At 34.0% G+C, this 144179-nt stretch overlaps 1 protein-coding gene, 2 long non-coding RNA genes and 9 other non-coding genes across 15 annotated transcripts; 6 read left to right on the plus strand and 6 right to left on the minus strand.

The window, feature by feature from the left end:
* Positions 1-35125: 35125 nt before the first annotated feature.
* On the minus strand, positions 35126-92073 carry LOC149986655 (uncharacterized). The gene is made up of 2 exons (XR_016500102.1): positions 92012-92073; positions 35126-35283 (listed from the first exon to the last, which is right to left on the minus strand). It is a non-coding gene; the product is annotated as an uncharacterized LOC149986655 (long non-coding RNA).
* LOC149986656 (uncharacterized) lies at positions 35253-92080 on the plus strand. The gene is made up of 2 exons (XR_016500101.1): positions 35253-35314; positions 92043-92080. It is a non-coding gene; the product is annotated as an uncharacterized LOC149986656 (long non-coding RNA).
* Positions 35383-35455, minus strand: TRNAF-GAA (transfer RNA phenylalanine (anticodon GAA)). Its single transcript has one exon. It is a non-coding gene; the product is annotated as a tRNA-Phe (tRNA).
* Positions 35459-35532, minus strand: TRNAV-AAC (transfer RNA valine (anticodon AAC)). The gene has a single exon. It is a non-coding gene; the product is annotated as a tRNA-Val (tRNA).
* On the plus strand, positions 36162-36277 carry LOC112275407 (U5 spliceosomal RNA). Its single transcript, XR_002967720.1, has one exon. It is a non-coding gene; the product is annotated as a U5 spliceosomal RNA (small nuclear RNA).
* On the minus strand, positions 91049-91164 carry LOC112275427 (U5 spliceosomal RNA). Its single transcript, XR_002967740.1, has one exon. It is a non-coding gene; the product is annotated as a U5 spliceosomal RNA (small nuclear RNA).
* TRNAV-AAC (transfer RNA valine (anticodon AAC)) lies at positions 91794-91867 on the plus strand. Its single transcript has one exon. It is a non-coding gene; the product is annotated as a tRNA-Val (tRNA).
* TRNAF-GAA (transfer RNA phenylalanine (anticodon GAA)) lies at positions 91871-91943 on the plus strand. Its single transcript has one exon. It is a non-coding gene; the product is annotated as a tRNA-Phe (tRNA).
* A 22051-nt stretch (positions 92081-114131) lies between the features above and the next one.
* TRNAF-GAA (transfer RNA phenylalanine (anticodon GAA)) lies at positions 114132-114204 on the minus strand. Its single transcript has one exon. It is a non-coding gene; the product is annotated as a tRNA-Phe (tRNA).
* A 3-nt stretch (positions 114205-114207) lies between these two features.
* Positions 114208-114281, minus strand: TRNAV-AAC (transfer RNA valine (anticodon AAC)). Its single transcript has one exon. It is a non-coding gene; the product is annotated as a tRNA-Val (tRNA).
* Positions 114282-114910: 629 nt separating this feature from the next.
* On the plus strand, positions 114911-115026 carry LOC112275406 (U5 spliceosomal RNA). The gene has a single exon (XR_002967719.1). It is a non-coding gene; the product is annotated as a U5 spliceosomal RNA (small nuclear RNA).
* Positions 115027-128052: 13026 nt separating this feature from the next.
* On the plus strand, positions 128053-132903 carry LOC112274748 (protein TAPETUM DETERMINANT 1). 4 transcript variants are annotated; one of them, XM_024504464.3, is made up of 5 exons: positions 128053-129983; positions 130745-130885; positions 131029-131366; positions 131790-131885; positions 132554-132698. In XM_024504464.3, exons 1-3 carry the CDS (start codon positions 129860-129862, stop codon positions 131343-131345), a joined length of 582 nt encoding a protein of 193 aa, XP_024360232.1. In that variant the 5' UTR covers positions 128053-129859; the 3' UTR covers positions 131346-131366; positions 131790-131885; positions 132554-132698. The 4 variants fall into 4 exon arrangements, with proteins under 4 accessions (XP_024360232.1, XP_090102361.1, XP_090102362.1 ...); XM_090246235.1 differs by lacking the exon at positions 132554-132698 and adding an exon at positions 132004-132047; XM_090246236.1 differs by lacking the exons at positions 128053-129983; positions 130745-130885 and adding an exon at positions 132004-132213 and having other exon boundaries at positions 131227-131366; positions 132554-132903.
* Positions 132904-144179: the final 11276 nt, after the last annotated feature.

A 144179-nucleotide genomic window follows, 5' to 3' on the forward strand; every position in this document is an offset into this window, starting at 1 on the left:
GGTAGGCCATGATAACGATATATGTTATCAAGAAAGAGTCTTGCGGTGTCTTCACTTGACGATGTTTTCTTGCAAGGCACGAAATGCGCCATCTTTGTAAATCGATCCACCACAACAAAGATGCTGTCAAATGAATTCGATGGCGGTAGGTCCGTAATGAAGTCCATAGAAACTGAAGACCATGGTCGGTGCGGAATAGGCAATGGCTGGAGAAGTCCATACGGACGATGTCGAGGGATCTTGGATCTTGAACAAATTTCACAAGAAAGGACAAATTCCTTCACATCCTTCCACATTTGAGGCCACCAAAAATCTCGTGAAATGAGCTCCAAAGTCTTGTTGAATCCAAAATGTCCTGCAGCTGGAAAGTTGTGGCGAGATTGAAGTACTTGGAGTCGAGTTGGTCCTTTTGGGATATACAACCGCTCCTCAAAATACAGAAGATCTCCCTCCACCTTAAACTTGTCATTATCGACACGTTGTTTGATGTCAAGAGCTATAGAATCCTCAATGGTCGCAGTACGTACCTCGCTGAGGAAGCCGTCATCGATAGTTGCAACAATAGCAAAAATCCTGAATTTTTCTGGTTTCAACAATGTTGTACATTGTTGATCAAATGCTGCTTCTCCAGCCTTTGGCGCAAGATACGATCTCCTCGATAATGCGTCAGATAATCCTTGCTATTTTTCAAGGCGGTAGGTGATAATAAAGTCAAATCGTGATAGAGACATATTCCATCGAGCTTGACGACGATTCAAAATTCGAGCTGTCATGAAGTACTCCAAATTCTTGTGGTCCGTATAAACAGTCACTGGATGTGCAGCTCCTTCGAGGAAGTGACGCCACTCTTGGAAGGCATCCACTATAGCAAGCAGCTCTTTGTCGTGGATCTCGTAGTTGATCTCAGCAGCAGAGAACTTCCGTGAATAGAACGCAACTGGGTGAAGCTTCTTGTCTATGCCCATCTGTGAAAGCACAGCTCCCAAAGCAAAATCTGAAGCATCGGTCTCTAAATAGAAAGCCTTTGCAAAGTCAGGGTGTACCAAGATTGGAGCCGTAGTGAATGCCGTCTTGAGATCTTGAAATGCTTTTGCTACTTGTGATCCCCATTCGAGCTTGTCTTTGCTTGTTAGACGCATGAGTGGTGCAGCAACTTGAGAATAATTCTTGATGAAGATCCAATAGAAGTTAGCAAATCCAAGAAAATACTGGACATCTCTAACCGTCTTCGGAACTTCCCAAGATATAATTGCTTCTACCTTTTTTGGATCCATCTTTAAGCCCTCTGTAGTCGCAATGAAGCCCAAAAATTCCATCTCATTCTGGTGAAATTGACACTTCTCCAACTTGGCGTAGAGTCCTCGTTCGCGTAGTTTTTCAAGAACCAAACAAACGTGCTTCTCATGTTCTTCTTCATTCTTGGAAAATATCAAAATATCATCCAGATAGATGACAACAAAGTCATCGAGGTACTCCCGAAAGATGTCGTTCATCATATGCTGAAAGACCGCTGGAGCATTGGTAAGACCAAAAGGCATGACATTGTACTCAAAATGGCCATACCTTGTACGAAAGGCTGTCTTCCATTCATCTCCTTCTTTGATTCGCACAAGGTTGTAGGCTCCTCTTAAATCAATCTTTGTAAAAATCCTTGCACGTCCAAGTTGATCTAAGAGGCTGGAGATCAAAGGTAAGGGATAGCGATTTTTCTTGGTCACCTTGTTGAGTCCTCGGTAGTCCACGCACATCCGCAGTGAACCATCCTTTTTCTTCACGAATAGGATTGGTGCTCCAGCTGGCGACTTTGAATGTCGAATAAAATTCTTGGCTAGATTCTCATCGATGTACTTCCACAATTCTGCCAACTCCGTCTGCGATAGGTTGTATATTGGAACAAAAGGTGGTTGCGCTCCTTCTTCTAAGTCTATGGCGCAATCATATGGTCGATGTTCCGGCAGTATATCGGCGTTCTTCTTCTGAAACACGTCTTCAAAATTCCTATATTGCTCTGGTATATTCGATGTTGAGATATTCTCGCCGCTAGTTGGAGCTGTATAAATGACAAATGGTGTGCCTTCCTTGGACGATCTTAAGAAAGCTCTCGCTCTAATAAACATGGATTTCTTCATGTAGGTTCTACCAACAGGTTTATTATTATTTTTTTCAGGAAATGTTATCCTTCGTAGCCTCCAATCAATGGACGGATTATGATCTTCTAACCAAGAAAGACCAAGGATAACAGGGCTTGATGGGGTTCTAATAATATTAAAAATAACGTGACTACTATGGTCCTTAAACACCACTTCTATAGGTTCTGATTCGTGGGTAACGTTGCCTGACAATAAGGGTCGTCCATCTATCACCTCTACGTGAACAGGTTTGGACTTCTGTACTAAACGGATCTTGTTGCGTTTAGCAAAGTCTTCATCTAAAAAATAAGTAGATGCCCCCGAATCCAATAAAGCTAAAGTTTTTTTGTTTTTGAGGGCCTAAAAACAAAGGAATTGTAAAACAACGGGCAGGTTTTGAAAGAGAAGGAGGAACCTGATTGTTGTCGTGATATTAGATTGTCCAGCCGCACGGTTCCTACTGTGGCTGGGCGTCGTCGTTTTCCGGAATCATCGCACTTCTAGTCTTGACAGGGTGCCAATTTTGCTTCTTGGGGCAATTTCCAACCTTGTGACCTTCTTCTCCACAGTACAAACATAACCCTTCCTCCATACGCCGTTTCTTCTCTGTTGGAGTAAGAGATCGAACACGCGCCGTGTCGATTTACATGTCTATTGCCTCCGAATGTGAGTTTAAGCTATTTGCAGACATAGTCACGTCGTAACGAGTCATTTGGTGTCTTGGACGTTGGTCTTGGCAACGCTGGAATAGGCGATTGTCACACTTTACAGCTTGGCTAATAGCTTCGTTGAGCGTTTGAGGATCAGGAAGAGATAACAGCAAGTCCTTCACATCATCTTTCAAGCCCCAATAAAACTGACTCACCAACGCCTCTTCACCCCAATTAATGTCACTTGCCAATTGTCTGAAATCCGAGGCATAGTCTGATGCAGAGCGTGTTCCTTGTCGTAGCGATCGGATCTTTATTGTAGCCCATCAAACTTTATCATGCTCATCAAATGCTTCTGCAAACGCCTCCAAGAACGTTTCAAAGTTGCTCAGGATTGGCGATCGCTTCTCGAACAAGGGAGTAAACCAAGACAAAGCTTGTGCTGTAAGCAAGGTTCCAACAAGCCCAACACGCGCTTCCTCTGTCGGATAACGTTCGGGCTGTAAAATTGTTATCAACCTGATTTGGTTGACAAAACCTCGAAACTTGGAACGAGTTCCATTAAACTTATCCGGAAGACTAACTCGAGGCTCCTTTCGTTGTAGGACTACTCGATCTTGTTGAAATGGAGGTAGAATTGCTTCTTCTGGCGCAGAAGTTTGAGGCTGATATGCTTTAGATGGCGCTATCCCAGATGCTCCATTGTTATGGAGTCCTACCATGACTCCTTCGATCTCTGTTGTCCTATGTGACAACGAGGCAAGAGCATTTATGATGGCGTCTAGTTTGGATTCCAAACTTTTAGCCATTTTAACGTCTTAACCTTCGGCTAACCTTCAGAAAGAAGAAAAAAGAGTTTTGACAAGAGGACAATATTGGTTCAGAGGAGAGTACTCCGCAACCTCTAAAACGCCTTAAGACTCCAAGATGAGGGGTAATCCACTCTCTCCAAGAAGAATAAGGCTCCAATATTGAGAAAGAAGAGATATCAGTTTAAAGGAGGGTAATCCGCAACCTCTAAAACACTAGCACACCTTCAAGAAGAGGGGTAATCTACTCTCTAACAAGAAGGAACTAGCTCTGATATCAGTGAAAATGTAGTCTCGACAAACTGTCACGGACACAAAATACAGACTTGAAATCTAACAAGAAGTTCAAGAAGAAGTGGCAGAACTAGATTAAACAGATGAATACAAGAACAACACCAGAAAGGTGAGCTAGAACTCCAAGAGATGTGTTGTCGAGACTGAAGAACCCTTCAGCCTCGACTCCTATATATACTACTGAATAGGAAGCTTCTCGAGCTACTTCCGCTAACTAGGACGCTTCTCCAACAACTTCTACTAATTAGGAAACTTCTCGAGCAACTTCCTAGAATCTATCAGAATATTCTAGAACCTTCTAAGAGAATCTTTAGGGAATATTCTAAGAATCTTCTAGAACCTTCTAAAAGAATCTTTAGAGAATCTTTAGAGAATATTCTAGAAGAATATTCGAAGAATCTTCCAATGTATGTCCATGACAGGAACTCAATTCGGTTCCACTTGCTAATTTGTTGGGACCATCCAATCCAGGTCCTATTACGGGCTCTGTACCCAATATGAGACCTGAATCGGTGGCACAACCCAATGAGGTCCCAATTACGGAGGCTTCAGTTTCGTTCCAAGCAGTTTCAATCTCTAAGCAGTTCCAAGAAATGTCCTATCTATTGAAAGATCCTCTCGAGGGCAGAAATTTCAAGGAAACCCTGGCTGCTATTCCAATTCTGAGTCTAGGGCAGAAAAATATCTTACCTCACGGAGTTAAACTCAAACCAATGAAAAGAAAGAGGGCATTGAGAATTATCCTAAATATGGAATCCTATGATATTTTGAAGGATCTGGACACTATTCGGCCTTTTATTTCTATAAAGCAACTTCTTGCGGTCGCATCAGAGTGTCGTTCTACATTGAATTCATCGTTAATATGGCATAGGCACCGTAATAAAGAAGTTTGTGAAGTCAATTTGAACCCTGATCCAAGTGCACCAACCATCGATGTTTCGATTGACAGTGTTATGATCTCGGGTGTTCAGGTAGATGGTGGTTCCAGTGTCAATTTAATGAATGCTGATACAATGGATGCTTTAAATTTGGAACACTTAGTACCCACGACATTGGTATTACGGATGGCAGATCATAGCCGAGTTAAACCAATGGATATCTTATTGAGTGTTCAAACTAGGGTTGTCGGTATTGCATATGAAATTGATTATATTGTCTTTCGATTACAACATTCGACTTTATTGTATCCAATTTTATTGGGATGACCTTGGCTTTATCAAGCAAAGGCCAAGAATGATTGGGGTTGAGGTACTTTGACAATTGGCAAGGGCAGAGACAAAATGGTGTTACAAATGTATCCGGTACACTATCACAGGGAGTCTCAATTACCAGCATCTGAATTAATGTCGGACAATGAGCTTAGCTCCGATGACGACACAGTAGCACCAATTCCGGAGGCACCCATGGAGGCAGTACTAGACCTTGCAATGGTGTACCAATGTAGAGGTCCGGGGGAGTACTTGATATAAGTGACGGACTCGAAAAACTCGGATTATGTTACTAATGATTGGATGACCAAATATGATGTGTACCATGTTAGTGCCTTGGACACAGGATTCAATACTTCGTACATATCAAACTTACCGATTGACTTTAAATCAGCGTGCAGATTGAAACAGAACATCGCCATTACACCTCTATGTCAAACTATCAACTTAGCAACCACAGCAGAACCTCGGACGATTAAGGTCCACAAAGGTATTAAGGAACAAGAGTTGACCTACTGGACCGAATTTTTCTTGCATCATAAATCCACTTTTGCTTGGACTTATGATGATTTAAAAGATATTTCCGCTGAAGTCTGTGAGCATCATATCATTTTAGAAGAGAACGCCAAACTGGTACGACAGAGGCATCATCGCCTTAATCTTAAATATTCCTTCATGGTGAAGGAGGAATTGGACAAGCTTCTTGCAGTTGGTTTTATTTATCCGGTACCAAATAGTGAGTGGGTTTCTCCAATCGTGATGGTACCGAAAAAGAATGAGAAAATCCGAATTTGTCAGGATTTCTGGAAACTTAATGCGGCCACTAAGAAAGATTACTTCTCATTACCTTTCACAGACAATATGGGTAACATGTTGTCATTACTATTTCAAGTAATTTTGTGGTGTTATTTTGGGTTGGCTAGAGTGCCATTTTTTTGTATTTCTTGTGTTTTTGAGAGTAGTAGTTCTAGTTAAGAGTTAACAGTGAGGAGTCAGTCATAAGAAAGAGAATGCATGATGGAGACCCACAAGCAAGAACTATTCCGGGCTCGCAGTCATTCAATTTTGGAACTGGAAAAAGTGAAGGATCAATTGATAATGGAACGAGAAAAGACCGAGTTATTGACGCAAGAGAAATTGGTATTGAATGACTAATACAGATGTGAAACAGAGCAGTTAAGGGCTGAAATTAAGGCCTTGAACATCGAGGTGACAAGATTGGCAGAGGTTATAGTTAATATTGGTCAAGCACAAGTATCGATGTTGCCAGTTCCCGAAGTTCTAGAAGAGAGGAGTCACTTTCAGTGCCAGTTGGAATTGACAGATGTCCAGATCCTGAAATTGAAAGCTCAAGTTCGTGAACTGGGCGAGTACAATGAAGACCTTTCAGCTCAGTTGAGGTAGGAGCCGATGGAAGGATTGGAGGAGGACGAAGATTTGCAGTTGGAATTGGAATCGGTGGAACCAATAATAGATACTGCGGCAATTGATTAATTAGATAGGTCAGAGGGATGGCAATTTTTGTAGAGTTTTGTTAGATAATTTTTAGATAGGTATCAATTGAGTGTTTGTAAGGATGCTGCACAGTTAGGAGTGGGATTATGTAGAATAAGTAGTTATTTTTAGAATATAGATATCTAGTGTATAGTATAAACAGGGATAGATAACTACTGAAAAGGTGGTTCAGCAAGTAGAATGGATGAATAGTCAGGAAAAGTAGTTATCATTTGTAGTATAGGAGTTGGTATCTCGGGGTAGTATAAGGAGGATGGGAGAGGGGAAGAAAATGCCAAACTGTGAGAGTCATAAGCCGAGGGCCAGACTGCAATAGTATTGAGTTAGGGATAAGCTTGGTACTATCTCTTCTTTTTAGTTTTCTTGTTTTTTTTGTGTTAGTGTTGATTCTAGTGAAGAGAATTGATTTAATGAATTAATGTTTGATTTACGAAGTTATTTATGGATCACTGTTTATCAATTGTTGTGAAAGATTGAGGACATATGGAAGTTTTTAGTCACTGTTTATCGCAAGGTTGTAAGTTTAGTGGAGAGGAATTGTAATCGAAGGAATTATCTTGATCAGATTCTGTGGATTGGAAGTTGTTCATTCCAGGGTTTGGGATATGCTTGTATGTTCGTGAATTACACAAGGTACTGAAATCATTATCGTGGATGTTATTGTATTGATATGAGAGAGTGGACAATAGGAGGAAAAGTTAAGTGTTCTTCGGTATGGTAAGCATTCAGCAGTAGTGGTTAATTGCGTGACCCTAACAATTGGAGCTCATATATATGGTCATTCTCCATGTTCGAATCCCCCTATATGGGTTTATTCTGGAAGGTTTCTTTCGGAATAAGTAAAATGAGCAATCTTAGATAGCCTTCGAAGTCTTTGTGATTTAGGTAGCTCTTCATCTCAAAATCGTCTCCATGACCTACTTGATTGAGATGGTATGATCAACAAGGTGCCTATCTCTTGACTATCCATATCATATAAAGTAGACAAGACCAAAAGAATATAAACAAGCTATGGTCTTGAACTCAAATTACTGATTTATAATGTTCTAAATATTTGACAACAACTACCTCTTCAGAGGTTGCTTCCTCCTCTTCATTATGAGGCCAAAAACTAAGAATCTTCATGGTGAAGCCATCTTACTAAGCTACTATTTTTTATTTTGTTGCTTTTGATTTGGATGGATGTCGTTGATGGAACCTTTGAATCTTCATTTGTACATTTATAAGATTATCAGCTAGTTCCCATGTGTAATCGTTGATATCATATCCATGCCAATGGACCAGATATTTAAGCCTTTCATGTTTTATCCTTAAATCTAATACCTCTTCTAGCTCAAATTTAACATGATCATTGATTTCAATGATAGGAGGTGGTGGTTGTCTTTTATCTAGTATGTTTGATTCTTTATACCTTTTCAAAAGTAAAATATGAAAGAATGGATGAATCTTCATGGATGAAGGTAATTCCAAGCAATAAGTCATGTTATTATTTTGTTTCTGAATGAAAAATGGTTCCAACCTTCGATAATCTAACTTATCACATGGCTTATTGGTTTTTATATTGCATTGAAGAAGCCACACTTTGTCACCAACTTAGAATAGAGGATGTTCCTTCCTCAATTTATCTGCCACTACCTTATAATGTTATTAAGTCCTTTATATGTAAGTCTTCATGGTTGCTTGAAGTTCAGCCATTTTCATAGTATAGTTTTGTGTCACTAGATTTGTCGACTTTGAAGGCTCTATCATATCCAACTTTAGATGATAACCGTTGTTGGGATAGAGAGAATTTGCCTCAAAAAAACATTGGGCTTCTAGCTATCACTAATCATTCAATCAAGCTTCAAAATAAGGAAAGCCCTAAGTTTATATATAAATTTTCTCTTTTTGAGAAATTACATCAAATACAAAAGCCTCAAGTAACCAACAACATCCAAAATATGATAAAATCCTCTAAAACCTTGTATATCCTTATGTGAAATTTTTTTTGAACTTCAACAGCTCATACCTCCTAATCCGACCGTCCAAAAAGATTCAAAATTTACATGAAGTACTGATATATTCTTATTAACTTATACAACAAATTTCAACTACAAATTCATTGCGGATCTTGAGATATCTTGAAAATCCTAATAGTCACTTCAAACCCTTATCTTTATATACTTGCATGCAATTTTCTTTATATCTCACAAAATATAAGCTTAAATGCCACGAAATTTATATGTATAGCTTTTTAACACAAAATTTTACATTCTTCAAAAATTTTGAGCCAAAAATTCATCAAAAAACTCAAGTTATGGCTCCAACCATTACTATAAATAAAACCGCTCACTTATTGCCTTTGAGTTGAAAGTGCCGCCTTCAGTTTCTTATAACTCCTTCACATAGACTCCAAAAGCAATAATTTATTTGTGAAAAATATAGGCCTTAAAATCGTTGTTCCATTCGCACCTTTCGATCTTCAAAAGCTACTATACAACTCCTCGTATCCTCAAAAGAGTAACAATATATCTTAAATTAACACCTTAACTTCAAATGGCTATACCTTCTTCACTCTAACTCCAAATTTTCTAATTTTTATACAAAAATTGTACTCCAAATCCTAAATTTTTTAATTCTAGCTTGTAATCTCCGAAAGCTCTCTTTGAAGTCGCCGAAACTCTTGTTTAGGTCACGGATAGCCTCTTCAAAGCCCATTGGGCATGGTATTCGACCAATGGGGATGAAGTTCTCCATTCCTTGCCTTCATCCGATCATGCCTTACTTTCATCCCTTCCAATTAGCCTCCTATTTGTTTAGATTTTCATCCTTAGGCTTCAGCCTTCTTCCAAGCCTACTAAACATTTAGATCCTATATTTTTTTTTAATGTCAAAGTCAAAACAAGTAAAAAAAAAAAGTAAAGTTTTTTATACCAACTCTTTTTAATTTAATCTACTAGCTACTCTAACACACATCTAGATTTAATAATATATAATATGTTTTAACTAATTTTTATATATTATAAGCATTTAGAGTATGACATCGTAGTTTAAGTAGAATGGCATTTGCTATGTAGATGCATGGATTGTATTGTTATATAAAAATTTTGCCAACAAGAAATAGGATGTTCATTCATCTTGTTGATAGTTAATGGTGCACCTCAAATATTGCTCAAAAATTTGATTGATCTGCTTTGTTTGGCCATCAATTTGATGGTGGAAGGCAAAGAAAAGATTGATGTCAATCTTAAAAATCTTGAAGAGTGCCATCCAAAACCTTGATACAAATTGTGATTCTTAATTTGATACAATGTTGTTTGGCAACTCATGGTGATGGTAGATATTGTCAATAAAGAGTTTTGTCATCTCTCCACTAGTAATAGACTTTTTGCAAGGTATAAAATATGCTATCTTGGTCAATCAATCAATAACTATAAAGATAGTGTCAAATGAGTTTGATGGTAGAAGATCTGTAATGAAATCCATAGAAATACATGACCATAGTTGTCTTGGATTAGGAAAGGATTGAAGAAGTTTATATGGCCAATGTCAAGGATTCTTTGACCTTGAACAAGTATTATATGATAATATAAAATTTTTAACATCCTTCTATATTTTAGGCCACCAAAAGTCTCTAGATAGAAGTTTCAAGGTCTTATTGAATCTAAAATCTCTGGTTGCAGAAAAGTCATGGTATGTTTGAAGAACGTACAAGCGAGTTGGTCCTTTAGGAATGAATAAACATTCTTTGAAGAACAAGAGGTTGTCTTCATACTTGAATTTAAAAGACTCTTCAATCAAGTTGTTGGTAAATTGCTTGATATTAAGAATAAGAGGGTCTGTATTTGAGGCTTTATGAACTTGATCAAGAAATAATAAATCCATAGGCAGTGATACATTGGTTGCTCAAAGATGAAATTGCTCAATCTATAAGAAGATTGTCCATTATTGATCATATACTGCCTCACCTTCTTTCGGATTAAAATAAAAACGTCTTAATAATGCATCTGATAATCTTTGTTGGCTCTCGGGTCAATATGTGATGTAAAAGTCAAATCATAATAAAGATATACTTCAACATGCTTGGCTACGGTTCAATACTCAAATTAACATGAAGTATTTAAGATTCTTTTGATCTGTATATACAATCATCTGATGAGAGGCACCTTCATGAAAGTGGCACCATTCTTGGAAAGAATCTAGGATAGTAAGTAGCTCTTTATCATGGATTTTGTAGTTAATTTCTATGACTGAGAATTTTCTAAAATGGAATGTAATTAGATGAAATTTGCTATCTTTTCCATATTATGACAAAATTGCTCTAAATGTAAAGTTTGAGGCATTAGTCTCCATAAAATAGGGCTTGTTAAAATCTGGATGTATCAAAATTGGAGTTGTTGTAAAAATATCTTTTAAGCTTTGAAAAGCTTTTCTATTTCAAGGCCCCAATCTAATTTTTTCTTACATGTCAATTGCATAAATGGAGTAGAAATCTTAGAAGAATTCTTAATAAAAATCATGTAGAAGTTTGCAAATCTAAGAAGGCATTAGACATCACGTATTATTTTTGGCTTTGCCTAATTGATGATTGCTTGTATCTTCTTTGGATCCATAAAAAGGCTTTTGTTAGAAATAATATATCCAACAAATTTGACTTGAAGTACATGAAATATATACTTCTTCAATTTTATATATAGCCTAGCACTTTGTAATTTTTTCAGCACAAGACAGACATATTTTTTGTGGTCTTTTAGATTCTTGAAAAAGATGAAAATATTATTTAAATAGATCACATTAAAGTCATGAAGACATTCACAAAATGTGTCATTTATTAAGTGTTGAAATATGGCTGGAGTACTGACAAATCCAAAAGACATGACATTGTATTCAAAATGCCTATACCTTGTGCAAAATGTTGTCTTCCATTCATTTTCCTCCTGAATGCGGAACAAGTTATATGCACTTCATAGATCAATTTTTGCAAAGATCTTTGCTTTGCTAAGTTAATCAAGAAGTCCAGATATTAATGGCAATTGATATCAATTCTTTACCATGATTTTGTTAAGATTGTGATAATCAACACATATTTGTAAGGATCCATCTTTCTTCTTCACAAATTATATTGGAGCACCAGTTGGTGACTTGGAATGTCAAATAAAATTCTTAGCTAGATTTTTCTCAATGTACTCTTTTAAAGTTGCAAGCTTATTTTGGCATAAATTGTAGATGGATCCAAATGATGGTTGAGCACCTTCTTGAAGGTCAATTGCACAATCATAAGGATGATGCTTTGGTATGATATTTGTATTTTTTTTTTTCAAATACATTTATAAAATCTTTATACACTTTTAGAATTATTGTTGTAGCAACCACAGGTTTCGATTGTAGATTTGCATAGATAGCAAATGTAGTACCTTGTTTGGTTATTGTAGAATAGATGTTAATTCGTTTTTAAAAGATATTAGTAAAATATATTAATAGTTCATATAATAGGAAATTCAAGAGGACGGATGAGTGATTTAATTCTTAAAAGTGGTTAATTACAGAATTATGGTTAGAATCTAGAGAATCAGGAGAAAATATATAAGAATTGTAGGAGTTAATTAAGGTGCCATCGCTATGATAGTTCTGAGCCGGGGTAAGCTTGGTGCTACTTCTTTTCTTTTGTTTGTTATTTTCTTTGAATAAGAGGATTGAGAGTTTTTGAATATTGTGAAGTGAATTATGGAATGGAAATGTGATTGGTATTATTTGAGAAGAAGAAAGATTGAATGCTGAAATCTGATTGTAGTTCAATAGAGAGAATGAGTCTGTGTTTGTGTGAAACACCGTAATGTGAATGGCAGTTTTGTGTGAAGAATTCTAGTGATTGGAATGAGGGTAATTGTGTACTGAAAGTTGTGAGGGCGCAGTATTACAGTTGAAGATTATGAGGGTGAATATATTGGTGGAAATAGTAGTTATTGATATGACTAAATTGCTATAAGGAAGAGACCAATAAGGTGAAGGAAGAGATTATAGTTTCCTTGTGTATTCAGATATTGGAAATAGAGACGATACATTCAGGAGGTAATTGATTGTGATCCTAACGTGAACGCTTAAGCAACTAGTCATTCTTCGTGTTCGAATCTCCCTATATGGATTTATTCCCATTAGATGAATTTGGAATAAGTAAAACGAGCAATCACAGCTATCTTTACAAATACTTTAGCTTTAATAAGTAAATATTATTTAAATTTTGGCTTGTCAAGTATTAGAAGCTTTTTTATAGATCTAGGGATTCTATGATCTACTAGAAGAAATGTTAACTTTTATGATACCCAATCTATCTGTGGATAGTATTTTTCAAGCCATGAGAGTCTTAAAATGACTAGACTTAATAGTGATCTAATGACGTTGAATACTACTTAGCTGCTATGGTTCTCAAAGGTTATTTCTAATGGAATCATCTCATGAATGACGTCTCCAAAGGATAAAGATTGACCATCTATTACTTCTACATATATGGCTTTGGATTTTTTGACTATATAGATTTTGTGTGATTTAGAAAATTCTTTGTCAATAAAATATGCAGAGGCTCCCGAATCAAGTAATGTATGACAATCTAGTTTTGTGATTCTTAGCCATATAAGTATAATAAAACAATGAAAAGGGCTTGTAGAGAGTATAAGATCTTTTTGGTTTATAATAGTAAAGAATCCAATGGCATGGTTCCTATTGTGATTGGATGCCCTCATTTTCATGCAATGCTTTTGATGATGTGGCAATACTCTTCATTCAATATATACATTAATATTTCTTTGAATAATTATTAATCTTATTGCTAAGTTTCTTCTTAACATAAATATAGGCCAAGTTTTCTTTGACATTTTTTTTCTTACTTAGAAAGAGGTTTGAAACGAACTGCATCAATCTACATATCATTTGTTTTTAATTGTTCATTAGAATTGCATGGTGAAGAAGCTGCAGAATAATTGGTGTATATATGTGGCATAATTGAAGAAAGTTTATTTTGTTGTCATTAAAATAAACGATTATTACACTTCATAGCTTGAGTAATGGCTTCATTGAGTGTTAGAGGATTTGGCATAGATAATAATAAGTCCTTGACATCATCTCTTAATTCCTAATGAAATTGGCTCATCAATGCATTTTCTCTCCAATTTATATTACATGGTATTTGTCAAAAATCTAAGGCATATATTCATGTAGAGCATGTTTCTTTTCGAAGGCTTTGAACTTTAGTTGTTGAAAAATAAACCTTATCATGTTCACCAAATGCTGCCAAAAATGCTTCAAAATTATGTAATATTAGAGAATTCTTTTCAAATAATACGACAAACTAAGTTAAAGCTTGATCTGAAAGTAAGTTTCCAACGAATCCAACATGAGATGCTTTAGTGGAATATCATTGAGGTTGAAGCAAGGTGATTAGTCATACTTGGTTTACAAAGCTATGAAATTTTGAGTGGGTGCCATCAAAATTTTTCAAAAGGCTGATCTTTGGTTCTTTTGTTGTTATTATTATCAGATCATTGCTTTAAGTGGATGCACCTTCCATGTTTGAAGTAGACATAATCGTTTGAAAATTTGGAACCTATGTTGGAAGTTGATATAGTAGTGGAGGTAGTTTGGCTCCTTAACTATTATATATGGTCATATATAATTCTTCATTCTACTTTGATAAAGTCTCTGTTCTCATCTTCAATGCTTTAAGAGTATTAATAGTAGAATCTAATTAAATCTCTTTTAAGTTTGTGATATTGATATTTCTATCTTTTGCCATAAAAAATCAAAGAAATACACGCCTTCAAAAGAAAAAAACCTAATCTATGATATAAAGAAAAAAAACCAAAAGAATATTAAAAAAAGAATAATATTAGTTTAAGAGAGGGTAATTTGCAACCTTTAGAATGCTATAGTACTTCCAAGAAGAAGGGTAATCCACTTTCTATTAAGAAAGACTAAGCTCTTAATATTATTTTATAGCAATTTCGACAAACTCTTAGGGACCATATACAAGATAAGGATCCAAGATTAAGAAATAGATTTAATTCAACATTAGAACAATAACTAGATATAAGACAAGAAGGTCTTGCCTAGACTATAAGAAGTGAGTTTTTGAGACCAAGGATCTCCTCACCCTCAATTCCTATATATATTAGATCCTAAGAAGCTTCTTCAGAAGTTTTAATAAAACTTGGAAACAAAGCAAGCCTAAGATCCTTCTTCAACAACTTCCTAAATCATCCAAAGCCTCCTAAAATCTTCCTATGACCTTTTAGAACTTTCTTAGAATCTATTGGAACCATTTGAAATCTTCTTAGAATCCACTGGTACCTTCTAAAACCTTCTGAAATCTTTTAGAAACCTTCTAGAACCACTTAGAATCTTTTGGAGCCTTCTTAGATCCTACTAAAATCTTTTAGAATCTTTTGGAACCTTCTTTAGTTGTATGTCTATTACAACTCAATATCAAAACCTCACTTGCTATTGATATAGGAATGACAAAGAAATCATCAATCAATTTCAATATAGATTGGAAGATAATGTCAAAGCTTTATTATTGATAATGAAAAAAGTAGAATCTTTTGAATAATTTATTGCTCAAGCTATTGCATATTATAATTGATTATTTAAAAGTAATTAAGAAATAAGACTTGATTCCAAAAGAATAAGCCAAGTAATAATAATAGCTCCCAAGTTTTTAGAAACTTATTTATCAAGGCCATAATTGATGCAAATTGATGTGGTACATTTTAAATTCCTCGTTGAGCAAGAAAAGATTCAATGTCATTAAGAAGATTTATATTTATATTATAGAAAAACTAAAGATACTATTCAATATTATTGAAAAGAACAACACAATCACAAAATGAGGAGTACAATTGCTAAAGAAGATAATGTGTTAGAAAACTAGTTTTTCTAACTACTATAGGAATCATATGGCTAGAATCATGTGCAATACCTAGTAAATGTCCTATTCTCTCCTCAGATCTCTTATCTTGTTTTACAATAGATGTGAATTAGGACCTAAAAATCATAAAGTCTTTATATTATTAGATTCAAGAGTCTTAGCATGTTTTATAAATAAAGATTTTTTCAAAAAATAAGAAATATCTTTAGTCAAGAAAATTAAACTTGTACATGTAGAAGTCATAGATGGTCATTTGTTGTCTTTTGGAGATTTTAGTCATGAGACTATTCCTTTAGATATAGCAATTAAAGCTCATAATAGTATAATAATATTCAATGTAATAAAATCTTCTTTCAATTAATTTTTTTTAGGATTATCATGGTTAAAAAAAATATAACTTTCAAATATATTAGATTGTTTATAATCTTAATTTTTCTTATAGTTTAATCTAATATTTTAACATTGAAATAGAAATAGATAAGTCTAGTATATTTAAATCTTTATTAATAGATGCAAGAATTCTCATGCATGTGACAAAAGAAGGGTCATTTGTTACTATATATGCCACATCTATTTTTGAGGGTAGAAAGACATCAAGTGATATTCTCAATGAATATTAAGTTTTCCAAAATATTTATAAAAAGAAAAATACAAATATTATTCTAGAGCAATGATCCCATGATTTTTCAATTGATCTACAAGAATAAGCTCAACTACCATTGACATCAATCTATTGCTTATTAGAAAATAAATTGGATGCACTAAAAGAATATATTGACAAGAATTTGGCTAAAAACTTTATATGCCATTCAAAATCTCCAATAGGAGCTACTATCTTATTTGTGAAGAAAAAATATGGATTTATATGAATGTGCATAGACTATCAAGGACTTAATAAGATCACCATCAATAATAGGTCTCTTCTATCTTTGATTTTAGGACTTTTTGATCAACTTAATCAAACAAAGATCTATATAAAAATAGATCTATAAGAAGCATACAACATGGTCTACACTAAAGAAGTAGATGAATAGAAGATTGTTTTTTAAATTAGGTATGGACATTTCAAATATAATATCATACCATTTGATTCACAAATCCACCACTTGCTTTTAACAATTCATGAATGATGTCTTTTGTGAATTTCTTGATTAATTTTTTTTATCTATTATATAGACATCATTATAATCTACATTAAGAATATAGAAGAATATAAATTTTATATTTGTTGTGTATTAAATAAATTTAGAAATATAAGATATATAAAAAGATAAAAAAGTATGTATTCTATATTACGCAAGTTGATTTTTTAAGGTATATCATTTTCAAAAAAAAATTAATGATGGTTCCTAAGAAGATCCTAAGTATCATAGATTGGAAGGTCTCAAAAACAATAAAAGCTGTATAATTTTTTTTTTGAGATTTACTAATTATTATCAAATCTTCACAAAGAATTTTTCTAAAGATACAACTTATCTTATAAATTTGATATTTAAAGAAAAACTTAAGTAGAGCAAAGAAGCAAAAAAATCTTTTGAAGCCTTGAAGATAACATATATTTGTAGACTAATTTTGTGTTGCATTGTTGCACAACAAGAAGTCTTGATTGAAAATGCATCAAGCACTTAGTTATAGAAGATGGAAGAAACATTGGAGCAATAAGATTCTAATTTTAATAGAATCCTAAATAACTACAATTAAATCTTAACAATGCTAATCTATCTTTGATCAATCCAAAAAAATCTCAAAAAAATTACAAAAGAAGTATAAAGAAATTCTAAAGAAATTCAAAGAAAATATTAAAATAAAATCTAAAATATAACTTAAATAAATTCCAATAAAATCTTTTTTTAATTCTAGTTAAAATTCTAATAGTCTTTACATAAATCCTAACTCAAATTCTAACTAAATTCTAAACAAATCTTAAATCCTAACTAAATTTTAAATTCTAAATTAAATCCTATTCAAATTTATTTAATCCTAGAATAGATTAGAACCTTAATATCTATCAATTATACCATTGATCTTATTTAGGATTTTACATACTTTTCAAAAACTAAATTGGCAAAAAGTACAAAAAAATTGAAAAAGATTGTAGAATAGGTAAATAAACTTTGTGATAAGTTATTGGTTTATTATTGACAACCTTAAGAATTAGACTGATGGTTAGGCAGTTTAGTTGGTAATAGTAGGTTGTTAGTGGAATAAATGGTTAAGAATTCAAAGGGATATAACCTTTGGAATTCGTTGGTCGACGGATAATCTTTTTGGTAGCATAAATAGGTTGAGGAAAGAGCAATTAGAGCCAGACTGAGAGTCGTAAGTCGAGAGTCAAACTGTGAGAGTCGTAAGCAGAGAGCGAGACTGAGAGTCGTAAGCCGAGAACCAGACTGTGAGAGTCGTAAGTTGGGAGTAAGACTCAGAGTCGTAAGCCGAGAGCGAGACTAAAAATCATAAGTCAAGAGTCAGACTGAGAGTCATAAGTCGAGAGCCAGATTGTGAGAGTCATAAGTCGAGAGCAAGACTCAGAGTCGTAAGCTGAGAGCAAAATTAAGAGTCATAAGTCGAAAGCCAAATTGAGAGTCATAAGCCAAGGGCCAGACTGTGAGAGTCGTAAGCCAGGGTAAGTTTGGTGCTACCTCTTTGTTTTTTTTATTATTTGCTTATGAAGAATTGTGATTGAGAGTAGTATTGTTGAATTGATAATCATAGAATGGATTATGGATTGAATTAAGATGGAAGTAGTAAGCCTTGGTGTTTTGTAGTTTGATACTTGATTTCAGATAGCCTGAATACAGTCAATTGTGACACTAACAGACTCAATTCATATAACCAGTCTCTCCCCATATTCGAACCCACCTCTATTAGTTCAATTGCTTTGGTCTACTGAAGCTTGAGCACAAGGAGAACAATATTTTGGCACCGCTGCCGGAGAAATGATAACAATATGAAATGTTAGAAATTGATTGTATGGGAGATGGAATTATATGTTGAATGAGAACATGAGAAGAATCAGTTTTAGGGTTACAAATATGTGAGTTATAATTTAAGACAGTATTGATTTTGTAAAGAAGAATGAAAATTTATGAGTGATAATCACGGGAGGGAAGATTATCAAAGAATTAATCGATAAGCAAAAGAAAGATAGAAGCGATTACACATAAAAAATATCCTATGAAAATTATACGTCTAAAAAAAATCAAAAGAAGAAAAATTCAGATTCAAATAGTAAGGAGACCAATGATAACACCAATGGCCGCGGGAGTGCCAGAAGTACCAATTACAGTATAAATGGGAGTAGTAGGAGACCAAACTATAAGTGTGGTACCATTACCTACTTTTAGTGGTTAGCTAGGCTCTGATCCCGATCACCATATATCTCAATTCTTAACAGCCTACGTGGCTAATAATGATAGAACTAAAGACATTTGATTGAGATGGTTGCTAACAACTTTAAAAGATATAACTTTTGAATGGTATAAACAACAACCAATGGATAGATTTCTCAATTGGGAGGCCTTGAGGAATGCCTTCCTAACCCATTCTAGACCAATTGGATTTGAAGATCGGCTTCGAGAAAGTTTTATGAATAGCAGGATGTTTGCGGAGGAATTCGTAGAGTTCTATTATGGCTGGATCAGAGATATACTTCGTAAATGGTCAAATAATCAAATGCCACTTGCGATTATATTGTCGATATTAATTAATGGTTTGCATCCACTAAAATTAAAAATATTTGTAAAAAAAACTCGATCAGCTACGATAGAGGCATCGTTGGCACGAGTAAAGGTATAGGAAGAATGTCATTATGACCAATTGTTAACAATGGGAGCCACGATGATTCCAAGTTCAAGAAGCCAACAAATACAATTGAGAAATATGTCGATGGATAATTATCCACAAATGGCTGCCTCCAATGTGAAGAATGTTATGTTGCAACAAGCAATTAATGCTACACCATTCCAAGCAATAGTGCCAATAATGATGACACCTTATTTTACATCACCAACCTATCAACAATCGGAGTTGTTTATAAATGCGACTGTTAAAGATCCAAATGAAGTCTTACTATTAAATCTAAGAAAGAAGATGGAAGAATTGGCCGTGAATTTGGCTAAAGATAAGGAGAAATGACATAAGCCTTCTAATATGGGATCTAATGTATAGTGTAATAATTGTAAGGAACAAGGTCATTTTGATACGGAATGTCCATCACTTAGACAAACGGGTATTCAATGTACATTTTGCGGAGGAAAGTACCAGACCCAAAACTCCTAGCATTTACAAAGGCAATAACAATTCAATAATCAGACCATGATCCCATCGACTCAGTAGAAAGTCAATCAAGTTCAAATGAAAAATATGTATGGATGGAATGGAAATTGATCTAATCGACAAAATCGAACATTCAATAATTTTCAAAGTTCTAATTTTAATCAGGGGTCTGCATCAAACCTTCAGAACAACGAGAAGGAGCAGCAGGTATCAGCAATATGCTCTACCTGCATCATCGAATTAAGTATCCTCCGTACAAACGGGGCAATCAAGATCATTTTCTAATCCTACATGGAACAAGCTAAGTACGTATATACTGATGGAGACACCCAATATGTCAAATGAAGGTACAAGAAGACGACTTTGTTGTTTCTATTATAGATAGATTGCTCATTATGCCAGTGAATATCCCAATCCTAGAGCTAGTGACAATTATGCACCAGTATGTATGAATTACAAGCAGTCGGAATATACTTATCAACAATATAATGCTCCGTTCAATTTCAATAATCAAGATCAATAGATCCAAAGCCAAGAAAAAATAGAAGAGATAAATCAAGATCATCAACATTTACTAGTTCATCGGATAGAAGTAGTCCAAGCTATCTGTACAAGAAGTCAGCAAAAGAGGAAAGGACCAATTCAACATTTGGGTGATCTTGAAGCAAAGAGCCAATTGGATCCAATTATGGGGCCATTCAATTTAGGTTCTAACATAGGTCCCTTATTCAGTATAAGACCTGAATCGGTTGTGCATCCTAATGAAGTACCAAGTACGGAGGCTTTAATTTCGTATCGAGCAGTTCCATTTTCTACACAATTTCGAGAAACGTCCTTTTTGTTGAAAGATCTTCTAAGAGGCGTAAATTCTAAAGAACTAATATCAGTCCAATTATGAGAACAATCTTACCCATTGAAAGAAATAATTTTACAAGCTCCGTCAAATTCAATTCTAGTAGCTTTATCAATTTCCAATATAAAGAAAACCAATTTACTTATGTCGATGTCTAAGACTGGGAAGAAGAATCGGACATTGAGAATTACTACTAATACAAAACCATATGATATTCTAAAAGATTTGGGCACAATACAACCCACGATCTCTATGAAGTAACTATTGGCAGTAGCACCTAAGTGTCGAACTATCTTGAATTCTTCATTAATTTATCACAAATCTCGAAATAGAGAAATTCAAGAAATAAGTTTGAATCCCGATCCAGATGCACTAATGATTGATGTCTTAATTGATGGAGTGTTACTATCGAAAGTCCAAGTAGACGGAGGATCTAGTGTAAATCTTATGAATGTCGCTACAATGGAGGAGTTGGATTTGGATCACTTATTGCCTACTACAGTAGTTTTGAGAATGGTTGACTCTAGCCGAGTTAAACCTATGGATATTTTATAAAGCATTAATATAGTAATTATGGGAATTACCTATAAAATTGATTATATTATTTTTCGATTGTGAAGTCCTATATTGCCATACTCAATTTTATTGAGGTGACCATGATTATATCAAGCTAAAGCTCGAAATGATTGAGACCATGATACATTGACAATTGAGAAAGATAATGATAAAATTGTGCTTCAAATATACCATGTCCAATATCACAGAGAAACTCAAGTTGCCAGTTCAAAATTCACGTCGGATTCTGGAGATGAGTCTATAGAAGTAGAAATTGGTACACCTATTCCAATTTATATTGATACAAGGCAAGTTGTCGAGCATACTAGAATAAACTACCAGTGCAAGGGACCGAGAGAGTACTTAGTTCCTCTACATGTTATTGAAGATTCTGATCATATAATTGCATATTGAATGAATAGACAGGATGTTAATCATGTTAGTGCTATGGAACTGGAGTTAAAAAGTTCTAATGTGTCAAATTTTATGAAAGATTTTGGGATTGAATAGAACATCAGTCCATAGATTCTTGAAATTCCATGATGTCAACCAATTAATTTAGGTGTAAGGGAGGCTCTCCAAATCATTCAGATTTACGATAGTATAAAAGGCAAGGAGAAAGAAATTTAGGTAGATTACTTTTTAATGCGTAAAATTTCTTTCACATGATCATATGTGGATTTGAAAGGAATTCCAGGTGAAGTTTGTGAGCATCAAATTATATAGGAGGAGAACGCTACATCAGTATATCAAAGACAACATTGACTTAATCGAAAATACTCACTTATGGTAAAAGAAGAACTGGATAAACTCTTCGAGGTTGGATTTATCTATCCAGTTCCTTTGAATGAATGGATTTCATCAATTATTATGGTGTTGAGAAAGAATGGAAAAGTTCACATCTGTCAAGATTTCCAAAAATTAAATGCGGCTACCAAGAAGGACTATTTTCCTTTACCGTTCACGGATAGTATATTGGATGTTGTTGTTGGTCATGAATGTTATTCATTATTTGATGGATTCACTGGTTATAATTAAGTTAAGATTACAAAAGAAGACCAGTTAAAAACTACTTTTACTACAGATTAGAGGACCTTTGTCTATAAGGTTATGCCGTTTGGGCTTTGTAATGCACCAGTTACATTTCAAAGAGTAATGACGCAATCATTCCAAGATTATCTACAAATTTCAATGGAAATATTTCTAGATGATTTCTGTACATTTAGTACGAGAGCAAGGCATTTAAAATATCTAGGTCAATATTTGAATCAATGTGCCAAATATGAAATTTCTTTAAATTCAAAAAAATATCAATTTGGTGTGCCTTCTAGTAAACTGTTGGGTCATATAGTTTTGATGGCACGCTTTACTACAGATCTGAATAAAATAAAGATTATAGTAGAATTAAAGTAACCAGACATTGTTACAGGTATTCAAGCATTTATCAGCCATGTCAGTTATTATCAGCGATTTATCTATCTATTTGCAGTTATATGCCTTTCCTTCACAAATCTCTTGAAAAAACCACCAACCAATGGGACCAGTCTATTTTGGACAAAGGAATGTACAATTGCATTCGAAACATTGAAACAGAAATTGATTTCAGCACCAATATTGGTGGCACCTTATTGGAAAAATCCATTCCAAGTTTATATGGATGCATCTAATATCGCGATTGGTTCTATGCTAAGTCAAAAAGATGACCGAGGTTTTGATCACCCTATTTATTATGCAAGTCGTCAATTGGTAGTAGCTAAAAGAAATTATACAACAATCGAAAGAGAAGCATTGGGAATGATTTATTCCATACAAAAGTTTTGATATTATCTTCTTGATTTTAAATTTGTTTTCCATTTTGACCATAATGCTTTAAAATATATGATTAATAAGCCTCAATTAAGTAGTCATATTGCATGATGGATTCTACTCTTGTAGGAATTTGTCTTTACTATTCAGATAAGATCAAAAAAATCACATTCCAATGCGGACCATTTATCTCGGTTATCCAATATATTGGGTAATGAACCCATTAACGATACACTACTCAATGTAGAACTGTTTGCGATAGATGTAATTACTCCGAAGTATAGTGAAATAATTCAATACTTAACATTTCAAATCTTTCCACCTAATTTTAATGAAAAGCTTAAACGACGCTTAATATTAAAATATGCACCTTATACGATGATTTGTGAAGCTTTATATAAACAAGGCAAGGATGGAGTTTTGCGATGCTATAATTATCAAACCAAAGTACGTATTATATTAGAAGGTTGTTACTTGGATAGTTGTGGTGGATATTTTACGGAGGATAGCACGGCTCATAAAGCCTTACAAACTGGTTATTGGTGGCCAAAAATGTTTGCAGATGCCTACCAATTTGTCTATCATTGTAACCCATGTCAAAGAACAGGTCGACCTACTGGAACTTCAACAATGCCATTGGTACCAATTTTGGCTCAAGCACCTTTTGAAAAATGGAGAATTGATTTTGTAGGACTAATTGTACCAGCTTCAAGAAATGGACAAAAATGGTATATACTAGTAGCAACGGATTACGTAACAAAATGGACTAAAGCCATAGCTACGAAAATCGATAGTGCAAATACAGTAGCAACCTTTTTGTATAAAAATATTATTATAAGGTTTGGTTGTCCACGAGAATTGGTTAATGATCGACAGACTCATTTTATAAATAATACAATCGAAGCACTTATGGCTTAATATGAGATAAAATATTGGAAGACTACACCGTATCATCCTAGAGCCAATAGACAAATAGAAAAGACTAATGGAATTTTATATAAAATCTTAACAAAAAATAGTTTCAAGAGCAGGAACAGATTGGGACATTAAGTTGTTTGCAGCTTTATAGGCATATCATATTGCGTATAAAGTTACTACCAATGTTATCCCTTTCCAATTGGTTTATGGCCAAGAAGCAATATTACCTATTGAATTGGAAGTCCAAAGTTTACGAATTGTTATAGATCATAGATTGGGAGATTAGGATTCATTACGGTACCGTTTAGAAGAAATAGAAAAATTAGATGAAATTAGAGCCAATGCATTAATGATAATAGAAACTACACAAAAATGAAGGAAGACTTATTATGATAGTAAGTTTAGACCAAAGGCTTTTATGCCAAATGATTTGGTACTTCTTTATGATAGTCAATTTAAAAATTTTCCAAAAAAATTTGAAGTTTGATGGCATGGGCCATATTGAGTTATTGACAAATTTTCAAATAATTCAGTACAATTGGAAGATTTTATGAGTACTAAATTTACAACACAAATCAATGGTAATCGGCATAAATTTTATTATATATAAATCTAGGATGGATTTTTCGTTACAAAAGGGAGAGTCGACCCAATTGATTGGACAATAGTAAGAAGTAGAAAGGGGGCTCCTAAAAAGCATTATATTTTCTTTTATAGTTAAGGAGAAGACGGCAAACATGGTGTGTGAGAAAGTAAGGATGGAGACCGATTGGAAGGAACGGCAAGAATGGCTACAAGTAGAGGTTGCGATGTTACAGATTAAACTAGCCGCATTAGCAAAGGAGGCCAATAATTTAGTTCAGACCAATATGCTAGTTTCAATGACAGCACCTTTGGAGATACCTTTGAAACCGACAGAAGAATGGCAGAAGATGTTAGAAGAATGTATCAACCAAATTACCCGATGTGAGTCTCAAGTACGAGAATTGGATTTGTTGAATGATGTTTTGACGATACGTTTGAATGGAGAATCCTTGAACACTGAGGCAAATGACGAAGATGTAAAGAAGAGAAGGTCACCAATTCAAAAGGTGATAAGCCAACGCCATTGACTGAAGAAGCCAATGCTGCTACATCTTTATAAGTTGAGGCTAAATAATGTTTGTGAGGACACTGCACAATTAGGAGTGGGGCTATATAGAATAGATAAATAAACTATGTGGTAAGTTACTGGTTGGTTATTCACAACCTTGAAAATTAGACTGATGGTTAGGCAATTTAGTTGGTAATAGTAGATTGTCAGTGGAATAAATAGTTAACAATTCAAAGGGATATAACCTTTGAAATCCGTTGGCCGACGGATCATCTTTTTGGTAGCATAAATAGGTTGAAGAAAGAGTGATCAAAGCCAGACTGAGAGTCATAAGTCGAGAGCCAAACAGTGAGAGTCGTAAGCCGAGAGCAAGACTGAGAGTCATAAGTCAAGAGTGAGACTGAGAGTTGTAAGCCAAGAATTAGACTATGAGAGTCGTAAGCCAAGAGCGAGATTGAGAGTCGTAAGTCAAGAATGAGATTGAGAGTTGTAAGCCAAGAGCGGGACTCAGAGTCATAATTCGAGAGCCAAATTGAGAGTCGTAAGCCGAGGGCTAGACTGTGAGAGTCATAAGTCAGGTAAGCTTCGTGCTACCTCTTTTTTTTTATTATTATTTGCTTATGAAGAATTATGATTGAGAGTAGTATTGTTGAATTGATAATCATAGAATGGATTATGGGTTGAATTAAGATGGAAGTAGTAAGCCTTGGTGTTTTATAGTTTGATATTTGATTTTAGATAGCCAAAATACAATCAATTGTGACACTAATAGACCCAATTTATATAATCAATCTTTTCCAATGTTCGAACCTACCTCTATTAGTTCAATTGCTTTGGTGTACTGAAGCTTGAATGTAACGAGAACAACAAAGATCATACTTACCAAATAGAAGATCAATTCTAAATTTTGCTTGAGTGTTGAACAGCCTCATACTCCAATCTAAATGTTAAATTTCTTATACTATATTTTCTTTTTGAACCATTGAATTACTTCTAAAATATATTTAAGTTATAAAAAATCAAGTTTAGATTCTATATAAAAAAAATTCACTTCAACACAATAAACAAATAGCTAAAGATCTTAAAAATAATCATTGACTCTCAAATTCTATAATTTGAGACTTCAACCTAGAAATACCTTCATATACTTTGATCTAATTGTTTGATTGATATCATCTTTATACATACTAATAAGCAGAACCTCAATACACTGCCCAAAATTCATGCATATATACAATACAAAACTTAAAAAATTCTCAATCTTGTGAACATAATTTTATTTTTTAAAATCTAGTCCAATCAAAAATATTATTAATTTTAAAAATCTTCCAAAAATTGAATATTACTATGATTGTTATAAAATCAATGTTCAAAAATATCTTTGCTTATTTGCTTTCAAATCTCAATCTTTGATCTACCAAAGAATTCCAAAGTTGCCATAGGTATGTATTTTTGTGCTTTGGAATCTGATTTCAATCTAAGTTGACAATTGGTTTTCTTTGAGTATCAATATTTAATAATTTGAAGTATTTTTTACTTGAACACATTGATAATTTTCTTTTAAATATGTCTGTATTAATTACTTATCATATTTTATTTAATTTGAGGTATTTATGCCTCTACAAAGCAAATAGAAGCCCCTTCTTTAAAAGACAGCATTAAGATTAAATTTTTTATTATCTTCCTATCATTTATTCTTATTTTTCTACAACACCTTGCTACTTGGCTCTTTTAGAATAAAATCTATATTTTCATTTTTCACCATATAGTTGTGTCACTACATAACATTGTTGATTTTTGTAAAGCATTCTTTAAGAAAATAAAAGCATTGGACTTTGCTATAGATGTTGTTTTATCACAAATGGGATCAAATAATAAGCTCCACCTTGGTGCTTTTTATTTAAGAAATTTTGGACAATTGAAATGAATTACAAGATCCATAATAAAGAACTTCTTGCAATTGTGGATTCATTTCAAAAATGGCATCATTATCTAGAAGGCAATTCTATTCATGTTATTGTGTATATGAAACACAAGAACTTCAAGTACTTCATATTGGCATGTGTTTTGAACTATCACAAAATCCATTAGAGTATATCATTATCAAGATTTTACTTCAAGATAATTATAGATCCAAAAAATAATAAGGTTTATCAAATATCTTTTCTATAAGTTTTTATCGTGCACCAAAAAAAAGAGATGCAGCTTTTGTTCACCAAAGAATAATTTTTTTAAAGTCGGAGGATTTTCATCTTTGATCAATAAAATCAATATTAATTTTTGATTCAAACTTTGTCAAAAAAATTCAATCAAGTATATCTTCTCATCTTCTTGTTCATGATATTAAGAATAATTCTTTTAAGTCTCATGATACTTCCAAATTAATGTTTAAAAATAATCTATTCTACTTGAAGGAATGATTACACATTCTACAAGGTAAAGTATGATAACATGTTCTTTGAATTTGTCATGACTTTCTAGCAGTTAGACATTTTGGATACAAAAAGATTTTAAAACTAATATCTAGAGATTTTTAGTAGCTTCAAATATGGAAGGTAGTTAAAGTCTTTGTACAATCATGTGATATTTGTCTAAGATCCAAAACTCCTTGTCATCAATCTTATGGACTTCTTCAGCCATTATTTATTATAAAAAAGACATATTTTAAAAGAATTTCTATTAGAATTTAAATAACTTTATTTTCTTTTCATAGTGACTTTGAAGTTGATCTTATTAGTAGTAATTTTTAAATATTTAGAGTCACCTTTGTTAGATATTGGTGACCCTTAAAATCTTATTTTATTTCTTTATTTGGTGTTTAGGACATATATTATGTAAATCTTATAAAAAAAAAGATTGGAGAAGGGTTTTGGTAGCAAAAAGAAAGTTTAGGACATCTATATAGATGAATGGAGAAAGATGATGAAAATCTCCATCCCTATTGGTAAAAAATCATAACCAATGGACTTCAAGGAAGCTGCCTCAGGCCATATTAGAGATTAGGGTTAGTTTTTCGGAGGCATTTAAGATTTAAAAGCTAGAGTCAATAAGTTTAGATTTTTTGCTATAATTTTGGTATAAATTTTGTTTGATTTGGAATTTATATGAAAGAGATATGGGCGCTCAAAGTTGAAATGTTGATTTTCTACTTACTATCACTCTTTTGGATATAATGCATGTGTATGGAAAGCGACTAAGGATTGGTGACTAGGATTGAAGACAGCACTTTCTTGGCTATACTTTATGTATATTACTTGATGAATTCTAAGTTAGATGAAAGAAGATATTAAAAGTAGAAGTCATCATTTGAAATCTAAGGAGTTGTAAGTGATCCAAATTGCTAATAGTTGTGTTTTGAGCTATATCTTGTACAATTTGATAATAGATATGAAATTGACACCTTAACTTTGAGTACCAATAAATCCTTCATAAAAACTCCAAATGATACAAAATTTGTACCTAATGCCTATCCAAAAACCTAAACTTGCTGATCCTAGCCTCCAAAGGTCAAATGACCTCAAAAGAGAAATCCTAATCCATAATAGGGCCTTAGGCAACCTCTTTAAAGTCCAATAGACATGGCCTTTGACCAATAGGAATGAAGATCCTCATTCGTTGCCTTCATTCGACCATACCTTACTTTCATTCTTCCCAATAAGCCTCCTACTAGTTTAGATTTTCATCTTTAGGCTCTAATCTCCTCTCAAGGCTTTATACTAAATATTTAGGTCGTATAATTTTTTAAATGTATTAATTAAAATAGATAAAATTTAAAATAAAGTTTCTTATATCCACTCTCTTTATATTAATCTATTAATCATTCTAACATACACCAAGATTTATGAACATATTATATATGTTCTAAGTAATTTTTATATATTATAAGCAATTATAATACGACACTAGAAAGCCTCAACCACTATATCAAATGGCAATAGAGGTTCCAAATTCTTAAATGACTATATCAGCTTCAACAAGTATGGAAGGTGCATCCATTCAAGAGAATAATTTGATAACAATAATAGCAAAAGAACCAAGGATCAGCCTTCCAAAAAAGTTTGATAGAACTCGTTCAAAATTTTATAGCTTTATAAACTAAGTACGATTAATTATGATGCTACAACCTCAATGACATTCTACTAAAGTATCTTGTATTGGTTTCGTAGAAACCTTGCTCTCTTGTCAAGCTTTATCTTGATTTCCTCCATTATTTGAAAACAAATCTCTAATATTACAAAATTTTGAAGTATTTTTGGTAGCATTTACAGAAGCATTTGGTGAATATGATAAGGTTTATTCTTCAACAACTAAAATTCAAAGCCTTTGACAAGGAACACATTCAATATCAATGTATGCTTGAGATTTTTGATAATTAGTATGTAATATAAATTGGAAAAAAATGCATTCATGAGCCAATTTCATTAGGGATTAAGAGATGATTTCAAGGACTTATTGTTGTCTATGTCAGATCTTTAAATACTCAATGAAGCCATTAATTAAGTTGTGAAGTATGATAACCATTTATTTCAACGATGAAAAGATAAAAATTCTTTAATTATGCCACTCGTATACATCAATTATTCTATAGTTTCTTTATTATCAAATGCTAATGAATATTTGGAAGTAAAAGATATGCAGATTGATGCAGTTCATTTCAAACTTCTTTCTAAGTAAGAAAAAAAGTATCAAAAGAAACTTGGTCTATATTTATATTGTGGAAAATCTAGCCACAAGGTTGATAATTGTTCAAAGAAATGTAAGCGTATATATTAAATGAAGAGTGGAGCCATATCATTAAAAGCTTTGTAAAAAAATAAGAACGTGTAGCCATAGTAGGGACCATGCAGTTAGATTCTTCACTACCACAAACCAAAAAAGGTCCTATACTTTCTACCAGTCCTTCTCGTTGTTTTACTATACTTGTACAATAAGGAGTTACAAAACTAGATTGTCATGCATTATTTGACTTGGAAGCCTTTGCATGTTTTATTGACAAAGAATTTTCTAAATTACACAAAATCTATATGATCAAAAAATCCAAAGCTGTATATGTAAAAGTAATAGATGGTCAACCTTTATCCTTTGGAGATGTCACTCATAAAATGATTCTATTAAAAATAATCTTTAAAAACCATAGCAACTAAGTAGTATTCAACATCATTAGATCATCATTAAGTCTGGTTATTTTAGGACTCTCATAGCTTAAAAAATACAATCCATAGATAGATTGGATATCACAAAAGTTAGAATTTCCTCTAGTAGATCATAAAATCCTTAGATCTATGAAAAAGCTTTTAATACCCGACAAGCCAAAACTTAAATAAGATTTATTTGTTAAAGCTAAAGCATTTGTCAAAGCAATCAAATATGGTACTATGTTTATTATCTACGTAAATCCATGATCAAAACTTGTGGTTATTACTACAACAATTTTAAAGGCATGTAAGAATTTTACAAATGTATTTGAAAAAAAAAACACTGACATCCTATCAAAGCATCACCCTTATGATTGTACAATTGACCTTCAAGAAGGTGCTCAACCACCATTTAGATCCATCTACAATTTATTCTAGAATGATCTTATAACTTTAAAGGAGTACATTGATAAAAATCTAGCTAAGAATTTTATTCAAAATTCTAAGTCACCAACTGCTGCTCCAATATTATTTGTGAAGAAGAAAGTTGGATCTTTATGGATGTGTGTTGTTTATTGCAGTTTTCATAAAATCATAATAAAGAATTGATATCCATTGTTATTGATATCCAAACTTCTTGTTCAACTTAGTCAAGCAAAGATCTTTACAAAGATTGATCTACGAGGCACGTATAATTTGTTATGCATTAAAGAAGGAGCTGAATAGAAGATAATATTTTGCACCACGTATAGACATTTTGAATACAATGTCATACCTTTTGGACTTAGCAATGCACCAATCATATTCCAATATTTAATAAATGATATATTTTGCGAGCATTTCAACGACTTTGTTGTGATCTATTTGGATGATATTCTAAACTTTTCTAAGAATCTAAAAGATCACAAAAAATACATCCACCTTAAGTTGGAAAAGCCATAAAGTAGTGGGCTACATATAAAACTAAAAAAATGTATATTTCATGCACCTCAAGTCAAATTTGTTGGATATATTATTTCCAACAAAGGTCTTTTATGGATCCAAAGAAGATACAGACAATCATCAATTAGGCAAAGTCCAAAACTATATATGATGTCTAATACTTTCTTGGATTTCCAAACTTCTACAGGATTTTTGTTAGGAATTACTCCAAGATCATTGCTCCATATATGTGGTTGACATACAAGAACAATTTAGATAGGGGCCTCAAAGCAAAGAAAGCTTTTCAAAGCTTAAAAGATATTTTCACAATAGCTCGAACTTTGATACATCTAGATTTTAATAAGCCCTATTTTCTGAAGACCGATGCCTTAGACTTTGTATTTGAAGCAATCTTATTATAATATGAAAAAATTAACAAACTTCACTCAATTACATTCTATTCTAGAAAATTCTCAGTGATGAAGATCAACTACAAAATCCATCATAAAGAGCTACTTGCTATCATAGATTATTTTCAAAAATGGTACTAGTTTGTTGAAGGTACTACTCACCAGGTCATTATCTACATTGATCACAAAAATCTTGAATTCTTCATATTAGTTCAAGTCATGAATCGTTGCTAAATGCGTTGGAGTATATCTTTATCATAATTTGATTTTTGCATCATGTATCAATGTGAGTGCTAACAAAGATTATCAAATGTATTAACAAGATATTACTATCTTGAACCAAAAGAAGGCAAGGTAACATATGATCAACAATAGACAACCTTCTTATAGCTTGAGTAATTTCATCTTTGAGCAACCAATGTATCAATACCTATGGATTTATCATTTTTTAATTAAGTTCATAAAGCCTCAAACACTTGTTTTTAATATCAAGCGTCTTGCCAATAACCTTCCTGAAGAATCTTCTAAATTCAAGTATGAAGACAATCTCTTGTTCTTTAAAGAACGTTTGTTCATTCTTAAAGGATCAACTCGCTTGTGTATTCTTCAAATATGCCATGATTTCCCTGTAGTCAGATATTTTGGATTTAATAAGACATTGGAACTTCTATCTAAAGACTTTTGGTGGCCTAAAATGTGGAAGGACGTTAAAAAATTTATATTATTATGTGATATTTATTCAAGGTCAAACAATCCTTGACACCGGCTATATAGACCTCTTCAATCCCTTCCTATTCTAAGACAACCATGGTCATCTATGTCTATGGATTTTATTAGAGATCTTCTACTATCTAGCTCGTTTGATACTATCTTCATAGTTATTGATTGATTGACCAAGATGGCACATTTTATACCTTGCAAGAAGTCAATTATTGGTAAAGAGACGACAAGATTCTTTATTGATAATATCTATTGTTATCACAAGTAGCCAAATGACATTGGGTCAGATTATAGGCGACAATTTCTATCAAGGTTTTGGATGGCACTCTATGAAATTCTTAAGGTTGAAATCAACCTATCTTTTACCTTCTACCTTCAAATTGATGGCCAAACAGAGTAGATCAATCAAATTCTTGAGCAATATTTGAAGTGCACCATCAACTATCAACAAGACAACTAGACTTCTTACTTGTCATCAGTGGACTTTACATATAATAAGACAATCCATGCATCTATGCAACAAATGCCATTATACTCAAACTATGATCATCATCTAAAGTTGGATATGATAGAGCCTTCAAAGTCGACAAATCTAACAACACAAAACTTTACTATGAAAATGGCTGAACTTCAAGCAACCATGAAGACTCACATAGAAAGGACTCTACAATGTTATGAGGTAGTGGCGGATAAATTGAGGAAGGAATATCTTGTGTTCTAAGTTGGTGACAAAATGTGGCTTCTTTGATGCAATATAAAAACCAACAGGCCATGTGATAAGTTGAACCACTAAAACTTGGGACCATTTGTGATTCAGAAATAAATCAAAGATGTAACTTATTGCTTGAAGTTACATTCATCCATGAAGATTCATCATATCTTTCATGTTTTATTTTGAAAAAGTATAAAGAATCAAACATACCAAGTCAAAGACAACCACTACTTCTTATAGTTGAAATTAATGATCATGTTGAATTTGAGGTAGAAGAGATGTTAGATTCAAGGATAAGACATGGAAGGCTTGAATATCTAGTCTATTGGTGCGGATATGATATCAATGATTGCATATAGAAATTAATTGGCAACCTTGTAAATACACAAATGGAGGTTCAAAAGTTCTATCAACGACAGTCATCCAAATCAAAAGCTACAAAATGAGAAACATTAGCTTAATAAGATGGCTTCACCATGAAGATTCTTAATTCTTGGCCTCATAGAGAAGGAGATGAGGCAGCCTCTGAAGAGGCAATTTTTTCAAATGTTTAAAATTGTATAAGTCAATAGTTTGAATTTAGAACTATAGTTTGTTTATATTCTTTTAGTCTTGTATACTTTATGTGATATAGATAGCCAAGAGATAGATACCTTGTTGGTCATACCATCTCAACCAAATAGCTTGTGGAGATAATCCGAGATGTAGAGCCACCTAAACCTTAAAGACGTTGAAGGATACCATGTAATAGGTTGCTAATAGTTGTATTTGGAGTCCACAAAGAATCTTATAAATGTAACAAAGAAAATTTAAGTTTATCATTGACGACATACATTAAAATCAAGACAAAGAATAGAAATAAGATATTGAAAAGATAGCATTCTACCTTCTACTTTTGTTTGATACTTTTTTGTATTTGTGATACTAAAAAGATGAAAAATCAAAAACTAGTAAATTTAATTCAAGAGCTATCACTTGTTGACATATCGGATAAAATATTGCAATTATCACAACTTTGAAGACTACATAATCAAGATAAAGATGTTCAAGAATGACACATCTTTTCTCAAATAGATGGTAAGATACTCTTTATTTGGTAGCACAACTTTAGAAGAGACTCTTGATGTTAGTCATTTCATTAAAAGTCAAAACAACTCCAAATGGTATTTCAAATATTTTATTTGAAAGTAATTACAAAGACCTGAATAACAATCAAGTAACAAAGAGGTCTTTGTGTCATGACATGGGACACTATCAATGGCTAAAAGGACCTATCAACTATCTTTGAAGAGAACAAAAATCAAAGTATGTGACAAATATAATTTGCCACATCTTAGATTTTTTTCAACATATGATGACCACTTTTCATAGAACTCATCTCTAGAAAGGAAGATAATGTCACAGATATGCATATTTGCCACATAATTATATTTTTTACATCTTGGATTTTTTCAACATATGATGACTGCTTCTCAAAGAACTCATCTCTAGAAAGGAAGATAATTTCACAGATATGCATATTTATTTAAATATTTATTCATATTATTAGATAGAATAAAATAAAAATATTTCTATTTATAATTTTTTTCTTAAAAAAGCTTTGTAGATGTTGCTTTGACTTTATATGTATTTATAATTGATTTATAGGCTAAAAACTTCATAAATAACTTAACAATATTTAGTTAATTTAGAAAATAAGCTAATTATGTAGCATATATATAAAAAACTTGCCTTGTAAGTTAAAATATGTATCTTGCAAAGTCAACATGTTTTGGAGGTTCTATATGACACTACCACATTGCTCTTAGTTAAGAGTGTATAAAGAGGCAAGAGTGAAGCATTCTTTACTCCTATCAATTCTTTTGTAGTCTTTAGTCTTGTTTCAAGACTTTTTAATCTTCTTGTCTTTAGCAATAGCTAATCTAGTTTAACACTATATTATCTTCAAGTGATTTTTTAGTTTTTTTGAATGGGATTTGCTTCAAAGATCTCTAGAAAATGTTCTTAATGTGAACTTAATACATCCATTTGAGAGCCCATTGACATCTTGGAGATTTTTGTTTTTTTCATTTGATGGAGGTGAGATGTATACAATATGTTTGTTATGGGAAGATGGGTAGAGGAGGCCATTGCCATGATGAGTGTTGGAAGCTTGGAGGAAGTGGGTGTAGAGGGTGGTGTTTGGATGGGAGGGATAGGAGAGGAATGGAAGGAGGAGTGATGTGGTTGGTAAGAGAGATTTGGAATGCCATGGATGGTTTGTGTGATGGTCCATGTTGGGGTGGGAAAAGTAAGCGTAGCAGTGGGAGAGTATGCTGAGGCGCGGAGGAGGGTGAAGTGAGGTACACGAGCAGAGTGGGGAGTGGGGAGCGGGGAGGGGCAACCTCAACCTCCGCTGTGCCAGGGTGCGGTGATGTTGTGGGCGAGGAAGGCATGTGCGCGTGCGGGATGGCGCAAAGAGGGAATACAAAATGCGAATGCGGTGCGGTGAGCGTGGATCGAACACGCGACCTTCAGATCTTCAGTCTGACGCTCTCCCAACTGAGCTATCCCCGCACATGTTTTCGCCCGGGTTCGAACCGGAGACCTTCAGTGTGTTAGACTGATGTGATAACCAACTACACCACGAAAACTCGCATGCACGCCGCTCGCCGCCCACATTCTAACTCCCCCTCCGCCGTCACCCTCACCTGCACACCCTTCTTCACGCACTTCACACACACATTGGGCTCGCGTCGCCGACTGCAACGCCCACCACACACCTCCGCACTCAACAAGTGCTCCGCTGATGCCCAGCCAACTCTAGCACCGGCGTCGAAGCGGAAGCCATTCCTCTCTGCGCTGCACCTCACGCGCGCACAAAACCTCACCTACGTCACCCACCCCTCACCACCACCGGACATCGTCAAGTGTCATGCCCATGTGACGCCTCTGCCATTGCCATCGAGCGCAACCCGTTGGCTCTGCGGATCGAGGGCCTGACGCCCCTGTGACTTGCGTGGAACACGCTGCTCCTCTTTTGGGGAACGGAGTTTCTGGATGCACGGCATCGGGCTTTCCGTCCCCCTCACAGGAGCGACCACGGGTATCAGCCAGCATCGCGTCGCGAGCCTCTCATCTCACCCCAGCTGTGCTGCTTCGCCGGAATGATGGCAGAGCGTGCCGGGTCACGGGCGAGGGGTTCAGATAACCCATATGGGTGGTGCGGAATCCGTTGCGACTGGGGTATTTGGAGCGCGGTCGGAGGCGAGAGCAGGGAAGGAGCCGGGTGCTCAGCTCAGAGCGAACTATTCTTTCGCCTTTTACTAAAGAATACCGTGCGCTGGGTACACATACCGGTATACTCTATTTTTTGGACTGCCCCCTTCGCGGGGGCCCATCCATCTCAAAGTCCCAACCCGGATAACTTACCCCCACTGCGGTGTCTTCTAGGCGCCGGTGCCTGTTTAGGCCTTGGCGCCCTGTTCCGAGTTCGTGTTTTCTGGCCCTCACCCGCCTCGGCGATCTTGTCCCTGTTGATTTTGAAGAGTTCGTGTGCACCTATGCTCTCTGCGGACTTGAATCCACAGGGCGTGTGTTTGAGGGGTACGCCCTTCACTCTCTTTCCCGCATGCTGAAGCGGACCCTCGACTGTTGCACTTGGATGCAAGCTGCGTGCGATTACGGTTCTCTTCTCGGGTCCTGGGGCCACACTCCGCCGATCATGGTTCAGTCGCGATTACGTTGCAAGGGCATAGAACCCTGTCATTTATTTTATTCTATTCCTTTTTAGCGTTTCTTTCTTGTTATAATTTTGTAATGTTTTTGTTGGTTCCATTTTTTTGTTTTAAATTTCTTCAGTGGATGGTACGTTGTCAAGTGTACATATTCTTCTGTATGGTGGGGTTAATGGCAGAGGCATGCTTTGATAATGCATTTTGATGGTTATGTGATTTTGTGAATATGTTGTAAGGGTACAAGGGTACAAGTGCCTGGAAAATAATGATGTGTTTGAAACCAAGTGGTATTCACCATTTGCTTTAGTGTATGATAATGATGCATTTTAATGTGAAATTCAAATGCACCATCCTCATAAAAGATTGGCTAAACAATGAATTCAAATCAACAATAGAGTTGTTTTTAAGTTTTGAAATGTTATATTTTTATCTTCATTCCAATTTGGTTTGGTGTTCATATTTATAATATGAGGGCAACAACAACACCAAAACTATATGTTAATAATGATAAATAAAACTTTCATCAATAAAACATTTAACAATATCAAATATTATAATCATTTTATGATTGTTTGCCCTTATTATGATTGATATAATTTCACAACTTACATAAATGATAGATGTAAGAAAAAAGAATAAAGTAGAGAAGATAAAGTCTAAAAATAATTACTTTTAAAACAAAATGTGTTATTTTAGCACATTTTTACTTAATAAATTAAATAAAAAAAATACTTAGAAGGGGATTTTGAATTGTAGGTTATTCTTTTATATCTTGTATGATAATGAATAAAGTAATTAGAGTTATCATAAAGAATTAGAGTAAAATAAAATAAAATCAAAATTAAAAAGATAACATTTATATATTTGAGATTTAGCTTGAAAATAGTTTGATTTTGTGATTAAGATTTTGAGCCTTATTAAAACTAAGTAGTAATATAACAAATATTTTATAGGGGCTTTTTGGCCTTTATTTTGTTTATCTATCTATGTTGACATAGGATATACAAATTCAACAAGTAGAAAACACTTTACCTAACCAAAATAAAGATGAAGCAATTGTTTTTAATACTAAGTAAGTATTTTATTAAAAAATAGAAGTAAATAACCAACAAGTCCACATAAAATGTCAAAACATGTCAATTGCATTATCACATGGTTGCTTCTTCAAATAATCCAAACAATCAATGCATGAAAGAAATTGGTATGATATTGAGCAACTTTTCTATCTTTCTGCTAGACAATTTATTCCAAGATTTTACAAGCAATTGATCTTTTGTTGTTAAATTTAATTTCAAGAACTTGCAAACTTAATAAATAAATACTTTGATGGCATTGATAACATCTTGTGTAACAAGAATCAATCAATGCAACAAAAATTGAAACCTAAACAAAAAATAAATAATGATAAGAATTATATGTATAGAACTGAAACTTTTACTTGTTGGGCAGTCTTGATCTTTTGTTGAATAGAGCTTGATACTTTTCTCAATTTTCAAAGATTTAAGAGATAGTAGCCTCTCGTATGGTAGTATTTCTAGTTGATTAGTAGGTCGGTATAAAGAATAGCTCTCCATGGGATAGTTTTAGAGAATAAAGCCTTTAAGTTAATTTTCATTTTATTTTTTAAAATTAGTATTGAAGTTATTCATATATCTTTATAGGTAGCATAACTTTATCATCAAAGTAAATATTTTTTTTTAGCATTAATAATTTTTTTTTTGTAACAAGAGTTGTTTGATATGCTACTTCCTTATTATATTGAGCAAAATGTTTGAGTAAATCATGGCCTTGAGTGCATATATGAGCCATTTTCATCCCTCATTGAATTGTCATATTTGATTGCTTCTACTACAAGCTTAATAAAGAATGTCTTTTTTAGAATACTTGATCATTTTTGATATATCAATCCAAATATCGTCTTTTTAGCTTTGAACTTATATTACTTTTTATAGGTTTGACTTAGCATTATTTTCGTTAGAAATCAAAAAGTTGTTTTATAATTAGACATTGTTATTTGCAAATGCTTTAAATTTAATAATATTAGCTTTTAGTGTTATAAAGCTCATATAAATCTCTAGATTGTTGTTATTCTTATTATAGTTGGATAAGCACTTAATTCATACTTTATTCATATTAATGGTATAGAAATTATGTTGTTCAGTATGGTATTCATTAAGCCATTGTAGCCATACTTCTTTTTTTACAAAGCCCTTTATAATCAATTAATAAGATACCTAAAGAATATTATCTAGTACATCTCAAATTAGATAGGAATAATTTTTATTTTAAAAGATTATTAATAATACACATGTTAAAAAATACATACTACAAGTCATAAAAATAACCATTTTCATTCCTATTCTTTTAAATACAATATTTACATACTTAACATTGTTATAATCTTATAAGCCAAGAGTTTTGATATTGTTTATGTTATTTACAAAATGCAATGCTTTAATATTCATATTGAATTCCCTTGATTGAAACTTTCTTGTAAAATATAATAATATATTAGTGACATAAATCAATTAAAAATATCATTTATAAAATATTTAATGACTTATATTTAAACAATCTCGAATGACATATAATTTATAGTTTGATAAGTGGCATTTGAATAACATTGATCATGAGCTTATTATTTTATACTTATTATATTATATTTTAGTTATCTATAAAGAATTGTATCCAATACTAGTGAATCATTTCCACATTGGCATTATCTTTGCTAATGTATTGAGAGTGGAAGACAAAATATTTAATATTATTGATGATGTCTTTTTCAAGTTCAACTAAAAACGTTAAAAAAACTTTATTCTTACCTTTTGGTACCAATCAAAATCCTTTATCAATTTTTCATACAAACACTCTATCATTTTCCTTGTTTAGATCCTTGACTACAAGTAGTTATTAACAATATTTTCTTCTCTTTTTCATGTTATTAGTATTTGATGAAGATCATGTTTTTTTAATTTGCTATGATGGCTATAATATTTTCATAGTCATTCTACCATCAATTAGTCTTTATATAGTTTACATTTATGCTACAATAAAAGCTAGTTGGAAAGGTATAAATTTTGCAAGCTAATACTTTTTTCTTATTATTAGCAACTTCATCCATAATCATCTACTACATAATATTCATCTTGATCTATTGAAAAACTTGCTAAATTTTGTGCTTACATGCCTTCTATTCTCTTATTATTTTTGGTCTTCTTGCATCAATATTAATTAGAACTTATTTTTTTGTCCATCATACTCCTACTCCTATTGCTTCTTCTTTTCTTTTCTTTCATCCCTACTATCTTTTCCACATTCAAACAAAATTATAATAGGTAATAAAAAAAAAATTGATAATATTGTGATACTAGAAACTCTGCAAGTGTCAATGCTATATCAATATGAAATATGAACCTAAATATGAAGTAATTCTCTCAAAGATTTATCTATAAAGTATTCATATAATGAACAAAAAATTGCATTGTGGCCAATTATGACACAATATAAGTATTTATTTAATAATTGATATTTAAAAAAAATATTCTAATTATCATAATAATACTATTAATAGATATATTTATCTTTGAAAAAAATTATCTAAAAAATCCAAAAAAATTGACTTTGCAAAATTTATATTTAATAAGGAAATCAAAGAATTAGCCATGAATACATTGGTTTTATTGGTTAAAATCTTGTGATATTTATACAAGGCCTAAATTTTTTAGTAGCTAAAGACGTGATAGTTCATGATTACCAATTAAAAATCTATTATACTTAGTTAAATTAAATACCAATTAAACCTAAAAGACTAATAGTAACTTATTACTTATTTAAAATTGAGATCCTTCTTAAGAAAGATAGCAACCATCACTAAAATTTGAATGAAGAGCCACGCATTAAAATTTTGAGATAAATATGTAGACAAACATCTAATAATTCAACTTACCTTCCAACAAAAAATGCCACGCATGACTAAATTACAATGTAATTTGTAATACAATCACAACTAATACCTACTAGAATCTTGATATTACAATTAGACAAGAATCCCACACTTGACTAAAGAAATTTAATAAGAAAAGTACAAAGATAGCTATAGTGCATAAATACATATACTTGATGTGTAATGATATATTCACACATTAGTTTTAAATATATATGCATCACTATTCCATCATCAATCAATAATGATCTAAGTAACATAACAATGTAAAGTAGAAACAATATAATAAATTAACCAAGATGATAAAAATTTAAAAATACACAATTAATTCATTTGTACATAAGAATTGAAGCTGATGATAGAAAAAAAGGAAGAATATGGTATGTAAGATTTGTTGTTGTGTTTGTTTGGTTTTTTATTTTGGAGTATAAGTTTGTGAGACGAGAGATGGATTTGTACGATTTGATGGAATCATAAAAGAATTTGGAAGAAAAATAAAGTTGTAATTAATTAAATAGATAAAAAATACAATGTAAGAGGTGATTAAATTTTAGCTTGTTTAAAATACTTTCATGGAACTATTTAATTGAAGGTTTCTTTAAGAGGCATTACCTCATTTATGACAAAAATCTAGCAAATTGTAGTTTATAAGTTCTTTTTTTTCATGCAATTTTGTACATCCATATCTATTAGTAAAACAATCAATAGTATATTTTTTATTTATGGAATAAGGTACTTTGAATGCACTAGAATATTAAATATTTCTCAATATTATTATATATCTATTCATAGTAGTCCATATTCAATTATTTAGATAACTATTTAATTTTCAATCTCTCTAATTCTTCCTATAAATATTTTATGGAGCAATAAATTAATTCAAGACTATTTGTTATTTTGTAATTATATGTTTTATTTTTCTCTTTTTAAATCCAAATCCACTTTCAAGAAGATATATTCATGATTAAAAAATATGACCTTAGCATGTACTTCAAGTGGAATGAGGCTACAATCTGTCATATAATGGTTTTTGATTTTTGGTTTTAATTTTGAAGTTATAGATGGTCTTATTTGATAATTTTTATATTTTTTTTAAAAAAAATCATTAGAGCAAGCTTTAGATCTTGATGCTCTTTGTGAGCATTGAAGGGGTATTTGTACAAACTCCTCTTATTGAATTTTGTTACCACACAATCCTTGTATATCTCATTGCCTTATATTATAGAATGGAATAAGATCACAAAGACCTTAAAAGTGTGCAAATAGCTTTGATTTATATGATGGTCAATGTATCTACTATGTATGTTGTCTTGTATTGTCTATTTTAATATGGAGATTAGCAAAGTACATTGAGTGGAAGAAAAAAATAAAATGTTGATAGAAAAATCAAAACCTATGTCTTTTTAGATCATTCTCTTTGATTTACACTATTCCACATATAGTATGTATTATAGTCAAAGAGCCATATACTATGAATAGTGTATATCATTCAAATTAGGAATATATAATATTCAAATTTATACACTATTTACAAACATTAATGTAAGTTTTTTGCACCAAAAGAAATTTAATTGATAAATTTTGTAAAATAAATAATAAGGTTGTTTTTAATAATATACTCAAAACTAGCTTAATTAGATTTTAATAAAACTTTTGTATCTAAAGCTAAATAAGTAATTAACAAAAAAATACATAAAAAATAATCATAAATTAAGACATACATCAAAATAATGTAAAGATGATATTAAAAAAGAAACTAATTTAGGATAATTATGCATTAAAATATAAAATAAATCCATATATATATATATATATATATATATATATATTAGCTTTATTTTCCAGATTGATGCAATTATTTAAATAAAACATTATTAATATTAAAGCTAATACAAAAGATGCTTTATATAATATAGTAGTATAATTCATAAATATGTAATAGTAATTAGTAGGTATGATGTTTTATTTTTATTTATAGAATTATTGAGTTAAAATGAGGTAAAGATTAGTTTTGTACATTAGAATAAACTATAAAAAAATTGAATATTTATAAAATATTATAATCCTTAAGATTTATCTTAAAAGAAATATACTTAACATGTAAAGATGTTATGATATAAAAGAGATTATGAATGAAAGTGCTTAATACTTTGTGATGAGATATACTATTTTTTAAACAAATAAAAGATAATTCATAAATAAACAGGAAACGAGCTAAAATTTTATATTCTATTTTAGAAATAATTCTTTTTTTATTAAAAATAAATCATAAAAAAAAATAGATGATATTGGACTTCCATGATTAGGAAAAAAATTTAACATGTGTAGTAAAAACTATTACATTAAATTTTCTAAATTTTTTATAGTTTTAATATAGAAAATTCACATAAAATATCATTAACTAAAATATAAAATAAAGAAATTATTATAGATTAAATCACACATACAATATATTATGCAATTTAAGATATATCTGATAAAAAATAAAAAATAATATTAAAAAAAGAAAAAAATCTTCTATTTACAAAGAAAAAAATATTAAAATAAATAAATAAATAAAATTTATTTAAGATTAATTTATTCATAACTACATCACAACTAAAAGCATTGGTTGTTAGAGATATGATAATTCATACATTAAAAAATAAGAATATTTTAAGATATAAAAAGTATAAATGGGATAAAGAAATAAGAACAAAATGTGTATAATTAAAAAAAAAAAAAATTGATTTCAAATAAAAACTTTGATCCAATCAAAATAAAATATTATGTATATATATATATATATATATATATATATACATAAATATAGAAAAAAAATAATAATATGAAATTTATAATTAACCTTTTTATATATTAAGTTGTAAGAATTGTAATTCAACATATTAACATTAAAAAAAATTAATTCAAATAGTAATATAAATTTTTTTTAGATTTGTATTTTTTTATCTAATTTTATATTTTTAGTATTTATAATTAGCCATAATTTTACTTATTCATCTATAGATAATTTTATAAAAGAAAATCTAAACATGATTATTTTAATAAAAAATACCTAATATTTAGATAAATCTAGATTTAAAATAAAGAAAAAGTTAAGTAGAAATATTTATATTTGTGATAATGCTTTTATTTAAGAAATTAATATTTGAGAGAACACAAAGAATATAATTTGTAAAACTAGCATATTTAAGAAAAATTCAAAAAATGATTACACAAAAAAATGAATTAAAATATTTTACTAATTTATAGAATAGTTCAAATGAAACATTATTTATTAATAATTATATAAAAAATAATCAAAAAATTATAATACTAAATATAACTAGTTATAAAATCTCATAATTTAACCTAATTACTACTTAATATTCAATAATTATAGTTTATATAATAAAATTCTAATAATAGAATTAAAATATTATTTAACATAAAATCAATCTAAAAAAATATCATCAAGCACAAATATTCCTTTAATTAATCATACTACCAAACTTTTTACATCTCACTATTTACTTATAATAAATATTTCTTATCAAGAAATCATCTTTAATTTAGAAAAAAAAAAGATTTTCACAATTTAAGTGGCTCACATAACAATTATAAAATAATAATTTTTAAAAAACCATCTTTTAAATAAAAAATATTCTATAAATTAAAAAAAAAATTCTAGTAGGAAGGAATAGGAAAAAAATAGGAATAAATTACATCAATATAAATTTTACATAAACAACATTACCTTGACACAACAATCACCAATAATTTCTTGAGGTAGACAGATGTTATAACCATAAATGATTAATAAAACATAAAAAAAGAAAATATGTGTAAAGCATTCTTTATATTGACATCTAATAAAACATACTCCAACTAAAACAAGTTGAAACACATATCAACTCCTGTATTACATTATAACCATCGAACGCTGATTCCTAAGTGTGATTATTATTTTACTTATTCTACAATTTCTTTCAAAATAAACTTGTATAGGAGAATTTGAACACAAGGAAAGACTAAGTGCTTGAATTTTATTTGTTAGGATAACACAATTAACTGTATTCCAAACCACTAAAATACTAAGAAATACTATAATGCTTTCTCCTAGTAATAATACTCTTTCATCAATTGATAATAACAGTGTATAACTCTGCACTCTCAAAAAATCGCTCAAAACACAATAATTTCTATCAAACACCAGGAATAACAGATTTCACTCCAGTAATCTGAATTCACAAAATTTCCATAATCACCAACTTCTTTTGTCCAAAACACACATAGCTCTCAATAAACAACAATCATAATCTTCCAATAACTCTTCATATAATTCAATCATTCAGTACTCCAATTACATAATCAATAACTCATAAATCAATCTCTCATTTATTCCATAGACTCACTTCTCAGTATTCAGAAACTATCCATTACTCTTCAATAACAAAGAACACAAAGAAACAAAGAAGTAGTACCAAGCTTATCCTGGCTCATGACTATCATAATCTGGCACTCCAACAAACTTCTACAACTTCTATATAATTGCTTTTGATTTCTAGATTCTAACCGTAATCCTATAATTAACCACTTTTAATAACTAAATCAATCATCCATCCTCCTCAATTGACTATTCTATGGACTATTACTCTATTTTATTATACTATTATTTTATTTCATTATACTCTCCCAATTCATTGACCTCAGCCTTTAGTTTCAAGATCTGGACATCACGAAGTTCCAATTGATGCTAATGTTGACTCATCCATTCTTGAACATCTTCAATTGATACTTGTAACCAACTCCTCACTATTAACTCTTAACTGAAACTACTACTCTCGAATATACAAGAAACACAAGAAAATGGCACTCCAACCAACCCAAAACAACACCACAAAATGTCTTTAACTGATGCTCCACTCCTATTCTTTTACTACTTGGTGATAATAACAACATGTTATCCATACTGTCCATGAAAGGTAATGGGAAGAAATCTTTCTTGGTGGCTGCATTAAGTTTTCAAAAATCCTGACAAATTCGGATTTTTTTATATTTTTTCGGCACCATGACAATTGGAGAAATCCACTCATTATTCAATACCGAGTAAATAAAACCAATTGCAAGAGGCTTGTCCAATTCCTCCTTCACCATGAGAAAATATTTAGGATTAAGGCGATGTTGCCTCTGCTGTACGGGTTTAGCGTTCTCCTCTAAAATGATATGATGCTCACAAACTTCAGCGAGGATACCTTTTAGATCATCATAAGTCTAAGCAAAAGCTGATTTATGATGCAAGAAAAATTCTGTTTAGTAGATCAACTCCTGTTCCTTAATATCTTCATAGATCTTAATTATCTGAGATTCAGCTATGGTTGCCAAGTTGATAGTTTGACATAAAGGTGCAACGGCGATGTTTTATTTCAATCCCGGTGCTAGTTAAAAATCAGACATGTGTAAAGTACTGAATCCTATATCCAGGGCACTCACATGGTACATATCATACTTCGTCATCCAATCAATATTAACTTTAGTAGAGATTTCTGAATCTAGCAAGTATATCAAGTACTCCCCCGGACCGCCACATTGGTACACCACTCCATGATATTGGGCTGCTTCCACGGACGCCTCCGTAATTAGTGCTACTGCATTATCATCTGAGTTAAGTTCATCGTCCGATGTCAATTTACATGTTGGCAATTGAAATTCTCCGTGATAGTATACTAGGTACATTTGTAACACCATTTTATCTCCACTTTTGTCAATTGTCAAAGTACCTCGACTCCAATCATTCTTGGCCTTTGCTTGAAAAAACCTGGATCATTTCAATAAAATTGGATACGATAAAGTCGATCGTTGTAACCAAAAGATAATGTAGTTGATTCCATACGTAATATCGATAATTATAGTTTGAACACTCCGTAAAATATCCATTGGTTTAACCTGGCTATAACCTATCATCCTTAACAACAATGTTGTGGGTACTAAGTATTCCAAATCTAAAGCATTCATTGTATCAGCATTTATTAAATTGACCCTGGAACCACCATCCACTTGAACACCCGAGATCATAACACCGTCAATCAAAACATCGATGGTTGGTGCACTTGGATCAGGATTCAAACTGACTTTACAAACTTTCTTATTGCATTGCCAATGTCGTGTTAACAATGAATTCAATGTAGAACCTTACTCTAGTGCAACAGTTAGAAGTTGCTTCATAGAAATAGAAGGTCGAATAGCATCCAGATCCTTCAAAATATCATATGATTTCATATTTAAGATAATTTCCAATGCCTTCTTTCTTTTCATTGAGTTGAGTTTAACTCCGAGAGGTAAGATATTCTTCCATCGTAGACTTGAAATTACAACAATAGCCAAAGTTTTTTTGGAATTTGTACCTCCAAGAAGATCTTTCAATGGATAGGATATTTCAAAAAACTACGTAGAGAATAAAACAGCTTGAAATAGAATCGAAGCCTCCGTAATCGAGACCTCATTAGGTTGCCCAATCGAGTCAGGTCTCATACTTGATAAGAGGCCCATACTATGACCTGGATTGGATGTCCCTGTAATTGGATCAAATTGGCCCTTCGCATCAAGTTCATCCAAATATTGAATTGGTCCTTTCTCTTTTTTCTAACTCTTGGTAAGAACGGCTTGGATACATTCCATCCAATTTATCAAAGAATCTTGAGGACCTTGATTTATCTCTTCCATTTTTCCTTAGTTTTGGATCTGCTGATCCTGATTATTGAAATTGAATGGAGCATTATATTGCTAATAAGTATGCCCTGACTGCTTGTAATTTCCACACAGTGACGCATAATCATCACTGGCTCTAAGATTGAGACATTCATTAGTATAATGACCAATCTGTCTGCAACAGAAACAACAAAGTGATCTTATTGTACCCTCATCAGGCATATTGGATGTCTCTACCGATATATACCTACTAGGCTTGTTCTATGTAGGGTTAAAAAATGATCCTGGTTGTCCCATTGGTAAGGAGGGTATTTGGTTTGATGACATTGGTGGAGCATATTATTGATACCTCTGTTGCTCTTTAACATAGTTATTGGAGTTTGATGCAGACCTTTGATTAAAATTGGAACTTTGAAAGTTATTGAATGCTCGAGTTTGTCGATTAGATCGATTTCTATTCCATCCAAACGTATTTCTTGTTTGAACTTAATGACTTCTCACTAAGTTGGTGGGATCATGGTCTGATTACTGAATTGTTGTTACCTTTGCCAATTCCAACAATTAATTTTTAAGTACTTTCTTCCGTAAAATGTACATTGATCCATCATTTGTGAAGTTGAAAAGCATTCTGTTACCAAATGACCATGGCCCTTACAATTACTTCACCATACATTGGTCCTAATATTGGTAGGCTTGTGCCTCTTCTCTTTATCCTTGGCCATATTAATGACCATTTCCTCCATTTTCTTTGTCAAGTTCAATAACAAGGTTTCATTGGAATCTTTTGGGGCTGGTATTGTTAGTAACTCTGGCGCTTGTTGTTGATATGGAAAATATGGAACATACGCTATTGTCATGTTCGGTGGTATAGCTTGCAATGGGATGACATTAATTGGCCTCTGAATATTGGCACTGGAATTGGCCACTGTTTCTAACACATGTGGATAACTACCCATTGATCCGTTCCAAGTCAAATATTGATAGCTGCCTTGAACTAGAATCATCGTGGCACTTGCAGTTAAAAACTTATCATAATGGCATTCCTCCCAAACCTTGGCTCTAGTAAGAGATGTAATTATCGTATTTGATTAAGTCTCTTTTACAAATATTTTTAGTTCGGGTGGGTACAATCCATTGATTAATATTGACAATACAAAAGCCTTTGGCATTTGGTGATTTGGCAACTTACGGAGTGTATCTACCACACAACCATAGTATGATTCTACTACCTCTCTTGGATCCATTTTGATAGTCATTAATCTTTCTCAAAGTTGATCCTCAAAACCAATTGGGCGAAAATAGATTAAAAATATATTCTTCAATGCTTTCCAATTGAAAAATTGAACAACTTGTTGACAGTTGTACCATTCAAATGCCATGTCTTTTAAGGTTGCTGGCAACCATTGTAACCAAATATCTTCAGTTCTTCTATTATTGGCTAGAATGCTATCAGAAATTGAGACAAATATTGATTGAGATTCATACCCAAAAAACCTCTAAAAATAGGTAATAGAGCCATGTTTGTTGTGCGATCGCTATCAAGGATAAGAACTCAATGAAAAAGTAATTCAGACAAATGAGCCTTCACTCAAAGAAAGATAACAAAATATAAATAAAAAAATATATATATTGAAAGAGAAACTGGAATGGCTATTACCAAAGACTAGAAAACATGAAGACTCTTGAAACTAGACTAGAAACAAGAAAGGAATTGACAAGAGTGAAGAAAGCTTCCCTCTTGTCTCTATATATACTATCTAACTAGGGACTACATGGCGATGTTCTATAGGACCTTCAATATATGTTGACTTTGTAGGACACATGCCTTGACTTACAAGGCAAGTTTTTCTACGTGTGGGCCACATAATTAGCTTGGTCTTCAAGCTAACAACATGTGTGGTACATGGCCAATTTATTGACCACGTTTCTAATCCCAAAAAATCAATTAAAGATACCTATAAAGTCAAAGCAGTGTCTGTGAAGCTTTTAGGAAGCTTCCATATCAAATACTATAGATCTAACTTACTTTTATCTACTTTTACTTACTTCTATTTATTTATATATATATAATTACTGGCTTACATGAGTAGATCCGTGACATTAACCTCCCTCCTCTTCTAGGGACGAGTTCCACGAGGAACGATCATTGTATGTTGAGGAAATCTATGATACAACAAATTGTATTTGCCATATATTCTGATCTTTGTTCTTTTCGAAGTTGATTGATAGGGCCTCTCAACCATTAATAGTGTCCTATACCAAGGCAGTAGGACCACTCAATTATTTGATCATTGTTGAGGCCTTCATAACTTCCTTCGAACAGAACATTTAGAACACCATCAGGAGTTGTTCCTACCTCTAGTAAAATCACCAAACATTGGAAGTCCCTTCCAAAGTCATGATACCAAACCCGTTATATCTCGCCATCTATTCGAGATGAAAACATGTCGTTTCTGAAGATCTTCATCTTGATTATGTCGTCTTGAAGGTTGTGACAATCATAATGTCTCATCTGACACGTCAGTAAATGAAGGCTCTTGAGTTGAATCCGCTGGTTGTTGGTTCTCCATCTCCTAAGCATCACAACTACAAAGAAGCTATAAACAAAGATTGAAGTAGAATGTTATCTTCCCTAGATCTTGTTTCTTTTATAAAAAAGATTTTCATCTTGATTTTGATGAATGTCATCGATGAAAAACCTCCACCGCCTTTGCTGCATTTGCAAGATTTTTTACTGGCTCTCATGTATATTTACTAATATCATATCTGTGCCAATGGACAAGATATTCTAATTTATTTTGGTACCGCCTTGAATCTAAGAATTCTTCTACTTCAAACTCTTTATTATTATCCACTTCTATAGAAGGAGGTGGAACTTGTCATCTTCTTGGTATATCCATTGTCTTGTATGGTTCAAGAAGAGAGATGTGGAATGTTGGATGGATTTTTATTGACTCTGATAGATGTAAACGATATGCAACTAGATTGATTTGTATAAAAATAGAAAATGGTCCAAGTCTTTGATAGTCCAACTAGTCACAAAGACGAGTGGACTTGATATTACGACGAAGTAGTCATATCTTATCACCCAAGTGGAATGGTGGTTGTTCTTTTCGATAGACATCCGCATTGATCTTTTGTTGTTCTTGAGCTTCTTTTCACTTCACTTTCATCGCCAAATCTTTCGCAACAGGATTATCAACTTTTAAAAAGTCAAAAGTATCAAATCATGGATGATAACCATAATTAGTAAAGAAAGGTGTTTGTTTTGTAGAAGAATGTATCATGTTATTATAAGCAAACTCTGCCAATGGCAAAAGAGTTGTCCAATCATCTTATTGGTAGTTAATGGTAAATCTTAAATATTGCTCCAAAACTTCATTAACATGTTGTCGTGATGTAATATGACTAGTAGGTGAAAGGGTGAAGAAATATATCATGTTTTGAGGATCTCACTTCAAAAATATTGTAGCAAATTATCTTGAAAAAATAGATATTAGTAAAAGGATAGAAAAATTAAAGGTGCTAATGCTGCCTTTTTACAAATTATACTTCTATTTACTTTATAAGGCCATAAATAAGGCAAAACAAGGTAGATTAGAAAAATAAAGGATATAGACATATATAGGGAGGAGTTGAAGTGCAAATTAGTAAAAATTACCTCAAGAAGACGAAAGTTGATATCCGGAGAGGGCCGGTTATGAGCCAGGGTCAAAATCAGACCCTGAGGCACAAAACCGAGTCTCGACGACGACTCCGGGACTCTTTGGCAGATCAGAGAATGGGATTTGATAGAATATTGGATAGAGTTTCTATAGGCATTGATTTTAGGTGATTTGGAGTTGATATGAGTTTGTAAGAGCTTTGCAAAGTAGAGGTTTGTTTCGGATGACTTGGATTTTATGAAATAAAATAGGGTTTATCTTTTGAGTTATATCGAGAGTTTTGTTGTAGATCTACGAGTGAAATTTTTTGGATTCATGATTATAGTTGTGTTAAATACATGTTGTAAATTTGAGCTCGATCTAACGGTTAAAATGAGAGATATTGAGGTTTAAGCGGGTCAAGGTCTCAAAAAGTAGAATTTTAGGTCTAGTGAGGGTTTTTAAGAATTCATGCAATCTAGTAGTTGGATTGGAGCAAAACTTATGTGAGAAGGTATGAGACTTATTTTTCTATGTCCATGAGAAATTTGAAACCAATCGAACGGCGCAATGAAGAGAAATTGGCTGTGGAAGATTGACATCAAGATTAGAGAAGGAGGCCGGCTAACACCCAAACACATTTTTGAGGTTTTCGTCAATTTGGTAATACCGATCCTCTTCAAGTTTTTTGTGCTTGTTTTAAACTTGATTTTTAAAAATTATGAAAATTTTGAATTGAGATCAATGGTTTATTCATTAGATATTGAGGTTTAAAACAGTCATAGGAATTACTAAGATTTGGATTAGGGTTTGGCTAGGGTTCAATTTAGGGTTTGATTTAGAGTTTAGGGTTTGGATTAGGGTTTGGTTAGGGTTTGATTTAGAGTTTGGATTACGATTTGGATTAGGGTTAAGAGTTTGGTTAGGGTTTGATTTAGGGTTTGGATTAGGATTTGATTAGGATTTGGATTAGGATTTGGATTAGGGTTTAGGATTTGGTTAGGATTTAGGGTTGGATTAGGGTTTGGATTAGGGTTTAGGGTTTGGTTAGGATTTGATTTAAGGTTTGGATTAGGATTTAGGATTTGGTTAGGGTTTGATTTAGGGTTTGGATTAAGGTTTGATTTAGGTTTTGGATTAGGGTTTGATTTATGGTTTGGTTTAGAGTTTAGGGTTTGGATTAGGGTTTAGGATTGGATTAGAGTTTGGATTAGGATTTAGGGTTTGATTTAGGATTTGATTTAGGATTTAGGATTTGGATTAGGGTTTGGTTTAGTGTTTGGTTAGGATTTGATTTAAGGTTTGTTTAGGATTTGACTTAGGATTTAGGATTTAATTAGGTTTGGTCTAAAGTTTGAGTGAAATTCAATAGGATTTTAACTAGAATTAAATTAAAGTTGAATTGACATATATTTGAGTAATATTTGTGATCATTCTAATATTTCTTTAAGAATTTTATTATTTGTTTGAAATTTCTTTGAGTTGTTTTGAATTTGATTACCTTTGTTTACCATTATTATAGTCTAATTAGAGCATTTTTAATATTCTATTAGAATTAGGATTTTGTTATCGCAATTTCTATTCTTCCTTCTACAACCAGGTGCCCGAAGCATTCTCAAGCAAGACTTCACACATTACGACATATTTGGTGAATCCGACGTGAAACGCTTGAGGTGGAAGGAATTTATTATTATTTTTATTATTTGAATTTTGGAGAAGGAATTAAAAGAGAATAGAAGGAGGCAATTAGGATAGTGCTTCAAGTGGAGTTGGAAGAAGAGCTTCATTTGGAGGACAAGGTATGTATTTTGATTCTAACTCCACAAGCATGTTTGAAGCTTTGACCTTATTCATGCAATAACAAGAGCAACAGGTTAAAGATTGCAAAGAGAGTATGGCTAACAAAGCATTATAAGCGGTCGTAGACAAGAACGATCAATTTGAAGGAAAAGATATTACAAAATATTTAAGATGTTATGTAAAAGAAATGGAATTGAAGCATATTTCAGAAAGCAAGATGGTTCAATTATTTGAATTAGCCATTGAAGGTTGCAAATCTCTCATCCCATATATGATTTCATCAATTCAACAAAGAAAGAAGAAATGGGAATTGATGAAATCATACGTGGGATGAGAGATTTGCAAATAAAATTTACAAAACTTAAAGAGAAAATTCAATCATCAAGAATATCAACAAAACAAAGACCAAGGCCAATGGAGGGTGTAGTACATAGATGCATATGGTGTGATAGCATAGATCACTCGAAGAGGGAATGTGAAGAATTTATAGAGGCATTACATAAAAGAGTTGTTTTTTTTAGAGATGGTATGATACACTCAAAAGAAAATGGAGAAAAATTGGAAACAAATTTTGTTAAAGGAAGAATGAAGTTATTTATTGGAGATACTTTTAAAGTGCAGACAATCTCAAGTAATGAAGCATCAACAAATTGGGTGGAAGCAGATCCTAGTAGATGTTTAAGTATAAATCTTGAGTTTCCAGGAGAATCTAGTTCTTTGTAGACAAATGCAATGAGGTATGCTAAAAGGAGAAATTTTACTAGAGATAATTTAAAACGTGTTGGTAATAACATTCGACAAATTATTGGGTAGGATGATCCAGTAGATAGATTATCTGTACATGCTCATATTGTAAGAAGTCAACATGAAACATTAATAGAAGAAAAATGAAGGAGAGATAAAAATAATGAAGGGCCCTCAAAAAGAACTACAAGGAGGAAAAAAGCACGACAAGAAAAGAATTCTATTCATGAAGAGACAATGGAGAACATTTCTACAAAAGAGAGAGAAATTGGAAAAGAAAAAATGAAGGCTCCTGCTTATAAATTACAATCAGATATTGAAGCAGCTACAGATTTGAAGAAGGTATTGGAGGAGCGGATTTTAAGTAGAAAGGTTGAATTCATAATTGGTGAAATTCTAGGAATTGCAAAGCATGAGTTTCATGAAATTATTATTGATACAATAAAGAGAAAACGAAAATCTATAGGAGACTCTATGACATCGAATGCACAAGGAACAAGAGCAATGGAAAGAAATGAAGATGAAGAAGATGAAATATAAAATTTTGGAGATGTCTTGCGAATAAGGTTTGCAAAAAAAGAAGATGTCATTCAAGCTTCTAGCCATTATTCTAGAAATCATTAGGCAAGGGCTACAATAGAGACTTTAATAAAATTAGAAAATTTAGAAGAACCAGTTGTAGCATTAATTGATCATGGTTCTGAGATCAATTTGATGTCAAAGGAATTATAAAATAAGAAAAAATGGCCTATTGATACTGAATATGGGTGGATGATAAGAGCTACGAATAATTCAAAGGGAGATTTGTATGGAGCATGTCCAAATATCAAAGTGAAAATTGAAGATGTTATTCATGAACAGAATTTCTTTGTACAAGACATGTCTATATATCCTATTATATTGGGACAACCATATATTATTTCCACACGAATGGAAACAAAAGTAATGGATGATGGTTCAGCTTATGCAAGCATAAGAAGCAAAGATGGGATGAAAGCAGTTCATTTTTAAACTGTTTGTGCTAATCATAAGAGAAATCATGATAAATTGAGAGACAAACCAATATCAAATGAAAAATTTGAAGACCTTGACGGTTTTTACGACACACCATTGTAAAGTGCGGTTGCAATGGATTAGAGAAAGAAAAGCTCCCGCTTAATTTAGAAGAAGAATTGTTATCTATCAAACTTATTGGGATGACACAAGATTGTGTATTGACTTTTAAGACTATTGACAAAATGAAAAAGAGAGACATATGTTATATTAAAAATATTGAGAAAAATTTGAAAGAAAATGGAGAATTGGTTGAAAATGAATTTATTTCAGGAGCATATGAAGAAGAAGATTTTGTAGATACTATAGGAGAATTAAATTATCTATTATAATGTGGATTATAAGTAGAGAATAGAGTTATTAATGTATATTCTAAAGAATTTTATGATAAAATTCAAGGATTTAAAGAAAAATTTAAGTGGCCAAGAGGTATATGTTGAAACTAAGTATAAATCAGTAGCAAAGAAGGTCAAACCAGTGGCTTTGCCACTACCGTGTGATTGTGAAGAAATGATAAGTGGAGCATTGATACCACCAAATCTAAGAGATCCAAGGAAGATAGGATATAAATTTATGGATGTTACATTAGATGGATTAAATATTAGAGGTGATGGATTTTTGAAAAAATGTGAAGAAAAATGTTTTAGGGATATGCTTTCACATCATGGAAAAGCTTTTGCATTTGAAGCACATGAAATTGGGTGTGTTGATCCAAATATTGTAGTACCCATGGTTATTTTTACTATTCCTCATGAACCATGGAATTTGTGACCAATTCTAATACCAAGAGCGTATTTATCTAAGTTAGTAGATTTACTCAATGAAAAGATTAAAATGGGAATTTTGGAACCATCTATAGTGCCTTATTTTAATCGATGGTTTACAATGCCAAAGAACAATGGAACAATGAGATTTATACAAGACATGCAACCCGTAAAAAAAGTGAGTATTAGAAATATGGATTCAAATCCAATTGTGAATGAATTTGTAGAAGCATTTGCTGGAAGAACTACCTACTCAATGGGTGATCTTTATTCAGATTATGATCAATTTCAATTGGCAATACAAAGTAGGGATTTCACAACTATGAAGATACCATTAGGATTGGTTAGAATGAGCACATTACCACAAGGGGCTACAAATTCTGTAGCACATATGATGAATGAAATGGATAAGGTATTAAGAGATTTTATTCCAAAAATAACAATATCTTTCTTGGATGATGTACCTATTATGGGATGTGAAGAAGAAAGAAAGAATAAAACTTTAGATTCAAAGGGATGTAGGAAGTTTGTGGTAGATCATATTGAAGATTGTGAGAAGATTTTGAAAAGATTGGAAGAAGTTCATTTAACCTTATCGGGGACAAAATCAATGTTTGGAGTAAAAGAAATTTTGGTGATAGGACACATCTGTGGTTTATATGGACGTTGTCGTGTTGTAACACGAGTATACCATGAAAATATAAAGAAAGGGGACTTTTATTAATGTTCAGTTACCTCGAATATTAGAAGCAACGACCAACTCCAGTGCAAATATTGAGTGGCCAGGTTTAGTCACCCTGTTACAGTCAGCCGCGGCATATTGAAATGCTCCATCCGATTTCAATAACGGGAGTCAGCAGGAAGAGAAAGGACCAATTCACATGACGGGTGAGCCTGGTTCGAAGAGCCAATTGGATCCAATTTCAAGAAACCAATCCGGGTCCTCTTATCCAATATGAGACCTGAATTGGCCGGGCAACTCAATGCAGTCTAATTACGGGAAAATCCAGGTCTTACTACGGGCCTCTACCAATCTGACGCGAAGGACCAATTTGATCCAATTATAGGGACATCCGGGACTTACTACTGGACTCTTAGCCAATATGAGACCTGAATTGGTCGGGCGACTCAATGTGGTTCCGATTACGGGGTTGCGATTCTGTTTCAGGCTGTCATGTTCTCTGTGTCATTTTAGGAAACGTTGTTTTCGGTAAAAAGATCTCTTAAAGATAAAAATGGAGGAGAAAGCTCTAACGGTGAGAGCCAATTTTGGATCCAAGCTCTGACGGTGGGAGCCAATTTTGGATCCAAGACGGAAGATTGAAGAAATTCAGAGGGTAAGGTTAGGGGAGAATAAGTTTTTGGAGAGTTTTTTTTTTGAAGGATCGGGAGAGCTAGCTTCATGCTTCGGGCAGGGAAAGAAGATAGAGAATTGGGTTTTTTTTCTTCATAGGATTTGGGAAGACTGAGGCAATCGTTGCTGAAGTCAGTGTTGTAATGGTGACTCGGGATTTTTAATGAAGTGGGTTTGATTACTCTTGACTGTTTTTTGAAATCGAGTTACGTCTGTGATGAAGAATTAAAAGGGTGTCTATAGGATTGAGTATGCGGAGTGAATGAAATTTTTTGGGTTAATCTAACGAGATAGTTAGTGGATACAAGATCGTGGATATAAAGCGGTGTCAAAGATTAGCAGTTTGGGTTGTTTGGGGTTCTTTGTAATGTCTAGAGACCTACCGGCCGGGACAAAAAGGACTTTGACGAGTAGTCGAATGGCATCCGTATAGATTTATGATATATTTTTACAGTCCTTTATATTCCAACAGTCAAAAACTGATAGACTGCTTGACTATTAGCGAATCTCCATACTACCTTCTACAGCCAGATGCCCGGCGCATTCTCGAGCAGAAAAGCACGTAATACGAAAACGGTCCCTATTTTAGCTAGATAAATTCGTTTTCAGACGTATTATCTTATACGACAAAAGTGGTGACCCGACGTGAAAGCTTGAGGTAGAAGTTATTAGATTTGGGTTGATTTTATCATTATTTTATGGAAAACAAAAATAAAAATTTTGAAGGATTTTTGGGAGGAGTTTCTGGTGGGGATTCTTCTAGAGGACAAGGTATGCACATGGATCCATCTATTGCTAGTATGTTTCAAGCCTTCTCATTATCAATGCAGCAACAACAAAGCAATGATCGAAAGAAAGCTTTGGCAACCAAAGCATTGCAAGCAGTAGTCAATAAAATTGATCAATTTGATGGGAGGAATATTTCAAGGTATTTAAGATGTTATATTCGTGAAATGGAATTTAATCGGGTTTCTGAGAAGAAAATGGTTGCACTATTTGGACTTGCCACGATACTGGAGATAAGAGACCATATTACATCGATTACGGATCGTTATAGAAATTCATGGGAGGATTTTTTACATGCATTGAAAGACGAATATTTCTTGGAAGATGCTGATCGCGTTACTAAGAAGCTGTATCTGGAATGGATTGAACGGCCCAATAAGAATTTACAAGCAACAGAGCTACTAAGGGAATTTGAGAGGCAGTACTCTCAATTATCAAAGGTAGAAAAATTGACATTGAAGCCCAATAAAGTTGATCTATTTCTTCAAGCTGCTGATGGAGAATTGCAAGGGAAATTAGAATTCCTTCTTGAAGACAAAGAAGAAGATGAAGGATTGACAACAAAGTGGAAGAACGTTGAAGATGCGGTGGGTTGCTTACGAAAAGAGAAAGGAGGAAGGATAGGAGCAATATTCCGAAAACAGTACAAGCACCAAAAGGTCCAGTACGTACAACACCACCGACAATGCCTACAGTTCAACCTTCGACATCCTTATCAAAGAAAGCAGATATGGGAATGGAAGAAATTATACGAGGAATGCGAGATCTTCAAATCAAATTGGCAAGACTTAAAGAGAATACTTCTACAAATAATTCGAAGAATGTTTCAAAACAAGGATATGTACAAAGATGCATTTGGTGTGATGATGCTTCACACACTAGAAAAGATTGCAATGAATTTAATAATATGATACGGCACAGAATTATTTGCTGGAAAGATGGGAAGATAGTATTGAAAGATAGGGAGGATCTTCTTTAAACCAATTTTGGCAAGGGAAGAATGAGAGCATTGGTTCAAGATTACCTAAAAGAGCATGAAACAGCAGCACGAGAAAGTGCAAGTTATGATGCTAGAGTAGATGATGAAATTGGTGGAAGTACAGAAACTAGTGAGTTTTGGGCTTCTCCCGTTTCTACAATGCAAGAAGGGAAATTACCTCGAGAAGCGTTATTGACGACTGTAGCTACAATACGAGGTAGAACAGGTTGAAGAATCCTGTTGAATCTCTTTCAGTTCATGCATATATTGCTAAGAGCCAACATGAAGCTTTGATGGAAGAAAAGAGACGAGGAAATTTTGATGATACTAGAGAAGAAAATTCTTCTAAGAGGCAAACTCGAGGAGACAAGGCTCGGGAGGCAGCTTCACAAGAATTGCCTGTAAAGGATACCTCGGCATCATTGGGAGAAAAAACAAAGGAGACAAAAGATAAAGGCAAATCAATTGCTTATAAGCTACTTTCTGACATTGAAGCGGCAATAAATTTGAAAGGCGTGTTGGAAGAATATATATTAAATGCTAAGGTGGAATTCACATTGAAATAAGTCTTGGGAATTGTAAAGAAGGAGTTTCATGATGTTATCATTGACAACATTAAGCAAAAGAGGCAATTAATGGGCGAAACAAGAATGAGTCATGCTATTGATGTAAGAATATATAAAAATGAAGAAGAGGTTGATATTGGTTACAAGCAACCAACAAATGAAAAGAATGGGTATAATCAACGAGTACGTTTCGAAGGTTATAGGGATAAGAAAATAGAAACTTTGAGCCATTATACTCGAAAGCATTGGGCAAGGGCAACTATTGAGGTATTGGTGAAAGTAGGAGATATAGATGAACCAATTGTTGCTTTAGTCGACCATATTTCTGAAATAAATCTCATGTCTAAAGATCTTTATAAGAAGCAAAAATGGCCAATTGATATGGAACATGGATGGGTAATACGAGTAGCTAATAACACATGAGGCGAATTATATGGAGCTTGTCCAGATGTCAAAATTTGGATTGGGGATGTTGCGACGGAGCAACATTTCTTTGTTCAAGATACAACATCTTATCCGTTGATTTTAGGACAACCTTATATTACGGCAACACGGATGGAAATAAAAGTACTAGACGATGGTTCTTCTTATGCAAAGGTACGGAGCGAGGATAGGAGAAAAGCTGTACAATTTCTAACAGTTCCTCCTAACCATGAACGGAATCGAGATAGGTTGAGGGAGAAACCATTACCAAAGATTGTTGAAGGATTTAAGGATTTTGGGGAGGTACCACTGTAAAGCGAGATTATGGAGGTACAAAAGAGGAGGTACTCTCTTGAGATGAAGGTGCCTTTGATGCAAATTTTATTGGTATATTGGAGAATGGAAATATTATGTATAAGAAAGTTGATGATTTTAAAAGAAAAGAAAGAAAAAGATTATATAATATTGAAAGAGAATTATGCAAGTTAGGTACATTGTAAGACGATGAGAGGATTTTAGGTGTTTATGAAGAAAATGGACTGGAAGATTCATTGGAATTGATTACATCTATTGAGTTAGGAGATAATGATAAGATTGTTGAGATTCATTCAAGAGAGGTTTATACCATATTTGAATCTTTTCAAGCACCAGAAGTCACTGTAGAGACGAGATATAAAACGGCAGATAAGAAGGTAAAGCCTGTTGCCGGACAATTATCAGAAGATTCTAAAGAACAAATGGGAGAAGCATCAAAAGAAGCAAGTTTAAGAGATCCAATGAGTATTGGACATCAGTTTACTAAAGAAACTTTTGAAGAATTGAAGATTGGCTCTGATGGTTCTTTATTGCTGGAGGAAATTACTTGCTTCAAAAAGATGTTGGCTAAACAAGGTAGATCGTTTGCTTTCGAATCTCATGAAATTGGGTGTGTGGATCCCAATTTTATAACACCTATGGGTATCTTCACTGTACTGCATGTACCTTGGAATCTAAGACCGATTCTAGTATCGATGGTACATTTACCTAAATTAGTTGAGCTATTAAAAGAAAAGATAAGATGTAAATATTGGAACCCTCATTTGCGTCATATTCTAGTCGATGGTTTACGGTACCTAAGAAGAATGGGTCACTACGATTTATTCAAGATATGCAACCAGTGAATGCAGTAACTGTTAGGAATGCAGGAATTGGACCTATTGTGGATGAATTTGCTGAGGCGTTTGCTGGAAGGGCGATCTATTCAATAGGTGACTTATATTCAAGTTATGATCAATTTCAACTTGCCGAAGGAAGTAGAAATATGACAACAATGAGGACACTACTTGGATTGGTTAGAATGTGCACTCTTCTTCAAGGCGCGACCAACTCAGTTGCGCATATGATGAATGGGATGAATAAGGTATTGAGAGATTTTATTCCGGAAAAGACTATGCTTTTTCTGAATGATGTTCCTGTAAAAGGGTGTAGAGAAGGAGACAAGGATGAAACTTTAGATACGAGGGGGTGATGCAGTTATGTTGTTGATCATATACAAGATTGTGAAAAGATTTAAACTCAGCTTGGAAAAGTTCATCTTACATTACCGGGTATGAAGTTTGCTTTTGGAGTATGAGAGGTTGTGATTGTTAGACATTTATGTGGATCTTACGGAAGAAAATCAGATCCGACTAAAGTTGATGCAATTGGAAGGATGAAAGAGGATTGTGATTCTTTAACAGAGGTTCACAGGTTTTTAGGTGCATGTATATTTTATCGAATCTGGATCCCTCATTTTGCTCACATAGCGGATCTATTATATGAACTGTTACGCAAGGATTATTGATTTAAATGGGAAGAAAGACATATTCAGGCAATGCAAAGATTGAAGAAATTATTGATGTCACCTCCAATATTGAGAAAGGTTGATTATAAGTGTAATAGACCAGTGATTCTTACTGTGGACCCTAGTCCAATTGCCATTGGATGGGCTGTGGGTCAAGATGATTCCAGTGGGAATAGATTTGCAGTTTGATTTGGAGCTAAAGTTTTAAGTATTTGTCAGCGATCATATTCGCAAGTCAAAAGAGAACTTTGGGGAGTCGTTTCGGCTATGAAAGCTGAAAGGGACTATTTGATTGGGGCGGTAGTAGTAATTGAAACAGATTGCTTGCCATTGCTTGGAATGATTATTAATTGTTCAACGCCAGATATTACAATGTTGAGATGGATTTCTTATATTAAGTCACTAAATTCAGAATTTAAGCATATTACTGGGAAGGACAATTTAATAGCAGACATGCTATCTCGAGCAAGATACGAGAGGGAGGACGAAATGATTGAAGACATTGATGACGTCGGATTGAAATTCTATTCAATATCAAATCTCAACAAGGAAGACAAGTTATTTCTTGAAGAATCTTATGAAGGAGAATTATTGGATATTGGTCATTACTTGAATACCTTGATTAAGCAAGGGAATTGGTCTACAAAAAAATTCAAACAATTAAGAAAAAAAGCATATGGATTTTTACTTCGAGATGGATTCTTATGGAAGAGACCGAAGAAAGGAATTGAGATGCCACGACGAGTGATAGGCAAAAGGGAAGAAAAACTAAAATTATTAAAGGAGTTTTATGATAGTTTATGGACAGGGCATGGAAGAATCTGGGCTACTTTTGCTAAACTCAAGGAACGATATTGGTAGAAAAATATGTATCGAGATGTGCTCTCATTTGTAGAGTCATGTGAAATCTGTCAATCGTATTTTAATATCTGACATCGAGATGGTCTTCATCCTACGTATCCTCTGACTATTCATTTTAAATGGGTTGTTGATTTGGTTATTATGTCGGTTGGGTTACGGTAAATGAGATATTTGATTTTAGCTCGTGAAGATTTATCAAATCAAGTAGAAGGAAGAACATTGAGAACAAAATCTATAGAGGGGATTTGTAGGTTTTTTCTTCAAGATATCATTTGCCGCTACGGATGCGTAGGAAAAATCACTGCAGATCGTGGAGAATTAAATGCACAAGAAGCTCGTAAGTTCTTTGAAAGATGTGGAGTTAAACTATCACTGACTACTACTTATAATCCGGAAGGGAATGCAAAAAGCGAACGCGGTCACCCACCGATTGTGAAAGCATTAGTTAAAGCTTGTAATTGGAAAGTTAAAGAGTGGCCACGGCTTTTGTCATTTGCATTATGGGCTGATCGAACAACACATAGTTTGGTGATAGGATATATGCCAATAGAACTTATGACAGGTCAAAAACCAATTATGCCGATTGAAGAAAAGGTACTTACTTGGAGTATGCTACCATCGGAAGATGGATTGACAAGAGAAGAACTTCTGGGTATTAGGATTCGACAATTGGAGCAAAGAACGGAAGATGTCCAGATAGCATTCGGAAGGTTAAAAAGAGTAAGGTTAGAAAACAAGGCGCGATTCGAGAAGCAACATCGATTGAGACCTAAAGCAATCGAGGAAGGTGACTGGGTACTTGTTTATGACAATAGTCTGGATAATCAACATAGTACTTTGCGAAAATTTTCAAAACGTTGGTTTGGACCATATGTGGTAACAATTGTTCATGATAATGCGACTTACTCATTACGGGAGTTAGATGGTACAAAATTGAAAATACCAATTGCAGGGAAGAGAGTAAAAATATTTAAACAAAGACACGTGGAGATGAATATGAAAGACCTTAATGAAGGTATAGAGATTCCGCAGTAAGAAGATGAAAGTGATTTGAATAATGAAGGTGACAAAGACGAACTGGACAAAGATATAGAGGATATATTCTAAATCCAACAGCAATTGGGTAAATTGGTGCATACTGGAGGATGCATAGGTTCAGAGGGGGTGGATGTCGAGTTGTAACATGAGTATACCGTGAAAATATAAAGTAAGGGGACTTTTATTTATATTCAGTTACCTCGAATATTGGGAGCAACGACCAAGTCCAGTGCAAATACTGAGTGACCAGGGTCAGTCACCCCGTTAGAGTCAGCCGGGGCATACTGAAATGCTCCGTTCGATTCCAATAACGGGAGTCAGCAGAAAGAGAAAGGACTAATTCAACGACGGGTGAGCCTGGTTGGAAGAGCCAATTGGATCCAATTTCAAGAATCCAATCCGGGTCCTCTTACTCAATATGAGACTTGCATTGGTCGAGCAACCCAATGGAGTCTAATTATGGAAAAATCCAGGTTTTACAATGGGCCTGAGCTTGTCTGACGCGAAGGACCAATTTGATCCAATTACGGGAACATCAAGGTTACTACGGTCATCTTACCGTGTATAAAACCTGAATTGGTCGGGTGACTCAATGTGGACCCGAGTACGGGGTTTCGATTCTGTTTCAGGCTGTCCTATTCTCTGTGCCATGTCAGGGAACGTTCTTTTTGGTAAATGGATCTCTTAAAGGTATAAACGGAGGAGGAAGCTCTGACGGTGGGAGCCAATTTTGGATCTAAGCTCTGACGATGGGAGCCAATTTCGGATCCAAGACGGAAGATTGAAGAAATTCAGAGGATAAGATTAGGGGGAGAATAAGTTTTGGGGGGTTTTTTTTTTTCAGATCGGGGGGATTTTTAGGATCAAAGAGCTAGCTTCAAGTTTTTTTTTAAGGTTACTAGTTCGGTTTTCATTGGAGGTTTTTGAAGATCAGGGCATTGGAGAGGAGCTTGATGCTTCGGGTTGGGGAAGAAAAGACAGAGAATTGGGTTTTTCTTCTTCATAGGGTTTTGAGAAGACTGAGGCAATCATTGCTGAAGTCAATGTTGTAATGGTGAATCGGGATTTTTTTAATGAAGTGGGTTTGATTACTCTTGACTGTTTTGTGAAATCGAGTTACGTCTTTGATTAAAGAATTAAAAAGGTGTCTATAGATTTTTATTGGGTTAATCTAACGAGACAATTAGTGGATACAAGATCGTAAGTACAAAGCGGTATCGGAGATTAGCAGATTGGGTTGTTCGGGGTTCTCTGTAACGTCTAGAGACCTATCGGCTGGGATAAAAAGGACTTCGACAAGCATCGAAGGGCATCCGTATAGATTTACAGTGTATTCTTGCAGTCGTTTATATTCCAGCAGTCAAAAACTGATAGACTGCTTGACTATTGGTGAATCTCCATACTATCTGCTACAGTCAGACGTCCGGCGCGTTCTCGAACAGGAAAGCATGTAATACGACACCGATCGGGACAAAAAGAACTTTGACGAGCAATCGAAGGGCATCCGTATAGATTTAGGGTATATTCTTGCAGTCGTTTATATTCCAATAGTCAAAAACTGATAGACTGCTTGACTATTGGCGAATCTCCATACTACCTTCTACAACCAAACGCCCGGCGCATTCTCGAGCAGGAAAGCACGTAATACGACAACGTATGTCAAGTATAGAAAAGATTGATATTATTAAAAAGATGAAAGAATGTACAAATACAACGAAAGTGAGAAGATTTTTAGGAGCATGTATTTTCTATCATATATGGATACCTCATTTTGCACATATAGCAGATCCATTGTATGAGTTGTTAAGAAAGAATCAAAAATTTTAATGGAAAGAAGAACAATGGAAAGCTATGGAAAATTTGAAAGAACTTCTTTCTTCATCTCCAACTTTGAAGAAAGTAAATTATGAAGGTGGAAGACCAGTGGTATTAACAGTTGATGCAAGTCCAATTGGAATAGGTTGGACGGTTGGGCAAGATGATGAATAAGAAAATAGATATATAATAAGATTTGGAGCAAACGTGTTGAATTCCAAGCAAAGGGCATATACGCAAATCAAAAGAGAATTATGGGGTATAGTAATAGCTATGAAAAATGAAAAAGAATACTTGATTGGAACATCAGTAGTTATAGAAACAGATTGTCTACCTTTATTAGGCATGATTACAAGTTGTTCAACTCCTGATATTGCTATATTGAGGTGGATAGCATATATCAAATCTATGAATCCTGAATTTAAACATATTACAGGGAAAGAAAATTTAGTTGCAGATATGTTATCAAGAGCAAGGTATAATGATGAAGTAAAGATGATTGATTTAGAAGATGATGTGGGTACAAAATTTTATACCAATGCGTTATCAAAAGAAAAGGGTGTATGTTTTAATATACCATTGGAAGCATTTTTAAGAAATTTATATGAAAATGAATGAAAAGATGTTAGAGAGTATTTGAGCACATTAAAATGACAAAAAGGTTGGACGGATCAAGAATTTGAGAAAATTCGTAAGAAAGCCTATGGATATTTTTTACATGATGGATATTTATGGAAGCATCCAAAAAAGAGAAGAGAGTACTACAAAGGGTGATATGAGTTTAAAAGCTCAACAAAGGATTATTAAAGAATTTCATGAAAATTTATGGGTAGGGCATCGAGGTATTTGGGCAACATTCACTAAGTTAAAAGAAAAATATTGGTGGAAAAGAATGTACAAAGACAAAGCAAAATTTGTAGAATCTTGTGAGACTTGCCAAGTGTATTCAAATATTCGACATCGAGATGGGTTACATCCAACATACCCTTTGGCTTTACATTACAAGTAGATGGTGGATTTAGTGGCAATGCCTATGGGACTTGGGTAAATGAAGTATTTGGTACTTGCACGAGAAGATTTATCGAATATGGTTGAAGGACGAGCATTAAAAATAAAAGATACTAAAGGTGTATGTCGATTTCTATTAGAAGAAGTTATTTTCTGTTATGGATGTATTGGAAAAATTACGATGGATAGGGGTGAATTGGATGCAAAAGAAGCATGAGATTTTTTTAGTAGAATAGGAATTAAACTTTCTTTGACAACAGCATATAACCCAGAAGGTAATGGAAAAAGTGAGCATGGACATTCACCTATTGTTAAGGCATTAGTAAAGGCATGCAATGGCAAAGTACATGAATGGCCTAGACTACTACCATTTGCATTGTGGGCAGATCGTACAACTCATAGTTCGGTAACAGGTTATATGCCTTCTGAATTAATATATGGACAAAAGCCAATAATGCCAATAGAAGATGTAGTACATACATGGGATGTATTGCCTTGGAAAAATGATTTCAATAGAGAAGAATTTTTAACATTATAGATTCAATAGCTAGAAAGAAGGTCCAATGATATTAAAATAGTAATAAAAAAATTGAAAGAAGCAAGGAAAAAGAATAAAGAAAGATTTGATAAAAAGCATCGACTACGACCTAAGGCTATTGAAGATGGTGATTGGATATTAGTTTATGATAGTAGCTTAGATAATCAACATAGCACTATGAAGAAGTTTGCAAAGAGATGGTTTGGACCATATATTGTCAAAAAGGCACACAACAATGGAACATATTCATCACAAGAACTTGATGGTACAGAATTGAAGGTACTCATAGCAAGCAAACGAATCAAGTTATTTAAACAAAGAGATGAAGATATTTTTTTTGATGAAGAACAAACTTCAATACAAGATATCGAGATTGGAATAGAAGAGCATACTGAAAATCAAGAATCGTACCAAGATGAAGAACATTCCACATCAACATATTGAAGAATTGTTGGTGCATGCCAAAGGATGCACAGATTAAGGGGGGGATGGATGTCATGATATAATATGACTAGAAGGTGAAAGGGTGAAGAAATATATCATGTTTTGAGGATCTCACTTCAAAAATATTGTAGCAAATTATCTTGGAAAAATAGATATTAGTAAAAACGTAGAAAAATTAAAGGTGCTAATATTGCCTTTTTACAAATTATGCTTCTATTTACTTTGTAAGGCCATAAATAAGGCAAAACAAGGTAGATTAGAAAAATAAAGGATATAGACATATATAGGGAGGAGTTGAAGTGCAAATTAGTAAAAATTACCTCAAGAAGACAAAAGATGATACCTAGAGAGGGCCGGTTATGAGCTAGGGTCAAAATCAGACCCTAAGGCACAAAACCGAGTCTCGACGACAACTCCGGGATTCTTTGGCAGATCGAAGAATGGGATTTGATAGAATATTAGATAGAGTTTCTACGGGCATTGATTTTGGGTGATTTGGAGTTGATATGACTTTGTAAGGGCTTTGAAAATTAGAGGTTTGTTTTGAATGACTTGGATTTTATGAAATAAAATAGAGTTTATGTTTTGAGTGATTTCAAGAGTTTTGTTGTAGATCTACAGGTGAAATTTTTTGGGTTCATGATTATAGTTGTGTTAAATACATGTTGTGAATTTAAGCTCGGTCTAACGGTTAAAATGAGAGATATTGAGGTTTAAGCGGGTCAAGGTCTCAAAAAGTAGAATTTTAGGTCTAGTGAGGGTTTTTAAGATTTCATGCAATCTACTAGTTGGATTGGAGTAAAAATTTAGTGAAAAGGTATGAGACTTATTTTTTTATGTCCACGAGAAATTTAAAACCAATCGAATGGCGCAAAGAAGAGAAATTGGCTCTAGAAGATTGGCATCAAGATTGGAGAAGGAGGCCAGCTAACACCCAATTATATTCTTGAGGTTTTCATCAATTTGGTAATTCCGATCCTTTTCAAGTTTTTTGTGCTTGTTTTAAACTTGATTTTTAAGAAGTATGAAAATTTTGAATTAAGATCAACGGTTTATTCATTAGATATTGAGATTTAAAATAGTCATAGGAATTACTAGGATTTGGATTAGGGTTTGGTTAGGGTTCGATTTAGGATTTGATTTAGAGTTTAGGATTTGGATTAGGATTTGCTTAGGGTTTGATTTAGGGTTTGGATTAGGATTTGGATTAGGGTTTGGAATTTAGTAAAGATTTGATTTAGGATTTGGATTAGGATTTGGATTAGGATTTAGGATTTGATTAGGATTTAGGATTGGATTAGGATTTGGATTAGGATTTATGGTTGGATTAGGATTTTATTTAGGATTTGATTTAGGGTTTAGGGTTTTATTAGGGTTTGATTTAGAATTAGATTAGGGTTTGATTTATGGTTTGGTTTAGGGTTTAGGGTTTGGATTAGAGTTTAAGATTAGATTAGAGTATGGATTAGGATTGAGGATTTGGTTTAAGATTTGATTTAGGATTTAGGATTTGGATTAGGGTTTGATTTAGAGTTTGGTTAGGATTTGATTTAAGGTTTGTTTAGGATTTGACTTAGGATTTAGGATTTATTAGGATTTAAGATTTAATTAGGTTTGGTCTAAAGTTTGAGTGAAATTCAATAGGATTTTAACTAGAATTAAATTAAGGTTGAATTGACATATATTTAAGTAATATTTGTGATTATTCTAATATTTTTTTAAGAATTTTATTATTTGTTTGAAATTTCTTTGAATTATTTTGAATTTGATTACGTTTGTTTACCATTATTATAGTCTAATTAGAACATTGTTAATATTCTATTAGAATTAAGATTTTGTTATCACAATTTCTATTTTTCCTTCTACAGCCAAGTGCTCGGAGCATTCTCAAGCAAGACTTCACACATTACGACAATGCTCCGTTTGTCCATCAGTTTGAGGATAGAATGCCGAAGATAGTTTTATAGTCACTTTTAAAATCTTGAAAAGAATCTGCCAAAATCTTGATATAAATTGAGTTCACCTATCTGATATAATATCCTTGGATAATCCATGATAGCGATAGATATTGTCAAGAAAGAGTTTAGTTGTTTCTTCACCTATGATAGATTTTGTATATGGTAAAAAATGAGTCATCTTAGTAAAATGATCTACTATCACAAATATAGAGTCATAAGAACCTGAGATAAGAAGATTCGTGATGAAGTCTATAGAAACAGAAGACCATGGTTGTTCTGGAATGGATAATGGCTGAAGAAGTCTAAAAGATCAATGACGAGGAGTTTTTGATCTTGAGCAAACATCACATCATTGTACAAAATCTTTGACTGCCTTCCACATTTGAGGCCACCAAAAATCCCTAGAAATCAGCTCTATAGTCTTATTGTATCCAAAACATCTTGCTGTTAGGAAGTCGTGACAAGCTTGAAGAACACGTTGTCGTATTACGTGCTTTCCTGCTCGAGAACGCGCCGGGCGTCTGGCTATAGAAGGTAGTATGGAGATTCGCCGATAGTCACGCAGTCTATCAGTTTTTGACTGCTGGAATATAAACGACTGCAACAATGTACAGTAAATCTATACGGGTGCTCTTCGATTGCTTGTCGAAGTCCTTTTTGCCCCAGCCAGTAGGTCTCTAGACGTTACAGAGAACCTCGTACAACCTAAACTGTTAATCTTCAATACTGCTTTGTACTTACGATCTTGTATCCACTGACTGTCTTGTTAGATTAACCCAATAAATTTCATTCACTCTGCATACTCAATCCTATAGACACCCTTTTAATCCTTCAATCACAGACGTAACTCGATTTCACAAAACAGTCAAAAGTATTCAAACCCACTTCATTTAAAAATCCCGATTCACCATTATAATACTGACTTCAGCAGCGAGTGCCTCAGTCTTCCCAAAACTCCACGAAGAAGAAAAATCCAAATTCTCTGTCTTTCCTTCCCTGACCCGAAGCATGAAGCTCCTCTCTCTAATTCCCTTGATCTTCAAAAAAACCTCCAATGAAAACCGAACTGGTAACCTTGTAGAAGCTTGAAAACTCGCTCCCCCCTCCGATTTCCCCCTTAAAAAAAAAAACCCACACCACTCCAAAACTATATCCCCCCTAACCTTATCCTCTGAATTTCTTCAATCTTCCGTCTTAGATCCGGAATTGGCTCCCACCTCAAGCTTGGATCCGAAATTGGCTCTCACCTCAACTTGGATTCAAAATTGGCTCTCGCCGCCAAGCTTTCTCCTCCGTTTTTACCTTTAAGAAATCCATTTACCGAAAACAACGTTCCCTGAGACGGCACAGAGAACAAGACAGCCTGAAACAGAATCGAACCCCATAATCGGGACCACATTGAGTCGCCCGACCAATTCAGGTCCTATATTGGTAAAGATGCCCGTAGTAACCTGGATGTTCCCGTAATTGGGTCAAATTGGTCCTCGCGTCAGATTGGCTAAGACCCGTAGTAAGACCTGGATTTCCCGTAACTAGACTGCATTGGGTTGCCCCACCAATACAGGTCTCATATTGGGTAAGAGGACCCGGATTGGATTATCGAAATTGGATCCAATTGGCTCCTCGAACCCGTCGTGTGAATTGGTCCTTCTCTTCCTGCTGACTTTCGTTATTGGAATCGAATAGGGCATTTCAGTATGCCCCGGCTGACTGTAACGGAGTCACTGAACCTGACCACTCAGTATTTGTACTGGAGTTGGTCGATGCTCCTAATATTCGAGGTAACTGAATATTAATAAAATTCCCCTTTCTTTTTATTTTCACTGTATACTCGTGTTACAACACGACATCCACCCCCTCTGAACCTGTGCATCCTCCGGTATGCACCAATGTACTCAATTGCTGTTTGATTTAGAATATATCCCATACGTCTTTGTCCAGTTCGTCTTTGTTACCTTCATTATCCATATCACTTTCATCTTCTTGCTGCGGAATCTCTGTACCTTCATTAAGGTCTTTCATATTCATCTCTGCGTGTCTTCGTTTAAATATTTTTACTCTCTTCCCTGCAATTGGTATTTTCAATTTTGTACCATCTAACTCCCGTAATGAGTAAGTCGCATTATCATGAACATTTGTTACAACATATGGTCCAAACCAACGTTTTGAAAATTTCCGCAAAGTACTATGTTGATTATCCAGACTATTGTCATAAACAAGTACCCAGTCACCTTCCTCGATTGCTTTAGGTCTCAATCGATGTTGCTTATCGAATCGCGCCTTGTTTTGTAACCTTGCTCTTTTTAACCTTTCCAATGCTATCGGGACATCTTCCGTTCTTTGCTCCAATTGTCGAATCCTAATACCCAGAAGTTCTTCTCTTGTCAATCCATCTTCCGATGGTAGCATACTCCAAGTAAGTACCTTTTCTTCAATCGGCATAATTGGTTTTTGACCTGTCATAAGTTCTACTGGCATATATCCTGTCACCGAACTATGTGTTGTTCGATCAGCCCATAATGCAAATGACAAAAGCCGTGGCCACTCTTTAACCTTCCCATTACAAGCTTTAACTAATGCTTTCACAATCGGCGGGTGACCGCGTTCGCTTTTCGCATTCCCTTCCGGATTATAAGCAGTAGTCAGTGATAGTTTAACTCCACATTTTTCAAAGAACTTACGAGCTTCTTATGCATTTAATTCTCCACGATCTGCAGTGATTTTTCCTACGCACCCGTAACGGCAAATGACATCTTCAAGCAAAAACCTACAAATCTCCTCTGTAGATTTTGTCCTCAATGCTCTTCCTTCTATTTGATTTGATAAATCTTCACGAGCTAAAACCAAATATCTCATCTGCCATAACCCAACCGGCATAATAACCAAATCAACAACCCATTTAAAATGAATAGCCAGAGGATACGTAGGATGAAGACCATCTCGATGTCGGATATTAGAATACGATTGAAAGATTTCACATGACTCTACAAATGAGAGCACATCTCGATACATATTTTTCCACCAATATCGTTCCTTGAGTTTAGCAAAAGTAGCCCAGATTCCTCTATGCCCTGCCCATAAACTATCATGAAACTCCTTTAATAATTTTAGTTTTTCTTCCCTTTTGCCTATCACTCGTTGTGGCATCCCAATTCCTTTCTTCGGTCTCTTCCATAAGAATCCATCTCGAAGTAAAAATCCATATGCTTTTTTTCTTATTTGTTTGAATTTTTTTGTAGACCAATTCCCCTGCTTAGACAAGGTATTCAAATAATGACCAATATCCAATAATTCTCCTTCATAAGCTTCTTCAAGAAATAGCTTGTCTTCTCTGTTGAGATTTGATATTGAATAAAATTTCAATCCGACATCATCAATTTCTTCAACCATTTCGTCCTCCCTCTCGTATCTTGCTCGAGATAGCATGTCTGCTACTAAATTGTCCTTTCCAGTGATATGCTTAAATTCTGGATTTAGTGACTTAATATAAGCAATCCATCTCAACATTGCAATATCTGGCGATGAACAGTTAATAATCATTCCAAGCAATGGCAAGCAATCTGTTTCAATTACTACTACTGCCTCAATCAAATAGTCCTTTTCAGCTTTCATAGCCGAAACGACTCCCCAAAGTTCTCTTTTGACTTGCGAATATGCACGCTGACGAATACTTAAAACTTTAGCCCCAAATCGAACTGCAAATCTACTCCCATTCGAATCATCTTGACCTACCGCCCATCCAACGGCAATTGGACTAGCGTCTACAGTAAGAATCACTGGTCTATTGCACTTATAATCAACCTTCCTCAATATTGGAGGTGACATCAATAATTTCTTCAATCTTTGCATTGCCTGAATATGCCTTTCTTTCCATTCAAATCGGTAACCCTTGCGTAACAGTTCATATAATGGATCCGCTATGTGAGCAAAATGAGGGATCCAGATTCGATAAAATACACATGCACCCAAAAACCTGCGAACCTCTGTTAAAGAACCACAATCCTCTTTCATCCTTCCAATTGCATCAACTTTAGTCGGATCTGGTTTTCTTCAGTAAGATCCGCATAAATGTCCAACAATTACAACCTCTCGCACTCCGAATACGGACTTCACACCCGATAATGTAAGATGAACTTCTCCAAGCCGAGTTAAAATCTTTTCACAATCTTGTATATGATCAAAAACATATCTGCGACACCCCCTCGTATCTAAAGTTTCATCCTTGTCTCCCTCTCTGCACCCCTTTATAGGAACATCATCCAGAAAAGGCATAGTCTTTTCCGGGATAAAATCTCTCAATACCTTATTCATCCCATTCATCATATGCGCAACTGAGTTGGTCGCGCCTTGAGGAAGAGTGCACATTCTAACCAATCCAAGCGGTGTCCTCATCGTTGTCATATCTCTACTTCCTTCGGCAAGTTGAAATTGATCATAACCTGAATATAAATCACCCATTGAATAGATCGCCCTTTCAGCAAACGCCTCAGCAAATTCATCCACAATAGGTCCAATTCCTGCATTCCTGACAGTTATAGCATTCATCGGCTGCATATCTTGAATAAACCGCAGTGACCCATTCTTCTTAGGTACCGTAAACCATCGACTAGAATACGGGGCAAATGAAGGTTCTAATATTTTCATCTTTATCTTTTCTTTCAATAGTTCCACCAATTTAGGTAAATGTGCCCTCGGTACTGGAATCGGTCTTAGATTCCAAGGTACATGCGGTACAGTGAAGATAACCATAGGTGTTATAATATTTGGATCCACACACCCAATTTCATGAGATTCGAAGGCAAACGATCTACCTTGTTTAGCCAACATCTTTTTGAAGCAAGTAATTTCCTCCAGCAATAAAGAACCATCAAAATCAATCTTCAATTCTTCAAAAGTCTCTTCAGTAAACTGATGTCCTATACTCATTGGATCTCTTAAACTTGCTTCTTTTGATGCTTCTCCCATTTGTTCTTTAGAATCCTCTGGTAATGGTCCGGCAACAGGCTTTACCTTCTTATCTGCCGTTTTATATCTCGTCTCTACTGTGACTTCTAGTGCTTGAAAAGATTCAAGCATGGTATAAACCTCTCTTGAATGAATCTCAACAATCTTATCATTATCCCCTAATCCAATAGATGTAATCAATTCCAATGAATCTTCCAGCCCATTTTCTTCATAAACACCCAAAATCCTCTCATCATCTTGCAATGTACCTATCTTGCGTAACTGTCCTTCAATATCATATAATCTTTTTTTTTCTTTTCTTTTAAAATCATCAACTTTCTTATACATAATATTTCCATTCTCCAATATACCAATAAAACTCGCATCAAAGGCACCTTCATCTCGCGAGAGTACCTCCTCTTTTGTACCTCCATAATCTCGCTTTACAGTGGTACCTCCCCAAAATTCTTAAATCCTTCAACAATCTTTGGCAATGGTTTCTCCCTCAACCTATCTCGATTCCGTTCATGGTTAGGAGGTACTGTTAGAAATTGTACAGCTTTCCTCCCAGCTTCGCTCCGTACCCTTGCATAAGAAGAACCATCGTCAAGTACCTTTGTTTCTATCCGTGTTGCCGTGATATAAGGTTGTCCTAAAATCAACGGATAAGACATTGTATCTTGAACGAAGAAATGTTGCTCCGTAGCAACATCCCCAATCCGAATTTTGACATCTGGACAAGCTCCATATAATTCGCCTCGTGTGTTATTAGCTGCTCGTATTGCCCATCCATGTTCCATATCAATTGGCCATTTTTGCTTCTTATAAAGATCTTTAGACATGAGATTTATTTCAGAACTATGGTCGACTAAAGCAACAATTGGTTCATCTATATCTCCTACTTTCACCAATACCTCAATAGTTGCCCTTGCCCAATGCTTTCGAGTATAATGGCTCAAAGTTTCTATTTTCTTATCCCTATAACCTTCGAAACGTACTCGTTGATTATACCCATTCTTTTCATTTGTTGGTTGCTAGTAACCAATATCAACCTCTTCTTTATTTTTATATATTCTTGCATCAATAGCATGACTCATTCCAGTTTCGTCCATTAATTGCCTCTTTTACTTAATGCTGTCAACGATAACATCATGAAACTCCTTCTTTGTAATTTCCAAGACTTCTTTCAATGTGAATTCCACCTTAGCATTTAATATATGTTCTTCCAACACCCCTTTTAAATTTGTTGCCGCTTCAATGTCAGAAAGTAGCTTATAAGCAATTGATTTGCCTTTATCTTTTGTTTCCTTTGTTTTTTCTCCCAATGATGCCGAGGTATCCTTCACAGGCAATTCTTGTGAAGCTGCCTCCCGAGCCTTGTCTCCTCGAGTTTGCCTCTTAGAAGAATTTTCTTCTCTAGTATCATCAAAATTTCCTCGTCTCTTTTCTTCCATCAAAGCTTCATGTTGGCTCTTAGCAATATATGCATGAACTGAAAGAGATTCAACAGGATTCTCCAACCTGTTCTACCTCGTATTGTAGCTGCAGTCGTCAATAACGCTTCTCGAGGTAATTTCCCTTCTTGCATTGTAGAAACGGCAGAAGCCCAAAACTCACTAGTTTCTGTACTTCCACCAATTTCATCATCAACTCTAGCATCATAACTTGCACTTTCTCGTGCTGCTGTTTCATGCTCTTTTAGGTAATCTTGAACCAATGCTCTCATTCTTCCCTTGCCAAAATTGGTTTGAAGAAGATCCTCCCTATCTTTCAATGCTATCTTCCCATCTTTCCAGCAAATAATTCTGTGCCGTATCATATTATTAAATTCATTGCAATCTTTTCTAGTGTGTGAAGCATCATCACACCAAATGCATCTTTGTACATATCCTTGTTTTGAAACATTCTTCGAATTGTTTGTAGAAGTATTCTCTTTAAGTCTTGCCAATTTGATTTGAAGATCTCGCATTCCTCGTATAATTTCTTCCATTCCCATATCTGCTTTCTTTGATAAGGATGTCGAAGGTTGAACTGTAGGCATTGTCGGTGGTGTTGTACGTACTGGAGCTTTGGGTGCTTGTACTGTTTTCGGAATATTGCTCCTATCCTTCCTCCTTTCTTTTTTTGTAAGCAACCCCACCGCATCTTCAACGTTCTTCCACTTCGTTGTCAATCCTTCATCTTCTTCTTTGTCTTCAAGAAGGAATTCTAATTTCTCTTGCAATTCTCCATCAGCAGCTTGAAGAAATAGATCAACTTTGTTCGGCTCCAATGTCAATTTTTCTACCTTCGATAATTGAGAGTACTGCCTCTCAAATTTCCTTAGTAGCTCTGTTGCTTGCAAATTCTTATTGGGCCGTTCAATCCATCCCAGAAACAGCTTCTTAGTAACGCGATCAGCATCTTCCAAGAAATATTCGTCTTTCAATGCATGTGAAAAATCCTCCCATGAATTCCCACAACGATCCGTAATCGATGTAATGTGGTCCCTTATCTCCGGTATCGTGGCAAGTCCAAATAGTGCAACCATTTTCTTCTCAGAAACTCGATTAAATTCCATTTCACGATCATAACATCTTAAATACCTTGAAATATTCCTCCCATCAAATTGATCAATTTTATTGACCACTGCTTGTAATGCTTTGTTTGCCAAAGCTTCCTTCCGATCATTGCTTTGCTGTTGCTGCATTGGCAATGAGAAGGCTTGAAACAAACTAGCAATAGACGGATCCATGTGCATACCTTGTCCTTTAGAAGACTCCCCACCAGAAACTTCTCCCAAAAATCCTTCAAAATTTTTATTTTCGTTTTCCATAAAAATAAAGATAAAATCAACCGAAATCCAATACCTTCTACCTCAAGCTTTCACGTCGGGTTCACCACTTATGTCGTATTACGTGCTTTCTTGCTCGAGAACGCGCCGGGCATCTGGCTGTAGAAGGTAGTATGGAGATTCGCCGATAGTCACGCAGTCTATCAGTTTTTGACTGCTGGAATATAAACGACTGCAACAATGTACAGTAAATCTATACGGGTGCTCTTCGACTGCTTGTCAAAGTCCTTTTTGCCCCAGCCAGTAGGTCTCTAGACGTTACAGAGAACCCCGTACAACACAAACTGTTAATCTTCAATACTGCTTTGTACTTACGATCTTGTATCCACTGACTGTCTTGTTAGATTAACCCAATAAATTTCATTCACTCTGCATACTCAATCCTATAGACAACCTTTTAATCCTTCAATCACAGACGTAACTCGATTTCACAAAACAGTCAAGAGTATTCAAACCCACTTCATATAAAAATCCCGATTCACCATTACAATACTGACTTCAGCAGCGAGTGCCTCAGTCTTCCCAAAACTCCACGAAGAAGAAAAATCCAAATTCTCTGTCTTTCCTTCCCCGACCCGAAGCATGAAGCTCCTCTCTCTAATTCCCTTGATCTTCAAAAAAACCTCTAATAAAAATCGAACTGGTAACCTTGCAGAAGCTTGAAAACTCGCTCCCCCCCCCCGATTTCCCCCTTAAAAAAAAAAACCCACACCACTCCAAAACTATATCCCCCCTAACCTTATCCTCTGAATTTCTTCAATCTTCCGTCTTAGATCCGGAATTGGCTCCCACCTCAAGCTTGGATCCGAAATTGGCTCTCACCTCAACTTGGATTCGAAATTAGCTCTCGCCGCCAAGCTTTCTCCTCCGTTTTTACCTTTAAGAAATCCATTTACCGAAAACAACGTTCCCTGAGACGGCACAGAGAACAAGACAGCCTGAAACAGAATCGAACCCCATAATCGGGACCACATTGAGTCGCCCGACCAATTCAGGTCCTATATTGGTAAAGTTGCCCGTAGTAACCTGGATGTTCCCGTAATTGGGTCAAATTGGTCCTCGCGTCAGATTGGCTAAGACCCGTAGTAAGACCTGGATTTCCCGTAACTAGACTGCATTGGGTTGCCCCACCAATACAGGTCTCATATTGGGTAAGAGGACCCGGATTGGATTATCGAAATTGGATCCAATTGGCTCCTCGAACCCGTCGTGTGAATTGGTCCTTCTCTTCCTACTGACTCCCGTTATTGGAATCGAACGAGGCATTTCAGTATGCCCCGGCTGACTGTAACGGAGTCACTGAACCTGACCACTCAGTATTTGTACTGGAGTTGGTCGATGCTCCCAATATTCGAGGTAACTGAATATTAATAAAATTCCCCTTTCTTTTTATTTTCACTGTATACTCGTGTCACAACACGACAACGTAAACGTGCTTCTCCTTCTGGAATATACAGGCATCATTTGAAATAGAGTAGCTTATTCTTGAACTCGAATTTAGATGGATCATGAGATTTAGAAGAATTATTCTTAATATCATGAACAAGAGGGTCTGAAGACATACTTAACTCGACTTGCTTGAGAAAAGTTAAATCAACAGTCAATGTTGATTTTATTACTCAAAGATAAAATTATTTCGACTTCAAGAAAACCGTTCTTTGTTGCTCAAAAGCTATATCTCCTTCTTTTGGTGCAAGATAAGAACGTCTAGACAAGGCATTGGAAAAACCTTGTTGTTTTCCTGGCCAATAAATGATGATGTACTAGAATCTTGATAAAAGCATGCTCCAACAAGCTTGATGATGATTTAATATGCGTGTTGATATGAAATACTCGAGGTTCTTGTAATTCATATACACAGTGACTGGACTGGAAGTGCCTTCTAGATAATGATGCTATTCTTCAAAAGAATCCATAATTGCAAGAAGTTCTTTGTCATAGATCTCATAATTGATTTCTGCTGCTAAGAATTTTCTTGAATGAAAGGCTACTAGATGAAGTTTGTCATCTATTCTTATTTGTGATAAAACCGCACCTAGAACAAAGTCTGATGCATCTGTTTCCATAAAGAATGCTTTGGAAAAATCAACACGATATAAGATTGGTGCAGAAACAAACGCTGTCTTCAAAGATTCAAAAGCAACTTCCACTTCTTGATTCCATTGGAATTTGTCTTTACAAGTCAAACGTATAAGTGGAGCTACAACTCGAGAGAAGTCTTTGATGAAGATCCGATAGTAGTTGGCAAATTCCAAAAAACATTAGACATCTCTTACCATTTTTGAGATCTTTCAATCTAAAATAGTTTGAACTTTCTTAGGATCCATCATAAATCCATTATTTGAAATGATATAACCTAAGAAATCGACTTGAGTAGTATGGAATACACACTTTTTTATCTTGGCATAGAGTCCCGCATGTCTTAATTTTTGTAATACATGACGAAAAAAAAGTTTATATTCTTCTGGATTCTTAAAATAGATCAAGATGTTGTCTAGATAATAGACCACAAAATCATCCAAAAACTCTCAAAAAACATCATTCATTAAATGTTGAAAAGTTGCTGGTGTATTTGTAAGTCCAAAAGGTATGACATTGTATTCAAAATGTCCATACCTAGTTCGAAACGCAATCATCCATTCATCTCCTTCTTTGATGCGTACTAGATTGTATGCTCCTCTGAGATCTATTTTTGTATAGATCTTAGCTGGATTCAACTAATCAAGAAGTCTTAATATTAAAGGTAGTAGGTACTTGTTCTTAATGGTAATCTTGTTGAGTCCTCGATAACCAACACACATCCGCAATGATCCATCTTTTTTCTTCACAAATAGAATTGGAGCTCCCGCCGGAGATTTAGAATGGCGTATGAAATTCTTGGTTAGATTTTCTTCAATATACTCCTTGAGTTCAATCAACTCATTTTGTAATAAACTGTAGATTGGTCCGAATGGTAGTTATGCTCCTTCTTGAAGGTCAATTGAGCAATCATAGGGACGATGTTTCAGGAGTGTATCCGCATTCTTTTCTTCAAATACATCTTAAAATTCTTGATATTGGCTTTGAACGCCACGTGAAATCTTTGCATCGTTAGAAATGGATGTGACATAAATAATATATGGTGATTCTTTCATAGCAACATGCAAGAAAGCTTTTGTACCTATAAATAATAGTTTAATTGAACTGGACTTATGACTCTCTACTTAATTAACTACATTGGTAGTTATACTTTTAGAAAAAGTAAGAATTTGAGAAATCCAATCTATTTGAGGATTATATTTTTTTAACCATGATAAATCTAAAATGAGTAGATTAGAAGGAGATCTAATGATATTAAATACTACAAAGCTATTATGACCATTGATTATTACTTCTATAGGAAGAGTTTCGTGAATAATATCTCTAGAAGACAATGGACGACCTTCTATGACTTCTATATGAACATGTTTAGTTTTTTTTACTAAAGATATGCTATGTCTTTTAGTAAATTCTTCATCTCAGAAAGATGCAAATGCTCTTGAATCTAACAAGGCACAAGCTTTGTAATGTTAAGGTCCGAAAAAAAAATTTAATGTAAAACAAAGAGAGGGTTCTGAGAAGAGAAAAGGACCTTTATTAGATGTTGTGCAAGGTTCCAACCGCACAGTGTTGTTTTGTAACACGAGTATACCGTGAAAATATAAAGTAAGGGGACTTTTATTAATATTCAGTTACCTCGAATATTGGGAGCAACGACCAACTCCAATGCAAATACTGAGAGGCCAAGTTCAGTCACCCCGTTACAGTCAGTCGAGGCATACTGAAATGCTCCATTCGATTCCAATAACGGGAGTTAGCAGAAAGAAAAAGGACCAATTCAATGACGAGTGAGCCAGGTTCGAAGAGCCAATTGGATCCAATTTCAAGACATCCAATCCGGGTCCTCTTACCCAGTATGAGACCTGACTTGGTCAGACAATCCAATGCGGACAAATTTTGGGAACATCCAGGTTACTACGGGCCTCTTATCCAATATGAGACATGAATTGTGAGACCTGAATTGGTCGGGCGACTCAATGTGGTTCCGATTACAAGGTTTCGATTCTGTTTCAGGCTGTCCTGTTCTCTGTGTCGTTTCAAGGAACGTTGTTTTCGGTAAATGGATCTCTTAAAGGTAAAAATGGAGGAGAAAGCTCTCATGGCGAGAGCCAATTTTGGATCCAAGCTCTGACGATGGGAGCCAATTTCGGATCCAAGACGGAGGATTGAAAAAATTCAGAATTAAGGTTAAGAAATGAGAGGATAGAGAATAAGTTTTGGGAGGGGATTTTTTTGAAGGATCAAGAGAGCTAGCTTTATGCTTCAGGCAGGGAAAAAAGACAGAGAATTGGGTTTTTTTTCTTCATAGGGTTTTTTGGGAAGAGTGAGGCAATCGTTGTTGAAGTTAGTGTTGTAATGGTGAATCGGGATTTTTAATGAAGTGAGTTTGATTACTCTTGACTATTTTATGAAATCGAGTTACGTCTGTGATGAAGAATTAAAAAGGTGTCTATAGGATTGAGTATGCGAAGTGAATGAAACTTATTGGGTTAATCTAATGAGACAGTTAGTGGATATAAGATCGTGAGTATAAAGTAGTATCGAAGATTAGCAGTTTGGATTGTTCGGGGTTCTCTGTAACGTCTAGAGACCTCCCGGCTGGGACAAAAAGGACTTTGGTGAGCAGTCGAAGGGCATCCGAATAGATTTAGGATGTATTCTTGTAGTCCTTTATATTCCAACAGTCAAAAACTGATAGACTGTTTAAATATTAAAGAATCTCCATACTACCTTCTACAGCCAGACGCCCGACGTATTCTCGAGTAGGAAAGCACGTAATACGACAAAAGTGGTGAACCCGATGTGAAAGCTTGAGGTAGAAGGTATTGGATTTCGTTTGGTTTTATATTTATTATATGGAAAACAAAAATATAAAATTTGAAGGATCTTTGGGAGGAGTTTCTGGTGGGGATTCTTCTAAAGGACAAGGTATGCATATGGATCCATCTATTGCTAGTTTGTTTCAAGCCTTCTCATTATCAATGCAGCAACAGCAAAGCAATGATCGAAAAGAAGCTTTGGCAACCAAAGCATTGCAAGTAGTGGTCAATAAAATTGATCAATTTGATGGAAGGAATATTTCAAGGTATTTAAGATGTTATATTCGTGAAATGGAATAAAATCGGGTTTTTGAGAAGAAAATAGTTGAATTATTTAGACTTGCCACAATACCGGAGATAAGAGACCATATTACATCGATTACGGATCGTTATAGAAATTCATGGGAGTTTTTTTCACAATCATTACAAACACCTAAAGCTCCTGTATGTACAACACCACCAATAATGCCTACAGTTCAACCTTCGACATCCTTATCAAAGAAAGCAGATATGGGAATGGAAGAAATTATACGAGGAATGCGAGATCTTCAAATCAAATTGGCAAGACTTAAAGAGAATACTTCTACAAACAATTCGAAGAATGTTTCAAAACAAGGATATGTACAAAGATGCATTTGGTGTGATGATGCTTCACACACTAGAAAAGATTGCAATGAATTTAATAATATGATACGGCACAGAATTATTTGCTAGAAAGATGGGAAGATAGCATTGAAAGATAGGGAGGATCTTCTTCAAACCAATTTTGGCAAGGGAAGAATGAGAGCATTGGTTCAAGATTACCTAAAAGAGCATGAAACAGCAGCACGAGAAAGTGCAAGTTATGATGCTAGAGTAGATGATGAAATTGGTGGAAGTACAGAAACTAGTGAGTTTTGGGCTTCTGCCGTTTTTACAATGCAAGAAGGGAAATTACCTCGAGAAGCGTTATTGACGACTGCAGCTACAATACGAGGTAGAACAGGTTGGAGAATCCTGTTGAATCTCTTTCAGTTCATGCATATATTGCTAAGAGCCAACATGAAGCTTTGATGGAAGAAAAGAGACGAGGAAATTTTGATGATACTAGAGAAGAAAATTCTTCTAAGAGGCAAACTCGAGGAGACAAGGCTCGGGAGGCAGCTTCACAAGAATTACCTGTAAAGGATACCTCGGCATCATTGAGAGAAAAAACAAAGGAAACAAAAGATAAAGGCAAATCAATTGCTTATAAGCTACTTTCTGACATTGAAGCGGCAACAAATTTGAAAGGGGTGTTAGAAGAACATATATTAAATGCTAAGGTGGAATTCACATTGAAAGAAGTCTTGGAAATTGCAAAGAAGGAGTTTCATGATGTTATCGTTGACAGCATTAAGTAAAAGAGGCAATTAATGGACGAAACTGGAATGAGTCATGCTATTGATGCAAGAATATATAAAAATAAAGAAGAGGTTGATATTGGTTACAAGCAATCAACAAATGAAAAGAATGGGTATAATCAACGAGTACGTTTCGAAGATTATAGGGATAAGAAAATAGAAACTTTGAGCCATTATACTCGAAAGCATTGGGCAAGGGCAACTATTGAGGTATTGGTGAAAGTAGGAGATATAGATGAACCAATTGTTGCTTTAGTCGACCATAGTTCTGAAATAAATCTCATGTCTAAAGATCTTTATAAGAAGCAAAAATGGCCAATTGATATGGAACATGGATGGGCAATACGAGCAGCTAATAACACATGAGGCGAATTATATGGAGCTTGTCCAGATGTCAAAATTCGGATTGGGGATGTTGCTACGGAGCAACATTTCTTCGTTCAAGATACAATGTCTTATCCGTTGATTTTAGGACAACCTTATATTACGGCAACACGGATGGAAATAAAAGTACTAGACGATGGTTCTTCTTATGCAAAGGTACGGAGCGAGGATAGGAGAAAAGCTGTACAATTTCTAACAGTACCTCCTAACCATGAACGGAATCGAGATAGGTTGAGGGAGAAACCATTGCCAAAGATTGTTGAAGGATTTAAGGATTTTGGGGAGGTACCACTGTAAAGCGAGATTATGGAGGTACAAAAGAGGAGGTACTCTCGTGAGATGAAGGTGCCTTTGATGTAAATTTTATTGGTATATTGGAGAATGGAAATATTATGTATAAGAAAGTTGATGATTTTAAAAGAAAAGAAAGAAAAAGATTATATAATATTGAAAGAGAATTATGCAAGTTAGGTACATTGCAAGATGATGAGAGGATTTTAGGTGTTTATGAAGAAAATGGACTGGAAGATTCATTGGAATTGATTACATCTATTGGGTTAGGAGATAATGATAAGATTGTTGAGATTCATTCAAGAGAGGTTTATACCATACTTGAATCTTTTCAAGCACCAGAAGTCACTATAGAGACGAGATATAAAACGGCAGATAAGAAGGTAAAGCCTGTTGCCGGACAATTATCAGAAGATTCTAAAGAACAAATGGGAGAAGCATCAAAAGAAGCAAGTTTAAGAGATCCAATGAGTATTGGACACCAGTTTACAAGAGAGACTTTTGAAGAATTGAAGATTGGTTCTGATGGTTCTTTATTGCTTGAGGAAATTACTTGCTTCAAAAAGATGTTGGCTAAACAAGGTAGATCGTTTACCTTCAAATCTCATGAAATTGGGTGTGTGGATCCCAATTTTATAACACCTATGGTTATCTTCACTGCACCGCATGTACCTTGGAATCTAAGACCGATTCTAGTATCGATGGTACATTTACCTAAATTGGTTGAGCTATTAAAAGAAAAGATAAGATGAAAATATTTGAACCCTCATTTGTGTCGTATTCTAGTCGATGATTTAAGATACCTAAGAAGAATGGGTCACTACGATTTATTCAAGATATGCAACCGGTGAATGCAGTAACTGTCAGAAATGCAGGAATTGGACCTATTGTGGATGAATTTGCTGAGGCGTTTGCTGGAAGGGCGATCTATTCAATAGGTGACTTGTATTCAAGTTATGATCAATTTCAACTTGCCGAAGGAAGTAGAGATATGACAACAATGAGGACACCACTTGGATTGGTTAGAATGTGCACTCTTCCTCAAGGCGCGACCAACTCAGTTGCGCATATGATGAATGGAATGAATAAGGTATTGAGAGATTTTATTCCGGAAAAGACTATGCTTTTTGTGGATGATGTTCCTATAAAAGGGTGCAGAGAAGGAGACAAGGATGAAACTTTAGATACGAGGGAGTGTCGCAAATATGTTGTTGATCATATACAAGATTGTGAAAAGATTTTAATTCAGCTTGGAGAAGTTCATCTTACATTATCGGGTATGAAGTCCATATTTGGAGTATGAGAGGTTGTGATTGTTAGACATTTATGTGGATCTTACGGAAGAAAATCAGATCCGACTAAAGTTGATGCAATTGGAAGGATGAAAGAGGATTGTGATTCTTTAACAGAGGTTCACAGGTTTTTAGGTGCATGTATATTTTATCGAATCTGGATCCCTCATTGTGCTCACATAGCGGATCTATTATATGAACTGTTACGCAAGGATTATTGATTTAAATGGGAAAAAAGGCATATTTAGGCAATGCAAAGATTGAAGAAATTATTGATGTCACCTCCAATATTGAGAAAGGTTGATTATAAGTGTAATAGACCAGTGATTCTTATTGTGGACCCTAGTCCAATTGCCATTGGATGGACTGTGGGTCAAGATGATTCCAGTGGGAATAGATTTGCAGTTTGATTTGGAGCTAAAGTTTTAAGTATTTGTCAGCGATCATATTCACAAGTCAAAAGAGAACTTTGGGGAGTCGTTTCGGCTATGAAAGCTGAAAGGGACTATTTGATTGGGGCGGTAGTAGTAATTGAAACAGATTGCTTGCCATTGCTTGGAATGATTATTAATTGTTCAACGCCAGATATTACAATGTTGAGATGGATTGCTTATATTAAGTCACTAAATCCAGAATTTAAGCATGTTACTGGAAAGGACAATTTAATAGCAGACATGCTATCTCGAGCAAGATACGAGAGGGAGGACGAAATGATTGAAGACATTGATGACGTCGGATTGAAATTCTATTCAATATCAAATCTCAACAGGGAAGACAAGTTATTTCTTGAAGAATCTTATGAAGGAGAATTATTGGATATTGGTCATTACTTGAATACCTTGATTAAGCAAGGGAATTGGTCTACAAAAAAATTCAAACAATTAAGAAAAAAAGCATATGGATTTTTACTTCGAGATGGATTCTTATGAAAGAGACCGAAGAAAGGAATTGAGATGCCACGACGAGTGATAGGCAAAAAGGAAGAAAAACTAAAATTATTAAAGGAGTTTTATGATAGTTTATGGACAGGGCATGGAAGAATCTGGGCTACTTTTGCTAAACTCAAGGAACGATATTGGTAGAAAAATATGTATCGAGATGTGCTCTCATTTGTAGAGTCATGTGAAATCTGTCAATCGTATTTTAATATCTGACATCGAGATGGTCTTCATCCTACGTATCCTCTGACTATTCATTTTAAATGGGTTGTTGATTTGGTTATTATGTCGGTTGGGTTACGGTAAATGAGATATTTGATTTTAGCTCGTGAAGATTTATCAAATCAAGTAGAAGGAAGAACATTGAGAACAAAATCTATAGAGGGGATTTGTAGGTTTTTTCTTCAAGATATCATTTGTCGCTACGGATGCGTAGGAAAAATCACTGCAGATCGTGGAGAATTAAATGCACAAGAAGCTCGTAAGTTCTTTGAAAGATGTGGAGTTAAACTATCACTGACTACTACTTATAATCCGGAAGGGAATGCAAAAAGCAAACGCGGTCACCCACCGATTGTGAAAGCATTAGTTAAAGCTTGTAATGGAAAAGTTAAAGAGTGGCCACGGCTTTTGTCATTTGCATTATGGGCTGATCGAACAACACATAGTTTGGTGATAGGATATATGCCAATAGAACTTATGACAGGTCAAAAACCAATTATGCCGATTGAAGAAAAGGTACTTACTTGGAGTATGCTACCATCGGAAGATGGATTGACAAGAGAAGAACTTCTGGGTATTAGGATTCGACAATTGGAGCAAAGAACGGAAGATGTCCAGATAGCATTCGGAAGGTTAAAAAGAGTAAGGTTAGAAAACAAGGCGCGATTCGAGAAGCAACATCGATTGAGACCTAAAGCAATCGAGGAAGGTGACTGGGTACTTGTTTATGACAATAGTCTGGATAATCAACATAGTACTTTGCGAAAATTTTCAAAACGTTGGTTTGGACCATATGTGGTAACAATTGTTCATGATAATGCGACTTACTCATTACGGGAGTTAGATGGTACAAAATTGAAAATACCAATTGCAGGGAAGTAAGTAAAAATATTTAAAGGAAGACACGCAGAGATGAATATAAAAGACCTTAATGAAGGTATAGAGATTCCACAGTAAGAAGATGAAAGTGATTTGAATAATGAAGGTGACAAAGACGAACTAGACAAAGACATAGAGGATATATTCTAAATCCAATAGCAATTGGGTAAATTGGTGCATACCGGAGGATGCATAGGTTCAGAGGGGGTGGATGTCGAGTTGTAACATGAGTATACCGTGAAAATATAAAGTAAGGGGACTTTTATTAATATTCAGTTACCTCGAATATTGGGAGTAACGACCAAGTCCAGTGCAAATACTGAGTGACCAGGGTCAGTCACCCCGTTAGAGTCAGCCGGGGCATATTGAAATGCTCCGTTCGATTCCAATAACGGGAGTCAGCAGAAAGAGAAAGGACTAATTCAACGACGGGTGAGCCTGGTTCGAAGAGTCAATTGGATCCAATTTCAAGAATCCAATCCAGGTCTTCTTATCCAATATGAGACCTCACTTGGTGAGACAATCCAATGCGGATCAATTTTGGGATTATCCTGGTTACTACGGGCCTCTTATCCAATATGAGACTTGAATTGTGAGACCTGAATTCGTCGGGCGACTCAATGTGGTCCCGATTAGGAGGTTTCGATTCTAATTCAGGCTGTCCTGTTCTCTGTGCCGTTTCAGGGAATGTTGTTTTCGGTAAATGGATCTCTTAAAGGTAAAAACAGAGGAGAAAGCTTTTACGGCGAGAGCCAATATTGGATCCAAGCTCTGACGATGGGAGCCAATTCCGGATCCAAGATGGAGGATTGAAGAAATTCAGAATTAAGGTTAAGAAATGAGAGGGGAGAGAATAAGTTTTGGGGGGGGATTTTTTGAAGGATTGAGAGAACTAGCTTCATTCTTCGGGCGGGGAAAAAAGACAGAGAATTGGGTTTTTTTTCTTCATAGGTTTTTTTGGGAAGACTGAGGCAATAGTTGCTGAAATTAGTGTTGTAATGGTGAATCGAGATTTTTAATGAAGTGGATTTGATTACTCTTGATTGTTTTGTGAAATCGAGTTATGTCTGTGATGAAGAATTAAAAGGGTGTCTATAGGATTGAGTATGCGGAGTGAATGAAACTTATTGAGTTAATCTAACGAGACAGTTAGTGGATACAAGATCGTGAGTATTAAGCGGTATCGAAGATTAGTAGTTAGGGTTGTTCGGAGTTCTCTGTACCGTCTAGAGACCTACCGGCTGGGACAAAAAGGACTTCGGCGAGCAGTCGAAGGACATCCAAATAGATTTAGGGTCTATTCTTGCAGTTGTTTATATTCCAACAGTCAAAAACCGATAGACTATTTGAATATTAGCGAATCTCCATACTACCTTCTACAGCCAGACGCCCGACGTATTCTCGAGCAGGAAAGCACGTAATACGACAACGGTCCCTATTCTAGCTAGATAAATTCGTTTTCAGACGTATTGTCTTATTTGACAACCATTATTCTCATTTTGTAGTTGCGTCGTGTCTTTGATCAATGTTGAGTAGTGTCTTTTGGTTCTCCATAATATAAATATAATCCTTCTTGACGACGACGAGTCTTTTCTTGTTCAGTAAGAAGTTTGAAACGTATTGCATTGATTTGCATATCTTTTACTTTTAAAGATATGTATTGAGAAGACGTAGGTGTTGCCATTGAATTGTAATAATATTGAGACCTACTTATGTGACTCTCAGATCAAAATTCAAAACGTCAATTGTCACATTTTACAGCAAAATCAACTGCTTGACTCAATGTTTGAGGATCGAATAAATTGAGCATCAACTTTTTTATCTCATATTGTACTCCATAAAAGGATTGGCTAATGAGTGCAGCATAATCTCACTTGGTATCAATAGCAAGTATTTCAAAATTGTGAAGCATAAGTTGTTACAGACCGATTTCTTTGTCACAAGATATACATCTTATTAGTTGCAACACAAACTATATCATTTTCTCCATACATAGAACGAAATTCTACCAAGAAAGCTTCTAAACTATCTAATATTAGATCTTGCCATTCAAGAAAAGATGAAAACTATGATAATATAGAATCAAAAAGTAGTGTTCCAATAAGCTTGACATGTGATCCTGGAATTCGATAGCTATATTAAAGAGATAATACTTATTTTGGAATTCTTGCTAAAGAACTCTATAAAAGATCCATTCTTAAAACTAATAATAAAATTATTGCTATTTATCTAAAAATTCCTATACCAACTCATAAAACCTTGTGATTCTAACTGCAATAAGTACAACTTATTGCCCTAGATTGATAAATGAGTCAATATTGGAACTCATATACACTCAATTCTATAATAAATATATGCTATCCAACTAGAAGAAGATTCATTGTATATTTATTATTTTAATTATCATTATTCTTTTGTTTAGGTTTCAATTTTTGTTGCATTGATTGATTCTTGTTACACAAGATGTTATTAATGCCATCAAAGTATTTATTTATTAAGTTTTCAAGTTCTTGAAATTAAATTTAACAACAAAAGATCAACTGCTTGTAAAATCTTGGAATAAATTGTCTAGCAGAAAGATAGAAAAGTTGCTCAATATCATACCAATTTCTTTCATGCATTGATTGTTTGGATTATTTGAAGAAGCAACCATGTGATAATGCAATTGACATGTTTTGACATTTTATGTGGACTTGTTGGTTATTTACTTCTATTTTTTAATAAAATACTTACTTAGTATTAAAAACAATTGCTTCATCTTTATTTTGGTTAGGTAAAGTGTTTTCTACTTGTTGAATTTGTATATCCTATGTCAACATAGATAGATAAACAAAATAAAGGCCAAAAAGCCCCTATAAAATATTTGTTATATTACTACTTAGTTTTAATAAGGCTCAAAATCTTAATCACAAAATCAAACTATTTTCAAGCTAAATCTCAAATATATAAATGTTATCTTTTTAATTTTGATTTTATTTTATTTTACTCTAATTCTTTATGATAACTCTAATTACTTTATTCATTATCATACAAGATATAAAAGAATAACCTACAATTCAAAATCCCCTTCTAAGTATTTTTTTTATTTAATTTATTAAGTAAAAATGTGCTAAAATAACACATTTTGTTTTAAAAGTAATTATTTTTAGACTTTATCTTCTCTACTTTATTCTTTTTTCTTACATCTATCATTTATGTAAGTTGTGAAATTATATCAATCATAATAAGGGCAAACAATCATAAAATGATTATAATATTTGATATTGTTAAATGTTTTATTGATGAAAGTTTTATTTATCATTATTAACATATAGTTTTGGTGTTGTTGTTGCCCTCATATTATAAATATGAACACCAAACCAAATTGGAATGAAGATAAAAATATAACATTTCAAAACTTAAAAACAACTCTATTGTTGATTTGAATTCATTGTTTAGCCAATCTTTTATGAGGATGGTGCATTTGAATTTCACATTAAAATGCATCATTATCATACACTAAAGCAAATGGTGAATACCACTTGGTTTCAAACACATCATTATTTTCCAGGCACTTGTACCCTTGTACCCTTACAACATATTCACAAAATCACATAACCATCAAAATGCATTATCAAAGCATGCCTCTGCCATTAACCCCACCATACAGAAGAATATGTACACTTGACAACGTACCATCCACTGAAGAAATTTAAAACAAAAAAATGGAACCAACAAAAACATTACAAAATTATAACAAGAAAGAAACGCTAAAAAGGAATAGAATAAAATAAATGACAGGGTTCTATGCCCTTGCAACGTAATCGCGACTGAACCATGATCGGCGGAGTGTGGCCCCAGGACCCGAGAAGAGAACCGTAATCGCACGCAGCTTGCATCCAAGTGCAACAGTCGAGGGTCCGCTTCAGCATGCGGGAAAGAGAGTGAAGGGCGTACCCCTCAAACACACGCCCTGTGGATTCAAGTCCGCAGAGAGCATAGGTGCACACGAACTCTTCAAAATCACCAGGGACAAGATCGCCGAGGCGGGTGAGGGCCAGAAAACACGAACTCGGAACAGGGCGCCAAGGCCTAAACAGGCACCGGCGCCTAGAAGACACCGCAGTGGGGGTAAGTTATCCGGGTTGGGACTTTGAGATGGATGGGCCCCCGCGAAGGGGGCAGTCCAAAAAATAGATTATACCGGTATGTGTACCCAGCGCACGGTATTCTTTAGTAAAAGGCGAAAGAATAGTTCGCTCTGAGCTGAGCACCCGGCTCCTTCCCTGCTCTCGCCTCCGACCGCGCTCCAAATACCCCAGTCGCAACGGATTCCGCACCACCCATATGGGTTATCTGAACCCCTCGCCCGTGACCCGGCACGCTCTGCCATCATTCCGGCGAAGCAGCACAGCTGGGGTGAGATGAGAGGCTCGCGACGCGATGCTGGCTGATACCCGTGGTCGCTCCTGTGAGGGGGACGGAAAGCCCGATGCCGTGCATCCAGAAACTCCGTTCCCCAAAAGAGGAGCAGCGTGTTCCACGCAAGTCACAGGGGCGTCAGGCCCTCGATCCGCAGAGCCAACGGGTTGCGCTCGATGGCAATGGCAGAGGCGTCACATGGGCATGACACTTGACGATGTCCGGTGGTGGTGAGGGGTGGGTGACGTAGGTGAGGTTTTGTGCGCGCGTGAGGTGCAGCGCAGAGAGGAATGGCTTCCGCTTCGACGCCGGTGCTAGAGTTGGCTGGGCATCAGCGGAGCACTTGTTGAGTGCGGAGGTGTGTGGTGGGCGTTGCAGTCGGCGACGCGAGCCCAATGTGTGTGTGAAGTGCGTGAAGAAGGGTGTGCAGGTGAGGGTGACGGCGGAGGGGGAGTTAGAATGTGGGCGGCGAGCGGCGTGCATGCGAGTTTTCGTGGTGTAGTTGGTTATCACATCAGTCTAACACACTGAAGGTCTCCGGTTCGAACCCGGGCGAAAACATGTGCGGGGATAGCTCAGTTGGGAGAGCGTCAGACTGAAGATCTGAAGGTCGCGTGTTCGATCCACGCTCACCGCACCGCATTCGCATTTTGTATTCCCTCTTTGCGCCATCCCGCACGCGCACATGCCTTCCTCGCCCACAACATCACCGCACCCTGGCACAGCGGAGGTTGAGGTTGCCCCTCCCCGCTCCCCACTCCCCACTCTGCTCGTGTACCTCACTTCACCCTCCTCCGCGCCTCAGCATACTCTCCCACTGCTACGCTTACTTTTCCCACCCCAACATGGACCATCACACAAACCATCCATGGCATTCCAAATCTCTCTTACCAACCACATCACTCCTCCTTCCATTCCTCTCCTATCCCTCCCATCCAAACACCACCCTCTACACCCACTTCCTCCAAGCTTCCAACACTCATCATGGCAATGGCCTCCTCTACCCATCTTCCCATAACAAACATATTGTATGCATCTCACCTCCATCAAATGAAAAAAACAAAAATCTCCAAGATGTCAATGGGCTCTCAAATAGATGTATTAAGTTCACATTAAGAACATTTTCTAGAGATCTTTGAAGCAAATCCCATACTCATCAAAACAAAATATGGCACAAGGTGTTGATGCCTAAGTCAATCTTTTGAAATACACAAATTACATGCATGCCTCATTTGGATAGCAATAGCAACCAATTGGGTTGTCCAATTCAAAGACCATTTTTGTATATTTCAAACAAACAACTTTTTTTCACATTTCTTTGATATTTGATTTTGTAGCAACAAAGAACACTCATATTGCCTTGGAGGCAAAAGAAAAGTATTGCATGATGTGATTATTCGAAATATGCATAGAAAAGAGGTCAAAAGTATAATATGAATGATTCTAAAAATACTTCCAACTTGAGATGAAGTATGAAGCTCTTACAACACCTTTCAAACATTGAAATGTTTGATATGTTGCACTTTATAATCAAGTTGATGCATCCATTGGAGATACCATTAACATATTGGAAATTATTTTTCTACTTTTGTTGTTATGAGATGTTTATAATGGAGGAGAAGGAAAGGGGGGAGGGATTTCAAACATGGCACTTTTGTAAAACCAAATAATTAAAATTTAACACTTGAGTTTTTTTTGGATTACTTAAAATATCAAATTCAAATATCATTGTTCAAATTTTATTACCATCTTTAAGTTTATGAAATATCACTTGATATTTTGGTAATGTATTAATGCCAATGACAAAAACTTGATAGAAACAAATAAATAAGTGAGACTTTTTTCAAAGAAAGATGAAAAAATAAAAATAACCAAATATGTATATTAAAAAAGAAATTGGAATGGCTATTGCTAAAAGATAAGAAAACTAGAGACCCTTGAAACTAGACTGGAAGCAAGAAAGGAGTTGACAAGAGTGAAGAAGGCTTCACTCTTGCCTCTTTATATACTATCTAACTAAGAGCTACATGGCGACGTTCTATAGGACCTCCAAAAACGTATTGACTTTGCATAACATGTAATTTAACTTGCAAGGCAAGTTTTCTATGTGGGCGCCACATAGTTAGCTTTTCTTGCAAGCTACCAACATGTGTGGCACGTGGTTAACTTTTTGACCAAGTTTCTATCCCATCAATCAAATATAAACACATGTAAAGTCAAAGCAAAGTCTATGAAGCTTTTGAAAAGCTTCTTTTAGAAGATATTATGAAATTAGTCTACTTTTACTTATTTCTACCTATTCATATCATGTAGATAATAATTACAATAAATATATGTCTGTGATATTCTTCCCCCCCCCCCCCTTCTAGGGACGAGTTCCATGAGGGGTGGTGATCACATGTCAAAAGAATCTAAGATGCGACAAATTGTATTGGCCACATACTCTGATCTTTGTTCTCTTCGAAGGTGATTGATAGGGCCTTTCAACCATCAATAGTATCCCATATTAGAATAGAAAGACCATCCAATTATTTGATCGTTGTTGAGGCCTTCATAACTTCTTTCAAATAAAACATTTGAAACACCGTCAAAAGTTGTTCCTACTTCTAGTAAAATCACCAAACATCGAGAGTCCCTTCAAAGGTCATGATATCAAACGCATTGTATCCTGCCATCTATTTGAGGAAGAATATGTCGTACTTAAGGATCTTCATCTCGATTGTATCATCTTGAAGGTTGTAACAATCATAATGTCTCATTTGGCAGATCAGCAAACGAAGGCTCTTGAATCAAATCCATTGGTTGTTGGTTCTCCATCTTCTTAGTGTCACAAATACACAAAAACCACAAATAAAGATAGAAGGTAGAATGCAATCTTTGTTGGACCTTATTTCTTTTCTAGCAAAGTCTTACTATTCTTCATCTTGGTTTTAATGGATGTCATCAATGGAAAACCTCCACCGCCTTTGCTGCATTTGTAAGATTTTTTATTGGTTCGCATGTGTGTTTACTAATGTCATATCTGTGCCAATGGATAAAATATTCTAACTCATTTCGGCATTGCCTTGAGTCTAAAACTTCTTCTACTTCAAATTCTTCATAATAATTCACTTCTATAAGAGGAAGTGAGACTTATCTTCTTCTTGGTATGTTGTCTATCTTGTATGGTTCAAGAAGAGACATGTGGAATATAGGATGGATCTTCATTGACTCCGATAGATGTAATCAATAAGCAACTAGATTGATTTGTCCACAAATAGGAAAAATTCTAAGCTTGTAGTAGTCCAATTTATCACAAAGACGAGTAGTCTTAATATTACGATGAAATAACTATACCTTGTCACCTACATTGAATTGTGGTTGTTCTTTTCGATAGGCATTTAAATTGATCTTTTATCATTCTTGAGCTTCTTTTAATTACACCTTCATTATTGCATGTAGCTTTGACAAACGATTTGTCAAATCTTTCGTAGCAGGATTATCAACTTTTGAAAAGTCAAAAGTATCAAGTCGTGGATGATAATCATATTTAGCAAAGAAAAGTGTTTGTTGTGTAGAAGAATGCATTATATTATTATAAGCAAACTCTGCCAATGGCAAGAGGGTTGTCCAATCATCTTGTTGATAATTGATGGTACATCTTAAGTAATGCTCCAAAACTTAGTTTACGTACCTTGTCTGTCCTTTAGTTTGAGGATGCATGGCTAATAAAAGCTTTATGTCTACCTTTAGAATCTTAAAAAGGTTTTTTTAACATCTTGATACAAATTGAGTCCTCTTATCCAATATAATATCTTTTGGTAATCCATAATATCGATAGATATTGTCAAAGAAAAGCTTGGCAATTTTTTCACCTTTGATAGATTTTGTGCATGGTACAAAATGTGTCATTTTGGTAAAACGATCTACTATCATAAATATAGAATCATATGAACCAGAGATTAGAAGATCCGAAATAAAATCCATAGAAACAAAAGACCATGGTTGTTTTGGAATGGATAATGGCTGAAGAAGTCTATAAGGTCAATGACAAGGAGTTTTTGATCTTGAGTAAACATCACAAGATTGTATAAAATCTTTGAATGCCTTCCATATTTGAGGCCACCAAAAATCCTTGGATATTAGTTCCAAAGTTTTATTGTACCCAAAATGTCCTGCTGCTGAAAAGTCATGATGAGCTTGAAGAATACGTAATCAAGCTTCACCTTCAGGAACATATAGGCATCGCTCAAAATATAGTAGATTTTTCTTGAATTCATACTTAGAAGTATGATGAGATTTTAAAGGATTTTCTTTAATATCACAAATAAGAGGATCAAAAGTTATACTTGACTGAACTTGCTTAATAAAAGTTGAATCAACAGTTAATATTGATTTTAATGCTCAAAGATGAAGATGCTCTGGCTTCAAGAAAATTATCCATTGCTTATCAAAAGTAGCATCTCTTTCCTTTGGTGCAAGATAAAATTGTCTAGAGAGTGCATCTAATAAACCTTGTTATTTTTTCAGCCAATAAGTGATCTTGAATTCGAATCTTGACAAAGACATATTTTAACAGGCTTGGTGACAATTTAAAACACGTGTTGATATAAATTATTCAAGGTTCTTGTGATTTATATACATGGTGACTGGACTAGAAGCACCTTCTAAATAATGGCACCATTCTTGAAATAAATCCACATTTAAAAGAAGTTCTTTGTCGTGGATTTCATAGTTGATCTTGACTGCTGAAAATTTTCTAGAATGAAAAGCTATTGAATGAAGTTTATCATCTGTTCTCATTTGTGACAATACGACACCCAAAGTAAAGTCTGATGCATCTATTTCCATAAAAAATGGCTTAAAAAAATAGAGACAATATAAGATTGGTGCAGAAACAAAGACTGTCTTCAAAGCTTCAAATGCTACTTCTGCTTCTTGATTCCATTAAAGTTTATCTTTACAAATTAAACATGTAAGTGGAGCTCCAACTTGAGAGAAGTCTTTGATGAAGATCCGATAGTAGTTGGCAAATCTCAAAAAGCATTGAACATCTCTTATCATTTTTGAAATCTTCAAATCCATAATAGCTTAAACTTTCTTAGGATCCACCATAAGTCCATCATTTGAAATGATGTATCTTAAGAAGTCAACTTGAGTAGTATGAAATAGACACTTTTTTTAATCTTGGCATAGAATCCCGCATCTCTTAGTTTTTTATAGCACATGACAAACATGAAGTTCATATTCTTTTGTGTTCTTAGAATAGATTAAGATGTCGTCTAGATAACAAACAACAAAATCATCTAAAAACTCCCAAAAGACATCATTCATCAAATGTTAGAATGCTGCTGGTGCATTTGTAAATCCAAAAGGCATGACATTGTATTTGAAATATCTATACCTTGTTCAAAATGCAGTCTTCCATTCATCTCCTTCTTTGATGCATACCAAATTGTATGCTCCTTGTAGATCTATTTTTGTATAGATCTTCGCTTGATTCAACTAATTAAAGAGTCTAGATATCAAAGGTAGAAGTGTCGGGGTAGAGAGGTTTTGCCTCAAGAAAGCGTTGGACTTCTGGCTGTCACTAATTGCTCAATCAAGCATAAAATTAAGAAATCCTAATTTTATATATATAAGTTCTTCTTTTGGGACAATTACACCAAAAACTTAAGTCTTAAATAACCAACAACACCCAAAATATGGTAGAAGTATTCTAAAACCTTGTATATCCTTGTGTGGAAATTCTCCTCAATCTCAACACCTCAAAACTCTTGATCCAACCGTCCAAACAAGATCAAAATTTACATGAAGTACTGATATGTTGTTATTAATTTGTACAACAGTTTTCAACCGCAAATTCGTCGCGGATCTTGAGATATCTTCAAAACCCTAACAGTCGCTTCAAACCCTAATCTTTACCTACCCACACACAATTTTCTTCATATCTCACAAACCATAAGTCTAAATGCCACGGTACTTAAATAGATAGATTTTAAACATAAATTTTTACATTCTCCCAAAGTTTGAGCCAAAATATCATTCAAAAACTCAAGTTATGGCTCCTAATACAACTTTGAACAAAATCGCTCACTTATTGCCTTTGATATGAATGCGCTGTCTTTAACTCCCTATAACTCCTTCATTTAAACTTCAAATGCAAAATTTCCCTCACAAAAGATGTATTTCTTGAAGTTTCTCTTCTAGCCGCTCCTTCCGATCTCCAAAAGCTTCTGTAAGACTCCTCTTAAACTCAAAAGAGTAACAGTAGGTCTCAAATTGACACCTTAACTTCAAACGGCTATAACTTATTCACCCTAACTCCAAACCCTATAAAATTTCCACAAAAATTGTAGCCAAAATCCTAAACTTTACAACTCTTGCCTCCGATTTCCTAATGGCTTCTTTGAAGTCACCGAAACCCTTATCAAGGTCACGGGCAGCCTCCTAAAAGCCCATTGGGCATGGATTTCGACCAATGGGGATGAAGATCCTTATTTCTACCTTCATCCAACCATGCCTTGGTTTCATTCCTCCCAATTAACCTCCTATTAGTTTAAATCTTCATCTTAAGTCCCTTATCTCCTCTCAAGGCTTCATACTTAACATTAAGGTTCTATAACTTTTATATACTATAATCAAACTAAGTAAGGAAAATAAAATAAAGTTTTTTTTTTTTACCAACTTTTTTTAATTTAATCTATTAATCACTTTAATACACATTTAGATTTATTAACATATAATATATTTTAACTAATTTTTACATATTGTAAGCATTTACAATACGATAGCGGGTACTTGTTCTTGATGGTGATTTTGTTGAATCTTCGATAATCAATACACATCCACATTGATCCATTTTTTTTCTTCACAAATAAAATTGGAGCTCCTGCTATAGATTTGAAATGGCATACAAAGTTCTTAGCCAAATTTTCTTCAATATACTCCTTGAGTTCAACTAACTCATTTTGTGATAAATTATAGATTGGTCCAAATGGCGGTTGTGTTCCTTCTTAAAGGTCAATTGAACAATCATAGGAACGATATTTTGGGAGAGTATCTACATTCTTCTTCCCAAATACATCTTCAAAATCTTGATATTGGCTTGGAATACTACTTGAAGACTTTCCATCAGTAGAAACAAGTATGGCATAAATAACACAAGGTGATCCTTCTTTTGCAGCAATGAAGAAAGCTCTTGCACCTACAAATATAGGTTTAATTATACTAAACTTATGACTTTTTACTTGATTAATTACGCTCTTAGTTATACTTTTAGAAAAGTCAAGACTATGAGAAGTCCAATATATTTTAGGATTATATTTTTCTAGCCATAATAAATCTAAAATGATTCGATTAGAAGGAGATCTAATGATATTAAATATTATAAAGCCATTATGACCATTAGTTGCTACTTTTATAAGAAAGATTTTGTGAATAACATCTTGTGAAGACAACGGATGACCATCTATGACTTCTACATGAATAGATTTAGTTTTCTTCACTAAAAGTATACTATGTCTTTTAGCAAATTTTTCATCTAGAAACATGCTAAGGCTCCTGAATCTAGCAAGACAGAGGCTTTGTGATGTTTAGGTTCTAAAATAACATTTATCATAAAATAAAGAGAGGATTTTGAGAAGAAAATAAGACCTTCACTAGATATTATATAAGGTTTTAGCTGCACGATCTCTATTATAGTTGGATAAACTTATTTTTCGACATACTATCTTCTTTTATAGCCATACTCCTCATTTTATGGTTGCGTCATTTCTTTGGGCAATGTTGAGCAATGTACTTAGATTCTCCATAATATAAGCATAATTCTTCTTGACAATAATGAGTCTTTTCTTGTTCAATAAGAAGTTTGAATTGTACCACATCAATTTGTATAACCTCTACTTCCGAATATATGTGTTGAAGAGATATAAGTGTTGCTATTGAATTATAATAATATTGAGGTCCACTTGTACAGTTATTAGATCGAAATTCAAAAAGATGATTGTCGCACTTCACAGCAAAGTCAATTGCTTAACTCAATGTTTGAGGTTCAGGTAAGTTGAGCATTAATTTTAATACCTCATATTATAATCCGTAGAAAAATTTGCTAACAAGTACAACATCATCCCACTTGATATCAGTTGCAAGTTGTTGAAACTGTAAAGCATATAACATTACTAATCAATTTTTTTGTCGCAAAATATAGATCTTGTTGATTGCAACATGAATTACATCATGTTTTCCATACATGGATCGAAACTTCACCAAAAAAGCCTCCAAATTATCCAATATTGGATCTTGTTGTTCAAGAAAAGATAAAAATCATGATAATATTGAATCTAAAAGAAGCATATCAATGAATCTAACTTGTGATCTTGAAGTTGGATAACTTTGGGATTGAAGTTCAATCACAAGTTGTACTTGATTGATAAATCCTCTAAACTTTGATCTGGTGCCATCAAACTTATTAGATAGGATAATTCTTGGTTCTCTTATATTCGAAGGATATTCTACCATAGGAGAAGGGACATGATTTGGTGTAGATGTTGAAGTAGCTCCAATCATTTCTATATCTTCACTTCCTACCAATCTTGTTGCTCCTTGTGGTGGTAAATTGAGTTGATGCATTGCAAGTATTAACTCCCTCAATTGCTTTTATATTTATGATATTGCACTCTTTATTTTAGCAAGTTTTGTTATGATAACACTTAGAAAAGAGAAGATGTCTAATATTCCTCAAGACAAATAAAAGAAACGACTTGAGAACAAAGAAAATACTAAGAACAATATGAATTTAGAAGACGGTAATTTGTAACTTATAATACACTTGTGTCTTATCAAGAAAAAGAGGTAATCCATTCTTTATCAAGATTAGACGAAGCTTTGATATTATAAATGCATTCTTATCAATCTGTCAAGGACAAGAACTTGATAGAAACAATTAAATTAGTAAATTTTTTTTCAAAGAAAGATGACAAAATAGAAATTATCAAGTATGTATATTAAGAAAGAAACTAGAATGGCTATTGTCAAAAGTCAAGAAAACTAGAGACTCTTGAAATTAGACTTAAAACAAGAAAAGAGTTGACAAGAATGAAGAAAGCTTTACTCTTGCCTCTATATATACTATCTATCTAAGAGCTATGTAGTGACGTTCTATAAGACCTCCAAAAACATGTTGACTTTGTACAATACATAACTTAACTTGCAAAGTAAGTTTTCTATGTGGGCACCACATTATTTGCTTGTTCTACAAGCTATCAACATGTGTGGCACGTGGTTAATTTTTTGACCAAGTTTCTTTCCTACCAATCAAATATAAACACATATAAAGTCATGTAAAGACAAAGAATTTCTTGCACTTATAGCTTCTTTTGAAGAATTGCAATATTATCTAGAAGACACTTCCAGTTCGGTTACTATATATATGGATGAAAAGAAGCTCAAATATTTCATATCAACACATATTTTGAATCATTGCCATACTTGTTTGAGCATATTTTTATCAAGATTCAAGTTCAATATTACTTTTTGATTATAAAATCAACAAGGTTTATTCAATGTCTTTTTTAGATATTTTTATCTTGTACCTAAAGAAAGAGATGTAGCTTTTGATCAACAAAGGGCAATTTTATTGAAGCCAAAATAATTTCATTTTTGAGCATTGAAATCAGCATTGATTATTAATTCAATTTTTTTCAAATAAATTCAATCAAGTATGTCCTCTGATTCTCTTGTTCATAATATCAAGAATACTTCTTCTAAGTCTCATAATACTTTTAAATTCAAGTTCAAAAATAACCTACTTTCTTTTGAAGGATGCCTATATGTTCTAAAAGATGAAGTACATTTACTTGTTCTTTAAGTATATCACAACTTTCTGGTGATAGGACATTTTGGATACAACAAGTCTTTGAAATTAATATGTAGAGATTTTTAGTGGTTGCAAATATGGAAGGCTATGAAAGACTTTCTTCAATCATGTGACATTTGTTCAAGGTCAAAAACTCCTTGTCATCAACCTTAAAGACTTCTTAAGCCATCATTTATTCCAAGACAACTATGGTCTTTTATTTCTATGGATTTTATTATAGATCTTTTAATCTCAAGTTCATATGATTTTATATTTGTGATAGTAGATAATTTTATAAAAAATTACAAATTTTGTACCATGTACAAAATTTATCATAAATAAAGAAACTACCAAGTTTTTTTTTGATAATATCTATCAATATCATGGATTGCCAAAAAATATTATATCAAATAGAGGGACTTAAGTTACATCAAGATTTAGAAGAATTATTTTTAAGATTCTAAAGATAGATATATTACTTTCTTTAGTCTTTCATCCTTAAATTGATAGACAAATATAATGTATGAATCTAATTTTAGAGCAAAACTTAAGGTATAACATCAATTATCAATAAGACAATTGAAGAACCCTCTTGGTATTACCAAAGTTTACTTATAATAATATGATGCATTCTTCTATACAATAAATACCTTTCTGTATCAATTATAGTTATCATCTATGACTTTGATACTTTTGACTTTTCAAAAGTTGATAATCTTGTGGCAAAAGTTTTGGCAAATTGTTTGTCTGAGCTACATACAATAATAAAAGTGCAATCAAAGGAAGTTCAAGAACGACAAAAAATCAATATAGATGCTTATCAAAAAAACAACCACAATTCAATGTAGGTGACAAAATATGGTTACTTTGTTATAATATCAAGACTGCTCATTTTTGTAATAAGTTGGACTATTGTAGGCTTAGACCTTTTCATATTTGTGGACAAATCAATCCAGTTGTTTATCAATTATATTCATCAAGATCAATGAAGATCCATCCTATCTTCTACATATCTCTTCTTAAACCATACAAGATTGTAAACATATCAAGAAAAAGACAAGCTCCATCTCCTTCTAGTAGCGTCTATGAAGCTTCTAGAAAGCTATTGTAGAAAATATTATGAAATTAGTTTACTTTTATCTATTTCTACCTATTCATATTACCTTGATAACAATTACAATAAATATATGTCTGTGACAATTAAGTTATATCAAATGATATCATGTTGACCTCACATGTAAACTTAACATTCTACATCCATTCTTCTTATTCTTTTTTTTTATTTTTTATGTCTCGAAAGGAGATCTTTGAGCTCAATAGAAAATAATAATGGAGGTTATTTTAGAATAAATGAATATATTATAATTATCATTTGGTTAGAAGATCTAACAAATTTTTAAAAGTTACCAAATTTTAATAATATTATAATATGTATAGAATAGATAATAAGGACTAGAGCTTTGGTGCAACTAGTTGCACATATAAATAAGGCATCAAAGGATAAGTTCAATCTTATTGCAATTAATATACTATATAGACTACATACTTTTGTAGCAAAATTTGTAGTTGCATATGATTGATTAATTAATACTAGCATTGGCAATAATAAGGAGGATTGGTTGGAGGAGTACTTATAATGGCTACAAAGTTAGAAGACACATGTCTACTCTTCAAAATATATATATATATTTTATAATACAAGGCCAAACATGACTCATTTCTACAAGATGGATTCTACTACAATATCAAATACAACCTTCTTAATGCCATCACAAGATTCTATGGTGATATCAATGACCAATTCACCATTGTTGTTGCCTCGTTTGAATTTATTGCTTGAAGAAGCATTATCCAAGGATATTGAGAGGCTTTATTATAAGATAAATTTGATGAATCATAAGAGGTGTACAGAAAAAAATATAATTTCTTGTTCTCCTATATTTTTCTTAGGTCTGCATCTATTTTACCATTATCACCTTTAGTAAGATGTCTATTGCTTGGCAACATTTTCACTATCATCCAAAAAAAGAGAAATCAGCCATTCTTTTCAAATTCAAAGAAAATCTCTTAACAAGCATAATATGATGGCCAATGCATTTGTAGAGTCATCATGAGTAAAATCCATGGTATAGATAGAGCGCTTGTCATAATATCTTGATTCTCTCAAAAATAACAAACAATTTGAAATCTAGAAATCAAATATATCTTGTATTTAATAAAAAATTAGATAAATTATTTAAAAAAGAATGAGAATGAATTGACATCAATTTCCATGACGACTTCTTGGAGATGAAAGATTTTGAAGAACCTATAGATCTTATTCTAGAAGGTCTACATACCTATTATGTCATCTTGAAGGCTGTGGTAATTACAATATCTTGTCCTATAAGTCAGCAAATGATGGCTCTTAAGTTGAGTCCTCTAATTATTGGTTTTTCATCTTCTTGACACTATAATTATACTAAAACTACAAATAGAGATGGAAGATAGAAAACAATCTTTTTTGAATTATGTTTCATTTATAGCAAAGGTTTATAATCTCTTATTTTGGTTTTAATGGATATCATTGATGAAAAGCTTTCGTTGTCTTTGCTAGCTCACATGTACATTTATTAATATCATATTTGTATCAATGGATAAGATATTTCAACTTATTTCAATGCTGCCTTGAGTCTAGAACTTCTTTCACTTCATACTCTTTATTATCATCTACTTTTATAGAAGGAGATGGAGCTTGTCTTTTTCTTGATATGTTTACAATCTTGTATGGTTTAAGAAGAGATATGTAGAAGATAGGATGGATCTTCATTGATCTTGATGAATATAATTGATAAACAACTGGATTGATTTGTCCACAAATATGAAAAGGTCTAAGCCTACAATAGTCCAACTTATTACAAAAATGAGCAGTCTTGATATTATAACAAAGTAACCATATTTTGTCACCTACATTGAATTGTGGTTGTTTTTTTGATAAGCATCTATATTGATTTTTTGTCGTTCTTGAACTTCCTTTGATTGCACTTTTATTATTGTATGTAGCTCAGACAAACAATTTGCCAAAACTTTTGCCACAAGATTATCAACTTTTGAAAAGTCAAAAGTATCAAAGTCATAGATGATAACTATAATTGATACAGAAAGGTATTTATTGTATAGAAGAATGCATCATATTATTATAAGTAAACTTTGGTAATACCAAGAGGGTTCTTCAATTGTCTTATTGATAATTGATGTTATACCTTAAGTTTTGCTCTAAAATTAGATTCATACATTATATTTGTCTATCAATTTAAGGATGAAAGACTAAAGAAAGTAATATATCTATCTTTAGAATCTTAAAAATAATTCTTCTAAATCTTGATGTAACTTAAGTCCCTCTATTTGATATAATATTTTTTGGCAATCCATGATATTGATAGATATTATCAAAAAAAAACTTGGTAGTTTCTTTATTTATGATAAATTTTGTACATGGTACAAAATTTGTAATTTTTTATAAAATTATCTACTATCACAAATATAAAATCATATGAACTTGAGATTAAAAGATCTATAATAAAATCCATAGAAATAAAAGACCATAGTTGTCTTGGAATAAATGATGGCTTAAGAAGTCTTTAAGGTTGATGACAAGGAGTTTTTGACCTTGAACAAATGTCACATGATTGAAGAAAGTCTTTCATAGCCTTCCATATTTGCAACCACTAAAAATCTCTACATATTAATTTCAAAGACTTGTTGTATCCAAAATGTCCTATCACCAGAAAGTTGTGATATACTTAAAGAACAAGTAAATGTACTTCATCTTTTAGAACATATAGGCATCCTTCAAAAGAAAGTAGGTTATTTTTGAACTTGAATTTAAAAGTATTATGAGACTTAGAAGAAGTATTCTTGATATTATGAACAAGAGAATCAGAGGACATACTTGATTGAATTTATTTGAAAAAAATTGAATTAATAATCAATGCTGATTTCAATGCTCAAAAATGAAATTATTTTGGCTTCAATAAAATTGCCCTTTGTTGATCAAAAGCTACATCTCTTTCTTTAGGTACAAGATAAAAATATCTAAAAAAGACATTGAATAAACCTTGTTGATTTTATAATCAAAAAGTAATATTGAACTTGAATCTTGATAAAAATATGCTCAAACAAGTATGGCAATGATTCAAAATATGTGTTGATATGAAATATTTGAGCTTCTTTTCATCCATATATATAGTAACCGAACTGGAAGTGTCTTCTAGATAATATTGCAATTCTTCAAAAGAAGCTATAAGTGCAAGAAATTCTTTGTCTTTACATGACTTTATATGTGTTTATATTTGATTGGTAGGAAAGAAACTTGGTCAAAAAATTAACCACGTGCCACACATGTTGATAGCTTGTAGAACAAGCAAATAATGTGGTGCCCACATAGAAAACTTACTTTGCAAGTTAAGTTATGTATTGTACAAAGTCAACATGTTTTTGGAGGTCTTATAGAACGTCACTACATAGCTCTTAGATAGATAGTATATATAGAGGCAAGAGTAAAGCTTTCTTCATTCTTGTCAACTCTTTTCTTGTTTTAAGTCTAATTTCAAGAGTCTCTAGTTTTCTTGACTTTTGACAATAGCCATTCTAGTTTCTTTCTTAATATACATACTTGATAATTTCTATTTTGTCATCTTTCTTTGAAAAAAAATTTACTAATTTAATTGTTTCTATCAAGTTCTTGTCCTTGACAGATTGATAAGAATGCATTTATAATATCAAAGCTTCGTCTAATCTTGATAAAGAATGGATTACCTCTTTTTCTTGATAAGACACAAGTGTATTATAAGTTACAAATTACCGTCTTCTAAATTCATATTGTTCTTAGTATTTTCTTTGTTCTCAAGTCGTTTCTTTTATTTGTCTTGAGGAATATTAGACATCTTCTCTTTTCTAAGTGTTATCATAACAAAACTTGCTAAAATAAAGAGTGCAATATCATAAATATAAAAGCAATTGAGGGAGTTAATACTTGCAATGCATCAACTCAATTTACCACCACAAGGAGCAACAAGATTGGTAGGAAGTGAAGATATAGAAATGATTGGAGCTACTTCAACATCTACACCAAATCATGTCCCTTCTCCTATGGTAGAATATCCTTCGAATATAAGAGAACCAAGAATTATCCTATCTAATAAGTTTGATGGCACCAGATCAAAGTTTAGAGGATTTATCAATCAAGTACAACTTGTGATTGAACTTCAATCCCAAAGTTATCCAACTTCAAGATCACAAGTTAGATTCATTGATATGCTTCTTTTAGATTCAATATTATCATGATTTTTATCTTTTCTTGAACAACAAGATCCAATATTGGATAATTTGGAGGCTTTTTTGGTGAAGTTTCGATCCATGTATGGAAAACATGATGTAATTCATGTTGCAATCAACAAGATCTATATTTTGCGACAAAAAAATTGATTAGTAATGTTATATGCTTTACAGTTTCAACAACTTGCAACTGATATCAAGTGGGATGATGTTGTACTTGTTAGCAAATTTTTCTACGGATTATAATATGAGGTATTAAAATTAATGCTCAACTTACCTGAACCTCAAACATTGAGTTAAGCAATTGACTTTGCTGTGAAGTGCGACAATCATCTTTTTGAATTTCGATCTAATAACTGTACAAGTGGACCTCAATATTATTATAATTCAATAGCAACACTTATATCTCTTCAACACATATATTCGGAAGTAGAGGTTATACAAATTGATGTGGTACAATTCAAACTTCTTATTGAACAAGAAAAGACTCATTATTGTCAAGAAGAATTATGCTTATATTATGGAGAATCTAAGTACATTGCTCAACATTGCCCAAAGAAATGACGCAACCATAAAATGAGGAGTATGGCTATAAAAGAAGATAGTATGTCGAAAAATAAGTTTATCCAACTATAATAGAGATCGTGCAGCTAAAACCTTATATAATATCTAGTGAAGGTCTTATTTTCTTCTCAAAATCCTCTCTTTATTTTATGATAAATGTTATTTTAGAACCTAAACATCACAAAGCCTCTGTCTTGCTAGATTCAGGAGCCTTAGCATGTTTCTAGATGAAAAATTTGCTAAAAGACATAGTATACTTTTAGTGAAGAAAACTAAATCTATTCATGTAGAAGTCATAGATGGTCATCCGTTGTCTTCACAAGATGTTATTCACAAAATCTTTCTTATAAAAGTAGCAACTAATGGTCATAATGGCTTTATAATATTTAATATCATTAGATCTCCTTCTAATCGAATCATTTTAGATTTATTATGGCTAGAAAAATATAATCCTAAAATATATTGGACTTCTCATAGTCTTGACTTTTCTAAAAGTATAACTAAGAGCGTAATTAATCAAGTAAAAAGTCATAAGTTTAGTATAATTAAACCTATATTTGTAGGTGCAAGAGCTTTCTTCATTGCTGCAAAAGAAGGATCACCTTGTGTTATTTATGCCATACTTGTTTCTACTGATGGAAAGTCTTCAAGTAGTATTCCAAGCCAATATCAAGATTTTGAAGATGTATTTGGGAAGAAGAATGTAGATACTCTCCCAAAATATCGTTCCTATGATTGTTCAATTGACCTTTAAGAAGGAACACAACCGCCATTTGGACCAATCTATAATTTATCACAAAATGAGTTAGTTGAACTCAAGGAGTATATTGAAGAAAATTTGGCTAAGAACTTTGTATGCCATTTCAAATCTATAGCAAGAGCTCCAATTTTATTTGTGAAGAAAAAAAATGGATCAATGTGGATGTGTATTGATTATCGAAGATTCAACAAAATCACCATCAAGAACAAGTACCCGCTATCGTATTGTAAATGCTTACAATATGTAAAAATTAGTTAAAATATATTATATGTTAATAAATCTAAATGTGTATTAAAGTGATTAATAGATTAAATTAAAAAAAGTTGGTAAAAAAAAAAAACTTTATTTTATTTTCCTTACTTAGTTTGATTATAGTATATAAAAGTTATAGAACCTTAATGTTAAGTATGAAGCCTTGAGAGGAGATAAGGGACTTAAGATGAAGATTTAAACTAATAGGAGGTTAATTGGGAGGAATGAAACCAAGGCATGGTTGGATGAAGGTAGAAATAAGGATCTTCATCCCCATTGGTCGAAATCCATGCCCAATGGGCTTTTAGGAGGCTGCCCGCGACCTTGATAAGGGTTTCGGTGACTTCAAAGAAGCCATTAGGAAATCGGAGGCAAGAGTTGTAAAGTTTAGGATTTTGGCTACAATTTTTGTGGAAATTTTATAGGGTTTGGAGTTAGGGTGAATAAGTTATAGCCGTTTGAAGTTAAGGTGTCAATTTGAGACCTACTGTTACTCTTTTGAGTTTAAGAGGAGTCTTACAGAAGCTTTTGGAGATCGGAAGGAGCGGCTAGAAGAGAAACTTCAAGAAATACATCTTTTGTGAGGGAAATTTTGCATTTGAAGTTTAAATGAAGGAGTTATAGGGAGTTAAAGACAGCGCATTCATATCAAAGGCAATAAGTGAGCGATTTTGTTCAAAGTTGTATTAGGAGCCATAACTTGAGTTTTTGAATGATATTTTGGCTCAAACTTTGGGAGAATGTAAAAATTTATGTTTAAAATCTATCTATTTAAGTACCGTGGCATTTAGACTTATGGTTTGTGAGATATGAAGAAAATTGTGTGTGGGTAGGTAAAGATTAGGGTTTGAAGCGACTGTTAGGGTTTTGAAGATATCTCAAGATCCGCGACGAATTTGCGGTTGAAAACTGTTGTACAAATTAATAACAACATATCAGTACTTCATGTAAATTTTGATCTTGTTTGGACGGTTGGATCAAGAGTTTTGAGGTGTTGAGATTGAGGAGAATTTCCACACAAGGATATACAAGGTTTTAGAATACTTCTACCATATTTTGGGTGTTGTTGGTTATTTAAGACTTAAGTTTTTGGTGTAATTGTCCCAAAAGAAGAACTTATATATATAAAATTAGGATTTCTTAATTTTATGCTTGATTGAGCAATTAGTGACAGCCAGAAGTCCAACGCTTTCTTGAGGCAAAACCTCTCTACCCCGACACTTCTACCTTTGATATCTAGACTCTTTAATTAGTTGAATCAAGCGAAGATCTATACAAAAATAGATCTACAAGGAGCATACAATTTGGTATGCATCAAAGAAGGAGATGAATGGAAGACTGCATTTTGAACAAGGTATAGATATTTCAAATACAATGTCATGCCTTTTGGATTTACAAATGCACCAGCAGCATTCTAACATTTGATGAATGATGTCTTTTGGGAGTTTTTAGATGATTTTGTTGTTTGTTATCTAGACGACATCTTAATCTATTCTAAGAACACAAAAGAATATGAACTTCATGTTTGTCATGTGCTATAAAAAACTAAGAGATGCGGGATTCTATGCCAAGATTAAAAAAAGTGTCTATTTCATACTACTCAAGTTGACTTCTTAAGATACATCATTTCAAATGATGGACTTATGGTGGATCCTAAGAAAGTTTAAGCTATTATGGATTTGAAGATTTCAAAAATGATAAGAGATGTTCAATGCTTTTTGAGATTTGCCAACTACTATCGGATCTTCATCAAAGACTTCTCTCAAGTTGGAGCTCCACTTACATGTTTAATTTGTAAAGATAAACTTTAATGGAATCAAGAAGCAGAAGTAGCATTTGAAGCTTTGAAGACAGTCTTTGTTTCTGCACCAATCTTATATTGTCTCTATTTTTTTAAGCCATTTTTTATGGAAATAGATGCATCAGACTTTACTTTGGGTGTCGTATTGTCACAAATGAGAACAGATGATAAACTTCATCCAATAGCTTTTCATTCTAGAAAATTTTCAGTAGTCAAGATCAACTATGAAATCCACGACAAAGAACTTCTTTTAAATGTGGATTTATTTCAAGAATGGTGCCATTATTTAGAAGGTGCTTCTAGTCCAGTCACCATGTATATAAATCACAAGAACCTTGAATAATTTATATCAACACGTGTTTTAAATTGTCACCAAGCCTGTTAAAATATGTCTTTGTCAAGATTCGAATTCAAGATCACTTATTGGCTGAAAAAATAACAAGGTTTATTAGATGCACTCTCTAGACAATTTTATCTTGCACCAAAGGAAAGAGATGCTACTTTTGATAAGCAATGGATAATTTTCTTGAAGCCAGAGCATCTTCATCTTTGAGCATTAAAATCAATATTAACTGTTGATTCAACTTTTATTAAGCAAGTTCAGTCAAGTATAACTTTTGATCCTCTTATTTGTGATATTAAAGAAAATCCTTTAAAATCTCATCATACTTCTAAGTATGAATTCAAGAAAAATCTACTATATTTTGAGCGATGCCTATATGTTCCTGAAGGTGAAGCTTGATTACGTATTCTTCAAGCTCATCATGACTTTTCAGCAGCAGGACATTTTGGGTACAATAAAACTTTGGAACTAATATCCAAGGATTTTTGGTGGCCTCAAATATGGAAGGCATTCAAAGATTTTATACAATCTTGTGATGTTTACTCAAGATCAAAAACTCCTTGTCATTGACCTTATAGACTTCTTCAGCCATTATCCATTCCAAAACAACCATGGTCTTTTGTTTCTATGGATTTTATTTCGGATCTTCTAATCTCTGGTTCATATGATTCTATATTTATGATAGTAGATCGTTTTACCAAAATGACACATTTTGTACCATGCACAAAATCTATCAAAGGTGAAAAAATTGCCAAGCTTTTCTTTGACAATATCTATCGATATTATGGATTACCAAAAGATATTATATTGGATAAGAGGACTCAATTTGTATCAAGATGTTAAAAAAACCTTTTTAAGATTCTAAAGGTAGACATAAAGCTTTTATTAGCCATGCATCCTCAAACTAAAGGACAGACAAGGTACGTAAACTAAGTTTTGGAGCATTACTTAAGATGTACCATCAATTATCAACAAGATGATTGGACAACCCTCTTGCCATTGGCAGAGTTTGCTTATAATAATATAATGCATTCTTCTACACAACAAACACTTTTCTTTGCTAAATATGATTATCATCCACGACTTGATACTTTTGACTTTTCAAAAGTTGATAATCCTGCTACGAAAGATTTGACAAATCGTTTGTCAAAGCTACATGCAATAATGAAGGTGTAATTAAAAGAAGCTCAAGAATGATAAAAGATCAATTTAAATGCCTATCGAAAAGAACAACCACAATTCAATGTAGGTGACAAGGTATAGTTATTTCATCGTAATATTAAGACTACTCGTCTTTGTGATAAATTGGACTACTACAAGCTTAGAATTTTTCCTATTTGTGGACAAATCAATCTAGTTGCTTATTGATTACATCTATCGGAGTCAATGAAGATCCATCCTATATTCCACATGTCTCTTCTTGAACCATACAAGATAGACAACATACCAAGAAGAAGATAAGTCTCACTTCCTCTTATAGAAGTGAATTATTATGAAGAATTTGAAGTAGAAGAAGTTTTAGACTCAAGGCAATGCCGAAATGAGTTAGAATATTTTATCCATTGGCACAGATATGACATTAGTAAACACACATGCGAACCAATAAAAAATCTTACAAATGCAGCAAAGGCGGTGGAGGTTTTCCATTGATGACATCCATTAAAACCAAGATGAAGAATAGTAAGACTTTGCTAGAAAAGAAATAAGGTCCAACAAAGATTGCATTCTACCTTCTATCTTTATTTGTGGTTTTTGTGTATTTGTGACACTAAGAAGATGGAGAACCAACAACCAATGGATTTGATTCAAGAGCCTTCGTTTGCTGATCTGCCAAATGAGACATTATGATTGTTACAACCTTCAAGATGATACAATCGAGATGAAGATCCTTAAGTACGACATATTCTTCCTCAAATAGATGGCAGGATACAATGCGTTTGATATCATGACCTTTGAAGGGACTCTCGATGTTTGGTGATTTTACTAGAAGTAGGAACAACTTTTGACGGTGTTTCAAATGTTTTATTTGAAAGAAGTTATGAAGGCCTCAACAACGATCAAATAATTGGATGGTCTTTCTATTCTAATATGGGATACTATTGATGGTTGAAAGGCCCTATCAATCACCTTCGAAGAGAACAAAGATCAGAGTATGTGGCCAATACAATTTGTCGCATCTTAGATTCTTTTGACATGTGATCACCACCCCTCATGGAACTCGTCCCTAGAAGGGGGGGGGGGAAGAATATCACAGACATATATTTATTGTAATTATTATCTACGTGATATGAATAGGTAGAAATAAGTAAAAGTAGACTAATTTCATAATATCTTCTAAAAGAAGCTTTTCAAAAGCTTCATAGACTTTGCTTTGACTTTACATGTGTTTATATTTGATTGATGGGATAGAAACTTGGTCAAAAAGTTAACCACGTGCCACACATGTTGGTAGCTTGCAAGAAAAGCTAACTATGTGGCGCCCACATAGAAAACTTGCCTTGCAAGTTAAATTACATGTTATGCAAAGTCAATACGTTTTTGGAGGTCCTATAGAACGTCGCCATGTAGCTCTTAGTTAGATAGTATATAAAGAGGCAAGAGTGAAGCCTTCTTCACTCTTGTCAACTCCTTTCTTGCTTCCAGTCTAGTTTCAAGGGTCTCTAGTTTTCTTATCTTTTAGCAATAGCCATTCCAATTTCTTTTTTAATATACATATTTGGTTATTTTTATTTTTTCATCTTTCTTTGAAAAAAGTCTCACTTATTTATTTGTTTCTATCAAGTTTTTGTCATTGGCATTAATACATTACCAAAATATCAAGTGATATTTCATAAACTTAAAGATGGTAATAAAATTTGAACAATGATATTTGAATTTGATATTTTAAGTAATCCAAAAAAAACTCAAGTGTTAAATTTTAATTATTTGGTTTTACAAAAGTGCCATGTTTGAAATCCCTCCCCCCTTTCCTTCTCCTCCATTATAAACATCTCATAACAACAAAAGTAGAAAAATAATTTCCAATATGTTAATGGTATCTCCAATGGATGCATCAACTTGATTATAAAGTGCAACATATCAAACATTTCAATGTTTGAAAGGTGTTGTAAGAGCTTCATACTTCATCTCAAGTTGGAAGTATTTTTAGAATCATTCATATTATACTTTTGACCTCTTTTCTATGCATATTTCGAATAATCACATCATGCAATACTTTTCTTTTGCCTCCAAGGCAATATGAGTGTTCTTTGTTGCTACAAAATCAAATATCAAAGAAATGTGAAAAAAAGTTGTTTGTTTGAAATATACAAAAATGGTCTTTGAATTGGACAACCCAATTGGTTGCTATTGCTATCCAAATGAGGCATGCATGTAATTTGTGTATTTCAAAAGATTGACTTAGGCATCAACACCTTGTGCCATATTTTGTTTTGATGAGTATGGGATTTGCTTCAAAGATCTCTAGAAAATGTTCTTAATGTGAACTTAATACATCCATTTGAGAGCCCATTGACATCTTGGAGATTTTTGTTTTTTTCATTTGATGGAGGTGAGATGCATACAATATGTTTGTTATGGGAAGATGGGTAGAGGAGGCCATTGCCATGATGAGTGTTGGAAGCTTGGAGGAAGTGGGTGTAGAGGGTGGTGTTTGGATGGGAGGGATAGGAGAGGAATGGAAGGAGGAGTGATGTGGTTGGTAAGAGAGATTTGGAATGCCATGGATGGTTTGTGTGATGGTCCATGTTGGGGTGGGAAAAGTAAGCGTAGCAGTGGGAGAGTATGCTGAGGCGCGGAGGAGGGTGAAGTGAGGTACACGAGCAGAGTGGGGAGTGGGGAGCGGGGAGGGGCAACCTCAACCTCCGCTGTGCCAGGGTGCGGTGATGTTGTGGGCGAGGAAGGCATGTGCGCGTGCGGGATGGCGCAAAGAGGGAATACAAAATGCGAATGCGGTGCGGTGAGCGTGGATCGAACACGCGACCTTCAGATCTTCAGTCTGACGCTCTCCCAACTGAGCTATCCCCGCACATGTTTTCGCCCGGGTTCGAACCGGAGACCTTCAGTGTGTTAGACTGATGTGATAACCAACTACACCACGAAAACTCGCATGCACGCCGCTCGCCGCCCACATTCTAACTCCCCCTCCGCCGTCACCCTCACCTGCACACCCTTCTTCACGCACTTCACACACACATTGGGCTCGCGTCGCCGACTGCAACGCCCACCACACACCTCCGCACTCAACAAGTGCTCCGCTGATGCCCAGCCAACTCTAGCACCGGCGTCGAAGCGGAAGCCATTCCTCTCTGCGCTGCACCTCACGCGCGCACAAAACCTCACCTACGTCACCCACCCCTCACCACCACCGGACATCGTCAAGTGTCATGCCCATGTGACGCCTCTGCCATTGCCATCGAGCGCAACCCGTTGGCTCTGCGGATCGAGGGCCTGACGCCCCTGTGACTTGCGTGGAACACGCTGCTCCTCTTTTGGGGAACGGAGTTTCTGGATGCACGGCATCGGGCTTTCCGTCCCCCTCACAGGAGCGACCACGGGTATCAGCCAGCATCGCGTCGCGAGCCTCTCATCTCACCCCAGCTGTGCTGCTTCGCCGGAATGATGGCAGAGCGTGCCGGGTCACGGGCGAGGGGTTCAGATAACCCATATGGGTGGTGCGGAATCCGTTGCGACTGGGGTATTTGGAGCGCGGTCGGAGGCGAGAGCAGGGAAGGAGCCGGGTGCTCAGCTCAGAGCGAACTATTCTTTCGCCTTTTACTAAAGAATACCGTGCGCTGGGTACACATACCGGTATACTCTATTTTTTGGACTGCCCCCTTCGCGGGGGCCCATCCATCTCAAAGCTCCAACCCGAATAATCCACCCTGCATTTCTGTGTGTTTTTGTGGGTTTTAGACTGGTTTCCTGAATCCGTGAACCTATCAGTCCAGTTAGCTGTCTCAACGTTTTTGTTTGTGTTTTTACTGCTTCGTCATTTTAATTATATGTCATTTGTAGTGATTTTTTTTTTTTTTGTTTTTTTGTTTTTCTTGGTTTATACCGGAATTTTCGAAGTCATGCTTGGTATTTAGTTTATGGGGCGGTTTTCTGGCGTGAAGTGTGAGCGGAGGTGCTCTATCGCGTTGGTTGCCAATTTTTTTTTTTTAATTTTTAGATTTTGCTCTGAACATTTTATCACTGCTTACTTTTTTTTCGGTGGTTTCATTTTTGAACTCATTACAAACACCGGGGCTGTCCTTGGTTGTAGCAAGTCATTGGAAGGTAATGACTTAAATTTTGGTGAAGTTTTATTTTTTTAGTTTTATATTAAGGCATTTTTATTTTATTTTGAATCATTAGAGAGATTTATGATTAGAGTATCTTATCATTTGATCAGTTTTACATTAGTGTAAATTAAAAGTCATCCGTTTGTTTACTCACGCACTCGTTCGTTCGCCTGGTTACGCTTCTTCTGTTAACTGTCCGTCCGGGTGATTCGTGGGCTATGAGCTCTGTACAGAACAATTGCAACAACATAACGGACGACATGGGGCTCAGAATGATTGAGTCAGAATGGTCGTCCTCTCCCTTCGTGGTGGTGAGTTTGTTTCACTGTCGTTGTCGGCCTCGTCAGAGCTTCAGATGTTGCCTCTGCTGGATGGATGAAATACTGATGAGCTCCCTTCCATTGCCCATGTAGATGACAAAGTAGTTCCCGTCCCGTTCTCAATCATGTCTGACATGGCATCCATCACATTTTCTGAAGTGTTTTACAATGTTGGCCTCTTGGGGTTTTTATATATATATATACGAGAAAAAAAGTTATTGAAGAATTTTCTTTTTCTTTTTCTTTTTATGTTATCATCTGTCTCAATGGCCTGATTTTTTATTCACTGAGATTTGAAAAACATCTTTCTCAATCTAATCTTCAGATTGAAATTCTGAAACAGATTCAGAGTATTAATTTGTATGCATAATTACACAATTTAATTTAATAGAGACAATCCATAGGTCTAAGCAAATAAATAATTAAAATACAGGTCATTTTCAGATGTCTTCAATGTTGTAAGCACTCTTTTATGTTTTTGTTTTGTTTTGTTTTTGACACGCAATTCAAATTGAACTCATGTGTGTTCTCTTGGTACATTTTGTGAGAAAACATGAAGTGTATTGCTAAGATAGAAACTTAATGATGCAAATATACAATGAGCTCACCACTTAACCAAGAAAGATTGAAGAGAATTAATTGCATGAAGTGAACCTAGGCTTTGGGCTCTTATATTACATGTTTGTAGTTTAATAGCAAGGACTTTTTAGTACAAAAATACTAACAATAGCTTTCCAATAAGATCCATTTGACTTGAAAAGAATTATTTTATTAAATCACTTGTGACAATATGGTAGTACCACCAACTTATGGCGGCTTGATGTTGTCAATTGATAATAGCCTAATATCAATCCATCTACAAACTAGTCAGACACATAATGTCTAAAACAATTATACATGTATCTAATCGTTCTTTTAATACTCTTATTTATGAAAATATCATACTAATTTAATTTGATGATTTCTATCATTTTCTTGAATTTATAGTGTTTTTCATAAGTTCAACCTTTGGACAAATATCCGCAACAATGTCTTGACTCTTTCAAAAAACTAAGTCAATTTTATTATTTTCAATCTTCTCATGAACAAAGTGATGTTGAATTTTAATATGCTTAGTGTCAACATGGAGTGTATGATTATTCAAAAGAAAAATATAACTCTAATTATCACTAAAATTAATCATATGACTATCTTGTGAAAATCCAATGGCTTTAAATAATTTGTAAAGCTAAACTATTTTTTTTTGTTTTAATAACAGTTGCCATACATTATATTTTCAATAGTAGACAATTTAATCATTAGTTTCTTCTTGTTATTCCAAATAATAGTACCACCAGCCAATAAAAATGTGTAGCTAATAGTTAAATGAGAAATATTAATATCTCATGTATAATCTACTTGTTTGTAATCAATCACTTAAAAATTTGAAGAGACTCTATTTTATTTTAACACATGATTTAATATATCTTTTAAATATTAAAAAACCTACTCAATGACTATTCAATGTTGTAGGCTAGAATTTGCCATGTATTAGCTAAAAACTTCCATTGGATATGTAATATCAACTTAAGTGTTTATTATTGCATAAACTAAGTTGTCAACTACACATTAATATATAATATCCTTCATTGCTTCAAATTTCTCATGAATTTGTAAATTCATGTTTTTTAATAATTTTTATTAGGAACCAAATGTGTATTTAAAAATTTATAGTCTTTTGTGCATAATCTTTTAAGGATGTTTTTTAAATATTTTTTCTAGGATAAATAAATTATATGACTCTTTTGATCCCTTATATTTCTTATACCTATCGTATAATAGATTCATCTCAAATCTTTCATCTTAAATCCTTTATTTCAAATCTTTCATTTTAAATCTTATACTTAAGTAATTTTTTCTTTAAAAAGAAGTCTCTTGTTGAAAACTATGATTAAATCATGTATATATGAATATAATAATAAGGAAAATCTATTGAAATTCTTCATCACATAAATATTAGGATTTACATAGCTTTTCTTTATGTATTATGAAAAAAAGTATTTATTTTAATTTTTTTTTCTTATATTATATCCTAAGAAATATCTTAAGTCTATATAGATTTTAAATAGTTTATACATTAAAGATTATTTGTTTTTTGAAACATAGCCTTCAAGTTATTTTTTTATATATCTTATTTTTAAGATCTCTATTTAAGAATGTTATCATCACATCCATTTGATACTCTAATCTATTATTTTATCTACTTCTAAATATTATTTTTATAGACATACATATTTATCTAGATAAGAAGTATTAGGTTGAAGATAAATATAAATAGATTTGGTAATATCTTCTAGCATAGCTTCTTAGAAGCTTTATAGATGCAAATTTGACTCTAGACGTGTTTATTGTTGATTAATAGGTTAGAAACTTGGCCAACAAGTTAGCTATGTATTGCACATTTTAGTAACTTGTGATATAAGCTAACCATGTGGCACACATATGAAAAACTTGTCTTACAAGTTAGACTCATCTTTCACAAATTAAACATGAATTAGAGATCCCATAGAATGTTGCCATATAACTCTTAGTTAGATAGTATATGTAGAAGCAAGAATAAAACCTTCTTCATTCTTATCAATGTCTTTTTAATTCTTAGATTTGTTTCAAGGATCTTTAGTTTTCTTATCTTTGGCAATAGTCATTGCAATTTTATTATAATATAAATTTTAGTGAATATATATATATATATATATATATATATATATATATATATCACAAGAGTATATTGAGATTTTATTTGTTATGATTTATATCCTTGATAGTATGATAAGAATGTTAACTTACTATTCTTATTTTGTTTTAGAAGTAAGTAGATTATCCTATTTCTATCATTGTATTTTGAAGATTGCGAACTATCTACCTTTAAATTAATATTTTTAATTTTTTAACATTGATTTTTATTTTTGAAAGAAGTAAATTATTTTTTTGTGTAGATATTTTTACTTGATATTAGAGATTGCAAATTATTCTCGTCTAGTTTGACTTCTAAATTTTTTTGATTTGTATTCAAAAGAAAAACTTTGCAATACTACTGTCTGAAAAAAATGAAAATAGTTTTGTAATAGGTACAAATCTTCACAAGCTTATCGACATTCTTATGGTAGAAATTTCATAAATTTTTTAAATGAACCATGTGATTACTTTTATTAAGCATAAAATGGTGAATTATAATTTTTTTAGTATCACAATATTAGAAGAGACTTCTAATATTTAGTGATGTTATTGAATGTATAAACTATCTTTTAATGTGTTTTAAATATTTTATTTGATTAGTATCGTAAAGGTACCTATTATAATCTAGTATCAAGGTGGACTTCCTATATTAGTATGGAACACTATGAATAGTTGATGAGAGTTATCAACCAACTTGAAATGAAATAAAGATTGTAGTATGTGGCAAATATTATTTATTGCATCTTGTACTTCTTCAATAAATGATAACTATTCCTTATAGAATTCTTTCTTTAATTAGGAGGTATTTTCATGGATATATATATATATATATATATAAACAAAAAAGTTTAATAAAAGATAAATATAATTAGATTTGATGATATTTTTTAGTAGAGCTTCTGAGCCAAAAATTTGACTCTAGACATGTTTGTAGTTAATTAATAGGTTAGAAACTTGGCCAACTATTTAGACACGTATTACACATGATAGTAGATTGTGATACAAGCTAATTATGTAGCACACACATAAGAAACTTGTCTTGCAAGTTGTCTTATCTTATCTTGTCTCACAAATTGAATATGTGTCAAAGATCTTATAGAACATCTCGACATGGCTCCTAATTAGATAGTATATATGGAAGCAAGAGTAAAGCCTTCTTTATTCTTGTCAATGCTCTTTTAATCTTTAGTCTTTTTTCAAAAGTCTTGAACTTCTTGTCTTTGACAATAGCCATCTTAGTTTCAACTTTATACAAATTTTGAAAAAATATAATTTTTTTTTAGCAATACAAGAGATTTTTAAGATTTTATTTATTTCAATTCATCTCTTTGATAATTATCCCTTCTCATAGCTTCAATAAGAATAATTGGTCTCTTATTGTTTATTTGAAAAGCATGTATTGTGCACATTGTTGTATTACAACATGGCCATAATATTTGATATAATTTGAAAAGCATGTATTATAGAGATGAAAATATTATAGTATAAAATTTTTCATTTTAAAATATAATAATTAATGATGTATTTAAAATAATAAATACTAAATTTTTTCTTTTTGGACCAAAAACAAAGCAAAAAAATTAGATTAGGAAAATTAGTATCATAGATATATTTAGGTAGAAGTAAATAGTAGTTTTTTAAAAAAAATAAATTCTAAAAAAAATAGATGTTAATATTTAATTAGGATTGGTTGAGAATTTGGATCAAAATCAAATTTTAAGATTCAAATCCGCCTTTTTACCACAAATGGGGATTTTTTCACAAATCTTAAAAAATAGTTGACTTAATTTAAAATATTTATAAAAAAATTTAAAACAAATAAATTATACAAAATAAAATCTATTTTCTCTAGAAGATTGATATCAAGGTTTAAAACGAAGGATAACTAATATTCAAGCAAATTGAGGGATTTTTTTTTAATTTAAAAATTAAAAAAAAAAATGCATAATAAAAATGAATAGATTCTATTTTTTAAAAAAATTAAAAGTCATTAAATAATATAATATTTATTGAGGTTTGAAATTTGTTGTAGGATTTATCTAAGATTTACTTAGGTTTTGATAAAAATTTAATTGAATATACTTAGGATACACCTTATGCATTATTTTTGGATTGTAAATCCAACTTCATGGTAAGACCAATTTCTTCTAAAACCAAATGTGTACTCTATTTTCAAGCTGATTTTTATAAAAACACAATACCCGCATCTGCAAAAACCTTTTAGACCAGTCCTTTAAAATTAAACAAGTTATAGCAATTCAAAGTCAATGATATCTTAAAGAAATTAAAAATAAAAAAAACCTCAAAACTTTATAAAGTTCTTGAGCTTTTTAGTTTTTTTGAGGTTGACTTTGATATTCCTAATTTGAGTTTTTAAAGTTCTTCATAGCCTCAATGTTAAAATCTGCCTCAAGATGCAATAGAGATTTGGTTGTGGAAGGATTTGATTTTAGTTTGAAGTTGGATTTATTACCAAAAAAATGCATTAGGAGTTTAGAAATACCTCCTTGGCATTCTTAAACAACCTTGTAAAGCTTGTTGCATTTTAACTACCTTCAAGTAAACCTTAAACAATCCTTAAAAATTTCTTATGAAATCCTAGAGAAATCATAAGTAAATCCTAATTTAATTCTAATAAATTCTAATTGAATTTTAATAAAAATATAAAAAACTTTAATCAAACCATGTTCAAATTCTTAATAAATTCCAAAAAATCTGCTACTGAATTTTAGATCTCAATAAATTTTAATTTAACAATTGATCTTAATTAAAAATTCTTAAGCTACTTATTTTACTAGTTGAAAAAAACACACAAAAACCAAAAAAATTGAACATATTGATTAAAAGAAATTGCTCTCAATCTGCTTAGATATTGGTTGTTCTTTTTTTTAAAATCAGTATTGACATTCTAGCATCAATTACTCTCATTTGAATTGTTCACTTGTTTTCAAAAAAAAATTAAAATGTTAGAAATTAGGTCAAATATTAGCAAAAATAATTCATTTTAATCCAGTTGGCAAATTTCTCAAAATTATACAAATTCTTATTAGTCTCAGAAATCTAATTTCAAGGACTTTAACACACTTGAATTCCAAATACTTTTAATTTGATCATTTAATTAAGTCGAATTTTAAAATACCCATCTAATACAATTATGTTTACAAATCTTAAAAAATTATTCTATAAATTTGCTAAAAATTTACAAAATTGACCAAAATATAAATTTTGTTTTATTCTATAAAAAATAGAATCACCTAAAATATTATCAACTTGAAGAAGCTCTCACAAATTCATAATAAACCCAATTTCTTCAAAATAATGGTAAAAAAAATACTATTAAGTTTTTTTCTTATATTCCATATTGTGATCAATAAAAAAATCTTATGTTTGCCATCGATACAAAGTTTTGTGCCATAGGATCTTGTTTTGTTTTTAATTCAAATAAGTCTTCTTCAAGTATTAATTTGTAAAGTTCTAGATAATTTTTATTAAAAGAGACTATTTAATTTTATCTAAAGATGGTTGTAATACTAAATTTAGTAATCTATTTTATTTTATCTTATTGATAGTCCTAAAAAGTATGTAGAAGTTCTTTTTAATTAAAATGCAACATTAGCAATAAATTATTTTTACTATCTTCTTAACTTTTATTTATGTTTTTAAAATAATTTGTTATTATATTTTAAAATAATTTCTTTCATAATATTATCTTTTCATTTTTTATCCGTCTTATAGCCATGTTATAATACAATAGTGCTCATAAGTTCTTCTAATAGCAAAGTTAACATTTTTCAATCATTGACAAAGTTTGCTTCTATCTACATACATTTTTACTATACTCCATATTCCCGACATATATTTTTTTTTTATGTTTCTTATATTCCTTCTAGTATATATATATATATATATATATATATTTTATCTATTCTAATATTTTGTTATAATCTAAAGATTCTTGTGGTTTACTCTAACAACATTTGCTGCAATTTTAGGCCTTGAGGGGGTTATTGTAGCAAAGTTCTATTCTTAAGTTCTTTCTTTCAAGATAAATTGTAATTTTCCTATTGCTTCATAATGAACTATTGCATATTTCTATACTTTGGAGTTTGAAATTCCTCTTAAATTAGTTTTAAAAAAATAAAGCTTCTTCAAGGCCATTAAAAAACCATGTCTTACAAATAACCTCAAGTAATTTACTTAACCTGCAAATGACAAGTTAGAATACCAAACTCTAATATCATGTATAAAAATATGAGAAAGTATATAGCTGAAATAGAAGCTTAATGATGTGAATAAAAAATGAATTCACCTTCCAATTAAGAAGGATTCAAAAGAATTAATTACATAAAGTAAGCCTTAGCTTTGGATTTTCATAATACGAGTTTGTAGTTTAATGATAAGGAATTTCTAGTGCAAATATACTAAAAATATCTTACATGCAAGATCCATTTTACTTAAAAATCATTGTTTTGTTATGCCACTTGTGACTATATGGTAGTACCACCAACTTATAGTAGCTATAAATCATCAACTAGTATGATCCAATGTCAACCATCCATATATTAGTCAAACACATGATCTTTGATAAAAATTATATATATATATATATATATATATTCAAATATCCTTTAAATATGTTTTATTTCTTTAAAGTAATATATTTTTATTTTGTCTTGATTTTTTAATTATAACTTCAATTAATGTAATTCAAAGATGCCACTTCCTAATAATGTGTTCATTATTATTATTATTATTTTATATGTATACCTACCTTTGATTCTTTGTTTTCTACATCTTCATTTTTATTTATTTTTTTATTTTTTTGTGTCATGGTTTATAGGTCTCTCACCATAAGCAGAACTTCTTATATATTTGGTTAAATTTTTGGTCATTGAAATAAATTGTTCAATTCAGGTTTACAAACTATTACTTAGACACTTTATATCTCTAAAAAGTGTCTTTTGTTTATTGCTAGTGAATCATAAATTTTTTCTATGGTTTCAGTCTTTATTGCTTGGAATGGTATGCATGCGATAAATGGCAACGTTTAAGAGATGTTGTTTTGAAATATAATCCTCAAACCTTATAAATTTATGTGAATACATGTTATTGTTTATTTGTCTAATAAAAATGGACAACTGGACTTAATTCCAAGTGCCTGAAAGAAGAGGAAGGATGCCCCTCAAGCTCATTCCCAAACAATAGCAGTTCACACACCTCACAAATCCTGCAGAACCTTATTACGAAAGGTCTCAAAAGCATGATTCCAACCTCATATTCCATTCCAAACCCTAACCCTAACAGTGTCTCTCACTCTCTTGAAACCTCAATGTCTCGACCTCTCTCGTAGCCATTCACAGTAGCCCAGTAAAAGAATTCCTACCTTGAGGCACGTAGCTTCCCATAAATTTTGCACCCGTCAGAATTCAGTGGAACTCACAGTATGTTGGAATTAGGGCAAGATGCACGAGAGCATGCTGGATCCAAGCCTAACTTGCTTTTTGGTCACAAGTACGTCGCAGAGTTTTTTTAAAGTTTTCTGAGAAGTAGTTCATTTAAAATTAAAAAAAAAAAAAAATCCTACCTCAGAAGTTCCATCTGCAGTTTGTAGCTCCGACATCCTACAGGATCACTTGCACGCAATAAACTAAACAAAATTATAATTCTTTGTTCCTCTGAACAGCCTCCACAATTTGGGGAAGTCAGTCACCTCGCGACAAACTGCGCTGAGTGACAGAACAAATTTGGACAGTGTGTGTCGCGGACTGGATGCGAGTTTCTAACACAAATGGCGGCATGGAATCTAAAAGATTATCCTCTGTTTCTGTGACTCGACAGCTTGAAATGGCTCATAGAAAGGACCAGAGCCCGAGAAATTCGAAACAAATCGACAAATTCTCTCTCTCTCTGCTTCGATGGCACAGCCTTTTTGGACATTCTAACTCCCAGATGAGCTCGTCGGCGCCGATTACAATGAACGCCTTCGCATCTCGCCATCGTACAGTCCGCACTCAAGTAACCTGTATCTCTTTTGTGTAAAGAACGAAATCCCTTCACGGAAAGCATGAGAAGTGAGCGGAATGCGGAGCACCATCTGTGGTTTTAACTAACAGCAATTCAAGTGCATAGCGAGCAAAACATGACGACCAGAGGTTGATTCCATAGCCAACTGATGATTATAGAGAGCATAATAATACACCGTCCGCTCCACAGCCAGGCGAGGGCGGGCTTTGATGTTCCTTGTCAAGATGCTGCACGAGACATTACGCGGCGAAAGGAGAATGGAGTGACCATTATGAGTGCACGTTCGTTCCCGGCGGCGCGAACTCTAATCATGATTAGTTTCTCATTAGAGTCGGATTAGGGGTTGCGGAGGGAAAGTGTTAATTAGCCCGCTCTATACAACCCCCTGGGTCCGTACCCTCCACCCTGGCTTGCACCTACAGAGATGCCGCAAACTTACTTTTTCTTTTCCAAGTAAAAGTAAACATTACGAGTTGTTCCTTCCCAAAAACAAGTATAAAAAAAAGCAGCCGCTTAGTTCTTCATTGAAATTACATTAATAACACAAAGATCACGGCATTTCTCTCTGAGTTTTCAAACATTAGAGCGTGAACAACAAGTTAAATTTCAAAATTTCAACAAAATAAGAGGGTTCAAAGAAAATACGGTATTAATTGAAGTTATGTATTGCTGGTATATTTTAGTATTTGTGAAACAATGTTACTTGAGGTAAAAATCATGATGGGGATAATTTTCTTGTAAACTGAAAGATGATTCACAATAAAATTGATGATTAATCCTATTTTATTATTTATTTTTTAATTTATTATTGAGCTTCTAAATTAAGTCTAAAAACGTAATGTAATATTGTTTTCATTTGCATGTGTTCCAAACTGTAAACAAGTAAAATTTACACATTGCAACATCTTTCAGTAAACGAAAAATATATCATGCATTTCAAAATTAAAGAACTCGTCTTTATTGTTACTCACAAAAGTTGGTTCTATCTATCAAAAATCATACTTCAAAACATGCAGTAAAAAAATTGAAATAAAAAAGCAGCATTAAACAAATACATGTTTGTTACCTCATTTTCTTAATTCAAATTATCTTGATAAATTCTGTAGATATATATATATATATAGTACTGAAATGTTGAATTGCTAAGTTTTGGTATTACAGTATTAAAACTAACTCTTTGCAATACAATGGAATTATATATATATATATATATATATATATATATGCACCAATTATAAAATATTGGACATCACATTGATTTTTTTGTGTGTATGCATTAACGGTTCTTTACAAAATATATATTTGAGTTGTTTTGATTGAGTTTGAATCAAGTTCAAACTATTAATTAAGAATAAAAATTGTACCTTACAATAGCAGCAACAACTACATACACATTTACAAACCAGTTAAGGGGGTTTGATATAAATAGTTACAAACATTAAATAATATGGTGTAACTCATGCTGAATGTGGATGTTGTATGAGTGGTTTTGATAATCAATATCTACAAGGGGACAACAGGAGGGGTCTAAACTTTTTAATTCTTTGACTGGTTGAAATTGAGAAGAGTTATGATTTTAGTCAATTTAAAGATTTTAAAATTGTGGCCTGTTACTTTGCCTTGCAAATATAAATACCTCCTTACAGTGTATTTTTGGCTTCAAAAACTACTGTTGACATTTTGGTCAGATGTAAATTACCACATTGATTGTCGTTGTTTTTTACTATTATTACATAGAATTAACATATTTTCATCACGAATTTATATAGAAAAATTTATTTTTCAAAATACTGATATTTAACTGTTGCTTAGAATTAAATGCTATTTCGTGATATTTTTTTCAAAGTAGAAAATGCATTTTTTTTGCTCGTGGCAATTAATATGCTGACAGTAAAGACCATATTCACCTCATGTAACAGTCAATATACCCCAAAAAATTATTAAACAACTGGCAATTTAAAGAAATCTTTCAGTGATGTAAATACTCTGTTCCGGAAAATTGACTGTAATTTGTATAGTTTCAGTGTACAAAATAGGGAATGGATTTGGTAACATCAATTTATTAAATATTAAATCTAAGTATAAACACATATATAATGATTTTTTGCAGTGGTAGTTGTGGATTCATATTCTCATCATTGAGGATCCCGACAAACATATAATTTCCACATTATTGAAGTCCCATATTCATATGGTGGGATTTAGCTAGTGACTATTATGGAGGTTGGTGGTGGTAATCAATATCCTTACCTTGAAATTATTATTATTACTTTCATTAATAATAGTATTATTTTCAATTAAAATTACAACTGTATTATTTAAAAAATGTGTAGTTAAAAATAATCAGGAAGCAATACTCCTCCTTCAATGTTGAGTACAAAGCCTACAGGGGTAAAGACATGCAGTACCCGGGATGGGAATTGAACTCTGCAGATATCATGAAGTCACCATATTGGGTGGTCCTTTGGCAGGGAGGAGCTAATGGTAAATTAAAGAGAGAAAGGGCGGGAGAGGTTGGGGCTAGTCCAGGTGGGTCAACGAGGGTTGCCGTGGCATCCTAGTCCCGCCGGCGGGAGTGGCTGATATTGGCCATGGCTCTAGGCTTGGGTTTCAGACGTGGCAGTGCTGACATATGATGGACTCTCATCAATACTACTTTCTTTTCTTTTCTTTTCTTTTATTATCATTATCCCTTCCCCCAACTGGTCCTGCCCCGTATTTAAACAGTTATGCCCTGTACACGGTCACTTAACTTTCTCTCTCTCTCTCAAACACACACACACGCACACTATATAGATGTTATTATTATTATTATTATGAACACAAGACCTATAAATGGCAGAATAGTAACTCACACTGTTGCGGATTCAGTGTGTAAGGGTTGATTTTTACTCATTTATAATCACTTTTTTTAAACAGCTTATTATTGTTGTATCTATTGTAATTATTATTTGAATCCAATGCCATAAAAGTTCCAACGACGTACAAAATTTGAAGTAGTCCAACATGTTTGTGTTTGAGTGGATGATAAGCAGGTCAATGTTTTTGATTTTTTCATTATATCCTTTATATATAATCATCTTTTTATTTTGAGTGCCATCTAGTACGATGAATTTGATGGAGAGAAGAACTGGGGTTTGAATTTTTGTTTTTTTGGGGTGCTGCCCGTGAACTTCCTGATCCACATGCAGCAGCAGAAGCGAGAGTTGCAGAATCACGGGAGGGGTGGGGGAGGTCGCAGCGCACGCCCACCCGGCCCGGGTAGTTTAGACCACCGTTGGCCCAAGTCGATTTTACTAGGGGTCAAAATCCCCACCCACAACCCTAATAAAGTCTCTTTTCCTGTGGTGCTGCCATCTACCCTGGTTGGCTGCGCAGTAACTACGTATTCTGGGCTGCAGTATAGTGGGACGAGAAGTGACGGAGCTTCGGGGTGGGTGGGCGGGGGGGGCGGTAAGTACCCCCGGACTTGACGCAGTAAATACGCCCATGAGTGGGATTATTACCAGAGCCTCGTCTCCCCGTTGCCAAGGCTCTTTGAGTTCTTACGCACTGGAGCTTCCCCTTCCCCTCGTCGACATCGTCGCTTCTTCGTCCTTCATTCTCCACTCAGGACCGTTTCGTCTTTGGATCGCGGCGCGTAAGGTCTGCTCGCGCAAGCGCGTTCCAACTTAGGCGCACCCCAAGATCCGGTTACGGTGTCTTGTGGCGCAGAGTGGAGTGGGTTCTGAATTTGGTTCTGCAGTGAGTGATTTAGGACGTCCTGATCGCTACATGTGGGGGGGCGGGCACTGGTGCGAGGCCGCGGCATTGCGTTAGGCGAGATGTGCATCGAAGTATTTGTGGATAATTTCGCGGGTTTTAAAAGATATGCAAGGTTTTATGATCAGAATTTGAGCAAGTCAGAGAGGCGAACATTAGGAATTTTTTTTTTTTTTTTTTTTTTTTTTTTTTTTTTAATTCTTCTCCTGGAGGTGTCGGTGAAGCGGAGTGAGATGGTGGAATCAATTGCGAGGTTGAGGAGAAATGCAAATTTAGGTTTCGGAATGGGAGATGTCTGAGGGTGGGCGGGTGAAGTCCTCTTGTACTGGTTGTTGGTTGCCACTTCTGAAGGAAGAAGGCGTTCGTAAGCAAGTTGTTGAAGACGGAGGAGGTGTTTCAGAGTGGTGGAAGGGTTAATAATCCCTCTTTAATAGTTCTCCGGGGTGGTATGGAGCCGATGTTCATTTGATAGGGGTTTGCTTCTCCTGAATACAGACCGGTCCATGTGCTGTATTGAGTATGCCAAGGATTTCGTGTGTCTGATGTATGGAATAGTCGAGTTCTTAGGTTCTGCCAGTTTCTTGCGTTAGTCGCAGTAACATTGGAGGAAACCTGGTTAGTTGGTCTCTTGGTCTGCTGAAAAGTTCCGACGAATATCTCCTACGTTGAAAGGTGCTGTGCATGCGCCTGTTCACGTGAGTGCTTGGCTGATAGTCCTCGTGTACGCGCGTCCTCTTTAACATCAAGAAATCTTCTCCTGTTCTTGTTGAAGTCGCTGGTCATAATTTTAGAAGATTTTCAGCTCCTCTAGCTGTTATAATTTCTGTCGTGCCTATAGGAAACTCGTAATCGGTCGCTGGCTTTCTGTATTTTTACGTTGAAGTTTCATTTTGAACCACCTGCCTTTCAAGTTCTATACACTATACCACATTGGCTTGCTCAAGGAATTTAGATGTATGAAATCCTGCCATTCACTAGTGACTCAGTACGTACACCATACTCTCTCTTGTCTTCACTGGAGTCCACTGAAGTCTTAAACATCGAGCTTGCCTAGGAGGACGTGCCGAATCCGAGCTCTCTCAGCCGTAGGTCTTCTCGTAGTGCCACCTCAGACCACTCGCAGTTCCAGCCATGCATTCCCGTGGTCGTGCAGTATGGACTCCTGCCGTTGTGAGTACCGAGACAATAGCTGGTTAGGCAGCTTGTAGGCACTCTTTCGATTGTTTCGCATGGAGAATTAAGCCTTTGTAGATCTGCTTCTATCATCTGAAATTTATTGGAGCCATTATAGGTCTGTGGAGGTGAATTCCCTTTTCTACCTGTTCTTCCTGTCTCATTTGTTCTGGGATATTTGAAGCGCGAAGTTGTTAGTTGAGGTCCTGCAGTAGGATACAATTTTTCAGCATGAGCCTTTTCTGGACACATGGTTCAAAGAGATCACTGTTAGTCATGAGCAGCGGCAGCCTACTTACCGCACAGATTTTATCAACAAGCATCCCCTAGGCCTGGATTGCTTGCCATTTGGAGTTTCCTACGTCTATCACCTGCGATTGGGGGGGACGTGCCTGCTGCAGCGATGAGTGCCATGATCCTTGTCATCGGAGTCTCTTTGCAACAGCGAATGCTACTTGCGTTTTCTCTCTCCTGCTTCTTCTTGTTCGTCTTGCCCCTCTTCACGTGCGTTGAATCTTCAATATCAGGTTCGATACTTGATCCTGCTCTCTCCTCCCTAACAGTAGGCCGACTTGTTTTGTGATATCCATGGATATTTCGATACATTTACTTCCGAAGTTTACACATATAGAATGGTCTTCTGAGCTGATTAGCTCCTCAGTTGGCCAATACGCGTTCAAAAGGCCATAGAAAAAATGTCAATCGAGTATACATAGACTCTCTACTTCCGACTCTGAATTAGTAGACTTGTTCGTTCCATTATCCAATCTAATTGTGCTAAGTGTAGATATTTTCCTATCATGAGAACTAATGCAGTACACTCCTGGTTACGAAGCTCTCGCTGAAATTTCGATTAAATATGAAGTCCGACGTGAGTGGTCAATCTTTTAGCATAATTTAATATACCGAAATGCTTAATCATATAGACCTTTTGAGGAAGAAACTCTTGAAGATGCATTCCAAATTCGTGTCAAAATGGATTCCTTGTTTGGCTGTTTTATTTATTTATTTATTTAAAGTCATAATTTAATTTTTTTTTGGCAATGATGAATTTGTCCACAGATCCTCTGAGTCATCGGTCATTGTCGGTAGCTAGAAGTCGAACTTAATATTAGGAATATTGACTTCTCATCTAGTCAGCAAGTCTGGAGTCCTCGGTAGATCTGAAAACATAAGCAGTCCTAGTTCGCCTTCAATGAGGTTGATATTTTTTTTCTTCTGACAGCCGCAATTATTTGTCAGGATCACTGTTCTGACCATCCACATCATTTCATTCGTGTGTTTTCAGGACTTCGAAGCGCGAAGAACGTTATGGACTTCAATTTCAACCAAACAGGGTCGACGAGTGATTCCCCCAGTGTTGCAGAGATAACTCCAACTTCAAGCGGAAGATCTGTGAAGTATACGAATCGTAGATTGCTGGATGGTGGTAAGCAAATCTCTTTCGCACTCCGTTTGTTTCGATGGTTCTGTGGTTTAACTGAACAAGGAACAACCTGAGGCCGGATGAATGGAAGCGGAACTATAAAGGGTATAGATGGATTTATATGTGGAATTTTGGGTTGATTGCAGAAATGTGTACAAAGTTTGACATAAGCATATTTCAAGGGCCGGGAAGCCCGTTGCCGAACGGCATACCAACATTTAGTGTTCAGATCTTCAACCTATGCACAGTAGGGTGTCCGATATCCAATGTGCATGTGGCTTGTGGCTGGTTCGCGTCGGCCAAACTTGTCAACCCCAAGGTGTTCAGAAGATTAAAATACAATGACTGTCTTGTAAATGATGGCAATCCCATACCATATGGGGATAGCATCACTTTTCAGTACGCGAACTCCTTTGCATACCAACTGAGAGTTGAAACTGCCGTCACGTGTAAATGGCCATGACTGCTACTTCATGAAATAAAAGTAAATTCTCTTCTTTCGTTTCTAATTTAACTTCCTTTTTAAGTTCATAATCCTTAGAGTCTGTTCTGGTTGAACCTAAAATTTGCTTGACGTTGATGTGAAATCGCGGGCTGATGCTTTTTTTCTGATTTTCTTTTATTATAATCATGCCCAAACCTTACAAATTGATTGAAATTACTAGTAGTATTCTTCAATAAATCCTTTAACATGTCTGCGATCAGTGCAAACAGCGAGCTGTTCTATACTGTTTTGAACACGTTAGTGCGAGAACGAAGAGAGATTGGCATTTTGGTTATGCATCTAACAAGGTAAAATTTTAAAAATATAACTTCACATGTCATGGTTATAAGTGTTCACCAGTTTTAGGGAAGGTGAGAGCTGGTCATTTTCATGTCTTTACACTTCTCAGTTGTTCAAATGCAGGGTTGAAGTGGAGGTTAAAGTCACCTGGAAATATGCTAAGCCCAGATGAGATGGTTCAAAGGATTCGGTACACCAATTGTCGAATCGTAGCAACTAGTAAGTGTCCTTTCCCATGCAGTTGCTATGGGCACTGTGAACACTCAATGTCGAGCGATTACGGGTTTTGATGGTCTCAGCGGACAGGTGAATAATGGTTCTTGTGTGTTATTTGCAGACCTGTGTTCAAACAAAGATATTAGCATATTCCAGGGCCGTGATACCTCCTCTGGCATCCCACAGTGCATTGTTCAGATTTCCAACACTTGCCTGTCCGATTGTGCCCCATCAGACATCCATGTGTTATGTGGCTGGTTTGCTTCGGCCTTGCTGGTCAATCCCAATACTTTTAGGCGCATTGGATACAATGACTGCCATGTAAATGGAGGTAATCCGCTTAGGCTTGGGGACATCGCTCGGTCTGAGTTCGCAAACTCGTTCATGTACTCCTTGAGGTTCAGATCTGCAAAGTTTTGTTTATCGAAGTGATGCAAATTAAATTTTTCCTTCCCATCTGCGACGTTAGAATTGACGAGGAACTGGCCTTAGTCAAACTTATGCTTGGGGTTGTGGCTCGTTCAACTTACTAGAATGCATCGGACTCTTATGACGACGACCATCTGACTTCCTCCAGCATTATGTCCTAGTGTTTCCTGTAGTGTTGCTTAGAAGGAGAGCAAAGCCTGGCCAGTGGAATAATCGAGTGTACATTGTGGGTGATATTGCAGATGTTTGCACAAAGACATTAGCATTACTCAAAGACAAGATGGCTATGTGGGAAAATAACCCAGAACATTGTGTTCGGATAGTGAACACTTGCATTATCTGTTGTGCTCCCTCAGACATTCAAGTGTACTGTGAGTGGTTAGCTTCTTCCCACCTCCCAATCCTAACATCTTTGCACGAGTTGCCTACGACGACGTTTGCCTTGAGGAACGGGGTAGGTCTTTAAAGCACAGTAGTGTCATCCAGTTTGACTATTCCAGCTCGTTTATGTACCCACTATGCTTCAAGTCATCCTAACTTTGTACATAATATTTTTCGTTGTACATAATATTTTTTCTTTCCTCCTATGAAATCAGCATGGCTACTGCAGCTGCAAAATATATACTGTAGTTGGAAATGTATGTTTTGGTGTTTCTCTCTCATACACAGTTTGTATATGTAATTATGTAGCTCTTTCTGTTGCTACTTCTCCCAATGTTATGTACATTGTTTAGTATCCAAATTCAGTCTAACAGAATAATCGCTTGTGAATGCCACAACCTGGATTAGATATCTAATCACTGCTAATTGTGCAAGCTGTTGTGCCAATTTTTGCCATGTAATGGCAAATCTCTGGCTCACATCCATGCCTCTGAAAGGAACTATTTTACTGTCTTCCACCATGACTCTAGGTCATATCACACAAAATCTGAGACAATCAAGATGTGACCTGGACATCACATCTTCACTTCTCTGCCACAGCAGATTAACAAAGTGTGAGCTGATCACTAACATGCATGGGTCATCATCATGCCTCTTTAAATTAGGGTTTTTCTTGAAATATTTAATTTAGTTTATTTTAGAGTCATGACTAGGTTTTATTTTAGGTAATTAGGAATAGATGAAATTCATCTACAAACTTGTCTAAAAACATCCAACCTTGTCAAATTTGACAAAGTCTAGCCAATTGTTTAGAGTGGAAGTTACTCTTAAGCAAGAAGTCTATGAGGCACTGTTGATACTTATCCTTCATCCACTCAATCGTGGAGAAGCCAGATTTGACAATACTTGTGTTAAGAAAAATAGAGGCTAGCTTGTCATAAAATTTTGAAGTTATAGAAATTAGCCATTGCAATGAGTCCATCCAATATGAAATTCTATTTGCAAATTGGAGCACTTGTCAATGGTGTCTTTGAAGGTCATTTTTTCATGATAGGCATGCATCATGGCTTGGTAGTCTTTTTCAATATCCTTGATGGATTGAGCATCCTATCCAACCAATTCTAATTGTAGCATGTGTTGATGGATGGATATGCATAGCAAAGATGTCTATGGTACATACAAATTGTGGGGTAGCACTTTAAAAATGTCTTCACTAGTAGCATCATTATTGCAATTGAGTTGAGTAATAATGGATGCAATATTGTTGACAAGTCCATCAAATAAGGTTGCTATATTAGAAATGATGGCCTTGACCTTGGCTACAAGTAGCAAAGCAATGAGGCTCATTACAAAGGTCCCTTGATTTTAAATGAAAGTCTCTAGAATTATCAAAGCCATATATTAAGATCTACAGATGATCAAATTTGAGGCATTGTAAGCCATGGCTAGAGTCTCTGCACTATGCAAAACTTACACTTTGTACAAACCCACCAAGGATTGAATTAAGCCTTTGAGCTAGACTTTTTGTTAATTCAAAAGGATGCTTAGTTCTTGCAAGTATGTCACAATGGTAGAAATTACCTCTACAATATTGTCAAATGTAAGTAGTACAACCTACTAAGAAAAGAGAAGGATATATGTAAGTGACTTTTGCATGAGGTACTTGTAGATTTCTATGTGCCCTTATTACAAAAATCCACTCAATTTTTTTATGGATGACCATAGTATGTCTATAAATTTTGGACATGTATAATCCATCCTCTTAATGAGATTGTACTTTGAAAAAGGTAAGAAACAAGGTTTGTCAAGATATTGATAAATTAGTTGTCATGCAACTTAACATACTCAACTTCGACCATGAGATCAAATTAATGCAGAGTACACCACACTCACACAACTCCATCACTAGCCACCTTGACCATCCTTGTTGTGATGCCAAAAAATTATCTAGTCATTGTTTGCTTGCCATCCATTCTAATTCCAATTAATTGAATCTTCTATTTTGGAGCAACAACATCCAAAAGTATAGCATCCACCACAAAGATAACTTTAGTTGTCTTGCAATTGAAAAGTAGAATGATAAGAAGGTGGAGGTTGTATAACTTTGATTGATGCTCAAATCAAACTCGAAAGTCAAGATAAGATGTGCCTTCTTATGAGATAATGTCAAGAATGATAAAAAAAAAAAAAAAAAAAAATACTTAATATATGTGGAAGAACTAGATGTTTTTTTTTGTAAGCTTATAACACAAACCATCTTTACAAATAAAGTTACATAGTTATCACTACATCCTTTAAAGCAATCCATATGCAACATGATCTTTGTGATACCTATTGTCACGGATATACTCATGTAAGCTAGTAATTACATATATAAATAGGTGGAAGTAAGTAAAAATAGATAAAAATAAGTTGATTTTATAGTATTTAATATAGAAGCTTCTTAGAAGCTTCATAGATGCTGCTTTGACTTCATAGGTGTCTTTAATTGACTTTTTGGATTAGAAACGTAGTCAACAAGTTGGCCATGTGCCAAACATATTGTTACCTTGAAGATCAAGCTAACTATGTGGCCTACACGTAGAAAAACTTGCCTTGTAAGTCAAGGCATGTGTCCTACGAAGTCAACACATATTGGAGGTCCTATAGAATGTCTCCACATAGCCCCTAGTTAGATAGTATATATAGAGACAAGAGTGAAGCCTTCTTCACTCTTGTCAACTCCTTTCTTGCTTCTAGTCTAGTTTCAAGGGTCTCTAGTTTTCTTGTCTTTTGGCAATAGCCATTCTAGTTTCTCTTTCAATATACATACTTATTTATTTATATTTTGTTACCTTTCTTTGAGTAAAGGCTCACTTGTCTGAAATGCTTTTTCATCGAATTCTTGTCCTTGACATATTGACAAAAGTACACCTACAATATCAGAGCTTTGTCTAATCTTGATTAAGAGTGGATTATACCTTTTTCTTGATAAGATATAAGCATATTAGAAGTTGTAGATTACCCTCTTCTAAACTATTATTGTCCTTAGTATTTTTTTTGTTCCCAAGTCCTCTCTTCTATTTGTCTTGAGCGATATTAGACATCTTCTCTCTTCTAAGTGTTATCATGGCAAAACTTATTGAAATGAAGAGTGCAATGGCACAAATGCAAGAGCAATTGAGGGAGTTAATGCTTGCGATGCATCAACTCAATTTACCACCACAAGGAGCAACAAGATTGGCAGGAAGTGAAGATATAGAAATGGTTGGAGCCGCTTCAACATCTGCACCAAACCATGTCCTTTCTCCTATAGTGGAACGCCTTTCAAATGTTAGAGAACCAAGAATTGTCCTATCCGAGAAATTTGATGGTATCAGATCAAAGTTTTGAGGATTTATCAATCAAGTGCAACTTGTGATTAAACTTCAACCCCAAAGCTATTCAACTCCAGGATCGCAAGTTAGATTCATTGGTACCCTTCTTTCAGATTTAGCACTATCATCATTTTCACCTTTTTTTGAACAACGAGATCCAATATTGGATAATCTACAGGCTTTTTTGATGGAGTTTTAATCCATGTATAGAGAACATGATGCAATTCGTGATGCAACCAATAAGATCCATATTTTACAACAAGACAATCGATCAGTAACATTGTACACTTCACAATTTCGATAACTTGCAACTGATATCAAGTGGGATGATGCTGCACTTATTAGCCAATTTCTCTACAGATTACAATATGAGGTAAAATAATTAATGCTCAACTTACCTGATCCTCAAACATTGAGTCAAAAAATTGACTTTATTGTGAAGTGCGACAATCGCCTTTTTGAATTCCGATCTGAGAACCATACAAGTGCACCTCAACGTTACTATAATTCAATAGCAACACCAACATCTCTTCAACACATACATTCGAAAGTAGAGGATATGCAAATTGATGCAATACGTTTCAAACCTCTTAGTAAACAAGAAAAGACTCGTCATCGTCAAGAAGGATTATGTTTATAATGTGGAGAATCAAAGCACACTGCTCAACATTATCCAAAGAAACGACGTAATCACAAAATGAGGAGTATGGCTGTGAAAGAAGACAATATGTCGGAAAACAAATTTGTCCAACTACAATAGGGACCGTGTGGCTGAAACCTTGCACAATATCTAGTAAAGGTCTTATTCTCTCCTCAGAGCCTTCTCCTTGTTTTACATAAAATATTATTTTAGGACCTAAACATTACAAAGTCTCTGCCTTATTAGATTCAAGAGCCTCAGCGTATTTTTTAGATGAAGAATTTACTAAAAGACATAGCATATCTTTAGTAAAGAAAACTAAACCTGTTCATGTAGAAGTCATAAATGATTGTCCATTGTCTTTTGGAGATATTACTCACGAAATCCTTCTTATAGAAATAATAATCAATGGTCATAATAGTTTTGTAGTATTTAATATCATTAGATCTCCTTCTAATCTAGTCATTTTAGATTTATCGTGGTTAGAAAAATAAAACCCTCAAATAGATTGGATTTCTCAAACTCTTAATTTTTCTAAAAGTATAACTAACAGTGTAGTTAATCAAGTAGAGAGTCATAAGTCCAGTTCAATTAAACCCGTATTTATAGGTACAAAAGCTTTTTTGCATGCTGCTATGAAAGAATCACCATATATTATTTATGCCACACCTGTTTCTACTAGTGAAAAAACTTCAAGTGGCATTCCAAGCCATTATCAAGAATTTTAAGATGTAATAAAAAACAAGAATGCGGATACACTCTCGGAACATCGTCTCTATGATTGCTCAATTGACCTTAAAGAAGGAGTACAACTACCATTTGGACCAATCTATAATTTATCACAAAATGAGTTGACTGAACTTAAGGAGTATATTGAAGAAAATCTAGCCAAGAATTTCATACGCCATTCTAAATCTCCGACAAGAGCTCCAATTCTATTTGTGAAGAAAAAAGATAGATCATTGCGGATGTGTATTGATTATCGAGGACTCAACAAGATTATCATCAAGAATAGGTATCCACTACCTTTAATATTTGGACTTCTTGATTAATTGAATCCAGCTAAGATCTATACAAAAATAGATCTCAGAGGAGCATACAATCTAGTACGCATCAAAGAAGGAGATGAATGGAAGATTACGTTTCGAACTAGGTATGGACATTTTGAATACAATGTCATACCTTTTGGACTTACAAATACACCAGCAACTTTTCAACATCTAATGAATGATGTTTTTTGAGAATTTTTGGGTGATTTTGTGGTCTATTATCTAGACAACATCTTGATCTATTTTAAGAATCCAGAAGAATATAAACTTTTTTTTCGTCATGTATTACAAAAATTAAGACATGCGGGACTCTATGCCAAGATAAAAAAGTGTATATTCCATACTACTCAAGTCGATTTCTTAGGTTATATCATTTCAAATAATGGATTTATGATGGATCCTAAAAAAGTTCAAACTATTTTAGATTGAAAGATCTCAAAAATGGTAAGAGATGTCTAATATTTTTTGGAATTTGCCAACTAATATCGGATCTTTATCAAAGACTTCTCTCGAGTTGTAGCTCTACTTATACGTTTGACTTGTAAAGAAAAATTCCAATGGAATCAAGAAGCGGAAGTTGCTTTTGAATCTTTGAAGATAGCATTTGTTTCTGCACCAATCTTATATCGTGTTGATTTTTCCAAAGCATTCTTTATGGAAACAGATGCATCAGACTTTGTTCTAGGTGCGATTTTATCACAAATGAGAACAGATGACAAACTTCATCCAGTAGCCTTTCATTCAAGAAAATTCTTAGCAGCAGAAATCAATTATGAGATCTATGACAAAGAACTTCTTGCAATTGTGGATTCTTTTCAAGAATAGCATCATTATCTAGAAGGCACTTCCAGTCCAGTCACTGTGTATATGAATCACAAGAACCTCGAGTATTTCATATCAACACGCATATTAAATCATCATCAAGCTTGTTGGAGCATGTCTTTATCAAGATTCTAGTACATCATCATTTATTGGCCAGGAAAACAACAAGGTTTTTCCAATGCCTTGTCTAGACGTTCTTATCTTGCACCAAAAGAAGGAGATATAGCTTTTGAGCAACAAAGAACGGTTTTCTTGAAGTCGAAACAATTTTATCTTTGAGTAATAAAATCAACATTGAATATTGATTTAACTTTTCTCAAGCAAGTCGAGTTAAGTATGTCTTCAGACCCTCTTGTTCATGATATCAAGAATAATTCTTCTAAATCTCATGATCCCTCTAAATTTGAATTCAAGAACAACCTACTCTATTTCGAAGGACGCCTATATGTTCCAGAAAGAGAAGCATGTTTACGTATTCTTCAAGCTTATCATGACTTCCTAGCACCAGAACATTTTGGATATAATAAGACTTTGGAGCTGATATCTAGGGATTTTTGGTGGCCTCAAATGTGGAAGGCAGTCAAAGATTTTGTACAATCATGTGATATTTGTTCAAGATCAAAAACTCCTCGTCATCGACCTTTTGGACTTCTTCAGCCATTACCTATTCTAGAACAACCATGGTCTTCTGTTTCTATGGACTTCATCACGGATCTTCCAATCTCAAGTTTTTATGATTCTATATTCGTGATAGTAGATCATTTTACTAAGATGGCATATTTTGTACCATGTAAAAAATCTATCACAAGTGAAGAAATGGCTCAGCTCTTTCTTGACAATATCTATCGCTATCATAGATTACTCAAGGATATTATATTTGATAGGGGAACTCAATTTGTATCAAGATTTTGGCAGACTCTTTTCAAGATTCTAAAAGTGGATATAAAATTATCTTCGGCATTCCATCCTCAAATTGATGGACAAACAAAGTGTGTTAATCAAGTTTTGGAGCAATATTTAAGATGTACCATTAACTACCAATAAGATGATTAGACAACTCTTTTGCCATTGGCAGAGTTTGCTTATAATAACATGAAATATTCTTCTACAAAACAAACACCTTTCTTTGCTAATTATGGTTATCATCCACGACTTGATACTTTTGACTTTTCAAAAGTTGATAATCCTCCTACGAAAGATTTGGCGATTCATTTATGAGAGCTATATGCAACGATGAAGGCGTAGTTAAAAGAGGCTCAAGAACAACAAAAAGTCAATGCGGATGTCTATCGAAAGGAACAACCACCATTCCTCTTGGATGATAAGGTATAGCTACTTCATTGTAATATCAAGACCACTCATCCTTGTGACAAGTTGGACTATTGAAGGTTGAGACCATTTTCTATTTCTGCACAAATCAATCCAGTTGCATATCGTTTACATCTACCGGAGTCAATGAAAATCCATCTAGTATTCCACGTGTCTCTTCTTGAACCATACAAGATAGTGGACATACCAAGAAGACAACAAGCTCTACCTCCTCCTATAGAAGTGAACAATAATGAAGAGTTTGAAGTAGAAGAAGTCTTAGATTCAACGCGATGCCGAAATAAATTAGAATATCTTGTCCATTGGCGTGGATATGATATTAGTGAACGCACATGGGAGCCAATAAAGAATCTTGTAAATGCAGCAAAGGTGATAGAGGCTTTTCATCAACGACATCCATCAAAATCAAGATGAAAACCTTCTTTATAAAAGAAACAACATCTAGGTAAGATAACATTCTACTTTCAATCCTTGTTTGTAGCTTCTTTGTAGTTGTGACGCTTAAGAGATGGAGAACCAACAACTAGCAGATTCGACTCAAGAACCTTCATTTGCTGACCTATTAGATGAGACATTATGATTGTCACAACTTTCAAGATGATGTAATCAAGATGAAGATCTTCAAGAAGAACATGTTCTTCTTTGAATAGATGGCGAGATACAACGCGTTTGGTATCACGATTTGGGAAGGAACTCTTGATGTTTGGTGATTTTGTTAGAGGTAGGAACAACTCCTGATGGTGTTCCAAATGTTCTATTCGAAAGAAGTTATGAAGGCCTCAACAATGATCAAATAATTGGGTGGTCTTTTCGCCCTGGTATGGGACACTACCGATGGTTGAGAGGCCCTATCAATCATCTTCGAAGAGAACAAAGATCAGAATGTGTGGCGAATACATTTCATCGCATCATAGATTTCTTCAACATATGATGACCGCTCTTCGTGGAACTCGTCCCTAAAAGGGGAGGTAATGTCACGGACATACTCATGTAAGCTAGTAATTATATATACAAATAGGTGGAAGTAAGTAAAAATAGATAAAAATAAGTTAATTTTATAGTATTTAATATGGAAGCTTTTTAGAAGCTTTATAGACACTGCCTTGACTTCATAGGTGTCTTTAATTGACTTTTTGGATTAGAAACGTGGTCAACAAGTTGGCCATGTGCCACATATGTTGTTAGCTTGAAGATCAAGCTAACTATGTGGTCCACACGTAGAAAAACTTGCCTTGTAAGTCAAGGCATGTGTCCTACGAAGTCAACACATATTGGAGGTCCTATAGAACGTCTCCACATAGCCCCTAGTTAGATAGTATATATAGAGACAAGAGTGAAGCCTTCTTCACTCTTATCAACTCCTTTCTTGCTTCCAGTCTAGTTTCAAGGGTCTCTAGTTTTCTTGTCTTTTGGCAATAGCCATTCTAGTTTCTCTTTCAATATACATACTTATTTATTTATATTTTGTTACCTTTCTTTGAGTAAAGGCTCACTTGTCTGAAATGCTTTTTCATCGAGTTCTTGTCCTTGACACCTATAAGACATATTGACATTTGAAATAAGACTCCATAGAAGACAAAGCCAATCATGAGACGAAATAATTGTAAAGAATTAGTCTCCACTTAGTATACTTTGTAGTTTAAATCTTGCTCTCTATCCACCTCAAATTAATTGTTGTTTGCATCTTTGAATAACTTAAAAATTGACAATGTCCATTGACTACTTGGTGCAGATTCTTTATCATCAGTATTGAACAATATGTCACCAAAACCACATCCACAATGTCTCAATTGATTGTGAATATAAGTGCCTTCTTGGTCTCAAAATGAGCTATGGATTGTTTTTGAAATTCACCTAGTCAAAAAATTATTTCTTTGAGGCATTTGAAAGGGTGTTGTACTATGCAGATGCTTTGGCATGTTATGACTTCATATGCGCCATGATGTTGTGTATACAAAAAAGAATTGAAAATGTTTTCACATTCATCGTCCACTTTTGTTTATGCCTTCTGAAATTGACCTCTTTGCGGCCAAGCTTCTTACAAAACAAGCATCATGCTGATAGAACTTGGTTAGTGTTCTCATCTTGTGGATTTAGCATGATGCTAAATTTCAACCCCACAAAGGATTTTTAAGAGGTATGCAACTCCTTCACCATGGTGAATTTGATGTACATATCCTGACATGATTACTCTGACTACAGATTGATATTCTTCATGTGGCGCCTCTTCCAACCTCATGGAAGAATATTGTTGGGGCATCTTGCTAAGCTTATTCTAGGGAAATTAGGGTTTTTTTTGGAAAAAAACCCTAATTTAAAGAGCCATGACCATCATCATCTAGAAAAGACCAAACCTTTATATATTGGCAGCCCAAAAGCTGAAAGGCTTTGTAGCAATGATCATTTACATGGGCACACATTTGAAAGTCTTTTTTGAAGGAGCTGTGCAAGCTTGTTTCTGAAATAGGAACCATCACCTCTTTCCCTCATGAGTATTCAACTTCTTACTCATGTAAATGATCATCTTCATCTTTTCTTTTCCTTTTCTTCTTCCCAAGTCCAAATCATAAACTAGTAGTAATGACTCGAAAAACTGTAAGGTATGCAGTCCAGGTCTTGCTGAATTAACTGAACCTACTGTAAGTCTTTCATAGTCTGGAAGCAGTGATATCCAGTAGCAACAAATAAGTAGAATTGGCTGCAGATCAAGTTAGTGGGTGAGTCTTTGAGTGTTTATTTATTTATTTTTAACCCTTACCATCATTGCCTCAAGGACAGAAGCATGAGGACAATCAAAGACCTTCACAACCACCTTTGAAGCTTACTCCAGAATTCATCTCTATTTTTCTACCACCCTCTCCTTAAAGTGACTGTGGAGGCAAGAGAGGCATTTGATTGAGGCCAAGGACAATCTGGCCTCCACTCCAGAGCTTGACCAGAGGCCTGAACATTGAATTTCAGTATTAAAAAAATAAAAATAAAAATAAAAACAAGTTTGGAAGCTAATACTATTACTAGCAGTTTGTAGACTGTAGTTTGGAGCTTTTTTCTTTATGTTTTAGATCTACGTACTGTAGACTGTGGAAGTACATGAAATCACTCAGTACTGTGATCATCCATCATGAACAGTCTATTGGAATTATAGTTTGCTTGGCTGCACTCATCAGAGTTGCCCACCTTTGGCTTTGAGGCCATGGTCAGTTTTTATTGTGTCCCTTCAGGGGTTGTTGTCTGCAGTCCCTGTTGCATGCAACTGTCTGTGCATGTGTGCATATATATATATATATATATATTTTACACAGAAACAGAAGAAAAGAAAAAAACTATATATATATATATATATATATTTATCTATGAATGAATGACACTATCTGCTTTTCTTAGGTTTTTTCCTTAAAAATTCTACAAAACACAGTAGAAAATAATACCCTAAAAAAACACAGGAGGGTTGACCCCAAAATTGTACCTCAAATAAGTCATGTAAACCTGCAACAAGAACTAATTTGCCTCCAACTTCTGATGATTAGTTGGTTGCTGGACCTGGCTTCTGTCTGGACTCTCTGTACCTGCCCACATTAATGCTTCCAGTTTGATGTGACACTGCTAGTTGTTAGTTAGATAATCAAGAGACAAGTTTAATTGCAATTTAAACCTGTTTATTCTATCTCTGTGCAGTTTTTTTACGGAAAATAAAAAATAGTATCAGTAAATAACTAATAAGTAAATAATTGAATCTGAGAAACTGATGCCGAACATCTAGCAATCTTCACTGGACATGTGTGTGTTGTTTCAGATACAAGATTGATGTGATCTTGTTGTGAGGTGTGAGTACTTGTGAGTTGAAAAAATATCAATAAAGGAGCCTTTTTTATGACATGGGTTAATAAAATAAGTTTGAAAACACATTAGGATACATTTTTAAATATATATATATATATATATATTTGTATATGTTCTTTCTAAGTAATGTAGCCTCTATCATTTGCATTTTGAAAAAATCAAAAACAATTGTGCTGGGTCATGTATTATTGAAAACAAGTTCAACATATGTAAGATTTCAAAAGAGAGAATACTAGTTAATCCATGTAGTGTGCACCTTGTCAAAAATGAATAAGGTTTAAGCAACAGTGTAATGTACAATACAGTCTTTTAATATAATGAGTACCATACACATATAGAAACATGAAATTTATCATAAAAACTAACACAAAATAAAGCGTTCAATAAATACATAAATAAATAAAAAATATCATTTATATATATAATGTAAAAAAAATAAAAATGTATTTTT

Source organism: Physcomitrium patens, chromosome 22 (genome assembly GCF_059467195.1).
Source record: "Physcomitrium patens ecotype Gransden chromosome 22, ASM5946719v1, whole genome shotgun sequence".
Lineage (NCBI taxonomy): Eukaryota > Viridiplantae > Streptophyta > Bryopsida > Funariales > Funariaceae > Physcomitrium > Physcomitrium patens.

Excerpts from the sequence above, each read along its gene's own strand:
- LOC112274748 (XM_024504464.3), top strand. The coding sequence starts at position 129,860 with ATGAGTGCCATGATCCTTGTCATCGGAGTCTCTTTGCAACAGCGAATG. Across the intron at positions 129,984-130,744 it reads CGTTGAATCTTCAATATCAG|GACTTCGAAGCGCGAAGAAC; the intron begins GTTCGATACTTG and ends GTGTGTTTTCAG. Across the intron at positions 130,886-131,028 it reads TCGTAGATTGCTGGATGGTG|AAATGTGTACAAAGTTTGAC; the intron begins GTAAGCAAATCT and ends GGTTGATTGCAG.